Source organism: Pempheris klunzingeri, chromosome 13, assembly GCF_042242105.1.
Source record: "Pempheris klunzingeri isolate RE-2024b chromosome 13, fPemKlu1.hap1, whole genome shotgun sequence".
In the NCBI taxonomy this organism is placed as follows: domain Eukaryota; kingdom Metazoa; phylum Chordata; class Actinopteri; order Acropomatiformes; family Pempheridae; genus Pempheris; species Pempheris klunzingeri.
In genome coordinates, this window is record NC_092024.1 from 3,907,153 (window position 1) to 4,051,331 (window position 144,179).

The following is a 144,179-nucleotide window of genomic DNA, read 5'->3' on the forward strand; positions in this document are numbered from 1 at the left end:
TGATGGACATTTGAGACAGTGATATCGTCATCCCAAGTCCCACTGAATCTAAGAATATGCACATCATGACCGAGTAGTAGAGAGAGAGAGACAATATGAGAGAAAAAAACAGCAAATTCTCACCTTAGAGAAGCTGAAATTAGCAAGAGTTTACTATTTTTGCTTCAAAATGACTTTTAATGGCGATAGTTTATTAAATTTGTGTGAATCCACTAAATCTATTCGTGTGTCGTGCCTGCTCAGCAGGTTTCGGTTATGCAATGCTTGCCTTACATCCCAACAGCATCTGTCAGCAAACGACAACCTGAGTGCCACAATAACACCTGAGCCCGAGGCAGGACATCACAACCCTTCAACAAGCGGGTTTGGAAGCAGAACAATTCATTTATATATCTGAAGAAAAAGACAGATGAGGAAATATCTGGGATAAATGAAGCACTGGGAATCGCCCTGTCATTATTGTGACCATGTGAGGTTAGCCACTTCTTAAATTTATCCAGGGAAGAGTGACTCAGCATGGAAATTTCCTGCTTCACAGTCCCCCACGTTCCCATCAAGAGGCTGCCACAGTCTGAGCGATGACCGAAGGGGCGGCGGTCAGGTGCCCTGCCCACGGGGACCTAAACAGAGCGGGGTCGGTCGATCGATGGGAGGGTCACAGCGTCTTGTGTCCTGTGGGGCAGTTCACTTCCTCCTCGCTGTATCTGTTTACCTCTCTCTGCATTTTCAAACGTGCAAACCACAAAACTAGCTGAGCCACAGCTCAGTGCCCCAGTGCTCGGTTTTCAATCAGTGCCAGAGGGGGCAACCGTCACTCTGTGACATGTTTCTACACTCACTCACTCACACACTCACACACTCACACACACTCACACTCACACACACACACACACACACAGCAGTGCTTTAGTCATCTTAGGAAGTATGATGCACTGCTCTCCAAAGTGGGATCTGAAGACTGCCATAGCTTCACTATCAACTCTTTAACTTACAGAAAGGAAAATGCATGATTTGGTTCTCACTGGGTGTTTTGCCCTGGTGTCACTCAGCCTCCAGAGCAAACAGAGGACAGAATAACTCAGTGTACCATCATGTAGATCACATTAATCAGAATGATATTTTCAGATCTTACAACCATAAGTTTAACTCCATGGGTGGTGGTGTACTGTACATGTGGTGGCCTCCTCATGGTGGTAATAATAAACATGGCCTGGTTTACATGTGACAGATAATCATATACTTAAATACAGGTAACAACCAGTGGAGCTAATGAAGAGAGGTGTGTGATCTTACAGGTGGCCGTTGACGCTGTCCAGGTCATCGGTGTCAGTCTCGGGGAAGACCTCCTCTCCTCCTGCTTCTTCTTTGCGCTGGGATTTTTTCCGTCTCAGCTTGAAGGACAGCAGCCGCCTTCCCTTCTTCTCTTTCGGGGAAACGGGTACAGCATCACCGGCCACCGCGGCGCTCCCTCCCGGGCTGAGGGGACCGGGTAAAGTCGCCGAGTTGTGTGCGGAGGCGGTGGCCGCTCCATCTTTGAGGGAGTCCGACCGCTTCAGCTCCTTGTTCCCCCTGTCAGGTGACTTTAACTTGAACAGTCTCTTCACTTTGAGGGAGCTGGACTTGCTCATGGTGGCCGAGAACAGGTCCTGGTTCCAGGAGAGCCGGCAGGACGATGAGAGGAGGGAGGCGAGTCGTCCTACCTCTGGGTGCTGGAGGAGGGACCCACCGGGCCGACCTGCAGAGCGGGTTTCTGAGGGCTCGCGCGTCAGGTGAGAGTGCGGCAGAGCACAGGAAAAACTACACTTCCCACCGTCACCTTCAAAATAAAACACCTCTATTTGTTTGGCACCCTCTTATTGGAGGTCGTGACCCCGGCGGTGATTGAGAGGAAGAATGAACTCATGAAGTGTTAGAATTATGTATCAAGTTATAGGATATCAGATTTAAAAACAGCTCCACACTTCACTCTCATTGAAAAAATAAATTCTAATTCATTGAAAATGAGAGAGAGAAAAGGGAAAACATTTCAAAATACTGAAATGAGCCTGGGACGTGCCCACCGTGTTTCACTATTATAACTGCATGATGTATGGCTGCACCTTAGGAGCCATTTCATTCTCAATTAATCTGTTTTCATTTCATGCTCAATTAATTGATTGTTCTGTCTATAAGATTATAATTTCCAAGAGTCTGAGGTTGCAGAATTCAATTGCATGTTTGATTGGACCAAAAGTCTGAACCAAAAGATCCTCAGTTCACCATCACATGAAATATAGAAGCATCAAACAGCAAATGTTTGATCATTTTATTGTAAAATAACTCAATTATCAGGTGATCGTTGGACTTTTTCAGCTCTAATGATAATAATAACAGTAATGTTTCAGATGAAGAGGAGCTTCTGTGCAAGGACCTGAGTGAGCTGCAGGAATAATGAGGTGAATTAAAGCTGAAATAGTTAGAAACAGGCATGGCTGGATAGACCCACTAGTGGGCACAAATGCTCAGGGCTCACCTCTGCCATCATTAGTATCTGGTCCTCACGCTGTAAAAGTACTCACTCATGCTGTCTTGTCTCCACAGCAGAGGCAACAACCCCCCCTGCTGATGGAAGAGATGAGAACAAAGAGCTTTCAGCACCTGATACAGTTGCATTCAAAAAGATTCAACCTCCATTATAAATTATTTCAGCTGTGTTCAATGGACAAAACAAGAACTGAAATAGCTCAACACAACTAATATTACAGGCGTTTTCTCCAAAGTCAACAAAATGTGCCACTTTTAATGACTACTGCAGTCTCAGAATTCTCTTTAGTACTTTTGCTGTTCTGACCTGCTGCAAACCTGATGCACAAGCCAAGCCTTGGTGGACTTTGAGGTATGTTTTCTCCAAAGATGTCCTGATACTTGATTGAATCCATCTTGTCCTCCAAACGCTGCAGGTTTCCAGTGCCAGAGGAATCAAAGCAGCCCCAGAGCATCACAGAGCCACCTCCATGCTTCACTGTAGGCAGGGTGCTCTTTTCAGAGAATACCTCACTCTTCCTCCTCCAGACATACTGCTGATCCATAGAGCTGAAAAGTTCCAGTTTTGTTTCATCGCTCCACAGAGCAGAATCCCAAAACCTCTGTGGCTTATTTATATGGTTTTGAGAATATTGGAGCCAACTTCAGCCTTCAGCGTTTAGTATGTGTCTTACTGTAGAATCTGAAACCTCAAGGCCTGCTGCCACCAAGTCTTCCTGAAGGTCTTTTGCAGTCACTTGAGGGTTTTTGGCCTCCTCAGAAATCTGCTGGCAGCCATTGATAGCTTCCTCTTTCTGCCACGTCCATCAATCAATCAATCTTTATTTATATAGCGCCAATTCACAACAGCGTTATCTCAAGACGCTTTCCATAAAGAGCAGGTCTAGACCAAACTCTTTAATTAGAGAGAGACCCAACGATTCAGGAATTCAAAATTAAGGATTCAAGAATTCCCACATGAGCAGCATCAGATATTATATTGAGCAACAGTGGCAGGAAGAACTCCCCTTTAACAGGAAGAAACCTGGAACAGACCCAGGCTCAATGTGGGCGGCTTCTGTAGGGGTCCGCGTTGGGTGGAGGTTGGACAGAGAGAGAGAGAGAGACAACACAAACAGCAACCAACGTACTAGCCAGTGTTCCTTTAGGTTTGAACATGCCAACTATGCTTCCACCAGTATCTAGAAACATTCAGTGCCTTTGCTATCTTATTGTATCCTCTTCCTTGTTTGTGCAGGCTCTTTATCTACATCAGGAAATATTAGCAAATAGTGCTAGACAGTTGCACAGTAAATACTACTTTACAGGCATTGTATCAGAAGAGAAATATGGATGCGTGTGCACAGGTTTTAATCAATGAGAATTCATTGTGTTTACACACAGCTTTAAAACATGGTACAGAAAGTAAAAGGGTAAAGCCAACTTTTGGACATGTTGCTGCTAACAAGCTAACGTTGATAGAAGAACCTTCTGCTCTGTGCACAAATTCTTATTTACATTCTCCCAAAATGAAAATATACGTATGTTGTCCAGCATTCAAAGGAGCAATGTGTCACACCATACCACCCTTTTTCAAACAAATAAGGTGGCCATGTTTGACCTCTTCCTCCAACCCTCCTCTTCCCTGAATAAACCCTGCAATGTCCTCAAAAATGTCTAACCATTCCTTCATCTCACTGAGTCGTAGTATTTTACAGCAAAAGACTGCACAACAGAATTAAAGTTGTTGTCCCATCATGTTACACACACATAGTATCAATCAGGATCAAATCTTAAAAAATTAGAAAATAAAATTGTATCCTTGTATACTGAGAATTTGGTTTTCTACAATTTTGGAACAGTTGTTGGAAAGAATGGCGTGCAAGCCTCCTTTCTGGTGTGAACAAAGGGTTGGGGGGGTCATCTCTGAACGTTAAAGGGTTCAGAATAACAGTTTAAATTGTGTCAGAGTAATTTTCATAGACCATAATTTGAAAGGCTTTGACAGCTACGTGATTCTCAACAGTGCGTCAGAGTTGGGTTTAAAACAGTCTCTCATCATGAATGGACACAAAATCATCTGTTTCCAAAACCCTGATTACAACATCACATGCAGAGACTCCCTGTCTTTCCTTGCCATGCATCCTAGCACTAAAGCATTAGGTTTCAGTCATCAAATTAAGGGGTATTTCCCTCACAGATTCAGCTCGGAGGAGCATTTAAACTACATAGGGTCCTACCCCCCACCGTGTGATTATGGTGTAGAGAGCATGAAGGGAAGCCAATCAGGGAACATTCAACTTTGCGTAGGAAGCCCTACGTTATTGTAAAAACGATGCTGACATTCTCTTAAGTGGTCGTACCAAATTCAGATGAGTTTCTTTGAGAAACAGGTGCGGACCCTCTTAGCTGCGTCACCATTGCCTCAGTCTGCTTGAAAGTGTTTCGCACTGATTTTCCGCATCCTCAAACCCTGGCAATGCGAGAGAACTCCAGACGCCAACGCAAAACATTCTCAAATGCCATCATCCAAGTGTCTGTTTGTCAATTGTAACTTTCCTTACCCCCTTGGGCACCCCACCATCATCTACAAAAACACACCTCAAAATTGCTTTGGCCTGATTAGAGTGGTTGTGTATCTGCCACATGCGTTGTCCCCCCCCCCCCCTGCCCCCTGTTTTATCTTGCAAAATGTCTCGAGGTAAACTATTGTTCACCCTCTGCTGCACCTGTGATGAAATCAGCAATCAGGAGGGTTCTTGCACGCATGACGACAAGGCCAGAGCTTCGACAGCGATTTGGGTAACCGCCAAATTGAACAAGGCCCTGGAGCTGGGGTAGAGAGTCGCAAAGATCACACACGTTTGGCACTTGGACAGACAAAGTGATTCCATTTTCGGTGAATGCATACACACCTTTCTGAAAGGTAAGCAGGAAGGTTCAGCATATCAGCCCTAGGCGACGGATCAAGGCGTTTTGTTAGATGGTGACAAAGTTGAGGTTAATCCTGCAAAGAGACAAGTGTGTCAACAGCTTTTGAGGAAAGTTTCTAATCTGGATCAGACCAGCTTCATCGGCTACATGTTTTCTAGTTCAGTGGAACTGTGACAAATGCTCATTGCCAGGACTTGTTCTCTTGTTTCTGACTGATTACCTGTGTGTCCGGTTGGCTATCCAGTAAACACTTTTGAACTTTTCATTGTATCCAGAGCCCTTCTCTGCATTTGAGTCTCTGATCTGCTCAGAAGAGTCATAGTTAGAGCTTCATCAACATTAAGCGCCAGACTTATAGTTAATGTTGTTTATTTTCATACTGTTTTCTGTTTTGTTGTTTTTCCATACATGTTTTTTTTGACAATTAATTAGTTCATTCATTGCGACAAATGTTGGGATTTTTATACAGAAATAAAACCAATTTACCTTTTTGATTTGTGGGAAGAGGATTATTGAATCAACAGGAGAGAAGCCATCGCTGCCTGCTTTGCTAAGTTACTTTGTCTGGAGAAGAGTGTTATCAGTGAATCACTATTAATTCTTGATTTTTCCCTTCAAAGGTTTAGGTGAAATGCTAAAATGCCAGCTGCCAGTAGCTGCCACAGAGGGCCGGAGCACCACTAGATGTCACCAGAAGAACTGTTATAAATGCCTGTAAAACACTTATATAAGTTTTTTTTTTACTTCAAAATGGGTAAAGTTATAATCTGCTTGGTGAAATTAGATAAAATGAAAGGAGGAAAAACAAAAGCAGAGCGTGGTTTCTTGCTGATGACAGCCACTTGAGACGTTATGAGAGCCAATCTGCACCGCCCAATCCACAAATCTATAAATCAGCCAACCAAACCGAGTGAGTTTGAGGCGCGGTGACAAAAGGTTAGAGGGTGAACTATTGCATTTCTGTGAGTTATTAAACACAGAACCCTGCTTTTACAGTTTGATTTTCTACTGAACTTCCCCAAACCTGCCCGTCCTGCAGGTGGATCAACCTGCACGTCACTACTGACCATCCTATGGATTTAAACCTGTTGAAAAAGCTTTAAACAAAGTTACAATCCACCCCACCGTTAGCAGCATAATCATGTATACTGTGATCCCACCTAGTCTCCTGGAGACACACGTGAAAAACCTACTTAGAAACTTTAACCTTGCGTGGAATGTTAATGAGAGTGATGAGAACAGCCACAACCTTGTATGGAGGACTTCGAATGTTAGAGCAGACTGAGCAGGATGCCTGGCCCCAGAGCCAGACGCTGCACCTCCACCCTTTCCCTTGGACTTTAAGCTGGCTCGCAGTCTCACTGCTGGAGCCTGGAACAGCGTTAGCTTTGCCTACCCAGTTCATGACAACCGCCGTAGTAAACTGTACTGGGGTTATGCCCTTTCTGGAGCAATTTGGCTAGCAGAAATAATTATTACTTATCAGAGATAATTAATAATTGTATTGAAACCAATACATTAACACATTTAACCCTTTAACGTCCTCACCAACAAAAAAGCAATGAAAAAATGTATTCTTTATATATTTTATTTCCTTGGGGCACTAATTACAAAAATCTATGTTTTTTTATGAACAGACCCCACATTTTTTGAAATATTGGCCTCTACCAAACGGTTGAGATGTCATAAGTAAAACATGTTTTCAATAAGATATAGTGAGTCAAAATGTGCTCTACCATATGGTTGAGCAGAAGGTTAAAGGGTTAAGGGGGGGAGGATGTGAAACTAACAGACTCTGGGAAACTGAGTTCAGAGAGGGAGCCTTTTATTCAAAATACATGAAACCTGTAGTCCTCACATCAGTGGCTTTACAGCCTCCACATCAGCTGGCTCCCTCTCCGTTGTCATAACCTCCTTAACATTTGCGTCCTCATCCTCCATGCCATTCCCTGCGTTAAGACCTCAGACTCAGACATGTCACTGTTCTACCCCTCACTCTCATTACAGTCCGGCTCGTTCATCAAATGGTGGCACAAAGTCGGCTACATCTTTTTCTCGGTCTCAGGTCTCATCTTACATATTCAGTCGTGATGTCCCTGGGCTCCTCACTTAAGACATACAATTTCAGAACATCCTCTGGGGGCATGTCCGGACTGAATAGGTAAGCTGCATACTCTCACTGACGCGCACGCACACACACACACACACAGAATGTGTTGCTATCCTTGTGGGGACTTCCCATAGACACAATGTATACTGTAACTAAAGTATACCAACCTGACCCTGACCTTTACCTTAACCATCACCAAACACATATTTAGTCACCTTGTTTTCAGTAACAGAAAATGTTCTCCTAGTCAGGTCCAGCGAAATGGCCCCGGTAAACACTGTGGGCCCCATACTAATGAGTGTTTCTACCCCCACTAAGTTATGCAAGAATGAGCGCACACACACACACACACACACACACACACACATGCACTGTGGTCTAGTTTTAGTAATTACGTATCAATATGCGTTTTGGGCTCCCAATATGAAGTAGTAATATACAGTGACATGCTCCCACTGAAAATAACTGCCAATGGACACATGTAGAACTTGTCCACTTGCCACTGTCACCTTCAACTACCCACAAGTACACTGTGCCACATTCAAACAGGCTTTTTTAAAACAAAACGAGGCATGGTGGCACATGGATGAATGTGCTTTTTCTCTAAATTTAAGAGAACACAAATAATTAAGTTTTTGATTAGTTTCATTCTCAATTTTGACAAAGTTCTTCACCTGCATCATAAGCTTTTAAAATTCTGTGCAAAACATTTCTAAATTACACAAGTTTAAGAAAATTAGAATTTTTTAAAATGTTTTCTTTTCTCCAAAAAAGCTTAAGTCAGCAATTAGTCACCGTGATGCAGATTACATATTTATATGATACAAAGCTTATATCATTAAGCTTTATGTGAGACCTAAAATGGGAGTGATTCCATAAATAAAAGCTTAGCTAAGATGAGCTTTAACCTCTACTATTCTGCTGCACATTATAACTTGAAAATAAAGCATCCATCTAAAATAGGTCATGAAAAAGAAGTAATTGGTAGTTATAATTTTTTTTTTGTCACAAAATCCATTAATCCATTAATTCCATTAATTAAGAAAAAGCCACTACAGTTTGTGTTATTGCACACATCAAGGTCTGGTCTATATACACTAAGTCTTTTAAACCATTAGCCTGACACAGAAAAAACACATCATCAAAAAAATGAAGTTAACAGCAAAACTTCCGGTGGCATAAACAATAGCTGCTGAGAAAAAGAGACTGTGAAAATCTGGGGTAAATTAAAGTCTGACAACAAATCAAAGTATTGCTTAAAAGACGAAAGGAAGCTTCAAGTATGCATTGACAGTGCAGGGGGGAATGTCCCTACATTCAGAATGATAGTGTGTTATTTAGTTTCTTGGAACCATTAGATAAGGAGGATCACTGTACACAGGTGGGCAGCAGAGTTGAGTTTGAGATCAAAATCAGTGAAGCGCTGCGCTCACTTTGTCCCTGAGCCTGTGAGAATGTGGTTTTGGCTTCATCTACTTCTTCTTTTGAGATTTTTTTTTTCAAGCGCATAGCAATTGTGACATAAACCCTCCACACTGAACTCTTCCTGCACAAGCAGCTTTGGCACTGAAGCTCTGGCCACCTGGGAGGACTAGTCATCACTTTCCTTTGACTTGACAACATCAGACCCAGAGGATAACGACATTAACTACAAGAGAATCTGCATCAGTCTGCAAGGTATGTCATTCTGAGCAGAAAATACCAGCGCACCTTTTAAGCACTAAACTTCCCAAAATGCTGTGCATTAATGATATCACACAATTTTTAAAGCCTGAAGCTCCACGTGACAAGTTTTCTTTTAACTTTTAAAAGAATTGTTCTCTTTTACCATTTATCATTTACTTTTAAAGATTTAATAGCTTCCGTTTGACAGAAAACGCATTTAAATTACACAGATCGATCACTTCTTTCCAGAACTGTCAGTTTTGTAAAATAACATAAAAAATGGACACAAAATTTTGAGCATTTGAAGTTCTCTGTACAAAAGGCGTAGCCCTTCCCTGGTCTATTATCTTCCTAAACAGTTAGGTGTAAAACTTAATACCTTCCTCATTGACAAGTGCTACTGTACCATACTATATATAATCTTACTGTGGTGATTTGTAAGAAGTGAAAGCACTGGAAAAAAAAAAGATATCATATCACCACGTCTGTTCCTTTTCTACAAAGGTTTGAAGAAGTAAGTGAAAGATGTGATAAGTTTCTCACATGCTAGTATTTGCATAATGAGTAATTGTTTGGTTGTTACTGTTCTGTATTACGGCACAGTATGTGTCAGTTATTGTCATTTAATATGCATCACTTGAGGTGCCTATTGTTCTATAGCGTTTATTGTGTTATCTGTTGACCAGTAGCTTTGCTGGTGTTTATTGACCTTATTGCTTTCGTAATAACCTTCTGCACGCATGCTTACTCTCACATCTACGATGATCCTCGCTGATATAGATCTTCACAGCTTCACAGATAACGAGGTACAAAGTGCAACCACCTGCAGCCTGCCTTTGCGTGCATCCACTTAATGTGTAATGGGACTGAAATTGGGTCATTCACAACCAGAGGAAGAGAATAACTAGAACACTGGTTTTTTGCCTGTTATGTCAGTTTTATCCAGCCAATGCAGGATGCACACTTTGCATTAAACTTTCAAAATGTATGTGCTTGATTTTTTTTCCTCAGTTTGGTAATTTTACAATGTCACCAAGCTCTATTTGGGTTATAGTGTATTTCATTTGTATGACTGCTTTGTCAAAAATGGATGGTACCGCTGTACTGCTGATTTCTAAATGGTTAACAAATGAGGACTTCATAACATTCTTATTAGTGGTGGAGGAAGTATTCAGATCCTTTACTTAAATTCAGAAACACCTTACCAAGCGCTGTGTTCACAGTGTTACCTAAGCAGTGGTGAAAAGTACATTTAAGTACATAAAGTGAGTACTGTACAATTTTGGGGGGATTTGTATTGCAAATTACATTATAGGCAAATGTACATTTATATGATAGCTTTAGTTATTTTGCATTAAAATGATCTATTTATTGTTTGAATTATTGAAAAATATATTTTATTGTTGGCGCTTTGAGTATATTTACATTATGATATTTACATTAAAATACTACTGTGACTGCTGACCAAAAATTGATTTGAATGCAGGACCTTTAGTTGTAACACTATGTTCGCTACTTTACCATTTCACCACTGCCCTTTAAAGTGACTCATTTCTTTATTTGTCACCGATCCTTTAGGAGAAGTTTGACATTGTGTTACATTCCCCCCATTCCTCGCTCATTTGCTGTTTGGTATAAATGGCTGTTTTTTCTTTTTCTTTTCCAGATTAAAAACATGGATCCAAACCAGACAGACTATGATGAAGATGATGGGCTCTGCAACCTCAGCCCGAACCCTCTGGACATCATCACCCAAACTTACATCCACTCTATCATCTGTGCCTTTGGCCTGATTGGCAACACTCTCGTAATCGTCACCTACATATTCTACAAGAGAACCAAGACAATGACAGATGTCTATTTGTTCAGTGTGGCTGTGGCAGACCTGATCTTTGTGGTGGCTCTACCATTTATCATATACAACGAGCAGCACAGTTGGTTGATGGGTTCTTTTGCTTGCAAGCTGCTAAGGTCAGCCTACAGTATCAACCTCTACAGCGGCATGCTCCTGCTTGCATGCATTAGTGGCGATCGCTATATCGCTATAGTTCAAGCCAGAAGGTCCTTCGGTTCTCGCTCCAGCACTCTGATCTACAGTCGCCTTATCTGCTCAGTTGTTTGGGTGTCTGCAGTGGCTTTAACTCTGCCGACATTCATCTACACCGACCGCTTTGAAGAGCAGAATCTGGAGGCTAACAAAACTGAAACTGTGACATGTCAGTTGTATTTCGACGAAAATGAAATGGCAAAGCTAATGAAGCTCCTGGTTCCCAGCTTTCAAATGGCCATTGGCTTCCTGCTACCTCTGTTGGTGATGGTGTTCTGCTACTCCAGCATCGTGTGCACATTGCAGAGAGCACAGAGCAGCCAGAGGCACAAGGCCGTCCGTGTAGTTTTGGCAGTCGTTGCTGTTTTCATTGTGTGCCACCTTCCTTACAACGTGACCCTGCTGAACCTCACGCTGTCGCTTTTTAAGGAGAGGAGCTGTGAGGAAGAAAAGATTAAACTCAAAATTCTGTCCATTTCCAGGAGCATAGCCTACCTCCACTGCTGCCTCAATCCCATCCTGTACGCTTTCATCGGGGTGAAGTTCAGGAGCCACTTCCGACAAATAATGTTGGACTTGTGGTGCTTTAGCAAAAAGTACATCTATGCGGCTCGCTCATCACATGTGACTTCTGATGTCTGCCTCTCAGGCCGCGCGTCTTCAGACGCCTCCAACAACGCGTCATCATTCAGTGCTTAGCAATGCTGTGGTACAAACCCTTCTAAAAGGGATGATTAGCAGTGCCAATGATCTTTCGCAAGCTCTTACTTTGCTGTAGCTGTACATACATGGAGATGAACGCATCTGTGCAAAATGTAAAATCTATAGCGTTTCTACAATTTACTGTAGTCTAAGGAAATACCTTCAGTATAACACATAGTAGGATCTTATTTTTCCACACTGTTCATAGTTTCTAAATCTACTCTTGTTAGTTTCACTACTGCTACAGACCTTTTAAACCCTGTTTGGTTTCTAATTGACATTTAAAGCCAGATCTGGAGTTAAGTCCCTTCTTCTTTGCCTCATATACACTACTCACAAAAAGTTAGCGATATTCGGCTTTCAGGTGAGATTTCAGGATGAACCACCACCAATACATTTCCTGCTTCAGTTAGAATTGGTATTTAAACAGTCCTCCTCATCATGCTGTTCACATTCTGACATCATGAGACCAAGACGACACCTAACAGTTGATCAGCAGCACCTCAACACTGGAGGCTTCAAACAGGAAGTCCTCAGACGGAGGTGTTCACTGAGCTTAGAGGGTCACAGAGTGTCATCAGGAGGTTGGAACAGTGATACAGAGACTGGAAGAGTCACAGAAAGGAGAGGAGTGGACGTCCTTTGGCCACATCCCAATTTTACGTTTACCCTCGTTTACCCTCCACTGTTAGATTTTCTTTCAATAAATTGTTTAAGATGAAGAAACTACCATTGCATGCTTCTACTTAAATGCCCTACTTTCATGATATAATATCACTGTAGCATTCACTTTTTACATTTTCCATAAATTTCACCTGAAAGTCGAATATCCCTAACTTTTTGTGAACCCTGTATATGAATGGCTTTTAGATTCAAGCAACTGTAACTCTGAAAAGCCAATTCTCTGCTGATCACATTCTTCACTTTACATGCGGCAACTAGCAAACTTTGGAACACATGCATTTCAGTTCAATTTATAAATCTCTGATCTTTTTTTTTTTCTTTTTTTTTTATTTCACAATTTGGAATTCACTTATTGAATCTGAACAAAATCATGTGCATAAAGACCTAGATGTATTTGTTTGTGACCGTGAGGCTGTGCATGTACCTCTGTATGCAGACATCAGAATTAAGATGGAATGAGAATATCTCTGGCATAAAGCCTACAGCATCTTAGGTGCTTGTAACTACACATCACCATAAACTATAGAGGAAAATCCAAGCATTATCTTAAAAAATATAACAAGAAGGAATGATGTGTGCTTGTGATACATTTGGTTATTTTGTTCTTGTATGTCACCATAACGACAACCTCTTGTTTTCTTGTGCTCCTACGTGTATGTATTATGTGAGCGAGTTCCACATTTTAGTATTTGTGTCACTTGTCGCTAATCTGAGTTTCCTGAAACCACTGACGTACCTTGTTTTGTTATACGTTACATTTTCATCTTTTGTATATCTGATTGTATTCTTTTCTTACCCTATGTAAATAAACATTTTTCTGAGAGTCTAGATAAAATCAAAAAAGGGGAGTAAAAAAAGGAGAAGTGTTGCAGCACATTGTGAAACAGTCTGCGGGCGTTGTAAGGCTTAGTTTTCTCACGCATTGTGTTCAGATGTATATGAAATCAATAAAATCAGCCAGTGTATTTGCGGCACAGCGTTGCTTCTCTCTTGTTGTGCGTGTGGTTCGGAGAAAAGATGAAGATCAGGTGAATTCAATCGTGATCTGCCAACAGATAATCATGGTGACCAGATGATGAATTGTATTAATTTAGGTAATCCCCTCACTTTTCATCTAGCGCCATCAGCAGAGCAAAATTGTAATTTGTCAAATACTTTGATTTATCACCAAATACTATACTTGCAAACATTCCCATCAGCCAGTGTTAACTGACAATTGATGTGAACACGTTAGCATGCCTGATCTGGTTTTCATCCTCAGTGTACAATATTTATACATTTATTCACACAATATATATACATTATACATCATTATTAATGTATAATAAGTAGTATTACTATAAGTATAAGTATATTATTATATTATACACTTGTTAAGATGGATAACTGAAAGCTGAAAAGTTGATTAAAATCTACTCTTGAGCAATCTGCAAATGTACAATCTCCAGAACCCTCTTGGAAGCACTGTCGGCCTCCACGTTCAGCCAGCTGAAGAATGGAAAGATGGCTGATGCATGCAACATCCATTTTAAGAATACAACCACAGAAAAGTAACAAATCGTGATAACTTAAAGTAAAGGTGACAAACCTTTGTGCACCCTGTGCTCTTTGTGGGGACTGACACAGATTTTGAAACCCGTCTCCCTCTACCCACATGTGTTTTATGGTTGTTTCCTGTGGTTGGTCAGGATAGACGTCACTGCCGACTAATGCCACCACAGGTTACTAGAGTCAAGGGGTAAAAGCTTCGGAGATTTGCGAGCGGATGCAGTCAGTAAAGTAAATCAGGGGGATTGCCTTATTTTCTGAGACGCAAAATACAGATAGAAATGTAACAGAAGTTCTACTCAACAATAGCATGGAAGTCATAGGTGATGTTCTGTTCTGTTCTATCACCGCCCAGTTACAGGTACCAGCATTGCTCACTATTTTCTAGAGCCCTAAAATAATTTTTAAAAAGTAGCAAATTCACAAAAAAACAACAACTGTGGAATGCTAATATACTGATTGGTCTGTGTGGATGTTTAAGATTTTTCTCAGTGCATAGAATTTCTCGTTTCTGAACAGTTATCTTTGCGTCTGCCACATCCTTTATTACTAGTGTCTCTGCCCCATTGTTTTTTTTTTTTCAGTTTGACAGCATTTCTTGCAAGATCCAGTCAAACAACAAGTCAAACGATGATGATTATTACACTTAAAGTGTCAATTAAATTCTCTATATTGCAATTCTTCTATAGCAACTCTCAATATACAGTACTGTGCAAAAGTGAAGAAATGCTGTAAAGTAAGAGTGCTTTAAAAAAATGTAAGATTTAATTGTATATTTTTATTGATTTACAAAATGTTAAGAGAGCGAACAAAAGAATCGTCTAAATCAAATCAGTATTTGGTGTGACCTCTCTTTGCCTTCAAAACAGCATCAATTCTTCCAGGTACACTTGCACACAGTCAGGGATTCTGCAGGACCATGGTCAGGTGTATGATTAACCAATTACACCAAACAGGTGCTAATGATCATCAGTTCCACATGTAGGTTGAAACACAGTGATTAACTGAAACAGAAACAGCTGTAGGAGGTTTAGAACTGGGGGAGGAACAGCCAGACTCTGCTACCAAGATGAGGCTGTGGAAGACCAGCAGAAAGCAGAACGCAGGTGGCGGAAAGAGAGACTTTACAATTACATTTACAACTTTGAATTAAAAAGGGCAAGGCAATCTTTTTTCTCTGAGATTATTAACAAAAATAACAGTAATGCAGGCATCTTATTTACTGTTGTTGACACAAAAACCTTTAAGATAAGATAAGATATTCCTTTATTAGTCCCACGACGGAGAAATTTACTATGTCACAGCAGAAAATATGTACAGCTAAGACAGAGGAGGTATAAAAATAGAAACAATATGAAATTCATAGGGGGAATTTTTTAAAAAAAGAAAGAAGGGGGAGATATTAGAAAGTACTGCACATTGTGAAGTGAGGAAAAAAGATGAATAGATATGCTGCACAGAGTGAGGTTGTTCTGACTAAATGTTGCACAGTTGGTGTATATTATAGTGGCAGATTGTCAGTTTTGGTGCGGTGAGGTCTACTGGGAGCAGTGCTGCTTGTAGAGCCTGACAGCTGATGGAAGGAAGGACCTGCAATATCACTCCTTCACACACCGAGGGTGGAGGAGTCTGTTGCTGAAGGAGCTCTCCAAGTCTGCTCTGGCCTCTCTTATAAAGGGCATTTGAGTTGACAGTCCGGTCCAGTTTATTGTTTAGGTGAACAGCCAGGTACTTCTAAGATGTCACCATCTCAGTGTCCACAACCACAACCAGTTCTTTGATTTTCCCTGTGTTGATCCGGAGGTGGTTCCTCTGGCACCAGTCCACAAAGTCCTGCATTAGCTCTCTGTACTCCCCGTCATCTCCGTCAGTGATGAGACCAACTATGGCAGAACTTTTTGCAGGTGGCAGGTGTGTGAGTTGTAGGAGAAGTCCGCAGTGTAGAGGGTGAAGAGGAACGGAGCCAGGACCGTTCCCTGCGGAGCCCCCGTACTGCGTACAACCATGACGGACACACAGTCCAGTTTCCTCATATACTGTGGACGGTTGGTGAGGTAGTCCAGAATTCAGGATGTCAGGTGATGGTCCAAACCGGACTAGGAATTGGTTGAAGAGCACCTTTCCTCCTTTTTCATCCACTGGATGTCCTCAGTCAGCTTTGTTTAGTTTTTATTTTTAAGCTGATGGATGAAATACTGTCCTTTCCTCTCTCCCCCTGGTTCCATGTGATTTACTGTATGTAAAGCAGCCCAAGTCAGTTGCTAGTTGCTAATTGCAGCTGTTTTGTTCACAGCTCCAAGCTTAACAACTCTTTTAGCTTGCTGTCTTGTTCTGCTGTGTTTGCCATAGAGCCAGTTCAAACCTGTAACATCTGTGCTGGGGTGCCTCTGACCAGACGATCTGCTTTAGCTCCATACCTCTTTTATAGCCCCCCACACATGTTCACTTACCCCCTTACATCACACACTCCTACCTTTACAAATTTCTTGATCACCTTTTGGGGTGTGTTGTGTCTTTTCCACGCGCATATGGAATCTGTGTGGCCTCCTTTAGCATTGCTAACCTGGAACCAGCTGGTCACACAAGTGAACTGTATGGAATTACCACAAATGACATTACACAATCTAAATAATTCAGTCAAACTGATATTTCACTCGAGACCCATTTTAGACACATTTGAATGCCAGATGTGAACTGCAGTTAAACTCAGCTGGATCCAGGCGCAGTCTGGATACATCTGGACAAGATAACACGTCTGCACATTTTGCAATCAAAATGATTTTATGATCTTAATTTCCAAAAACGTCGGTGAGTCTCAGAAACACAACCAAAGACCGTACAAACAAGTTGTCACACCAACATCTGTGCTGTCTCCCTCCTCCCTCGTTTCCCCCCTAAGATCTCCCTGTGTGTCTTCTGCTCCTTTTTAAGGCCTGTTGCTACAACACCTGCCCACTAGGTGTCCTCTGTGAGTCTCTGCACACCACCTGACCTCTCTTGTGAGCCTTGACTTGCCTGTGCAGCTGTTCCATATTTGCTTGTTGGCAGTAATGACAGATCTAGACAAATATAACATAATCAAAACCAACCGATGATCTCTGTGTGCATGTGTGTGTATCTCTCTCAGGGCACAACTGAAAAATACAGATGTCATAACATTGTGCAATTTTGCGTTATGTATGCATGAAATGCCAGAATATGTGGTAAAACGGGCTCACGGGCCTCTTCGTAGAAGAGTGTAAGTGATAATGTGAATAATGTTCCATTTAGGTGTCCCAGTAAGTCATGCCAACGGTAAGCCGGCATGAATAATACAAGAGCCCTGGCTCACATAAATGCAATCTATGCTATTAGTGAGGTTGTTAGTTATATTTGTGTTTGGCAAAAAAGGTCTCTTACAAACTGAGAATCACTATAAAGTGTGTTTTGTTGATTATAAATGGGAAGGTGGTATTTATTTTCTGCTGTTTATAATTTTAGGTGGATTATTTAAGATCCTTGGTTTTGGCTTTGCTAGTACCTCACAGAAATAAGAAGATGCTACACTGCATCTATCTACCTTCTCCTCAGACACAGAAACCTGTTGGACAAAATGTTCTAGTTCCACTGTGTTTTGTTGAGTATTCCACATTTTGCCTGCTCGCTTGCTACTACTAAAGCGTTTCCTCCTGACCCAGTCACCTGCTCACACAGCTGCTTCTCATCAGCAGTCAGTAGCAGCGTGTGCCCAGTTGTTCCTGTCTGCCTGGTACCTGTTTACCTGCAAAACTGATTTAACTGCACCGTTACCCTACCTGTGTGTGTTCGTGTCTGCTTTCGGGGCCAGTTGCGAGTTAACCCATAGGTCACAGCATTTAAAGGCCCCCACACACACTTACTTCGGATGACTAGAACTCTTCTCAGGATGGTGTGGGAGTGTGCAGTGTGCTTGACTGACATCTTTCTCACTCTCCTGTGGTCTTTGCTGCACCGAGATAGGACACACTATACCTTTATTATCGGTACATGGTAGCTGGGGGTCCTCGTGTAATTCCCAGCATTGCTCTACCTACCTTCAACCTGAGCAGAGGGCTGAAGCATAAGTGAAGACACCAGTTTGGGTGTGCGGGGCTTTTAAATACACCAATTTCACTGCACAGGCCATATAACATTACAGCATAGCCAAAATTAAACAGAATACTGCACAGGCCTTTTTTTTTTCAGACTTTTTGACATGTCGAAGCACTGTTGTAATTATTAACTTTAATGATGGTCATTTCCAGGTCATTGATATTGTGAAAGCTGCTTCACTGGAATGTTTTAATGGACCTAAGCCATCATTAACGTCATTATTTACGCCTGTGCTTTTTCTGTTACTGTATGTCAGGTTGAGTTGTCTCCTGTGTAAACAGTATTTAGTGATCAGAATTTCTAATAGTGGTATAGTATTTAAAGTGAGTCCCTGACTGGTGACTAGATGAAGGATCTATATTGAGATGTCCATATTCATGAGCGGGTTTACAGATGTGTCCAACACATCTGTTTTGCAATGTTAATATGTTTTTTTGTCGCGAGGGTGTCCCAGTAGCTCACCTTGTAAAGCACGTACTCTGAAGGCTGAGTCCTCACAGTAGTGGTGCAGGAGTCCTGCCCAGGGGCCTCATTTGTGTCATAATTAGGGCCCAAGCACCAAGCGGTGTGGACTTGTGGACAAGTTTGTGAGCCATAACTATATCAAAAGCACCTTTCAATTGTAAAAAGATAAAAGCCAACTCAAATCTCAAATCAAATTCTAATCAATATTTCATCAGCGCTGTCCCACCATCACATTCTTAACCCCCATCGTGGTCAGTTTCGAGCACCACAGATGTTGGATTGCTTGGATGATGACTGGATGTGGCAGGAGCATTGACTGTGTAATAAAGTTGGATGAACCAATGCTCCAGTGCATTAAACCTGCATTCAGTCTAAAGGCCAGCAGGGGGAAACTCTTCTGGTTGCAAAAAGATGTCCGGTTGTACGGATGAGTATGAGAAAATGACCCTACTTTTCACTTACTTTATTACTTCAGTAAACACTTTATAAAATGAGTTCATGGTCTCAATCACTAGTTTTCAGTCTTCTTCAACACAGCATGATGTTCATTTTGTAAATTACAGTCCTATTTAAAGGATAACAGGCCGTTAAGCAGGGCATGCTGTAAGGTGAATCAGAGATGGTCTTCATGAAACGAATGTCACCCCTTGGCCCAAAAAAACCCAAATAGCAACACTCATGATGTACCCCCCCACCCCAGCATCAGCATCAGAGAGGGAAGCTTGAAATAGTCTGTGCTAGAGCCCTGGTGCTCGAATTAACATCCTTACCTCCACTTTCTTGGCCCTCGGCGGACACCGTAGATTCCTTTGCGCTCCCCTGTCCCAGCTGCAGCTCCATCCGTCGTACCTCCACACAGCTCGTCCCATTTAAGTCCCATCATGCCAACTGCACCTGGCACAGCTTCAAACACATCCTCCCCCGTCCTGGTGCTCTTTAGACTGCTAACATCAAGCAGCTCCTCCGTAATGTAAAAGTGATCTTCATTAGTTATTAGCTGTGCTCTCAGCGCACACCGCGTCTGAAACTTTCTACTCTCACTTTCTCTCTTATGTTTCCTTAATTCCACCATCTTGGGTCACCTGTAGCACATTTCTTCTTCTATTACTCATTTTATAGAGAAGCTGCCTCGTTCAGGACAGTTACTCCGCCTAGCGGTGAGACTAAGAAGTACAACACAGTCCAGTGCAGGTTCCATGTGTGGGCCGTGTTCCAATACATTTTTAGAATTTCCTGCAGGCCAATGAAAATTGGACCACGGGCCGCAGTTGGCCCGCGGGCCATAGTTTGGACACCCCTGGCATAGATCATTAAGTAAGATTTAAGTTTTCATGTAGTAAAATGGCTGCAGTGATTAGACTGTGTTGTCAGGCACACAGCACATTTACATTGACCGTTTATGGTTGAACGTGGGTGTGTAGAGGGCGGAGTATGAGGCAGATCCAAGTGATTTACAGTATAAAGGGAACATTGCCTGAACTTGAACAGGTGCATGGTTTCCAATGTTCTGGTGTCCACTGACCCCTGAGAGAAATATCAGGCTCTTTGGCTGCTCCTCTCTGCTAATCGGCTAATCAGTGACTGTGTTTTCGTGCCATTTGGCACTGGGCAGGTAGTCTACAGCGGGTTTATCAGAACCTTTTCACTGAAAACAGCTGCCGGCTGTGGCTGGAAAGAGTGTTAATGAGAGCACCAAAACATTACAAGCACGTTGTAGACCAAAGCAATGAGCTGAAAGACAACGGAAGGCCCCATAGCGCAGAGAGGAACTGCAGAGTTCTTTGTGTCATCATGTGCGACACCTTGTAAATTCCGCATATTCATTTCATCATATTGATCTTAAAATATTGATTAGTGCTGCATATGATAATACTCCAGCAGTAATGTAAACAGCTTTTTAGAAATGGGGCACTGCCAAATATCAAGTGGATTGCACAAGGCCACTTTGGGGGTAGTTTCGGGGAGACACAAGAGTATTATTTTTTCACTTTTCTCACATAGATAGATGTTGATTTGAAGCAGCCACCTGTGGTCGGGAGTTATGGCATCAAGTGATATATGAGCACCCATCTATCTTCAGAGAAACGTCACCTTGTAAAAGACCATTTTACTGTGATGATTTAGAGACCCTTTAGCCTCAGGCTCATTCCTGATACCCTCTTCCAGTTTCACGTTATGGACATGCTATAACAAGAGGGGCTCTCCTTTGAGGATAAATGTACTCAAAGCGGATCCTTGACGCCTTCCATGAGGGGTATTTTTTTAACCACACTTGCGTGTATTCATCTAAACATCTGGTTTTTAATAATGAAGTCATTCTTTTGACTCCCATAGTGCAGTAACTGTGAGATTTATCCCCCCAAGAGCCATCACTGTTGAAGGGTTTTATTGTGGCAGCGTGTCATGTTGTTTTGTTAGACCCCTCATACATATATCATCCAGCCCAAGGAAGAATTACTGCACTAAACGTGTGTTAGTTCATCTTTCTGTGTACATTCATCCTCTTGTTTGTAGACAGCAAGTCATTTGCCAGATGCTGAAGTTGAGTTAAGGTCACCCCTCCCTGTGGACTGTTAATGGGAAAGTCAATGCAATAGGAACTACATCTGTGTGGACTGAGGGGCAGTGCTACATAGGACACTTAATAAAGCACTCAACAGTTTAATTGGAAATGAGGCTAAAATAACCTGTGAAACCTGGAATAGAGTATAATTGGTCATAGTGTGCGTGTTGGCTTTTGCAGATTAAGACGTTTTCCAAGTTGGTGGCCCACATACAGTGCTTTAGTTATAGCAAACTGTGCTGAAAGCTGCTGCAAACTGCTCTTCTCAAGGCCGGGCCGGGCCAGTAGAGCCAGAGCCCCGGGGCCGAGACTGCCTGAGGGCCTCCAACCTTGATACAAGATTTATCAACAAGTCAGTTTGATCTGCATATTGGGACGGTTTGAACAGCAGTTTGAACAGCTGGGATTGGCTGGAGCTGAAATGAAGCGATAGGCTGGATACACGCTGAACCGGCCACCAGTCATTTTGCAAGGCTGATGTTCACACTCACACCTACGGGAAGTGAGAGCGACCAGTTAAGCTGACCTGCATGTCTTCGGACTGTGGGAGGAAGCTGGAGTACCTGCAGAGAACCCACGCAAGCACGGGGAGAACATGTGAATCCACACAGAAAGGCCCCAGTTACGAACTGCAAACCAGCACCAACAGTGCTAACCACTGCACAACTGTACTGCCCTTCATTTCAGATATGCGTTGTGGAATTCTCAGTCCTTTCCATTTTAGCTTTGGTAACCTTCCAGCTTTCAGAACTGTCCATTCACCCTAAGTGCAATTCTTGATACTGCTTGTATATAGATTGACCTTTTGTTTCTACAATCTTTGCCGTGATGTCTGCCTGTGTCCTGCTGTCTTACTTTTTTAGTAATATGATCTGATTTATCTTTGTCTCTGTAGTATAGCATCCTCATAAAAAGTGCACCCACCACGGCAGAGGAAGTGGCTTCAAATTCCAGTATCAGTACCTGCAAGCTTGGTCATGCATTCCAACAAATTTAGCAGCGTTTGGGGATGGGAAGCCAGTGAGGGATCTCACTCTTGTTGTGAAACACGATCAAGTCCTCCCACACTGGTAATAAGAGTTCCCAAAGGCTTCTTCCTCAAGGACTGAGATTCTAGCCAGAACCATTTCCTTCTCAAGTGCAGTTTTTGATGAAAGGGATCTTCAAAGGTTTTTTCTAAACCTGAGATCTCCATTTCATTCAAAGAATTCTTTTTGCATAGGTGTTTGATCCTCAACTTCAAGTATTCAAATGTTAAAGGTCCCATATTATGCTAAATGCACTTTTAACGTCTGTTCAACATAGAAATGTGCCCTCGGTGTGCCTACAGACTGTCAAACTATGAGGAAAAACTCTCTTCTCTCTTTTTCTCCTGCTCCATCTTTCAGTAAATGTTCGTGAAAACACACCATTTGGATTTGGCTCCCCTTGTGATGTCATAAGGGCATCTGTTGATCATGTGACCTCCTGCTGCCCCGCAACAGATCGACTGTCCATCAATTTATATTACATGGGCTCTGCCATAGTTGATATCTTTACAATCATGTCATGCCATGTAACCGTTAGTGGGTCAGTCAGTCCAAAATGAGATACATTGTGTGTGTTTTTTGATTATTTCTAATTCATGATGTGCAATACTTAAGTGAAGTGTTGTCATCTGTCCATGTATACCAACAGGTTTAGGATTGTATGTCCATGTGAGGCAGCTAGTCTTCGTCTGTCTCCAAATATTGGAACTGCTCACTCGCTTGAGAAGAAGTTCATACATAGCAACATGTGCACTCGCAAAAAACGTTTAGGTGTGGTTGACCCCACAGGATTTAATTCTATGTCCTGCAATACCTATAGATGCTGTGTATTTCATGTCAGCATTAGGCAGGCCTACAATAGCCACACACGGAACAGGAGTTCACAGCAGTCTTCAAGGATTAGGCTTTGTATCTTGAATATCAAAACAGGAAGACGTTCTCCTTTGTGTACATATTTTGTTTTAGCTGTGTATCCAAAGCATCCAATTATTGTCTCCTGCTGGTTTTGGTAATTTGATGCACCCTTCAGACACCTTCAACTCAAATTTCCCAAACTCTGGGAGGAAAACACCAGCCAAGTCAATTTATCATGTTCAGGACATCTTTCATTTTGAAAGATAGATGTTTTGTAGACAGACAGTTCTTTCTGGCACAGCAGTGTGTGTGTGTGTGTGCTTGTGTGGGTGTGAACATACATTCCTTCAGCGTGTCAGGTTGGCTTCCCCATTAGCTAGCCCATTCCAGGTCTTCAGGAGAGCTGATTAGGGGTCCTGGTAGCGAAGGGATTATCACGCTGGGTCAGACTGTACCCTGCTGGTGTCCACAGAGGAATGCAGGCAAATCACAAAGTGAGCCCATCAGTCGGTCACGCACTGAGCCATCCCATCTGCCAGTCAGTCATCTGCCAGCAAGGCGCTCAGCCAGTCCTCACATGAGATTAGCCTGGCTTTTTATCAGCAACAGTTACTTTGTAGGATCAGTATTCTGTATTTTTCTCAATCCGCTGCTCAGCTCTCACACACAGACACACATTTTCTGGACGACAAAGAAGACAACTTATCTCCTCTGACCTGTTGACCCGTTTTCTCTATATTTCAGAGACCGGATATATTCTGTTTTAGCAATTACACTAAACAGATCTGGGAAAGGAGTTTGGTATTTTCATATGGGGGAGAAAGTCCCCACCAGAGGGGTAGAGGGGTCAAATGTAGCACTTTATTTGGTGCTGAGGTACAGCCGTGAATCAAATTAGTGTAATTTAAACGTGGAGAGTGGGAAATGACTAAAGCTGAGAATAACATCAGGTACTGAAGAGGAAAGAGGGACGCAGGCGCAGCAAATGCTGAACTACAGACCGATACATTCACACACACAGTCACATACTTAGCACAGGCTATCATAAATAAACCTCTATACTATTAATGGCTAAAAAGTTTGTAGATACCATAGCTGACTGCACACGAGTACATCTATGAGCACCATTAGCAAAGTGCCAATGGTGATTAAGCATGTTCGCAACCCCTCAAGACTTTTCTAGACATCAGCGTAAAGGCCTGAGTGTAGAAGAGCTAAAGATGCTGTGTGAGGAATGGGACACCACACGCCACCTGTGGCCACCTAACCAGGTGTTAGCAAGCATCTGTTCATTTACACAGCAACTGATTTGTTTCACTTTCTTCACGAGTCGTTCCTCATCAATTATGAATCATCATACAGCTTCTCTTTCACAATAATATACGACGATCATCAGGGAGCCTGTGGTCCATCCGAGCTGTCGGCACATCTTTCTTTTAAGTTGAGTCCAAACGCAGTTTCCTCTGGTTAATCCAAATAATTTGCTCTGTCATGTAAAGGGGATTGTCGGGGAGTTGTACCTTTTTGCTGCTTACAAGCAATCGTAAGAAGAGCAAAGTAGTATTATTGTGCACATGGTATGGCTATGACTACCTAAATGCAACAATGACGGGAAGTGCAATAATGTTGATGCGTTTAATAACTCGTGTAGACGCACAAGTGTGACGCAAGTGTTTCGGTGTTTCCTGAAACACAAATTCAGTAACAAATTACGTCATTTTCCAGCATATTGGAGGTGATGCATATTGTTTGTGCAAAAGCAACCAAATTGTGAATGTACATTTATTGCGTGCAACCAAGACAGCACGGACCTTCTTAAAGTGGTGAACTGTGTGTGTAGGACAACATCACTGATAACTGTAGATACGAGACACTGACCCCTGTGCATCATAAATAAAAAAGAGCAAAGAGCCTGACTGAAAACCACTTGTGCTTGTTGTTTATGGTTCCACGTGTTCCTGAAGTCATATATTGATGTTGATTTCTTCCACTCAACAAAAAATGTTACTATTATTAATATACAGCTTATTTCCTAAAAGCTGTTTATTTCCTAAGAACTGTTTATTTGCTAAAAGCAAACTATAACACCTTTTTAACCTGTTTTCCCTTGTCTGGCAATCACCATTTAAAGTTTTCTGTATTTCGTCTTTTGATCTGGCTCTGTTCCAATTCTCTTTTTATTGTTATGGTTGTATACATCTCTGTCATCAAATACTGTAGTGGCCAGAAACATTATTTCTAGGATCACTCCAAAAGTTTGACGCAACTCATCTAGCATACAATGCATTATTATCAATGGAGATTTTCAATCAGTGCACACTATATTATTTAGGTGTAACATCAATACAAACACATGTAACATACGCTTATCTATAGGCAGCCTGCTACAACTACAACTACCATACATGTTGGTACTCCGATTCCATGTAAATGTGTCTCTTTTGGTTACAAGGAATGTTGTAACCCATGTTGTGCTGTTAACGTCTCAAAAAAAGCAGCCGGTCCCTACAGGGTTGTGATCAGATCTACTCAGGAAAACAACAGTAAGGCTGTCTGGAATAGTCTGAGGCTCACTGACTGCAGTACAACTGGAGAGGGGCCTCCTGAGGGGGTGATTACTGCAAATGAGGCCAACAAGTTCTTTGCTAGGTTTGATGAGCACAACGTTTCCTCTGATCACACATAGATTTCCTCGTCACTGTCCTACACATACAATACATACATACATACATGAAACAATACATGTCCTCCGATTAGTAACAGGGTTGATCGAGTTTGGTATCGGTTCAGGCAACTTTTATATTCTATTATATGTTGACATATATTTAACTGAACAACAATTCTGTGATATTTTTTCATTAAAAACTTGAACCAAGCCTCGTGTGATCTTCACAAACTGGGTTAAGGTGCAGCTTTTATTATAACCCTCATCTATAATGCCTCACTGTCACGAGACCAGTTACACGTCTGGGTTGAATGACGTTTGGATCTTCTCCTTAGCATGAGGACAAAAGGTGTCTTAATCATTTGGTCACTGGGGGCAGAGGAACAAAATGTGTTTAAATGTGTTCTTTGGAACGTGTTAACTCTGTAATTGTCTGTAGGTGTGAGAGTCAGCGTGAATGGTTGTCTGTCTGTCAATGTGTCAGCCCTACGATTGACTGGCACCCAGTCCAGAGTGTACCCCGCCTCTGGCTCAAGGGTGAGCTTGGCTCTTAAATCCCACCAGAAGCACAGCGGTGTGTGTCAGAAGTGTCCCTGAAGCAGCTCGGCGCTCCACTCCACTAAAGATACGCACCGGGTCTATTTTTGATGAAAGCCATGGTCACAGAGCAGATGAGATGGGCAGGAAGTCAGGCAAACATACAGCAAAGAGAATCAGGCCAGTTTTCAAAATAAAACACCCTGTGCAGACTTTAAAATGTATATTCCACCAGCACATCAATACTATTCTATAATCGTGGCAGCAGCCCGAGCGTAGCCGGTCAGAGGGTTTCTTTACCACCACAAATGACAAGAGGTTCATCTTGTATGTGGAGTAAAGTAGTAAATACATTAAACCAGACTAAATGATCAACACAAGTCAACTAATCAGCCAGGCAAAATGCTCCGCTTCTGAAATGCCCCCAGAGGATTTGAAACCACGTGGAGGCCGGAGCAAAACCGGAGCAGACGTGCCTGATTGGTTTTTGAGGTAAGTGTATTCATTACACCTGATCATTTGATCCCTTGTTAATATGAAAATATTAATTTGTTGCAAGTTAATGGTTATCTGGTCCGTTTTTGTCCTTCAAATACTTTGGCCAAAAGCAAGATATCTCAGAACAGCTGGTACCACTGGTGGACTGCAGTGTAACCTAGTATGGACATTCACCATTCCCTGACTGTCCCTCTGGCAAACTGCCACTGGCAAAATATCCACCACACAAGAAATAAGGAAATGGCATTCCCATGAAATGTACTGAGCATTTGCCTCAGAGAATTAACCCTTTCCATTTTAGACAATCATCAAACCTTCCTCTTATGCCTCCATCAGGACAAACTACATCTCTATCAGATAAACAACACGGAGTAAAGACAGTGTAAATCAAAATAAAATCAGCAAAACATTATATTTCTGAGCTTGCCGGTGGACTGCATCCCATGAGTCCATGCAGGTCAGACAGTCACCTTCCCAAGACGTGCAAACACCTCCACCATAAACTCAGTGGGTTTGTGTGTCAGAGCCAAAAACACAAGTGGGAGGCCATCTCATGACATTTCCCACCTACTGGGGGTGACAAGCCGTCGCTGCAGTCCTTTAAGTCCTGGGATGCAAAACCTATTTTCCCCCAGCAGGACACCACTCTTCTCTCTTTCATCCGCCTCGCTCTGGAAATGAGAATGACGTTCCATTAGTGAGGGGAAAGAATTCCCCACCTTGGCGAGTCAGAGGCGCAACACAGAGAGCCAATTGCCTAAATGAAATTCCAGTACGTGATGAGTGGGAAGTGAGAGGCTTGCTGGGTAGCCAGGCTTGTGCAGCTGCAGACTTGTGTCCTGTCCAAACCCTAACAGCCACACTCATCTGCCTCTTTTCTGTAGTCTGCTTCAAGATCTGAAAAGTATTGGATGGAGACTGAGATCTGAAAGACCTTGGTCTCCGTTGAATACAGCTGATTTTGTGCTCTGATATGTGTTTTTGTGTGTGTGTGTGTGTGTTTGTATTGTCTGCCTACATCCATCTCCAGACACCTACAGCACGTCTTTACTTACAAAATCAGATTTGCTCTCCTACGTAAACAGAGGAGGTTTCATTCAAACTCAAACAACAGCTTAGACCTTTGGCTGCTGCCAATAAAGGGAAGGGACACCACAGCAGATATGGGAACAACCCAGTGGAAACGCATGTGTGTGTGTGTGTATTCATGTTTGTATCTCACAGGAACAGCCCTATTACTCTAAATAAGGTAGGTCCCTGGTTGTCAGGGTGATAATGTCTTTTCCTGCCTGGCTTGAGGATGAAGGCGCTTTTATCTGTGCATCCACTGGAAACCTCATTTCCTGGTCCAGTTTTCTTTCCAGACTTCAGTCCACTCACTGCCTCGGCTGCCAGTGCCGAGTCCACAGGGAGGCATTTAGAGGACTGAGGGAGGGATGTGGATGAAGGATAGAGAGTAATAGGATGGAGAGAGATAAAGGGTTAGGGTTAATTTTTTTTGTCAGTGCCGCTCACACAAATACACTCATGCTTTAGCGTTTATCTCGAAGACACAAATTCCAGAGCAGGCATAATTTGTCACAAAGCACAGGAATACAGACAGTATGAGCCAGACAACATGTGACCAACGCTCTGAGACAGACACAACTTCACACGATTAAAGTCGTCAGGCCTTAACTGCAGCTGATATTACTCACCTTCCAAACATCTTTGCCCAAGCACTTCACAGCTGCTTTCTGTTTGGATTCACTTGCTTTAGATAGTGTTGTCTCACATCCAAACCTGGCTAACAGTTTAGTTCTCCCTTGTATGGGTCTCTCATAACCGTCCACAGCAACGATAGCAGCTGTACTTGAGCACAGCTGTGCTTCAAACTAAACGCTAATATCAGCATGCTAACATGTTTGTCAGGTATAATGTTTAGTGTTGGCATGTCAGCATTAAGTACAGCTGCCATTAGTTTTTCAGGTATTTGGTCCTCAATCAAGTATGCAACAATATGGATGTTTGACCTGATGATGATGATGCCTAAGGAAAGGTTAATGGATCATAAAGTTATTGCTATTTGTGATGAGGGTAACATGGATGTCTGGACCAAATTCCAAAAACGCCAACTTAACGGTGGCACAAAGATAAAGGTCTTCACCAAAGTCAAATAGATTAAATCACGATCGTCTGCACAACATTTTGTGGAAATCCATGTAGAGATATTTAGTTGAGATATTTCACAGGAGAAGTTAAAGTCTTGAACTGGCGGTGGCGCTATAAAAAGTCAGGGGATCACCAATGTCTGTGTTGAATATCTGTACATAATTTCCTGGCAATCCATCCAACAGTTGGTGAGATATTTCAGTCTGGACCGAAGTGGTAGAATACCCCGCACACCAACAGTGGCCTCCCTAGAGCCATGCCTTAGCAGTGCTAAAAAGAGAATCTGAAGTTAGGAAGTATGAAAGTCTACAAAAGCAAATATCAAAAGGTGCTTTAGGCTCCCGAGGGTGTGCAGGAACAAAAGTACAGGACTATTCTCATAGCAAAAAGTTTAGTTATAAGCAAAAATAAAATCCCCAAATGTCTGAGCATCAAGGAAGTGATGACAGGTCACGTGTTTAAGATTGATCTCATCTGTTGTTCAGTAGTACCGCCAAGCACGGGAGCTGAAAAAGAACAGGCACCAACATGCGTGACTGTAATTCAAATGTGTCTTATTTATTATTACTGTCGAGAGGCATACATTACAGTGCAAACCATTCTTTGGCAAACGTACAATACAAATGTCATGATAGGTACTATTATATCCACATTGACCGCTAGTTAAGGGACAGTGTAGGTAAAGCATGTTCAGTCTTGCAGAGCAGTGCATTCCATTGACACTTTTTGGGGGGGGGGAGATATAAAAAGAGGGATCTATGATGAAAAAAAGAAAAGAAAAACAAATCGAATACGACAGCTATACGAGTGTGAAGACGGGTAACGAAGAAAGCTCACAGTGCTTTGACAGCCAAACTTTGGGATACTTGCCAAAACGCCATTTAGCCTGTTAACGAGAAGGAGACACACACATGCTCATTCATACACAGGGTTTATGAAAATATGTCACAAATGCTAAATTCAGTAAAACAGACACATTGAAGCACATTAATATGATGTGTACATACAGGTGTTGTTGGAGGAGCCACAAAACTGAAATGGAGAGAAAAATACACAACTGTAAACACACAATTAGACGTACATATCTGTCCAGTATATTTAAACATATGATATGATACCAATTTACCAGTGCGACTGCCAGCCCTGTAATCCATCTGGAATCCTGAACGGAACATTCCGGAGAGTATTATTTCTGTTTAGTGACAGATGCTTATTCAGGACGTTACCACATAAAGAAAACAATGGAAAGGAACAGGGCAGCTGCAGCTGCTTCACCATAATTAGGAACAAAGCAAAACAGGAAAACAAAAACATGACTTAAGTTACTCTTAGTAAGCCAGTGCATGGGCTCCAATGAGTGGCACTTGTCTATGTACAGTAACATGTGTAAGGCCAGCTGACAGGAGTCAGAGAAATAAATCTGTCCCACAATAGCATGATGGTGGACACTTGTTTTGATTGACACTGTATCCCAATCATAAGCACCCCTCCCCCAACATCACCCTTGCTTACCCTCTCATATGGCTTCCATTACAGCGGAATGAGGGTCAGAGGGCTAGAGAAGCCTGCGCTCCACACATGCTCTGCTGAAAGACGTCACCGAAGTCTAAAAATCCTTAACATGGCCAAGAAACGAGTAGGGAGGCATTCCTAACCTATATCAACACCGAAGATGGTCCCCATAGGGGGAAATATCCTAACACTGTACACACACGAGCAAAAACTTAAAGAGGGAAAAGGTGGGGTCAGAGCGGATGCTTGACAAAGGAATGCATGCAAGCGTGTCCCTGTCTAAACTGAAGCTGGAGAGCTGTGGGCCCACAACAGCAGAGAAGAACAGTTCCGACAACAGTCCTTCAATCGTATGTAGTCTGTGGACTCGAGACTATACATCTGTGAGCAGGCCAGAAGGAGAATACTGCTGTGGTAGAGCTAGCAGTACCGAAAGGCTAAATCCTGACCTTATTTCAACATTCATACATAGTTCCATAGATACACACATGCTATTTATGTCATTTTAGATGTTACTAAATCATACATTTGGCTTTACAAGATTGAAGAAAAATACTGGGACAAAGTTCACAACATTACAGTGGTAAAAATTGATATTCTTTCACTGCTTTCTGAAAGCAAAATGAAACTTGGAAAGGAGCACAACAGTGCAAGAGCTGGTTTGAGTGTCCTGTAATGGGGAGCACGACGTGGGCTCCACCTCACTCAAGTTCAGGACAGGCCAGCAGAGACAAGACGTAAGTTAACTAACAAGTTGTCCATGGATAGAGGAGCAGTAATCAGTAGACATCTCTTTTGCATTACAAACATTTTGTAGGGCTTCACATTATCTTCATATGTAAGCATTTTTATACAAAAAAGGGAGGAAAAAAAAAAAAAAAGACATATTCATAACATGATATAAAGCACCTCGGATTAAAAGATGAAGTAAATCTATTCATAGAAAGTCTTTTAGTTTGAATAAAACCTCTCAATTGTGATTTATCATAAAAGGCATATACTGAGTGTATATAGGTTGCTTTGCATACAAAAGACAATACTTTGAAGGTTTGTATTTAGTGATTAATTCATTAATAAAAAAAAGGGGGGGGGGATAGCACCAGTTTTCGGCATCTCTAACCTGAGAAACTTTTGTGAGACAACAAAATGGCTGCCGCCTTTCAATCTACTTCCCTTTCCTGCTTGTCGACGGCAAATGGCCCTGCGTTTTGTCACCAAGTGTTAGTCGCAGGAGAGCAAACACAGTGGCTGTTTGTTACACTTCAGAAGCCTCAGTGGACTCCGAGCAAGGAGAGGAGGTCGTCCCTCTTGTTTACAATCCACCTATTCATCCATTCATCCACCCATTGGTTCAGAAATAAATCCATTTAGTGATCGCTGGCTGCTTGCCAGAGGATTTCAAACTGAGCCTCAGGCTGCTGGCCCTGGAGGGGGCAACGATCCAAAAAGAGACGAAAATCACCCCCCTCCCCTGATCAATGCAAGAGAATACAAAATGAAACAAAAAAAAGAAGAACTGAGGCTATTGGGTCTATTGAGGCTATTGGTGGCTGTGGATGAGCGCACCTTCAGAGTCTCATCGTCTCTCTCTGGATGTCTGTGTGTGAGCGTATGACTTTAAGCCATTAGACTGGGTTTTGTGTGTGTGAGGGGGGGGGGGGGTCCTGAGGGTTATTCATGGCGAGTGTCTGCTTTTTGCCGCTTCTCAACATCTGTGTGTTCGATGCACACCGGGCAGCAGGCCCCTCTTAGTTTGACGGGCCGTTTGCACTCTGCTGGCGGGCAAGACTCCACGAAGCACGTCACCTGGGCATCCTGGAGGGGGGGAGGGGGCAAAGCACAAAGCAAGGGGCAACTCAGTTACCTTATTGGATTAGACTGTACACTGCTCGATGACACAAACAAAGACACAGCTCAAACTCATGCACATGTTCAGGAAATGAAGAAATACTTCAGATATGAATATAGAATATGTAAATGATTTTGTAGGCTCTGTTTTTTTTGCAGGTACTGAACTATTTTGAAGCATTTTGCCCGTTACAAGCCTCTGGTAAGGTGCTTAATGACTGGCTGAGCTGAACAATGAAGCACTTTGTTTTGGAGCAACAACATGATGTGTTGGACCAAACTGTTCTTTCCCAGACTGTCCTTCTCACTATGCTTCTGTCTGCCAAATTTAATTACCGAACAGGGAGGTGTGGAGGGTGGAAAGAGATAGTTTTGGGCAAACCAATGGGAAAGAGAAATTCACTGACAGGTGTGTTATCAGATGTGTTAAGCAAAATAAACTCTGAGTGGGAAAGTTGACAACAAAAAAAAAAAAAAGTAGGTGGGATGGAAAGAGAGGACTAACAAAGAGGCCAGGTTTGGCACGGAGCAGCCATCACGTCCGCCAGCAGTTGGCTCCGAAAAAGTGTCAGAGATAAAGAATGAAATGCAGGAAAATGGACGGCGCTGTGGGGAGACATAGTGCCAGGAGGGGGTAATGCCAAGAGGAGCTGGAGGAGGTGAAGCACTGGCAAGAGTGGCAGACAGAGAGAAACTGGGGCATTTAAACTGGACAGGCTGCTCACAGAGAAATGGTTCTGGTGGTTCCTCGGTGAGGTACTAAACCACGATCAGCTCCTCAGAGTGTGAGAAAGGTCTGAACACCGTGTGCGTGAATTTTGTGTGGCCCATAAAGCATTTGCTCTGCATGTTGATTTATATGCTGAACGTACTCTGCATTCACATATGGTGCAGGAGTCCTTTTTCCACCGCTCTCCATCTGTTCGCTCACGTCCGGCGCTGTCGGTGCAGTCGGTCTTGCTCAGACGGGCCTCGAGTCTTTTAATCTGCAAAGAGACACGGAGATGAATAATTTACTCCGAGAAGTGGCTGCTCCAGCTTACATTGAAAACGGCCACGTTGTCCGTCTCCTTTGCAAACGAGTTCGATGAAACACGAGCAACGTGTACTTGAGGATGTGCTTGAGCACAACGCCATCAAGTGAAAGACACTGGCATGCTGAACTGTGTCATGCTCTTGAAACTGCAAAATCTTTTTAGTATCGGAATCAGTACTGGGATGGAAAAAATGGTCCTGGTCTCTACATGTCTGTGGGAAACATGTCTGTATGGCCCCATAGACAGCCCTGTAAAACTATCTAATAATGAATATGATACCTGATGCTGCTCATGTGGGGATTCTTGAATCCTTAATTGGTCTTGGATTGATTGATAATATTTAACGAACCATAAGAGATATCAATAAAGCTGAATATGAGCGACAAACTCCTAAATATGAACATGTGAGAAAATGAGGCTTATTTCTAACAGAGTATGTAGGAGTGGAAGAGTGTGAAATAATTAGACATCAACACTTTGGAAATGGCCACATAGTGGCGCTATTATTAACATGTTTCAATATATCAAGCGCCTCATGACTTCGTAGCAAGCTAAATATGCTTAGCATGTGAAGGAGAGCGTTGACAACAAAGCGGAGAGAAGACAACAATAGTGAATAGTGAGAATAATGTATTCACTCGCAGTTCGCACACAGTTCTGATGTCTCGTTCTCCCGACAATGAGCAGCTGGTTTACACCATTTATCAACCCTTACAGACACACAAAGAAAGCGTGACAGTGACAGCACGAGCCGTTTCAGGCGCCAGCTCGGCAGACATGAACCTGCGCGAAGATGACCAACAAATCAGTGGCAGAAAAACATCGACCAGAGGAGGAAGGCGAGGCCACTGCTAACTACGGAGAAGAACCCTCTCCCCCTGTGGGAGCAGACACTCGCCTGCTTTCGCAAACTTGTGATCGTCTTCTGCATGTCGGACACAAAGTCCTGGAAGTCGCTGATCGAGGGTTCAGTCTTTTTTTTGGAGGTCGCGGTGACATTCACGAGACTTTCTGCAGCTTCCTCCACTGGGCTGCAAAGACAAATGTACAAACATAAAATGATCACCAATCAGCTCTTTAAAGTCTCCCTGAGGCTACACAGAGTAAATACACCACACTGTCCACACTGTCGTGCACTATTTAGAGTTTCTAAATGCTTTCTCGAAACTTGAATTTACAGCTGTTAATGTCAGACGGAGAAAAGCGAGCAGCCAGAGGAGCTCTCGGTGACATTATAGTATACGACATTGACAGCTTTCTTTCTAAGCATCCTTAATTCAAACATTCAGTACTGATGTTTTCATGCTGCGTCACCTCTCCTGGATGCCGTTAGCAGGTCTGTCCTCCTGGTAGCTGTGTTCGGCTGACCTGCGTCCTCTAAAATGGTACGACAGAGCGTTGAACTGACCCTTGGTTCTGCAGTCTGTTGGGATCAAACACAAAACAACACACTGTGGTTCACTAGCCGAGGCTAAAACAATCACCGACGGTGCCAGGGAGAGAAATCTTTGTTGCTGTAATGCGTGGTTTTTTATGACGAAGTTATCTCGTTCATTACGATAAAATAGCGGCAATTAAGAACAAAGAATGAGGAAAGTGTGAATGTGAAAGTTGAGTCTCTTCCCTTTAAGCACACATCAGAAACCCAAGCAAACACCCACCCACGCACGTGCGTGCATGCATACATGAAACAGGAAACCATGATTGCTGATGCCACTTTCTTTTCGCTTCAAAGTGCTGCTCCAAGACTGAGGCTCATTGTGTTACCGTGCCTCACTCTCACGCTGCCATCACTGTACCCACATCAAAGAAGAAGAACAGACAGACGCGCTCACACAAACGCAGAGCCCCGCTCGTATCCCAGCGCGCACCTGGGGGCGTGCTGAGCATCGGCAAATAGCATGAAGAGACGGTCCATAATAAAACTGACACGGGACGGATGAATGGGACCAGGCCTCGCAATCACGAGTGCTTCTCTTTATCCGAGAAAGCATAAAGCCGTCTGCTCAGCCTCAGAGTGCCTTTGATTTACCCGACAGCAGTCTGCAGAAGACAGAGACTATCTAAACACAACGAGACGTCCTACCTCAAGCTGACAGGCACGGATGAGCACGTCTGAGTTCTCGGTGGTGTTCTTTCTCTTAATTGAGCCAAACACTACTGTGAATCTGGCTGCAGCTTTAATGACAGACAGAACGTCCTGCCAGAAACAAGAGGGCAAGAGGAAGGAGGAGTTAAGGCGCTTGTTTCGGTTTATTAGCTTAGTTCTTGTAGGTTTGTACATTGTACTTGTGCATTTTGTCAAGGAGAGGCGAACGGTGGGGTCAGAACGTGGGATGAAAGGAGAACAATTAATGTGTTGCTCATTGATTTTATTTTTCTACTTCCTCGTAGACTGTAGCTTGTTATCCAGACAATGAATTTAGTTAGTTATTCCACATACTGTATTTGGCATAGCTGTTTATGGGGAGACTCTGGAGCGCACACGCAGCCATGACATCTGTGTGCTCTTTTTCACTTCTTGCATCACTTCATTAGTGACTAAATGGGGAGAAAAGTGAGGCGGCTGTAGCTGTGCTGTATGTTTTACAGTGGGCAACAGCACATCACTGTCCATTAACAACCCAGAAGATACTGGAGCACTTTTTGAAACCTGAAAAACTTTCATGATAAGTTTAAGAAATCAATCTTATTCTGTGTGCAAAGGTAGAAAACAATCATTTCAAGTCATATTCTAAAAAAAAATCATTGCACAACTCCCTAAAGTTACATCAATTTAATTCCTTGTATTGTCTGTTGCACTCTGTCTCATTTCAAAAGTGATCAGACCTCATTAATAAATGATACCAGTCAAACAATCACTATAAACCCAGATGCCTGCTTATTACAGCAGCAGTGGTTTTTCCCTTCATTCATCTTTTTTTTTCTTCGTCAGCTACACCAACGGGTGGAATCTTTAAACATCCCAGGACTTAATTCCAAATGTCATCTCTCCCCCTTACAAACAGTAGGAGCACTTTGTGAAAAGTACAACCTTGGCTATGTCACTCAAGTGGTGATCACGGCATTTGACTTTCAAACTTTTTTTACACCGATACAAAATCAACACCGGACATCTCCTGAAAGCACAGAGAAAGCATCCCGCACGTTGTTTCCCTACTGTCAAACCTCGTTTCATGATGAGGTGCTGAAGCCTGAAACAATGTTTGTTCTTCCAGTCTTCCCCATTTCATCCCCTCCTCAAAGTTTCACACACACACACACACACACTCACAGAGCCGTAGAGATGCAAGTGCTGTCAAGTAAACTGCAGTGAAAGAACAACCGAAGGACGTGTTCTAAATTGCAACGTATCACAGGTGATTGTTGTGAAGCCAGGCCGCCTTGAGGAAGACGTTATCAAGGTGAAAACAAAGAAAACAAACATTGTAGGGCTTTGATTTTACAAAACAGCTCTGATGATGGAGCGCCTTCAGTGACTGAGACGTCTAGGCAACTTCCTGGGCTGCCAAACTAAGCGTTCTTTTAATAAAAAAAAAAAAGTGTATGCTTTTAAAGATGTGACTGTGAGAGACTGATGGTTCTCTGCGTAACTGTGTTTTCAGAATGCATCACATATGGAAAACAGAGCCTGCAGATCTTTTATAGCATGTGTGACCGATTTGCAGCTAATTTGTGTAAATTAGCTGCCATGAAGTTATTTTTGAAACTGAAGCTTACATAAAATCAAATAAACTAAAACTGGCTCCATCGATGAATTCCATCTTTGTCGAGCTTGTCGTGTTCATTTTTTGACACCAATTGAATCATGATCACTTTTGAGGCTTCGGATAGCGGTGTCGTATTACGCTGTTTCTTGTTTGATTCAATGAACCAAGTATTCAAAGAACATAAAGCAACACGATGAGAACAACTTAACTAAGTCAACATCTCCTAGTTCTAAACCCTAGGATTTGTGGCCCACCCATCCCCTCCATTTGCCCCTACCTTCACAGCAGTCCTGCCACATGCGCAGGTCAATCTGAGGAATGTCGTCGCAGCTGCCGTAGCCATGGGGCAGCTGGGCCACGTTGAAGACATCCTGCTGGATGCGTGTGATGTTGTCCCCGTTGTCGCACAGCACCCGGGTCAGAGAGGCCTGCTTCAACTGGGTCAGCTGGGCAGGGGTGAACACGCCTGGGTTTTCATACCAGAACCTGAACGAGACAGGCAGAAGAGAGGAACGTGACTGACAGTTTGGTTTTCTACCAGAGGTACCATGCTCAGGGGATTCTGTTGGACTTATTTAAGAGGTTCAGCTCAATAAAATGTAACATTTATTCATACTTCTGACTGATTTGCTCACAAAATTAACCTTTAGTCATCATCATGCCTTATCATCTTGCCTATAACATACAATGGGCCTGACCTCAGTACCTAGTGTCTGAAAAAGAAGCCAAGCAGTACCCATAACAGTGACTGGATGCGTGACCTGGAGGCATTCTTTGTCTTGCTTTGAGGTTTGGTTTGTGAACGGTACGGTGAGACGTGTTGTGATCTTACTGTACCTGTCTCCATCACGCAGGCGTCTGAATTGGGTTGCCAGCAAACACATGAGGGTGGGCCCCAATCTACTGCCGGGGACCAGGTCTTCAGCCATCAGTGCAGGGAACAGGTCGATATTCAGAGGAGTGCCATACAGCCTGCCACATTTAAGGACATTAAACTGTGTAAATATATTTCAATGCAGAATAACATTCTTTTTCTCAAAATGATGACAAGAACCTTGACCGCCCTTTCTTTGAACTGTCAGCCCCCAGATTACCTGGTTACATTTCTGGCATACTGCTCTCAATCCAAGTTAAAATGAATGATAAAAAATGAATAATCATGTGTATAATTACCTCTGAAGTTTCTCTCTGACATTAGGATTCTTAATTTCATTCCTCAAATCATCAAAGGTCTGAGCCGAGGTCAGGTTACAGAAGGTCCTGTAGTCATTGTACGGGGGGATGCCGTGGTCCCTTCCTCTCTGTATGTTCATGGCTGCTAAGTCCAAAGCCACAGCGTGGGCCATGGAGAACAGCCTCTCCGTCAGCTCCGTGTTCAGCAGCTGCGTGGAGACCCGCATTTTACCAGCGACGCCAAAGAGCCCGCGGAGAAGCGGGTCTATGCCCCCCTCGTTCACAATGCGGAATGGTGAGAAGAAGGCACGGTGCAGAGAGATGTGTCCCTGGGGGATAGGTTGGAAGTCCTCATCTAACCTGTACAGTATTGGGTTGATGAGTGTGTGCCCGAAGCGGAAAGCAGCGGTGGCGAAAGCACTGACGATGGCGGAGTTGACATTGGGGTTGTAACCATTGTATGGCCCCATCATCTTCATGCCTGCCTCACCCAGGATCTAGGAGATAAGAACAGGAATGTAAAAGTCTTTCCTCTTATCGTGACCTTTATAATTGTTTACATAGCATCACTATTGATGAGTACCTTCCTTTTTGTTTTCACCATGGAAATAATTAGAGAAGCAGAAAGAACTAGCATCATAAAAGGAGGAACATCAGACTCTGGCTGACAGCTGTTACCTTTGGTAACCAGTGACTGTAGGTGATGTGCTGCATCTGGGCCCCCACTATCTTCCTGGCCTCGTGGTAGATGGTGTCCCCGTCCCAGTGGGGGTTCAGTCTCAGTAGCTCTGTAGCTATGCGGTTGTGCTCCCTGAACCACACCGTGTGCATGGCGGTCAGACCAAGCTGCTCATTGGCACGGTGATCTCCGGCTAAGAAACATGGAATCGGACTTTCATTTTCATCCCTCATGCACTCAGTGGGTGGTCCGGTAGCAAACGGCAGAAGCGGCTTCCCCGTTCTCTGGATGATACCTTGCCGGAGAAGGCCTCTCTGGCTGGCCAAATCGCGGATTTCCTCAGATTCATGTCGTGAGCTGCCGTAGACGTTTGAAGCATCGATGTAAGAGGTCAACTGGTTGATTTGCTCTCTTGGATAAACACTGTTCATGAGAAGAGAAGTCATCCCACTGCCACACACGGGGCTGGATCGGACAAAGAACATGCAGCGGGCACCACTTCGCAGCTGCCGAGGGTCATTGGGTGGGAACTGGATTGGGAAGCATGGCGGGTCATTGGTGCAGACCTGAGTGCACAGTTGGCCGTCAGAAAACCGTGACTGGCTGAGGGCTGCCACGGTGGAGTCCAAGTCGTGGTCTAGGAACTGACCCCACTGCATCAGCATGTGAGTGTAGCGCTCGTCAGGAGTTATCGTCTCTGTTCCAATCATGGTGGTGGACACTAACCTCGGCAGGGGCAACCTGTATCCATTATGCTGTCGGTCGGTAGCACCTCTCGGCAGGTTAAAGCCGTTATCGTAAACTGACTTCAGGAGGCGTTCGAAGGCCGTGAGCGAGGCGCCCCACATAGGGTGCTGCAGATTGTTGCAGGTCCCATCATGGCTGCGGTACTTCTGGTGAAAGCAAATGTCAGAGCAGTTGTTGAAGCGACGGTGGGCTGTGCAGCCGGACAGGTTGGCGATCACCTCCAGAAAGTGAGGGGACACCAGGTCGTTGTAGCGAAATGCTGTGGAAAACCAAGATAAAGTCAACACACAAAGAGTTCTGATAAAAAGCTGAAGATTTTTGAAAAATTTGCTTTGAAAGTATTTGAAGTACAACATCGCCAAAGCCATCAGTTAGGCTGTACGGTAACCTACTGTCTTCTTAATATGATTCACATACATGTGTGAACTATTTTTATTGTAGACAGTTTTTCACTGTCACTGGCTCGGAGAATGGAAAGAACCTTCTGTCCCGAGGCCACAGGTAGCAGTATTCTACTAACCTGCCCTGACTCGCTTTGATATGTGAGAGCTCCTTTCTGAAGGCTCCAATGTGCAGCATATCAGCGTATATGTGTGTCTGTCGATGTGGTGTTATGGTTATGCATGAGAACAAGTGTTAAGTGTGTGCGGCCAACCTCAATGAGGCGTAGGTGAGACTTCCTGTCTAAATGGCGTCACACCTGCTACCAGTGTCCCTAATGCTCTCAGTACACACATTAGTGTGTGTGTGTGTGAGTCTGTGTGTATATATATATATATATATAAATATATATGTGTGTGAATTCAGGGGTGAATGGAGAAACTGTGGTGTTGCCCTCCCAGATGAGATAGAGATACAATAAAAACAGCACTTTTGTTTCTGCTGACGGGCAGAAATCTTTCTGTTGGCTTGGTTTGGGGCCAGTGCAACAATGAACACTTGGTTGTTGGCATAAGTAATGAAAACACTGTCTCTCTCTCTCTCTCTCTTTGTTCATATTTCACAGAGCTCTATTTCTCTTTCCCCACCTCTCCTTTTCCACCAATATTAACTTTCACCTGAATGTCTCCCTGTTGATAACCTGCAACTCTTAATCTACACGCTATTGGTCCTCTCTTTTTTCATTAACTCTGTTCTTGTTCTTTGATTCAAGCAAAATGTCACGTGAGACATCACACCCCAAAACAGACTGTTCGCAACCAGCAAATTTGACCTCTGGGCTGTTAAATCTAACCCGCCATTACAATGAGTAATTAGTATGAGTAAAAGCACCCTAAAGTCAAACACGTGGGGCTCTAGTTTTCTTCCTCTGTCCGCTGGAGATTTTTGAACGCACGTGTGAATGCAAACAACGACGGATGCTTATATATATATATAAATATATATGTATATGTATATAAACATCCAAATCAACCCATGCTCTCCCAGTCTCACCGCACACATGCATAATTAGGACAATCTGTATACCATCCATCTTACAATTTGTTCTGTGCTCAATAGTGATCGAAGGTTAAGTGTTGTGTGGTGTGACACGGGGCTAATAAAACTGTTTACGGGCTCCTCGTCAACTGCTCCATGATTACTTCTCTACGCCTCGGGTCATGCTTAAGAGAAAATGGCATACAGATGGAGGGCCTATCCACAGCCAAATGTTACTCACAATAACATGGTAATTCAAGGAGTGGTTGGGAATTGAATCATTGGCTTCATGAGACTTTGCTTAGGAAACTGGATGGGAGCTTCTTACTGAATCCACAGTGGGACTTCAGTGGAATATTATGTATATTCAACAAGAAAATGGCATTTTCATCCATCTGTTAGCTGTGCCTGCTGAGCCTTGTGGGTCATGGGTGAAACGACATTTGTCAAAACTAATAGACATCCAGTAAATATACACAGCGCGGGTATGCGTCTATATCTGCATTAGGCTGATGTTTATTGACTTGTATGAAGTTTAGTGTGACCCAGAGATGTAACTGCCTTGTGTTGACTGTAGCTTTCCTAGCCTTCAGCCTCTTTAAATCTTAACTCAAATCTTACAGGATGGGAGCAGTGTAGATGTAAACACTGGCCAGGTGATGTCGTCCGAGTACAAATTTGTCATGTCTAAATCTTTACCTCTGTATAAATATAAAAGCTAGAAAAGTTTCCTCTGACAAAGTAAAAAGAATTTCAGTTTTCATCAATGATCTCATTTAGTAATTACAGCCCCTGTGTTTCTGTGTATAGGTAACATTATAGCGTCGTCCTATGTTTTGATCATGTCACACACGTCTTGAAACTGTGAACACAACTACTTCAGTGGATGTTAAAGCATATTGTGTCAATTATACCCTGCGGATCGCTTGTATTGGCTAGTTTTGTACCGAACTGAACCTAACAGCTCGGACCAACAACAGACTAAATTTATACCCGAGCTGAAGGTAGTCTAAATCACTTACTGTTGTGCCTGCAGTCTTTGAACTGTGACGCATTCACTTACTGACGCACTGAAGCGCATTAGAACTGTAATGTATTGCTAAACTATCACTCAGGAAAAGGGTGAACACACGACGCGGTCGGTGACTACGAATCTTTGAACTCAGCCGGACTAAACAACGTGATTCAACATCAGCGAAGTGATTTGTGATTTCAGCATTTAACTTGAGTCCACAAAAAACAGGATGAAATCCATTTTGTCTTGATGACGTCAGACTCTTTCAAATGTTTGGACACCTATTCATCATTTCCTCCTCAAACATTAAGTAGTTCCAGTGGTTATTCCCCGTGCTATGAATACGACATAATAAATAGCAACCTTGTGCCAAAGGCTCCACCCTGAAACTCCTGTAAACCAGAGAGCAGACTCCCATAGGCCCTCTGAGGTTGTTCACACCCTCACAGGAAGCAACAGTACTTGGCTTTCTTTAACTACAGACGCAGGATGCCTGGAAGAACCGGATACTCTCCTTATTAGAGATGACGCAGTATCGGTATTAGTATGTAGTCAGTGATACACTAAAGGAAGCAGGTTAAAGCTGCACAACAGCTCGTTGTTATTATTATTAAAATAATTGGATTTGTGCAAAATAATAATGTGTCACTGACTATGTCTAAGTGTGTAAGTGGTGCTAATTATCACGAGCACACACAATGTAAAGAAAACTTCAATATGGAGTTCGACAATTTGGAAAAAAATCATGTGACTACAGACTTTAAAGTCACTGCTTTGAGCCGTCAAGTTGTTCGACAATATTGTCGGAAAACTGAGCGTGTGATAATGGAATTGGAATTTAGTCAAATTACTAAAAGCATGGATGAAAACAATGGCTCACTATGGCAGTGGGAGATAAGTGTGAACTGACTTTTAACTAATCGAGACAGCAACCTGGCTGGTTTACCTGTCAATCTTCACACCCAACATGAGAATTTCATTAGACATAATCTACGGCATCTTAATCAGAGGGCAGGGTTTAGTTTAGTGATTCATGTAAAAAAAGAGAACATTGCTTGATGTGCCCTGGTAGCCTGATGGCTAGGACACATCCACTCCAGCTGGGGACCTGCAAGTCACGAACCCTCTTTCCCTCCATGGTTCCCATCTCTCTCCACTGTCAGCTCCAAAACAAATAAAGATTCACCTTTCCTGCTTGTTGCGTTGTGATGTGTACGATAAGCTTCATTAGTGTGTCGGTGCACACAGCCACATTCTACACAGCAGGACTGATGCCTCCCATTAAAATCATATAACAACAAGAACAGACTTTTTTGCAGACAGACCTAGTTGGACCCTTTTTAGTAGCAGCACAGTTTATTGGTTATCAGCCTCACCGGTGCCGTTGGTGTCAACCATGAGACCCTGGTTGACGTGGCTCTGTATGAGGAGGAGAGTCTGCTCGAAGATCTCCCCGGCACGCGCCTGCTCCACTGTGTAGGGGTCACGTGGATACCGGAAAAGAGCTAGTAACTCTCCTGGGGTACGAGGCTGACTGGAGGCAGGAGGGATAGAGAGAGATAGGGTGTAAGGGACATGGGGAGGAATAAAAGAGTGATGAAAGAGAAGGGACAATGAATGTGATATTATATATGGAGAAAAACGAACGGAGAGTTCTAACAATTAAAAGCCCCAAACATCTTAGCCAGTTCACTCACGACTTGGACCTCCGTCATGAGCACGTCACTGAGTTTATGCGCCTAACTGTGCGGCGTTCCTGCTTTCACTCCCTCTTGAAGAGCACTGGACCGTTTTACTATTACCTCGAGCTATTTTAAAACATGTTCTCGGGTCCAGCCTTTAAAGCTCAGCCAGAGTTGGACTTAAGGGTGTGGCAAACCATGAAGCGGCGTGCCAGATCCACAGGTGCGAGATGAAAAACAAAAAGGAAAAACTGTCTCATTCTGCAGGCACATTTAGATTATGACATAATGCACATGCAAGCCAAGGTTTTTGTGAAACATGAACACCTTCACATCTTAATGGGTTAAGTAAGTAATTCAAATAATGAAAGTAAATAATTGACATAGCTGGATTTGTGGTACAACAACATTTACACTCCCTAGGCATATATTCTATGATATGTTCTATGAGCAGCATATGAAATGTATGATATTAATAACTATTCTATAATAATAACACTCCCATAGCGACATCATAATGCTACGTCATCATCATCATCATCCACACACAATACTTTGAAAAGCATTTTTTTTTTTTAAAGTAAATTCTCTCTGTGGTTTTCCTGCCTCCTACAGCCGACACCATTTACATTAGTGTGAAGCCAGGAGAGCTGCCTCCACTGATTAAAGTTGTATTTACACCATTATATTTGTGTGGGAAACATTGCCGCCTTAATTACATTTAGTTTTGATAATTTGAAAAAGCTGGCTCTACGGACGCCTGTTGTTTGGATCCTGAACAGCTGCTGCCATAAACAAACAAACTCAAGGTCCGACTGAATCTCAGCAGCGGCGCAGCCAATGTGCTTTGTGATCAGAGCAGCGAGCGCTACAAGCTTTTCTCCTGACACGCTCTCATTCTCCAAAGCCATTCTGTTCTTTTGTTCTTTTCCCAAACCACGTTCAGAGACCCTGGTGCGATCAGCCAAGGAAGAGGCTGCCCCTCTTAATCTGTTATCGTCATTGAAGCGAGCCGGAAATCCCCTAACCTCAATTTGCATTTTTTTGCATTTGTCCTCTTCGTGCGTGTCTATGTGTGTGTGTGTTTGTGCACTGTGCATGCCTGTGTGGGCAAAGTGTTTGTGTGTGCGTGCCAAGAAAAACACAACTGCGAACCACCTCATTCGAGATGATGGAAATACATTTGAGCCATATTGAAACCACCTACATCTCTGACATACGGTGCAATGAACAAAGACTTCGGGACACATTTAGTTCTTTTATCATCCTGAAACTGATTTACGTTGATGCCTCAATTAAAAGAGGGCTAGGCTTGTACAAACAGTGACGCATTTTGACTACTGTCAGTCAAGATAGCTCGCCCTAACGGACCGTTTCTTATTGGAGCGTTCTTGATCTGAGAATTTAAAAACTGCAAAACTTGCAGTGCGCTGAAATATGGAACTGCAGCAATATTAGCAGCCCTCCTGAATGGCCACGCTCATTCCCCTGAAGGCTCTGACTCAGGCTCAGAACATTCAAGTCATGCGCCAAGATGATGTGAGAAAAGGCTATTTGTATTAAAAGTCAGGCCCCATGAGCATGTAGCTCTGGAATGACTCTGTATAAGGCAACAAAGTCTAATTAGTATAACTGCAAAAGGACTAATGGCATAATGATGACGGATGGAGTTTTATAGAGTTATGCAAGTATATATGACGCTGTAGACTCAGTGTCTAGTAAATGTAAGCCTAAAAAGCACTAAGCACTGGCTGCACACGGCCTTCTCTGTACAGCAGACCTTGAATGGTGAGAATGAGCAACACATTGCAAATCGGAATCTCCAGTGTCTTAGGGAAGAGCTTTGTTGGGTAAACGGTGCCCTTCAACGCACGGCTGACACATAAACATGACCTGATGGTGCGAGTGCTAACCTCTGCATATTCTGTGACTACACCCCCCCCCCAAACTGTGTGCTCAACACATCACAAGCCCAAGTCATTTGGGTATTTTATGAGTGACCTCTTAAGGCAGACTAATATGGAGTCTTAATTTGCACTACAATTCTATTACAAGATTACACATGATGGTATTTGAATTCTATTTGACCTAAGTGTCACTCTGTGTGTGTGTGTATGTGTGTGTGTGTGTGTGTGTGTGTGCGTGCGTATCTTACCCATCAAAGAGACGTCTCCTTGTTGATTCAATAGCACTGTCCACGTTCCGGATGGCCTGCTCTATGGACGTGCTCACAAAGGTGTCCCCCTCTCTGCTGACTGCAGGAACTGTCACAGGGGGACAGACCGGCTGATTAGAACCAAGGTGAATCAGGTTACATGAATTCAATATATTCGGATCTGCAACTTTATTGAGGAGTATAGCGAGCTTGGTCAACATAACCAACAAAGAATATGTTTTCTACCTTCTCATTTTGTGGCTCGGTCATTTAATTAAATTAAATTTAATTTAATGAAGGATAAGCAGTACAGATGTATGTTTACATTTTTATAAATGTATTTATGCTATTTACATAACCCAGTGCCTATGCATTATATGCTTTAACATACATGAGGTTAAGAAGACAAAGCTTAGGCCCAAAAGTGCTCTTTCCTTCCAGCTGAATAGCGTAAGTGACTCTTCAGGTGCTGCACTTCAGCCTCCCTCTTGAAGCTGGAGTGAGCACAGTTCTGGCACGCTCCCGCATCGTAGTGTGCCATTGAAAACAGCGAGGTTGTGACGTGAAGGGCTGAGAGAGTCCAACAACAACTGAGCAATTGATACAGTTTATGGTTCACCAGCAGAGTGCTGTGGTCTGACCTGAGCAATCTCAGCAGGAAACACCAACACACACAGGGAAGAGCTGACAGGAATCTGATAGCATTGCAGCAGAGTGTGACTAGATTACTGATTGACTTACTTGGAGGGAACAAGATCAACAGAGGCCCTCTTACTCCCAGTGTGAACTAATGGGACAATATACACTGAACACACAAAAGATTACCTCTCTTGATGGCGACTTGGAGCCCCTTTAGCATTATGCAAATGACCTGTCTAACAGTTTGCAGATACATTTCCAGCTCCCCTGCTTCACTGTCTCTTCTTTGTGACTTGTAAATATTTAATCAGAGACATCAAGGATAATGGTTTTGACATGGATTCGCCACATTAGTGCTGCACGGAGGGAGGGAGTGTGCTGTGTTTTGTACACTGAGCGTGAAGTCCACTGCTGTATTTTTATTCTGTGAGCAAATTGGTGTCTTGTGCATGCAGCAGTTAACTGAAGTACAATGCAGGTCACAGTACGCGGAACATATTTTCATAATCACTCACCATAAGGGCTTCATCACGGTATCACATCATTTTCTGTTCATTCAAAAACAGATTTACAAATGACAGAACATCACAGTTCATCTAAAGTTTTATCACCCATGTGACCAACTGTGCTACAGCACGAGTGATAAAGAACATGTTTATCCTCACTCGCTAACATGACGCACTGGCCCTAAACCCATGAAGCGAAATGGGAGCAGAAACAGCGTCAGGTTTCGTGTCTTACCTGTGACAGTAAGCACCATGCTGGCAACCTGGTAGCCGATGGGATTGCGGGCCACACACTCGTAGCGCCCCCCATCAGCGGTGCCCACATCCTTCACCTCCAGATAACCCTCAGGGCTGATGTGAAACTTGCCGCTCTCTGTCACCTGTACACCATCCTGGGAGAAAGTGTGTGTGTGGGGGGGGGGGCGGGACACAGAGCAAAGGTCACGACCCTGGGAGCTGGCATGTGGACGAGGGTACCAAATTGCAAGACAAGGATTAAAAGAAGGGGCGTGTTACGTTTGAAACACTGAGCTGTTTGTGAAGCATATTATTAGCTGGGGAACTCTGTTGTCATCATTTGCACGAAAGGACAAATAAAGAAACCAAACACAGTTTCCTGGCTCCAGTCCCCCTCTCTTCTTCACCGCTTCTCTTTCCACTATTTCAGCACTTCTAACCTTATGACCTCTGTGGTGATGAGGCGACTGGCACCTTAATCAGCCATCAGGAGCTTTATCATCTAACCTTGTTCCAGGTGAGGACAGGCTGTGGCTGGCCTTGAGCGCTGCAGGGAATCTGGACGTCCTGGCCAGACTCCACCGTCAGGTCCCTTGGAGCATTTGTGAAAACAGGCGTTACTGAATGAGTTAAAACATACACACACACATGCGCATGTGTTAATGATTATACACCAGTGCTCAAAGTGCTGTACATGTAAAGTGCATTTTGCAATCAATCACAGCAGACGTAACACTCTGAGACTCATTTGAACATTTTACTGTCCTGCATATGCTCACAGAGAATACACACATTCACTCTTTCCTCTATTACGAGCCTGCGAAACATTAAACAGTTTAAAGTCAGGGTGGAGTCCGAGGGGAAAAGGAAATAATGCATTGCTTCATGCAAATGAGCAAATGAGCAATTGCTGAAAGTTGTGCTGAAATTCCTGCACTAGTTTTTACCCTTTTTTGTCTTTAAACAAGAAACTTTAACACGTTTGTGATCCACGCACACACAAGTGCACACACTGTCAATCACATAAAGTGAAAAGAGCTGTTTTCCACTAGACTAGGTCAACAATCACTAGCTGCACCTTGAGAGAATCACATGCCCACACACACACTGTGTGGGTAATTGTTAGAGAGTGATTCAATGTGTCATACTGTCTGAGTTTCATGATAAAACCCTTCCACAGCTGAGGTTTTTTGGTGCGAGAGGGTGGATATTTGCCCCCCACACACGCAATGGTCAAATTCCTTTATGGTTCCCATGTAGCAGCCTGTAGTGAGCCACCTGGCAACGGGAAAGTCCCACAAGTTTTAGTGGAAGAGGAGGCAGTTTCATAGTAGTCTGATACTAATTAAGTGTCAACCTTTAAATCAAAGTTGAACTTTCTAAAACACAGGTTTCACTGCTGTGTACAATACACGGCGTCAAAGCTGCAGGCAGTGAGTTGTTAGTATCACACTGCGTCGCAGAAGTGTGTGAATGTGAAGACAGCAACACACAACCTGCTAATAACAATACAGGGATACTGAGATATATCCCGAACTACCAGCATGCTGCTACACATCCAAAGTAAAAAAAAATAAAAAACGCATCATGTTAATCAGCTAGTTTCACTTTCTTCTATTACTTTGTCTGTTCCTCTGCACGGCGTTCTTAGCATGAGACAGTCATCACATACTGCCAGCTTGGTTGTGGGCTTGTACAGCACTTTAAAAGTGTGGGGCCATTATGCAACGTGTACTTTGAGCCATGTTAACAGCCATTACTACATGGAAAAACATGGTGTCATCACAGGATTACAGACTGCCATGCTTTCCTGTGCTACACCAAGCCTGTAATTTAAGTAATACACACACACACACACACACACACACACACACACACACAAAATACAACCATCTGCACACGGGAAAAAAGCAGTGAGGCGAACCGACTTATATATTTTTCTACTGAATAAAAATTCATGCAAACACGTAGATGCGTGCAGAATTGATTACAATATGGTGCAGGGTTAGGATGATACTGTGTAGTGCAGGACCTAGCCCACACAAATGAACCACACACACTCACACACACACACACACACACACACACACACACACACACACACACACACACACACACACACACACACACACACACACACACACACACACACACACACACACACACACACACACACACACACACACAGCTATATGTCTTCCAGTGTACACATGCCTTGCATGTGTAAACAACAAATCAGCTGCTAATGGAGAGTACGGCACCACTCCCATCCTCTTCATGTTTTACCACCTAGCCCTCCTCCCTCCTCCCTCCTCCCCCTCCTACACAATCACACAGTGTGTGAAGGGGGCTGTTCAGCAGCTACACAAACAGCCCGTGTGTGACAGCCATGTTTCAGCCATATTTTGCAGTCATCTGTTTTGCAGAACAAATTGGCTGCTCGTTAACCACGGCAGCCGGTTGGGTCCACCAGCAGTTTGACAGCTCGATCGTCGCTCCAACTTGTAGTTTACTGAACCTTATCAAATGTAACTGTAACCTGAGGCATGTTTCGCTTCTAGTACTCATTATTATGTCCTTCATTTATTGTGGGGCCTTACCCTACACCCTCACCTCTCTGCTGGATGCTGAGCTGTACAGCAGTGCGCACAGTTCCCACAGGGCTGACCGCCTGGCACTCATACTGGCCCTCGTCGTGGGCTGCCACTCGAGTGATGCGGAGAGTGCCAGAGGACAGGACTACGTGACGGCGGTCTATGGGTAATGGACTGCCCCCGCGTGTCCAGGCGATCACCGGCTGGGGGTAACCACTTGCCTCGCAAGGGAAGTCCACCGTGTGACCCTCCAGGACTGACTGATCCTGTGGTGTGACTGTGAGGTGGGGGACCGCTGGAGGCAGAAGGGGAAAAAAAAAAAAGGTGCTTAATTATGTATGAACATTAAATCTTGCTGCTCAGGAGCCTTTGTCAGTAAATCAATTAGAGAGACTGATCATTTCAGTAACTGTCAGATAACGACAACTGAGAAGATGAGACACACTAAGACACATTAACAGACAAAACTTTGGTGACTGAAAACCGATATCAGCAAAGGTCTGGATCAACAGTGAGACAGTGCACGCTAAATCAGAAAGTCCTTTTTGTTTGGATTGAATACGGAACGAATTGTGATTCCTACCTTGCACGATGATATATGCTGTAGCGTGTATGGTATCGACATTATTGGAGGCAAAGCAGGTATATTGTCCTCCGTCAGCCTGGACAACGTTCTGGATATAAAGCCCTCCGGAGGGGGTGATATTGATGCGAGCGTCGTTGGGCAGGGGTGTCCGATCACCCTTTGTCCAGGAGACCCGAGGCTGCGGCTGGCCTGTGGCGCTGCACTCCAGGGTCACACTCTCTCCCACGAGTACCTCAGTGTTCTGGGGCTGGATCACAAAACTTGGCCGAGCTGGAGGAGCGTGGGAACGGGCTTAAATTAATTATGTGACAGGTTATAACATATTTCATTCTTCAGTGTATTAGGAAACTAGTGCGTGAAAATAAATGGTGGCAAAATGTTCAAAGGAAGGCTAGCGAGAAACATGTGCATTTGAAAGGCCGGTTCATGCACAAAGACCAGCTTTGTATATTTCTGTCAATAACGCCACTTTGGCTACCGCTAAAACATCAACAACCTATGTGAATCACAAAATGCGGTTTAGTCGTGTCCATATTTGGCCAGTGATTACAGTGGAGTCAGAGGAAATATGTACACAGCGAGGGGCCTGGCGTTTACAATCACACAGGGACAGGAAACGCACAACATCTGCTCTCAGAAACTGTTCCTTAACAAGGGGGTAATCACTCGGGCCATGTGTCACCCGGCAACGACCCGCGGGTCATCTAGAGACAGCCGCGCTAATCTCCCACAGTAACAGCTACAGGCCTCTGACTGATTGATGTATGAGAAGTGTTTGTGTGTGTATGTGGCAGGAAGAGTAACAGAGAGGACAGAATGTACTGTGTGTGTGTGTGTGTGTGTGTGTGTGTGTGTGTGTGTGTGTGTGTGGAAGGAAACTGTCACACGAAAGCTCGCAGGCTTTGTTCACAGCTCAGTGGACCATCCCAGTTATCTGACCTGCTGACCATCCCTGAACACCGACGGTAACCACACGGTGCACATACCTTACTGTAACCTGGCGATAGAGAGCATTTCATGTTTCATGTACATGTCAGTATTACCCACAGTGAACGGGGGCCCTGAATCTGGACAGTCCATGTCATGCCCACGTCGGTTAATTAGCTCCGACGTCGACGGAGATGTCTACATGAGATGCAGCGCGATGCAGGTTCATTAGTTTAACAGGTTGTCTGTGATGAGCGAAGTCGAGATTAAAAGCAGCCACTTACAAGGGGCCCCGAAATATCGCAGTGTGACCTGCGAGGTCTTGACCTCCCCGGCCACGTTCTTGGCCATGCATTGGTAGACTCCCTGGTCCGTTTCCCTGGTGTCCTGGATCATCAGCGTCCCGTCTTCCAGCAGGTTCAGACGGCTGTCGTCACGCATGTTTAGAGCATTGCTGTCAGGAGGAGACACGCATCACAACAACATAAATCAATGAATTAAATCCTTAATTCTTAAATTCCACATAATCTTTGCACCTTTAGAGATAATTGCAGAATTATTGGCATGTATTCGATCGTTAAACCAGCTAAAAACGGTGAGGGGAAGTGTTTGATCGCTGAACATGGTCACTACAAGTGTCTTACTTGTTCCTGAGCCAGATGATCTGTGGTTTAGGGTTGCCTTCGGCCCTACAGGTGAAGTAGACAGTGTTCCCTGATGTAACATCGACATCCTGGGGCTCTGAGGTGATCCGAGGAACCTCTGAAGAAAAAGGTCACATTGGAGAATGGGAAATCAAATTAGCGTGTGGAGATGCATGTCGTTTCATTTGTATGTGCTTGAACGCTGCACAAATCAGCAAACCTAAATCTGTCTGCACCAGGCCTCTAGTAAATCTGTCTGGTCTTTCCCAGGCTGGGTGAGGAGGCTGAAGGAAATCAATTTGCCTTGAATGTTTGGGAAGGTGCTCAACGACAATAGCCCACACACCCCCGCCACACTTTCTCTGAGGAAGTACCCACCTCCACACTATACACATTGAGATAACCCCTGCCCCAGTAGAAAGTCAGGAATCCCACACTCGGCCATCAACATGCAGTATGAAGAATGTGTGGCTTCTCTCCTACAGGCAATCCACGGGATGCAGATAAATGTGTGCACACCAGATAAACCAAAGCCAAACTCTTAACAAGCTACAGAAATTCAGAATATCAGAGGACCACATGACTCCACTCTGACACTGGAGATTGTAATTGCAGTGGGTTGGAAGTCCTGCTTGTGGTAACCTGACCTCCACTGTGGTCCAATAAGGAGACAAGGCTGCTTATTGAGTACCACTTGTTCAGGGAGGTGGCACTCCAACTCAAAGAGTCGTTGTTTTGACAGCTGCTCAACCCGCCGTGTATTGTTCGGCCCAATCTGAAGGAGGGAAGAAGGAGCACAAGGAGCGGGGGTGGAATGGCTTCCACCATGTTTTTAAGCAGACATTCTTCCTCTGCCATCTTGCTATGCAGACAGATGGGGGGGGGGGGGGGGGGGGGGTTACATTGAGCAAGAATGGGCAAGTTGGGGCCATCAAATTAGCTGCTGAGATTTAAATGTGGTTGGGTTACAGTCAGCTGCCAGCTAGCTTGCCTGCTTGGCTCAGAGTAGAGCATTCAGAGGGAACTGGAGGAAACACAGAGCTAAGACAGCTGAATTTACTGCTACAGGAGCTAACTGCCTGTCATAGACACCAATTGAAAATCAGCCATAAAGACTTACAGTGCAATGTGGACTTTTTTTTTTTTTTACATCCCTTCCCTCATGTTTTAGTGTATATACACACACACACACACACAAACTGTACATATAAGTATGATGAGATAGTGATATACTAAGTGAGATTACATGACTACACACAGGTGACTATGGCGGACTAGTATGATCTGTGACTCATCAGACCAAAGAATTTCATTTTAAATCCAGCTAAAACAAGAGCTTCTCAAGTGATTAGAATTAAGAGATGGATAAACATCAAAGGTCTTTAGTCTCAGACAGCCGTACTGTCTCAGGTCTCTATAGGTTACTGAATCACTCCTCCTCTTGTTCAACATCCACACTCATTCCCAAATGGGAAGAGACTGGGAAGTCTTCAGTAAGAGTCAGGCCAGTAAGATTCACTCCCTCCAGACTCTTTTGACTTGTGTGGCCCCTGCAGTCAACTTGTTCTGGATAGAGGTGCTACATTCAATATCAGTAATTATGAATATAAACTTCTCTCCACATCCTGCTGTTTGCCTGCTGGGGTCTGTGGCTGTACAGTGACACCAATACAAATAATTAACTAAATGATGTAATTAATTATGTGGTGCTGTAGTCACACACACACACACACACACACACACACACACACACCGCCCACAAAATGGACTGAGCAGCGGTGGTCTGATGACGCAGAGACCAGAGGCCAAATTGAGGGGGTCCTCTTACCCAGAGACCAGAGACACAGCTGGTCGTGTGTGACGAGTGAAACAGCTGGGTGTCTGCAGACCTCAGACACAAAGAGAGGATACACCTGCTTATGTGTCTGAGTGTCTGCGCGTACGTGTGAGACGGTGATCAAACATGCTACGTGCTGGCAGGAAGGCTGGAGGCTTTGTATGTAGATGGAGTTGGGAAAGTCCGTATAAGAACGGGAACATGGAAAACATGCGCATGTTGCTATGCAACCATGTCTGTATGGTTTCGTGTATTCTTGCCAAGATGTTCCTCTCAGTTGTCCCAATGTGAAAGTGAATTAGGTTTCAATAAAGTGGCTTCCAACATGGCTTTACATGCCCTGCATGCTGTCTATGTTGCAGCACAGATACAAAGATAATCAGGCTAATTTCCAAACATTATTTAGGTGCATATTCTCAAATATATTTTACATTTTAAAATATATACCTAAAACTGATCAATTCACTGATATTCCTAGAATCCCCACACTAATCCACTCCTGCTTTTTCTCTGCATACCACAGTTGAGCTCCTCGGCGGTGAGCGTTGCCACCGATCTGCCCTGCAGGCGGCTGGGGTAGTCACAGGTGGCGGCAGCCTGGGCATTGCCTGACTCCGCATACTGCTTCAACAAGTCAGCCAGCCACAGCAGCTCACAGTCACAGTTTAATGCATTGGAATCCAGGCGCCTGAACACACAGACAACATGCAAAAACACATATACACATAGCAAATGAGAAATGGGCACGTAGTTCATACAGTACACGACATGTAACTGTGGAGTTGTGCATGCAGCTGTGCTGTGTAAATCATCTCTCGTAGTTTATGAACTAAAACTGGTCTGGCACAGCCAGGCCCAGCCCAGCTTGGTCCAGACAGTGGGGCTCACCAGGGCCATACTGGAAGACACTGTCCTCCTGCTGTGGGAAACTATCTCCCTGCTTGGCCTCATCCTCTGCTAACTGATCCAGCTTTCAGTTCCACCACAATGTGTCCATTATCCATGACATGGCTTTCAGAAAACTTAACTGGCATCTACATTTATGAGGCTCTTTTTTAATAAACATGTTTGAAAGCCCAAAGCCCAACTGATTTTTTACATACATACACACACATGTACATACATACTTATATACATATTCACAAACACACACACTAACACTGGATGCCATCCAGTAATCAGACAGTCTACTACAGTTTCTCTGACTATCTCTGCTCGAGCTCGCTGGCCTGGGTTCTAACAGATGCTAAAAGGTCATTCATGGCAGAGAAACGAGGGGAGAAAACAGTGGGCTGAGGCCAAACTGCTGATTGCTCTTTACTGTATGTTGGCTGGAGGAGGATGGAGTTTGAAGCTATATTAGAAATAGCTGGCCTCATGTTGTAAATTCTCAAATCGCAGGGAAAATTAAGTATCTTTTGTGCAAGATGGACAGTAGAATTTTCATTTTCTTTGGATTTGTCATCCCACTCCACCCGACACAGTCGCTTCCAATCTCCGCTGCAGCTGCCTCAAGGAGACAACAGTAAAAAATGGCGGGAATAACCGGGCTGTGACGGAATCTTGCAGCCAAAGAAGCGTGAGAACAGTGTGGCGTGGTTACATGGCACGTAACTGACAAACAGATCCCAGTTGATACTGGGTGTCATGGGAGTAAACTACAGACACTGGTAGACATGCACTCTCACACACATGTTTCAGGGACATTTCCACTTACAATCGCTTCATGGCCTGAAGATGAGAGAAGGTTCCTGGAACCAACTGGGTGATTCTGTTGTTGTGTAAAAACCTGGATGAGAGACAGAAAGACTGAAGATCAGAGTTCATAAGTGCATACCTGTGTGTAGCAGGCTGGGAAAAGTACCCAAAGACTCCATTCATTAAAGTCCATCAGTGGCTTATGGCCGTATTCGTGTCATGTGTTTTTTTGTTTGCAACAGCAGCTGACCCTGGAGACGTGTATTCCTTAGCTAAAAGCAGACATCAAAACATTTTCCTGTTTATGTAAAGCTCCACTCAAAAACTTCCACTTAATCTTAATAATCTCTGATGCAGTTCTTCATCTTCAGTCTCCACCTGTAGGCAACCGATCGACAGATATGTTCTCCGGTCACTTTGCCAGCGTGACTGCTTTGACCGTGACCATGGAGACGTTCCCCAACAAGCTGCTCAGAATGCGCATCTGGGAATTCCTTCCCTCCCCGTTCCCTCATCTCTCTCACCCTCTCCAGAGACTGGGAAGTATGGATATACTGGGCAGCCACTGGCCCATAAACAGCAACAATGAAACAGGAATTTAACAGGACTTTCTTGAAACCTCAGACATCTGGTGGAGAGTTTTATATCAGGAAAGTTCATATCCAGAGTGTTCGCAGGCAGTGCTGTGAACTCACAGGCCACATATAAAACAGCTTTAAATCCCTTACACAGATAGCTGATTGATTTATTGATTGTTTAGGATAAACACAAGTTAAGACCAAAGCAATCAGCGATGGGTGATGGACGCCATGTCCAGAATGCCATCCCTATCGGTCACTGCAATCAGCTCAGCTCGGAGTTTAGTGAAGCCATCATGTGCTCTTGACCTTTGATGCAACCCAGAACTTAAAAGTTGTGATCTTACAACAGTCCGTCTTGTTTCTTTTTCATTGTCCAAATGTGAGTGTTTCTGGAAGCAGCATAAATAGAAAAAAAAAAGGTGCGATACAATAATTCATCCCGTCATTGTTATGTCTGTGTCATTTCCTGACATGGGCCTGGAAACAGCTGATCTTGACTTGTCCTGCTCTACGGAGCGAAAGGAACGCTTGCATCATCTAACACGACAAACAAAATGAGCCTGGCAGGGACTAAATCAGTCAGGGATCAACTCCCAGAACCAGCTATCGTTACTGTATCGCTGTTGGAAGCAACAACAAACCAACTTCTAACTAAACAGGGCTTCTTAGGAAGCATTTGGGCCGTAATGATTTATAGCTGTCGTTGTGCTGCATTCTGCTGGTCATTTCAGCGTCATGCTAAGCAAAGTTTGGAGCTGCCTCACACTTAATTCCATACTGAGTACATCATGCTGATTATTGCTTTCTGGTTTCTATCAAATGTCCAGCAGATCATCCAGTCCATTCATTTATGTGAGAAAAATGTTGGAAAAATGCTTTTTCCTCCTGAAAGAGGTCTGTTTTAGGAGAACGTTGGGTAAAAGGTTAGAGTAAATTAACTTACAGTCGTTCCAGCTTTGGAAGGTGGGTGAATGATTCTGGTTCCAAAGACTCGATGTTGTTGAAGTGCAGATACCTGGAGGAGAACAGAGTGTAGACAAAGCACAGTAAAACTGATTAGGGCTCCTTGGATGACTGCTTATACTTTCATTGTCCTAGTAGTCCCTTAGAGGTGGGTAAATCGGACCAGTGTTGTGCCCCCCCCACAGTTACTGAGTGATATCTGGCTTTAGATGAATGCAGATAGACTGGATTCATGTGCTCGGTCTATACATCTATGGCTGAATTTGAAGTGGGATCGCCCACTGGTGAAAGCAAGAACAATGACTATCTCATGGAATACAGACATTATGTATGCTCCAAAACAGAAATCAAACCACATGCTAACAAAATAGGTTTATGGAAATGACATCCGACTGGTGGCTGCATGGTAACTGTGAGGGTTCGGTTAATCTGCTTGTTTGGACAGGGGAAAGCAACAATCAAAGCAGCTGCGGCAGCAAAAAAGACAGACGAGAAAAACTAAAGCAGCATAGAACGGAAAATAAAATGCAATGTTCCTCAAGATGTCTTCCACACAAGAAAATCCATTTTGGATTTGTCTTTTAGTGTACCTCTACGGGCTGTACTGGAGATCCAACATTGTGTTTTTGGCTGTTGCCTAAAATATTAAAATACCGTATGTTGTTGAGGGGCCAGAGCAGAATAACACAACACAGCCCAGATAGGTTTGATAAACCAACAGAGCCACTTAATCCCCCCTTTAGGATCAATCAGGATCCCACACACATGATTCTGTTACACTTGCAAAAGCATATGTGATCCAGAACAGATTTAGCTGGCAGTTACAGTTTTAACTGTAAAGAGGACTAGAAGACGTCCTACTTCTGATGATAATTTTGCAGTAAAGCAGTGATCCTGTGTGATCCTCCTGTTGTTCCTGACAAAGATAAATGTCGGTGGCTCATACAGGAATTCAAGCACATACGGGTGTTTTTTCTTCCCCCAAAATAAGCATGTGACATCAGGCTTTGGCATCTGTTGCCCAGTGGGGATGTAGAGGAACCATTAAAGTGTATGCAATCTGGCTCAGAACTTGTCATCCACATAAAAAAAAAAAAAGCTTTCATTATTGTAGCAAAATTCAAAACAGCTGCAAGGCATGAAGCCTGATGTTAGAATTGGTTTTACTTGGTGAATTAGCCATTTGTTCTCTGTTATAGGGAAGTACAGTAAGTCACGTCTCCTCCAACAGTACAGAAAGCCTAATTCAGACAAGGTGTCAGCCATGTTAGCTGTGATGATGACAAACTGGCTTATCGACATACGACGGGGATCATTTCTGCTGAGTTCATATTAATTCATATTTCTAACAATCAACAATTCCTAATGTGTTTTTCTTGTCGAACGTGCGAGCGTGCAAAGAGACAAGCGCTGTTTGTAAAAGCGGCACACAGCTTTTCTTACAGGAAGCAGTTGAAATGTATGCACAGGCTAAACATACGTGATACTCCTCGAACTTCTCACAAATAAACACTCAAGAGCAGATTACAGCAAAATCGCAGCAGAAGTGGGTTTCTGCAGAAGCAGGACGGCACGCAATGCGAGTCAGTGCCTTGCTCTGCAGCAGAAGCTCTGTATCTAGCGGCACGCAGCTAGATATCATGCTTTAAGCTTCACACGGGGGGGGTGGGGGGTGGGGGTGGTGGTGGTGGTGCATATCTTTCGTCCTGACTGCAAGACATGCGACTCATGCAGAAGGGTCAAAGAGGGTCAGCGCGGCACACACAAGGGTGGGTGCACACACGGCATGCATGGCGTGGGTGGAAAAGTGAAAAGAGGGGCGCAAGTAGAGGGGTGGGGGGGGGGGTGCCACTGTAATAAAAACTAATTGAACAGATCTATCATGATACCTGTATAAGGCCTACACAGTCACGTCACAAAACTGTCCTAAAAAGGATGCCAGCATCCGTGACGTGCCTCGCTGCTGCGTCACACGACGTGGCGTGTAAAGGTAGACCAGGTAGACCTTGTCAGGCTTCATGAATTGTTTAAAACAGTATGTCGGGGGAGGAGGGGGGGGGGGGAGGGGTATTTCACAGACAGAGAGACAGGAGGTGGGAGGAGGAGCAGTAGGGCGAGCAGAAGGAAAAGATGGACGAGGAAGTTGGTCACTTACAGTTGCTCAAGAGAGACAAGCCCCTTAAATGCTTGTCTGTCAATTGATTGGATTTCATTCTTGTACAAATAGCTGAAAGGAGAGATATCAGTAACATTAGTAACACACACACACTCACACGGGATCATCTCAACTCTGCCTGGGCATCATGAGAGAAAGTAGAGAGGATCTGATCGATTGTTTAGTTGCCCTTTTTAAGATGATGTGCTACAGTATGTTTTCTTCTAGATGGAAATGCAGAGACCCACATCTTGTCAGTGGAGCAGACACTGTGCTAGCCTGCTTCGTGGAGATCAGCAGCTGCAGCTACACAGTGGAGGATAATGTATGTCTGAGCTCACTGTGGTGCGATAACTGTTATTTACACATTTCATTTTCACAATCTAATCCTCACTTACAGATGTGCATCAATATGCAGAAACTAGACATTTTCTATGTTTTCCTCGGATGGCGGCGTGTGACGGCACACATCACTGGATTTGGTGAGTGTTCACGGTGACAGTAGAAAAATGATGCCAAACATCACACAGGAATCAGGTCAATATTGGCAACAATGAAACAAGTTAACACACAACTCATCAAGACTTTTACCAGAATAATTAATTACTCTATATCACTCATGGAAATATAGAGGAACACACATTTAGTTAGAGTCCTTACATCATATTGTATTGTGTATGTTGACACTGACAGACTTGGACAGCTCAGGAAAAAGGTGGGAAATGTACCTGTGATGATGGCGTATGCATCAAATGGACAAACAGTAAATATGACATCACAAATGACTTGTGTCTCCACTCTTTTCACCGACTTCCTTACACAAAGTCGAAACAGACTGAGGTCAAATGCAGCCTGTATTAGATCAACATGGTATTTTACACTGAAAAGAAAACAAAAAAACATGCTTTCCCCTCCATCATACATGTGTAAAGAAACCTGACACTAGAACAGCAGAGGCTTTCAGCTGTCCGCCCCTTCACGTCCCACCACTGCGCTCATGACGAGACACGATGAGAGATACAGATCTCCCCTCAGCACAAGTGATGCCGGGTATGGAAAAATAAACACCGCCCTTTTTATCACCGCGCACACTTCTCAGCGCTGTAATCTGCCTGTGGTGACGCTATCGTGTTTCCTAACGGATGAAAGATTCAGCAACAACTTTATCGTGTGTCACATGATAAACGACAAACTGAACTAAAAGCCATAACTAAGAAACTAGGAAACAAACCAAAACTGTTGTTGTTATATTTCAATGCAGAGCTGTTTTCTAAAAAACGATGATGTCAAAAGGCCAGCTAGGATTATTACCTTGTATAAACAGTTAAGGAAATTACATTTCTGGCTTCAGCTTTGAGAAACGCCTCTGCAGGAGGCTGACGGCTACACGAATGAACGTGAAACAGGGCTCACTGCAGCTTTTGCTCCTCATGTGGGAAACTGGATTTGGAGGTTGCGGGCTGGGATCTCAAGGGGCTTCACTTCAACGAGCAGATACGCTTTAGTGGTAACACTCATCAAAAAGCAGACAGTATGCGCTTAAACGGCCTTTTCTTTACCCAGGAAATATGTCATGTTGAAACCGCGCACTCAAGAACAACTCACTTTGTTCAGCGCTGCTTTTGTTCAGTTTTTGCTTTAAGACCCTGGAGGATTCCCCCCCCCCCCCCCCCGCCTGCTACTGATCACTCCATTAAATTGTCTGCATCGTCTTTCACAGGAACAATAGCTACATGTGCTAAAGGAAACCTACACTGATGAGCTTTGATGTAAGTACAGAACCAAACAGATAATTCTTCTTATAATAAACACGCTGGAAGACAAATACAGATGGATGTAAGGCAACTAAATAATTGGAGAAGGATAAAACAAACAGTGAAGGGTTCCCACATGAGGCACGGTGACCTCTCTTTGACTTGTTTATGGACTTGGTTGGGGGGGCTGGGGGGGGTTGTATAGACACTACCCAGCCATTAGGTTTGGACTACGTGAAAAGATGACAGGGAGTGGACTTTATTGGGGTCCAAAGGAAGTGAAGAGGTCAGATGGGAGATACAATGTGGCCCCCGGCTATAGAACAGAATCAGCAGGAGGGTGGGGGGGTCGGGGGGGGGGACTGGACACCTTACCCTAATCACAAAGGTGGGTGCAGACTTTAGACCAACTCTGCTTTAAAGTCAGGGGGGCTCTGTAATTAAAATAACACCTAAATAGCTACAGGATTTAATTACAACATAAAGAGAGGGGGTTTATGCCGGGAATGTGTGTGTTTGTGTTAGTGTCAGTGAACTCTGGAGAGAAAAAAAAAAAGAAGAGCTTGTACATTCTACCCCCTCTTCCCTGTCTCTTGTTGAGTGGAGCTGGTGTCCAGTGTGCACTGATGATAGCTAGGCAGCCGTCTAACAGTGTGTCACGCTACTTCTTTCCCAGACACTACATCTGCAGCTCCTGCTAACATATCTAGCTTTGATCAGACATCAGGCAGACCTATGCAGACTACATAAAACACGATGTCTTTAGTTAAAAACCTACAGATCATCTCACTGAACAAACGCCGGTTCTAGATCACCGTCAGTAAGCAGGCCCTCCAGAAGCCCAGGCTGGGAAATCAAACCAACTACCTGTGAGCACAGATGGCGCTCTCACCACAACTGAGGCCAGTGGGGATGATAATGGAAGTGACTATCAAAGTGAGCAAACTAGCAACAAAAAACAGAAACCTCGAGGCTACGCATGCCTAGAAAATGTGTTCTCAGCTCTGCCTCCAGGTCAGGGCTTCCAGACACATAATTAGAGAGGCTCAGACAAAGGGAGACTGTTCATCGATGCATTTTCACTGACGGAGCAGTCTAGTGCTATCAACTGTCTTTAAAGTCACTAGACTTTTTTGTAACAAAAGGTGTGAAACATGTCCTGCCATGCTTCTTCTTCTTCTTCTTCTTCTGCTGACTGAACAAACAGTAAAAACGGTGTTGTTGCCTTTTAAGTGCGACAGAACAAAGGTGCTGTCTCAACATCTATCGCCTGACCTCAAAAGGAAAAACAAAGTTGACACGAGGGCAACTTACAGATATTTGAGGTTTTCCAGGTCTTCAAATGCCCCTCTGGGAATCCTTCGTATATGATTGTTGTTGAGGAGGCTGTGAGGGATAGACAGACGGAGCAGGGTTATTTTCAGGGTTACTGTCGTTGGCTAATTCTAATTGGACTGCGCCGTGTTTATATCAAGATGCAGTATATTGTAGTTGACGGGTATTTGCATCAGTTGACCCCTGAGCTCTGGCGCAATCACAAGGTGTTCTGGTGAAGCATAATGAGCAAAATATTATTGTATGCATTTTCTACTTAACAAGCTACAAGCTTCTGGTTTCAAATCCACAGAGAGCAGACGAGGCTCTCCCCTTCAACGGACATTACAGACATACTTCTGTCTGTACAACAGTAATACTGGACATGTCACTTTGGTTCACAGACTGATAGACTTTACGATGTGTTATTGTTCAGTCTGTGGAAGTGCAGCCTGAAACCATGAAGATCTGCTCAGGATATAAAGCCCTTCACAGTCCTGGCTGGCTGGCTGGGCTTTTCTCCCGCCTAAAGGGAGGAGAGAGACTCACTTTGAAACTAAATCAGAGCCGCTACGTCCATGCCCTGCACATGTTCTCATGTTTATTAACTATCCTGGTTATATGGGTGGATAGACACATCTTCACATTTAGTGTTATTCTAGAACTGGGAGAAAGCATCTCAATAATGCAATGCAATAATGGAAATATATGAATGACTTTGAGCTGAGAACGGTCAACAGTGTGGCCTGTCGAGATGCTGACGCGAGCGCATGAGCTGAGGCACGCACGCACGCACGTCTTTAAGATTTCAAGAAGGTGCTGCGCTATTATGTTGCCCCTGAAAAATACCACAAAAAAAAAAAAAAAAAAAAACTTGGAGCACTTCTGCTTTATTAGCTTAGCAATGCACCATCTAGCAGGCTCGACATATGATAAATAGCCCTGTGGGTGGAAGTGGAAAAATAAATTCCTCACAGATTACGAGCTGACCTACATGTGTGAAACCACTGCAGAACAGAGCAAGAATTTGTCTGTGTGTGTGTGTGTGCGTGTGTGTGTGCGTGCGCGTGCGCGCGTGTGTGTGTGTGTGCGTGTGTGTGTAATACAAACAGGACTTTCTAGGGAAGTGACAATCATTGTACTGAGTGCTCTTTTAAGGAAATGGGCTTGATTCATTTTCAATAATAGTCTTCTCGAGGCATTGAATTATCTTGGCAACAGGATGTCATTGCTAATAAATATTCTTTAGTAAACACAGCAAAAAGAGGATGACTATGCGTCTGCAAAAGTTCACAGTCATGCATGCAGGGCGGGAACAAAGACTTACAGTGTGTTGAGGTTCTTTAATCGTCTGAAGGAACCCGGTTGTAAATCCTTGATTTTGTTGAACCTCAGATCTCTGTAAAACAGAAGGACATATATCTTTATCAAGGATAGTGTATCAGTGAGTGCGCTGCAGAGAAATGCTGTGCATAAATTCAATAGTTATACTTGGATAGATTTTCTAATGCGTAGAAAGCAGGCAGTGCACATCTGCATGACCTGCAGAGTCCACGGCAGAGCCTTCCCATAATAATCCTGAAGGATAATTGGACACATTACTCATCTCACAAGAATGCCTTTGTCAAGCTTTAATCATGAGGGCAGATTTATATAACATTTGCCCCAAAGATAACAATCACAAGACTCGTCGCAGCAGTCAGCAGGTTCCAGGATCTTTCTCCTGTAACTTCTTAATTTAAAGAGGCTGTGGAATGACAGCAGCGCGGCTTGACGTGACACTAATCACTCTCGGCCTTACAACAAATTACGTAGCGTGCCACGAAAGTGACAAGGTAAAGACCGTAATGCTGCATTTAGCCCTGCGTAGGTGAAATCACTCTTAACCTCATGTGGCATTACCAGCCGCAGAATGACAAGCTACGTGAAACTGGAGCATTACATCTGAACAGTGATGTTATGTTTGTGCAGCTTAGGCTCTAAGTCATCTGGCCTTCAACTAGGCTAAGCCCTTCGCTAAAGGTATTTTTACAAGATCAATTGTTTAAGCGGAGCCAGTCGTTCATACGAGGAGCATTCTCAGAAGAAGAGTGGGTGCATTTGCTCCCCCGCTATCATTCACGCTTTCTACCAGGTTATGGTTTTTACTGGTGCTTTAACCCACCTCCACCACCACCACGGCGGACAGTGGTGCATTACCCAGCGTGGCATCCTGGGAGAAAAGCGGATTGAAAACATGTCCAGCCGCAGATGTGAGCGAAGCATTTTGGGTGGAACCATAAAGCAGATGAATCACTGCGCTGAGGATAAGAAGAACTACATCAACCCTTCTCTAGAAAGTCGCACTCCCCCAGAAACATCTTGGACTGTCCAACAACATTCTTGTTAGGCAGTGACCTTACAAAGTAAACAGAGAGAGAGAGAGAGACTGGGTCACTAAGACATAACGTACTTCACTGATTACGCACAACTGTCGAGAGGGTGACGACAGTCTTGAGGTCAGTCAGTTTTCCTCTTTGGACAAAAAGAACAAGCTTGACCTTCATCTATTAGCTTAGCATGCAAACGATCTTTATTCTCTTAAAGTGAATAAAGCTATATACTCCTGAGTTTTTGCTTTCTTATATTTCTACATTTGCAAGCCAGATAGCACAATCGACTGGTTTCATAGCCAGTATAATGTTTATGGATCATTCGCTCTGTAAAAGCTCTCACATATGGATCCAATCAGAGCGAGTCCAACTCTTTCATATACTCACTTCCTTTAATATAGGCTGTGAGCGAGTGCAAGAATTCACTCCGAGAGCTCTTCTGTAACCAACATGCTTTGCGTGGAACGTCCTTCAGCTACAGTGTTGTTGTTTCTGGCAATACCTCCAGTATGTGAGACTCTTCGTTATGCTCGTAACGCCAGCACAAGAATTCAAAAATAAAACATTTCTGATCACGATTTTTAATTAATCAGCAGCTTTGGAACTGCGGCTAATGACCGGACAATCAGAGGGTTGAGTGGGATCGATGCATTGAGACACTGAGCTGTCGAAAAAGGTTTTAAATGTAGAGGGGGTGAGGGTCATCCATGGGGAGAGCAGGGATCACTGCGAGGTGAAGAGATACAGCACCCTTAGGAAAACACCTCTCTTCAGGCAATGGGCCCAGGGTGCAGAGTGCACTGCCGCGACATGCTGAGACAGAGGCCCTCCTGCCTGCCTGCCTGCCTGCCTGCCTGCCTCCAGCACCGCAGAGTGACGACGAGGAGCTGGAGGCGGAGGCGGAGGTGGAGGAGGAAGGGAGCAGGGCTGCTCGCTGGTTCGGGCTGCACACGTCTCAGGTGCAAAGCAAAAGGGTCCCGATAGGTCTGCTGAGAGAAGTCTGAAGCGAAAAGAAGGCTCGTGCTCGTTTCACGGGACTCAGTGGAAGCTTTACCTTGAACTGGCTCCGACTGCGGGTCTGAGCGATGCGGCCAAAAGTGTTATCAAAAGTGCGTATCAGTCTACGTCGATAATGATCACCATAAATGTCAAAGGATTATTTCCTTCGAGTTTAAAGGCTCAGTTTTGCTCCAGGGCGAAAGCTGAAGAAACCAGTTAAAGTGATTTAAACTAATCTTTATTGTCAGAATGTGACTAACATTTGGCAAACAGGCTGCATTTTCTTTGGGTCTTTCGCTGAACCTCCTTCAGCTACTATAAGCATAACCCTATTCCTGTGACATGAGTGTTCTACTCCGTTTGTTTAATGGCCATTAGCCTTTAAAGTGCCTTAGCCCCCCCCCGCCCCATACTGGCGTACAGATGGTTCAATTATATTGAACATTTGTCAAACATTTGTTAGATTTCTATCAAGGAAACTCATAAAGACATTTCTCGTTACCATTTGATGACCCAATCATGATCCTATCAGTTTGTATCTTCTAGACACTCGTTCTAAAGGGAGCCCAGTTAGAGATATCATCATGCCTACTCTCTCCACTGCTTTCTGAGGGTGAGTCATCTGTCTTGGTCTGTGGCAATGTTATTTTGGCTGTGTGTGTGTGTGTGTGTCTCTCACTGCTATGGCAGAGATGACTGTGTTTCTTTGTATAGAAGGCTTAATAAGGCCATGCAGAGTGTTGCCCGTGGCAGCAGGGTGTGTTTAGAGCATCGGCTGTCGATGGATGGCGAGGCTCAGCTGACCAGAGTCCCTTGGAAGTTTATGAGGCGATGACTGATGCATCCTGCAAGCGACCAAAAAGTGGCTCTCGATCACATAAAGACGGCACCGGAACCCTGAACAGTACACTTTGTTTGGCTGAGTGATTGTTTTATCTGTGGATCTGTTGATAATAATCTGAAGTGTGTGCCAAAACCTGACCCTGTCCGTCCATCATAAGCCAGAAGTATCTACACTAATCACACATCATCTCATACTCAAAACTGCACAACTCTTCCACTACAATGAAACAAGAGGTGATACTACAGCTCGTCTGTGAAGCCGCTTAGCGATGGTTTATCGTCCAGCAACAAGAGGAAAGCCACGGAGAAGAATGAGTCAGTCCACAATGGGGGAAAAATACAGGAAGTATGAAGGACATTTAGCCGAGTAAACAAGGCGTTTGCTAGACATTCTTTAGCCAACAGTTCACTGAGCAACCAGAGACCACTGGAATAAAAAAAAGAAAAGGAGCAAAGACTGCTGAAAATCTATACATTTGTTCTGGAACGTATTAAATAAGTCCGTTAACTCCCATTAATGCGTGTTGATGGTACTACTCAAGGAGGGACGATGAAATAGGGAGGCTAATAACCCCACAGAGGGGCTGACAAACACTTCTGGGTTTTGCCTAAACACACAGGCTGAAAGGGAACAGCATCCTCGGGCAGCTGACAACAGCAGCACTAATACAGTGAAAGCAGAACAAAAGATCGTTTGATTTCCTTTGGAAAACACAGAAATTTGTCATTTACCCACACAGGAAGGTAGGCCAATGACACGCCATGCTGATAGGAACAGAGCCAAGGGACAATGGGAAACTGTTTTCTAAAATAAAAACAAAACACAGGCCAGAGATTTAGCCCCAGAGCGAGCTGCGTTCTGCACGTAAAGAGAACGAATGCATGATTTTACCGTCAAGTTCCTTTGTTTGCAATGCAGCTAAACTCAAGCCCACGTTTTTAAAGATAATTAGAACGACCTATTTCGACGAGACAATGCTGACGATCTGCCTGCGGTGTGATGGGCACACTGTGTCTGAGAGGACTGAGTGCACCGAGGTGACTCAGGGACAGCCGCACACACTACTTGTTGCTGGACGCGTTAACATACCAGCAACTCACGCTGCATCTACAGTCAGCTGTCTGAATTTTAAAACGCTGCATTCACGCGAAACCATCTGCAGCCACTTTAGCGTTTCTAGGTCGTTTTTGTGGAGACCTCTGTCCACAGTGAAACCCCCCGAGCACCACGACTATTTAAACCTCCTCTTTGTCCTCTTTCCACTTGGCAGACAACCACCTGTACGACAGCCAACGCCGTCTAAGGAGTGGGACGGGGACCCCAGCTAGTCACATCATTATATACTGGTCGGGATCACATCTTACAAATCAACCAGAGTGAAAGGTGCCGACCGCTGTGCTGTGCTGTGCTGTGCTGTGCTGTATGAGTAGCAGCATCAAGTTAAGTGGACAGAAAGTTGTTTTCTTGACCAGTGACTGCACAGCTGGTTACTGTGCTGAGTGACAGCCCCTCCCTTCAGTGTCCTCCTGCTCTCTGTGGTGAGTATGACTAAGCTATGTGACACACGTTAGCCAGCAGAATTTCCCCGATAATGCTGTCTGACAATGTCACCACTAAACTGTCAAAATACTCTTTTGACCTTTGAGGTGAAGTTTTGCCCCCATGCCCCCTCTAACTGTTAAACCTAGCGAGGGTCTGCTGTCAAAAGGAGCAAATGATCATGTCCGTCTTTGCCTGGACAACAGTGACACCGACGCACCGGTCATGTGCTTCCCGCCCAGGCACCTCAAAAGGTGTGACCACGGATGTGCCTGGATGCCGGACTGAGAACGGTGCCTGCTCCATCCATTAGGAATTTCTCACTTTCTTACTCCAGAAAAGTTTCTGGCTTCCTGGTTCGGCTCCACGGTGTGTGCAGCCCCCTGAATATGCTCATAAATGCTTATCGCATCACGCCTCCGGCCCAGTAGGACCGGTAACTGGCTCACACCACAGCGGTAATGTCATTCAGACCAGAAATGACTTTCCTGGTGTTTATAGTCGGAGGTGTCCTGTGAACAGTTTCACTCTTTGGGGGAAGATGCTTTTGGGGCTGCAGGGGATTTTTTTTTTTTGTGGCAATAAAACAAGTGGGCTCTGGGAAAACTTGGAAGCAAAGCTGAGCCTGATATCGAGTTCTTATAACACCTCCATGGGTTTGACACACACTCACTGAGCTCGTGGGTCTTTGGGAGAAGATTTCTACACAACATTGCTTCAGTGTCAATCACAACGGTGGAGTTTACTTTACTGGTCTGCTTCTAACTGACAGGTTCTGCATCCAGTTTCACTAGCCCTTGAGTTTTAATGCTGAGCAGAGTTTGATCAATTCATGATCAATTGTAGAGGCCACAGTCAATGCTCTGATTTTGGTACTGAAGCTGCTAATGGTACGGATCCTAATGTGAGCCCATTTAATGATAAATTATCGTGATCTTTCATTTGGGAGGATAGTAAAACCTCTAAAATTGTTAAATGGTGCTTTAGACAAAAAGGGAAAGGCCATAGTCTACTTAATCATTCACTGCTCACCATGATTTCCAATTTGCATTTTGCTAATTAAAAGGCGAATGATGCTGCTCGAGGACATGGACACAGCACAAGTGATTCCAACTCCCTGTTCTCTACAAATCTAGTAACAAACCAGTAATGGTGATAAGGAGGAAGCTGCACCGCCAAAAGCTGGTGCTGTGGTACAGCTGGGGGGGGGGGGGGGGGGGGGCACCTACCTTCACCTACCTGTGAGAGTCTGACTGTCGCTATGATGTAGAAGTTGTGTTGCTGCTCAGAGATGACTGTGTGAAAGCACACGGTATGCAAGCTGGAGTGTGTTTTCTAAATAACGAACCAGCCTCAAAGCGGTTGCCGTTGATGTGCAGCCATGACATTTACCGTGCAGTTTGAACTGGTTCTGTGTATTCAAACAAAAAATACACAAATGGGGAATTAAAGCTGTGCAAATGGGGACTATAGCTACGAGGAAAATTTCAGAAGAGGTTTTTGTAAATTCTTGTCTGAGCCAGGGCAATGAGTGAACTTGGCTGCAACCCAATTCAACCAGCATCTGAGTGCCATGTGTGGACCTCTCCTCTCATTCTCTCACTCTCTAGTCAGGGGAGTTGTTTGGCGTTGTGACACATGCCCAAGTGGGTTTGCCAAGTACTCTCGGGCGTGCGTGAGTCATTCTTAGTTAAACACGAACATGGCTCACTCCTCGCTTGGTTGGAGGAACAGTGAACCAGGACCTCTGAACATAGCCGCGATGGTTCTCAGCAAAACACACTCTGAGTACAAATGACAAGGATTTGTTTCTTGTCTCGAGAAAGCTGCTCCACAGCAAGTATCTATCAAAATCCTACAGAGCCAGATGGTTTGGATTGCTAAATACAGCTGAGGGTCATTACAAATAAAATGAACTGAATATGAAAATAAATGAAATGAGAAGTGATTCTAAGGCACAAAAGAAAGACCCACTCTGTTTTAGCTGGGTAACACAGCAAAGTCACTAGTGAAGCAGAAAGCTGCCCAAAGACCTGACGGGGGGGGGGGCGTACAGTACCTCGGGGTCACTGGAACAGCTGACCTTTGGCTTGGTATGACCCTTCAAAATCTTTAACTGCCTTGTAGGATTTCCTGTATCTTTGTCCCACTGGGGCTGCCTCAGAAACATCTAACATTAGCTGGCAATGGTGAGCAATTGGCCACACACATTAATGGTGATGCATGAAGGACCTTCCCCCCCCCAAACAGGCCTCTACATTCTCTACCAGAGCTCCGTCTGTCAGACACAATCATCCTCCAGTTGTTGTCACCCTGGGCCTTTTTTCCTACTTCTGACAATCATGACGGTTGATCGAACTCAGAATTGTCACTTCATTACTTACTGATGAAACTCAAAACATTACATCATGGTAACACAGTAACACTGTGCACTCGACTCTGTCCACAATTACTGTGCAATACAGATACAACAGCCAGTTCATTAGCCTACTTTACTGGCCATTGCTCTTCCGTCTCATTTAGGTCATATCACAGACTAAAGCAGGCCTTTTTCAATGTAAATGCACTGGGATTAATTTTCAGGAACTAATTTAGAAGAAATGTGAACCAGTGTTCCCCCGAATTGAGCAGCTGCCCTGCAGTGGATGGGCACAGGAAGGGGCCAGTAGAGCTCCTTTCAACAACTATCTTGGACCCAATCGCCCTGTGCAAATGGGCAAAGCTTTGGGGATTTCTGGCTTTGCATTCCATAATGCTGCAGAGACTGAGTGCCTCACAAAGCCTGACTGCAGCAAATTCCACACAATGGAACTCCACTTTCCCTCCCTGACTCACCAACACTGTCACTCAGTCAGACCACACCACTGTTTTCAGGCAGTGATCGAGGTCCGGGGTGTAAGATATTAGGACATTTAGACAGAAAACAATGGCTGGCCGTTGACCACCAAGTAGCACGGCTCAAAGGAGGGGGGGTCCACGGAAATGTGTCTGCTGATCACGGCCATTACCGGGCAGAACCAATCAAGTGTGCTACCTGGTGACACTGGTGGCACCAACCCCCACTGAGCTGACTCACCAGCTGTGCCACAAACACCAGATTCCACTCATGATCTGGATACTTATTCCAGTCAACGCTGCCACTCAGCCAGCACACACAGCTAGAGAACTGAGAGAAACGGCATCTCCTAACTTTCTGTAAATGTCTGTGAAGAACCGAATTCATCAAAGACAAAAACAAGCCACTTTGTGACTGACATGTTCCAGGTTGTGTGGACAGTGTGGACAGGTACATACATACAGAACCTCTGCAGAGTGGATCAATTGTTTCTGCAGCACCATAAAAAAAAAGGACGAAAATATTCCTATAATTTGAAAATCGTAATAAGCAAACAGCCAAGACGATCAAATCGAGACCCCGGGGCTACTTGTGATGTAAAAATCCTGTTACACTGACAAGCTTTGACATTTCATGTCATACAACCACTTTTTGAGCCTTCATCCTGAGCTGCTAAGGTAACACCGGTGAGACAAACCGTTTAGATTTGATGTTGGAAGAACAGTGCTAATGTAAAAGTAATCATTTCCCTGACTCCAGTAAATCCCTGGGAAGATATGCAGCGGTGTCATTACTGAGAGAAAACGTAATTTACTGTCATGCCTCAAACAGAAAGTCCTTTGAGAAAACAGCTGAAAAACAAATGAAGGCCAGAAAGAAGAGAAAAAAAAAAAAAACCCTCCATGTTTCTTGGTCCAAGTGTCATGTAGAAAAGCTCTTGGCAAAAAGCCTATGTGCAGTAGGCCCAATACTTCTGAGCCAAGACTTTATTTTCTACTGCAACAGGCCAGAGGAAACAGAAAGAGATGTTTTGAGTTTCAAGAAGTTGAAGGCATTAACATTCATTTTTTAAACTACCAAAAAAAAAAAAAAAAAAAAAAGCACCTTCATTACGTGGACAGTGTTTCCTGAACATAATCGTGCAGGTAGATGCGTATAGTTTGAAGTCTGAAGCTAATGATGGGGGTGGGGGTGGGGGGAGGAGAATGCCTTTATCGCTGGTCAGGTCAACCTTAAAAAGCCAACAGACATAACAAAGATAAGCATTCCTCTCCCTGCGCTCTGCTTCCTCCAGAGTTAAGCCGGGCCTGAAAAAACCCTGATAATGCTTTTGTGTGTCGAATGAATCTCAGAGGGATGTGCACAGCTACAGCGAGGTTCCAGCTGATATTAAAGGACGTTCAATCAAAAATAAAACACTAACAAATATAATAATGTCTATATATATATTTTTATGTTTCACTATGTTGAGTTACCCGGAGCACAGCGGTGCTTTACCTCTCCATCAGGTTCCATTAAGTGTGTGCTAGAGGCTTACGTGACGGATCATCCTGTGTTTATCATATCATTATTCTAAACCGATGGAATGGCAAACTGCCAGGTGGAGAGAGGAATGCAGTGCCTCCGTGCAGCACATAGCTACAGTTCAAGTGTCCACAAACAAACAAAAAAAAACCCTTCAGCTCTTACTTAATCCTGCAAAGCTCTCAGGATCTAGAGAAAGAGCTCCAACCAGGGACATTTTTTTTTTTGGCCACTTTGACTACTATGTTATCAGGCTTAATTCAATCAGCCACAGCGAGCAGACCACAAACCCCAAGGACACAGCTCCTCCTCACATCAGGACATTCCTCTCGACGGCGCCTCACGAGCTCACGTTCGGCGCGGAGGAGTGTTCCGACTGCAGGCGACCGGCGATGCATTGAGCATTTGATACAGCAGAATGAGGGTAGGGACTGCGTTCGTGTCCTGACATGACAGCCAGGCATGGGGGGGGGGGGGGAGAAGCAACAAGTGGCTGCAGCTTCAAAGCTCACCAGCATGAAGGCTTCAGGGAAACCACAGTGCACTCCCTTGCTCTCACAGATCTAGACACATCCTACAGGAGAGCCAGACTGTCTTCTCATTTCTGCCGTGAAGGCTAGACTTTGATCTTCCCTCTGGGGGTGTCCGGGCAGGGGTGCACCATGGGCTCCCTTCGAGGCTGTGGGCTGACCTCATGTGGTAGAGGACGGGGCTAATGCTGCTGTTGTGGCACAGGCTGACTGACTTGCCCCTTTGTCCCCCCCCCCCCAGCTGCTAACAGGCTGAATGAAGCTATTAATAGGTCCATGCATTATGGACTGAAATGTAAAACAAGATTGCAGCTGGCCACTAAAAGACAAAGGGTGCCGCATATTTGGGAGATCGGGCAGATCTGGAGCTCTGTGCTCTCTCTCTCTCTCTCTCATTGTGGCTCTGAGAAACTGAAGCCTGCTACATCCAAGAGGAGACATTTTTTGGTGGGGCGACCGTAGCAGAGTGCTCCTGACAACCAGGACGCATTCACAAGTGCCTGTCAAGTCAGAAGTATTTCCTTCCTTTCATCTCAGGGGAAAGTCAAACACAGAGTTTAACCCGTGCAACAAAACCGGTCCGAGAACAATGACGGCTTCTCTGGCCGCGGAGAGGGAAGCAGCCTTGGAACTCTCTCACATTGCGTCCTCATCACATTGCGTCCTCATCACATTGCGTCTTCATCACATTGCGTCCTCATCACATTGCGTCCTCAGGATCCATTGTGAACGGCGAGGCTGTCTGGTCAAGCCTCTAACCAGGATCTTCCCTGGAAGCGAAGGGCACATTTCCTCATAACATGACAACACACCCAGTGGAGGGCTGCAAGGACAAGACTTGCGGCTCCCATCAGATCTAACCGGGACCCCTTGTGTTTTCACTCTGCAGTCTGACTTTGAGCTTCATTAGAAGTCATTAAAACACAAAAGGAGGACGTTCCCCAGTGCAGGGGCACCTCTCACTGAAGCCTCGCTTGCGGCTGCCTTCACCAGCTGCGTGACCCCGAAAACACCTTCTTCCATTAACCTCTACAGCCACCAGCTGAACCCGGCTCGCAGGTGTCCTCGCTTTGTGAAGGCGTCCGCAGACACTGCAGTAACCTCTGCACCGCCTCAGGTCCCATGATCCCCGCATGCCTTTGTTTTAAAGATCCACCTCAAACTGGGATTTAAGAGCCACAAAGTTTGCCTGAACCCCGGCTGACCAACACAGATGACATCAAGTGTTCTAACTGGAGTCGGAGGCCTCCAGACTGGGGGGTGGGGGGGGGGGAGAGAAGCGCACGGGCTCGGGGAGCTCTCGCTCGCATTCCGGTGTGGAGGGTTGGATCCCGTTAGATTGGAAGGGGGAAAAAAAAGCCTACTTACAGAATGGTGGTCTGAGGAGAAACTGCTGGTACGGTTTCCAAGTTTAGATGCATGCATCTCACGGTGGTTCGGAAGCACAAACAGCGACTCGGACAGCTGATCACGACGTGCGGTCCGCCGGTGAGGACGAGGAGAGCCGCCGCGAGGAGACACGGAGAGAAGAGGTGGGCAGCCCGCAGCGCCATTGCTAGCAGAGAGCCGAGCAGAGAGCGGAGCTGCCCCTCTAACAGGAGAGATCAGACACACACACACACACACACACACACACACACACACACACTGGGAGAGCAGGAGGGGGTAGTGAGTGTGAGTGTGTGTGTGTGTGTGTGTTACAGTCCCAGAAAAAGGGAAGTCCAACACCATGATTATTGAACTTAAAGCCAGTCAGTGACACACAGACAGACAGACAGACAGACAGACAGAGTCTTCACTTAGATCTTCTTTATCTCTGCTTTTTTTTTTTTTTTTTTTTTTGCAATAGTACATTTCAAAAAGTTGCCATTGCAATAGCGCCCCCCCCCTCCAAGTCCCATCATGTGCAGAATTATTGGAGCAAACAATCTGGCAACTTGTAGAACCTTTAGATGTCCTCAGATCACGTGGTGTTAGGAGTATTGGTGAGATGGATTAATGGTTAATAAGAATTCATCTATGATTAATAATAAAAAAAAAGAAATGCTTCACTATTGTTGAAAACCAAACTGCACAAAGTGAGAATGCACATCAAGTATAAAGTGGACATCATGTACAGGACATGTCAGCATGTCAGCCGTGTAAAGGGACAGTACAAACACTCTCACTTACAGACATGACTCGTGAATAGCTGCTCTTAAAGGTGGAAACTGAAAAAAGGGATTGTTCTCCCATGATGTGGAGCAGGCAGCAGCTGATCCACAGGTGTGTGTGTGTGTGTGTGATCAGTGCGTGTCCACTGAGAACCAATCAGAGGCCAGGACGGGAACAGAGCACGTGTGTCTTTTAAAAAAAATAAAAAATAAAACAAAACTTGAAACTTTATTCCAAAGTGTCAGCAGGTGCAGATGCACCACTGGAAAGCTAAAGAAAGAAAAAGTCAGCAGAGGTGAAACAAATCTAGCACGAGATAAATTCATCAAATAGAAAAGAAGAAGTTCACCTGAGATTCCCTCGCACACATTCAGAGTTGTGATTGTTTAGGTGTAGCAGTGTACCTGCACGCTCCTCTTCTCTACACTCCACACTGACACGCCAACACGGCTCTCCTGTAACACTGTGGGTTTGCTGCCCTCTGCTGGTAAACGTAGAAACAACACAACACAACCGGTGGGCTCAGACTGTGCAGACCTTCACAGGCCTGAGAGTGACGTGTCACCGATAGGACATGACTTTAACTGTGCTGTGTTAATAACCATCAGGAGATAAATGTGTCTAAATAAATAAATATAATGTGATTAAACTGGCAGCTGCTGCTCCACTGAATCAAACTCCTGCACGTGTCAATCAACGACTGACCATCTCAGCCCTGTTTCCCACCATGGAGCTCCTCTCCACAGCCTATAAGTAGACTTCCAGTTTATGTTCAGCTGAAGCGTCTACACACACACACACACACGCACACACACACACACACACACACACACACACACACAGCCTCCTGATTGGTCTATTATCTCAAATTGGAACTCAGTATCATCTAACATCTCCGTCTGTGCTCCTGATTGCTGTATTGTGTGGGTGAGAGCTCGTTGTGTCTGCTGCTGCTGGCGTGCTGCTGTGTCAGATTGTTAGCATTTCCACAGCTAACAATGCTGTCCCACTGCTATTGTTAGCACATCCACAGCCTGGCAGGCTGGAGGCGCCGATAAACAGTAGAGGCATTGTTTCAGTTCATTCTATGGACGCTGGTATTGTGTTTACGGGGGAAGAGGAAATAGAGAAATAGAGGAAGTATTTTATTCTATCAATGTGCGTTGGTACGTTTTCTTTCCTCTCATGTACTCCGGTAACTTCTCCAGTGCAGAGAGTTCTTCTAAACCACTGATAACATCCTTATTGGTCAGTTTGGACATCAACAAGATAGTTATTAATAAATGTAATCTAAAGTCAAATCATGAAACAACAGGAAAAGATTCTAAAAAGAGGACACGTATACATGTCTTAAGTTCACTGCGTGTGTTTTTCAAATAATGACATCTTGGTGCCTTTGCTAGGTGCCCTGCACTGTGTTCATACTTCAAGCCTCCTTGTCAGGCTGATAAATGATCCAGAGCCCCCAAAGGCGTTCTGCATCAAGAAGGAAATCAGATCCACAAATCACTTTAGACAAATCTTGAAGCAAATCTTGTGTACTTCAGGCTGAGCCGTGACCTCAGAGGAGGACAGGAAACGCACAGTTGACATCCCCCGAATATAAATCACATATCTTCCTCCCAACTTTGGTCATGTGTCATATGTGGATGTGAGAGCTGTGGCTGTTGGGCAGGGTAAAGCCAGAGTGCAGGTGACAGACCAGCAACACCAACGCAGCAGATATATATATATATATATATATATATATATCAGAAGAAGGGAAATAAAAACCAAGAGGCCGAGAGATGGTTCCCACCTTTCTACATCTACAGAACGTTCTACCTGTTGTACACCAGGGTTCATAGAGACAGTGGCTGTGCTACAAACCTTCACCAAAAAAAGAAAAGTGTAACAATACCAGTCCAGGTGCTTGGGGAACAGAAGGAATATGTCTAAAAGTCCATGTTTGACTCACTGCTGGGGACCTTTTGCTGCATGTGCCTCTCCTTCCCTACGCCTCTCGTCATTCTGTTCACCAAGGCTGCAAAATAAAGGCACAAAAGTCTGTGATTCACATAAATTCTTCATTTGGCTGTGTAAAAAAACACACGATTGACACTGTGGCCTACAAACAACCTGAGGGTAAAAGTGGCTACGAGCCCTACGCTGTCAACACTCGATGTGAACACCCCAAATACCTTTAACCAGCTCTTCAGAGGCGCAGCCACAGCTTCATACAAAGTCCAGTGTGCTGAAATGGGGTCAAAAATCACACACTTACAGACTACACTGTTAAAGGACCACTTCACAGATTTCACACACGGGTCAGTTCAGCAGGCTCCGGGGGCTCATTAAAAACAGGCTTGGACGCTTCTAAACAGGAAGTCTGAGTGAGAGCGAGTAAGGGTGTGCTGTTTGACGGTTCAGATCACGCAGGGAGCGTCCAGCAAACTCCACCAGCAGCTTCCAAGCCAGATGTGTGCAGGGCGTCTTTTGCTTGTAAAGAGCCATACTAACACACACACACACACACACACACACTGGAGTACTGTTTCATGAAGAGATGTGAACTGCAATGAGAGACGGGGAGAGAAGCAAAGATCAATACAGAACAGGGCCTCGTAGCCGTCTTTGATGGTGAAGAGTGTTGGCTAAATGACAAACTGAATTAGCTGCATGTGAATCTAAATTCATGAGGCGGTCACACAGAGAGACGGATCTGCAGAGGGATCCTTCGAGGACAGTTTGCAAATCACTGATTACGTTTCTCAATGCATTTCATTTAGGAAGATGAAGCGTGCCGCTGTGATGATTCACCTCTGACGGCTGCACAGCGGGAGGCGTACCTGCTGTGTATTCTACAGTTTGGATTCGCTGACATCTGCTGGTGGAGAGTTCAGGGTGACAGCTTGGGGGATTCAAACGGAGACGGATCGCGCAGGATCGATATGTAATGAACACACAAAAGAAATGGTTTTACAGGCCTCTGGCAACACATTTTTTTCTTTATTCAGAGTAAGATGTGTCAACATCCAGCATGACAAAAATTGTACAAAGTTCACAATTTATAAATGAAATATCACAGCAACTTGTGATCTCACACATTTATAGCAAAATTAAAATGTCAACAAATCCATGCTGTGTAGTACAAAAATAAATCAAACTTCAGTTCCACAGAGAGCACAATAGTTTATACAAAATCCTGTCTTTGTTAATGGTCACTGAAAACAATCTCAAAATGAATTGGCTCAAATAAAATAATAAACTCTGATGAATTCACAATAATTTATATGAAAAGTCAGCTTTCTAAATATGTGACAACCTTTTTGTGTTCCCTACAGATAGTCACAGATAACTCTATTCAGATTTGTTATTTATGTACCAACATCAGATGAGCAGCTGGTTTGTGCTTTAAAATCCTGTTTCCCTTTTTACTGATAATGAGAATTAATTCAAAAACTGGTACTAGCTATTACTCTACTGAAGCATTACTATATTGGCAAAAAGCTGCAGACACGATGCTGTGGAAAAAGGCGTATGCAGTCATGGATGATGGGTAGTAGAGTCCTGAAAGAGGACAGTAAAGTACAATAGATGAGATTCAATCAGGTGAACAACAAGCACCTTTTGCATTAGCTCTCAAAAAGGCAAATTCTGAACATGGTCGCTAACAACTAGAACAACAGAACGGAGGGGTGCATACAGTCAGGCGTACAGGCGTGACGCCGGACTGTATCACCCCTCGAAGGTCTCGTTCACCGTTTCTTCTGCTTTTTTTAAAACCTTGAATTGATTGACTATTTAATCCTTTGTACAGTGATTAGATATAAAGTGCTGCTGGGGGATAACTTCATCTTCCTAAAACATAGCAAAAATGAAAGAACATTGTTAATGTTTTTACACTTGATAATAGCCTACAGTATAACTGCTATGGTTATAATCATCCTCTTCTCTGATTTCAAGTCCCTGCTCTTCCTCTCTCAGTGGTACTAAATCCACGCCTACAGTGGCTCCAAGCAGTTGGTTGCTCCAATCGTGTGCCAAAGAGGTCACCTGGAAAATTGCACGCCGCCGTACGTAAGGATAATATCTTCAAGGACAAGTGCAAATAGTCTACTGGCACATAAGTGGGGACAGTGACCCTGTATGTCCCGCTGTCATACTCTATAAATACTCTTTACAAAACCCTCTGAAACCCTCCTTTTAGGCTCTCGGGTACTGCTTTTAGTTTCTGTAAGAACATCAAAACATGGAAACGAAGGTGTCCCTGTGCAAAATCGTACAGAAAAAAAGTGGAACTCATATACTTTCGCTTCTAAAACTCAATGTCCAGGTTCCCTCCTCTTTTTTAAAAAGACTTTTTGTATTAAAAGATTTGTATAAAAATCAATATTTTACATAGGCTATATTAAAAAGATTCATGTTACCCCGCTATGCTTATAAACAAGAAATTGCATATACCCAACCTTTTTTTTTCCTTTGCAGATTGCATCCCGTACCTACTATAAACAAATGATTCAGTTATTATATTGCTGAGACATTTCTTGATCCTAGCAACACAGGTCTCGAAATTGAGCAGATTTGATACTAGAAAGGCTAGAATGTGGTCTCTACAGGTCATTGTCCTTACACATCGTTTCTATTTGAGATTACTTGAGCATGAGCGTGTGAACACGCACGCTCCGCACAGATGTGTTCCTCCAGGAATTAATTGGTTCTCCTAGATAATGGGATTTCCACCATCGGGTTTCCGTGTAATGATGTTTACAATAGAACTGTTCATACATACATTCATACATACATCAGGTCAGTTTCCTCTCCAGATTCATTTACAGCACCAATTAAAAATGCCCCCACCTACAGCTACACGTCTTTTTTTTTTTTTCCATCGAAACAAAACACAAACGTTTCTCAAGCATTGTCAGAAAATAAAGCGATTCGCAAACCAGTTCTTGCTCTTGAACAATCTACACGCAAGAAGAAGAAGAAGAAGAAGGAAAAAAAAAAACAAACATCTAAAATCGTCAAGTCCAAAATCATCCAGTGAGGAGAAAAATAAGTAGCTTCCTCCTTGCTTGTAGTTTTTTTCCACTTTTATTCCACTGTCCACTTTTTTCATCTAAAATGCTTTGTTGTCAAGCAATAAAAAGAACTCGCGTTCCGTTATCATTAGCTTACTGTTCAGAAATATACACTAAAAATGTGCATACATGAGCAGCTAGAAATATTACATGACACTATGTCAGCTCATATGAAAACGTACAAAATGTGAATGTCCTCAAAAACTATTTTGCCGTGTACTCTTTTATGTTCTTCCTCAAAGCAAGGCCCAAAAAGGAAAAAAAAAAAGGAACGAATCATGTCGAGGTCTTTCTAAGCACAATACCTCTTTTTTTGAGAGAGCAGAATTTAGAATATATAACACTATATAAGTTACTGCACCGTCACTGCCTGTTTAGTATGTGGATTCGACGCACCACCCACACCAGCTGGGCGAACAAAAATCTCCCTTTGCTGAATGGTTACACTTGGATTCCTTGAACAGCTTGCTTGATGTTTTCCAACAGGGCTTTGTTTTCTGGACTCTGGTACTGGTCTTGGTTTGTGTACATATCCGTTAGAGTGGTCACGTAAGCGTCAAAGTTCTGCTCGCTGATTGGCTCCTGCACAACCAAAGACACAAAAACGGAAGCTATTAGAAGAAAACAGAAATGAGGGAGGATCTAACCTGATCTTCTAAAAGCCTTATCACACATCTGTGTATGCAAGTATATCTCGTTTAATGTATTTTTATGAGCGAGCTGAACATAAAGACAAAGGTAAGTAGCGCCCCACGAGGTTTCTTTCACCAGGATTAATTGATGATGCAAAAGTCGTCACACGGCAGAGTCTATTGTTTCCTGATTATGGACGGTCAGGGGCTGTGGGACGATTGCCTCTGTGACTCAGTGAGTTCAGGGGGGGCAGCGTACTTCGCCAATCTGGACGAGGCAGGAGGGACTACAGTGTAGTGTAGTCACTACACTCAGTGCTGGGAATAAGTTAGCTTGTTAGCGTGTTTTAATACATTGTAAACAGAGGCTTTGACTGCATCCCTGTTGCTATGGTTACTCATTAATTTAGAATGGTCGTTGGAACTACTTAGCAGTACAACTTTTTTCAATATGACTTTTTAATGGACACTCTGCAGCCAATGAGGCTGACCATGGTGTACTTGTATACTGTTTATGTTGTTTTGTCGACTCCCCAGTGTATTGTACCAATAAACAAAACTACTTTGACACTCGTTTTCTTAAACAGAGTGTGTTTTTGCACCCAGGGTTAGAGTCCCATGTGAGGCCAACTGTAAAAACTGATACATTTAGTTTTCAGCTGCAGGTTGGTTCGGTTTGGGCACCAAAACGACTTGCTTAGATAGAAATTGATTTTGAGCAGGTGTCCAGTTTTTACACATTACATGAGAAAAAACCCAATAATGAATATCAAGTGTTTTCAAACAGGGAAATTCAAACCACATAAATTCAGTGGTATTCAAATTTCAACCTTACATCTTGTGCATTGATTGAGTTTCATAATTAGGTATTTAGCTGCTCTTAAGATTCAAATCCTCATGGCTACTATTAAAATACGGCGAATGAACAAAGTAACTGGAATGATAGAAGTCTTTGACTTACTTGCTGGTGCAACTGTAAGCAGCTGTTCCTTAGAGGAGGCTCTTTATGTGTTAGCGGTTTCTACGGAAGGAAAGGAGGGACACATTTGTTTTAGCTCAACTAAGTTGTTATTCTTACATTTAAAGACTAGATGATAGTATTTGGTATGTGGTCACATCCATAAGACCTCAAATTAAGTGGAAAAACAGAAGATGGACATTGATGGAAGCATGCAAGACGTGACGACAAACACAGAGCCAGGCCAGCACATGGTGTCAGAAGGGCCCACTGGTGATATAAGAAGGGATCATTTGTAAAATTCCAACTGCTTATATTAATTTCACTCTGGTGTCATGGACTCCTTTTCTCTGAACGACTGTTGAAATATAAAAGGAGGATATGATTATAAAAATTGCTTGCCACTGAGACGATGATGCTTAACTGAGGAATAATTCATTCCTTTGTCAATGAATGTGAAATAATCCATTATGCAAGAGGATATCATGAAAGAATGGCATTGTGAAGTATGAAAAAGTGGGCAAAATGGTGTGTGATTACTATGAAACTCATGGCAACAGAATGTAATCATTTTTGCTTTAACTTCAAGAGCCAAAAAAACAGAATGATAGCTAATAGAATAAAGGTGTTTGAAGCACATGGACACAAAAAAAAAACAGGTTTTCATTCTTCCAAAATTCAACAGCTTTGCAATAAAACATTACGTGAAAGCCTTTAATCATCATACCTCTCTAAATGCACAGACAAGTGTCAATATATGCTGGATACACTTCTTTACCTAAACAGTTGTATGTAGCAAAAATGTCTGTTGCTACCGCTGTAAAAAATGCCCAAGCAGACCTCATTTCACAACTCCCCCTCAGTTGGAAAGACAAGCATGTTCCACAGTTTAGACTAAGCATGCACAATAGGCTGTGGTTAAATACACAAATAAATGAATAAGCTGCTATAATGCCACTGTTAGCTATATTCTGCAACTTGCCCGCTTGCCGTTCCTGGTGGCCCTTACCATATGAGGGAGCTGGACATTAGCTAAACTGTTAATCAGTGACTGGCTGAGGTTGGCCAGCTCATGCAGGAGAGATTCATTTTGCTGTTCAATCACCTTGTTTTCCTCCTCTATGGACTTCAGGTTGGACTCCATTGTTGTAATCTGCGGAAAGGAGGTGTGGATGAGAGGATGTTATGGCACAGCTCTGTGTTCGCGCAGGCAGCTCCACGCCGCTGCCCACTCGCATGTAAAGAAACACAGGACGAATGAACGCAGCTCGCCAGGAAGCGACTTACCTGTGTTCTAAGTTTGATCATGTCTGCTTCCACTTGTGAATTTGATTCACTCAAATCTTTGATTTCTTCATCCAGCTGTTTGATCTCCTCTTCGTGCTCCAGTCCTGCAGAGGAGGAGGAGCACCAGCATTTGCACTGACACACTACTGCAAAGTCTCACTCATAAATGAGGTTAACAGCCTTTATGTTGAATTAAAGTAAATAAAGTTACACGACATGACAAACTAAGTGGGAGTTCTGCTGGGCACTGTGTGGGGCTGTCTTCACCTCTATGATAGAACTAAAGCAAGTCATTGTAGCTGATTGAGACAAATGACATTATGATCCTGTCACATCCCTTTACGAAGGGCCGACATTCTCTGCAGTCCGTCTCTGAAAACAGATGGAGCACAGCACCACAAGCTAGCTCAGATATTCCACGGGTGAATACTGTCTAGGAAGCCCAGCCCATATTATCTACAACCTACCCCTGAAGGGCATTTTATTCCCAATTCAAGTCTTCAATCAGACAATGGTCACCACACATACCTTCCTGATTGGTTCATTATGTGAAATTGGAATTCTGTTCAGCAAATCATTCCACACGTGCGCTCCTGATTGGTTGTATTGTGTGGGTGAGTGGTAGTTGTAGTTACCATTGCTGGCACGTTGCTGCTTTATTGTTAGCATCTCCACTCCAGAGAGCCTGGCTTTCCGCATGGCGGAGGTGGCACGTGGACAACCCGACAGACTAGAGGCAGCATAGGAGAGGAAGCATTGTTTCAGTATATTCCGCACATACACAGTGAGTCAACATGGTTCATAGACTGCTGGGTTTTCCATATAGGGAGGCTGAGAAGAAACCCTCGTTAATGCCAGTCTTAAAGGAAAAGTTAGATGAGAATATTGATACCGCTCTCGTGTCTGTGTGTTAAATATGTAACTACAGCCAGGAAGCAGTTAGCGTAGCAGAAAGAAACAGTAACAAAATCTGCCAACCAGCACCTCTAAAGCTCACTAATCATCATGTTATATCTTAGTCTAATCCACACAAAACCCAAAGTCTAAAAACAACACAAGATTGTGTGTCTGACTTTTTCTTGGACAGGACCAGTAACTTCCTGTCTTTGCACTAGGCTGCACCGCTGGTTCCAGCTATGGGGGCTTGAGAGCGTATCACTATTTTTACCGAACTCTGAACAAGAAAAGCGAAGGTGTTTCTTTAAAGACTGCTGCGTCAAGTGTTCTCATGGAACATTACATTAAATCTGCACTCTTGATTGAATTTATCTTTGCTCTAGAATGAAGTTTAAGTTAGTTTTGGCCTCTGGCAGCATTATAGAGCTTTTTTTTCTATGCATGGGTCCCTGTTTTGTTCATCTCATGCATGTGCACAAGGATGTGTTACATGTTCCTGGCAAGGGTTTCCTAGTACTCCACCGCTCAGACATGTTAATGCTGCAGGATGCATATTAGTTCTGCTTTGCATTTTTTTTCAGTAAGAACACACATTGTGTCAAATCTTGAAATCTAGCTCTCCAGCCAAATTTCCTGGACCCACCTGCGATGTGTCAGGAAGCTCCCGCTGACGTGGCCCGAGCCGTCACAGCCCGGTGTGGGACAGGACATGCCCTCTGTTTTGCCGGACTTCCATGTGAACTGGATGCCGTTTAGGTAGCCGTCCTTTTGTCTCTTGGCTGCTATGGGGCATCCTGATGCACTTCTGTGGGATGCGTACTTCCCTGTCACGTGTCCCTGACCGTCACACCCCGGGACTGGACACCTGAGGGGACAGAGTGAAATGTTTGAGTCATTTTCACTCTTTAACACACACATCAACCCCCAACCTTCGTTTACTTAAAATTTTCAAAACTGATGCAGCCAACTTTTCGTCACATTGGTGACATCATCCTTTCTTCCACCAAAGAATGACCTGCTGAGTCTCAGCTCGGCTCCCGGGTACACAGTACAGTCTGTTTGCCTCCCGAGTGCTAAAACACCATATACCGGTTGAGCAAATATCATTTTTCTGCTTCCTTCTATCTCTTTCGCTTTGATATAAACAAAGATACCATCATCTTATTTAAAGCTGTCCCAGTGGCAGCCTTATCACTGTTTTGGAACACTGACAGAGCATCAACACCGGTGCTAATCAGATGCAATGAGGCAGTAAATTATTCCAAATGTCATAGCTCACAAAATGGATTATGGTTAAAGCTAGCTCCAGTTTTAAAGTGTCACTCCTGTCTGCAAATAGCAGCTACCTGGTTTTAGTTCAACTTCGCAGCTTTTTGACTGCAGCAAAGATAACAAACAGGGGTTATCGTGTGTACCGCTGTCGGCCACAGTGTCTTCTTCTGTGGCATAAGAGATCTTTCCCCTAGTAAGTATAGATCAGAAGTACGCTTTGTCACCTTTTGACTAGGTGTGCTGGTTTCAGCTGCTCAAATGTGAGGATTTGATGGTTTTCTTTGTAACGTTTCACAGTAAACTGAGTAACTTTGGACATTTTTCACTATTTTCTGACATGTTAGAGACAAACAATTAATGCAAACAATAACCTCTAAAGACCTGGCGTACACATGTGTGGACATCACAGTTTGGGTTATATTACCATAGTAGTTAATTCTGCTTAGCTGGGGCCGTATGGACATGTATGTGGGCAAAATTGTTGATATTTCATATTGTGTTTTGCACCTTGATTTTCAAAACATGTTCAAAATATGTTTTGTATGTGTTATAAATACATGCGAAAGCAGTCAGGAAAAAAAACTGTTATGTTCAGGGTGGAAATAAAGAGTTTTGCACAAAGGTGACTTTATTGTGTTTTCTGGAAATTAAGACCGATAATTTTTCTCTAAAACTACACCATGTAAAAAGATGATGCTTAGGTTTTATACTTATCAGGGTCCAATAAGCCCAAATAGCAAGGGGAAATACAAAATGCATATCAAACAAGAGCTCGGGTCTTAAGAGGTTAAGGGAAATAACCAAACTGCAAACAAGTCACTTTAGTTTGTGTCTTCGGTCTATTGTGGAAGAACGGACCGTAAAGAGTGTTCAAGTCACCCACAGACTGAAAACGTCCCCGCAGGACTGATTTAGTTTTTCATTTTCATTTTAGTACCATTCCAAACTGTAAACAGCTCTGTCAAGAAATCTCTAAGGGAGGGTTGAATTAAAGTATGAATATGGGGTAAAAGACTCTCCTGCACTCTCCCCAAAAACCCAGGGTTCCCTCTCTTTGGCAAGAATAATAATTAGAATAGCTACAGCGCTTTTGCTTTCACTCTGATCAGTGTGGACATTTCTCACTTTAACTTTCTAGCATGAGAGCCAGAGAAAGTTTTAGGATCTTCCCAATGGCAGAAACAAGAAGAGCCTCTGAGCATGATAGGCTCAAGGGAACAGGGTGCAAAGGATGATGTCAGCATCCCTAATCCAAGGAGGGAAAACCTAAAGATCAAGATGTGGAATTCATTTACTCCATTTACTTTCAACACTGCAAAATAGCCAGACCTTTAATTTAGAGTTTGTTTGTTTTAATGAGCTTCATTCTGCGGACTGGTCATTAGTTACAACCATATCTTTTTTTAACGCCAACAGACTTTACTCACCGCCTCAAGTTCCTCATTATTTTTTGCAAAGCTCAAAGCTCAACTAAGAAATCGAAATATCTTACAAAGATATTTGACATCAACGGAGCATACTGATAGGGATACCTGTGCAAAGTGTCCTGAGAATCCAACAGAATGACAAGATCCAGAATGGCCAAAGCGTGTTATTTGTGCTCTGCACCACCGGAGAAATCAATGCAGCTGCAGGGCTGAGGCCAGACAAGCCCATTGTGGGATTTAGGTAGAGTCCAATCAATCTCTCTCTGCCTTGTTCTCTCCCTCTCTGCTTGCCTCTCTGTCTTTCCTTACCTGTGTGACTGGGAGTTCACCAGAGACTGCAGACTCTCCCCTCTCTAAACTGGTACAACCTTGCTCTTCTGAAGTTTCTCCTGCACCTTTGCATTTGGGTTGAAACTTCACACTTCACACACCACATTTGTCTGCTGTGAGCTAATGCTGATTTATTCCTGCTTGCATCACTGTGCGTCGAAGAGCGATGCGCTGATTAGAAAAAAGTGTATTACTCTTTTGCTCCCATTCATGCAGCCTACTTGCATCATTTTAAAACAGGAAAAGTAAAGTCACGTGTAATGTTTAGCATTTCACAAGGGAAATGTAAAGTAAGTGGTGAACAATGAGCGGTGTTGGTAGCAGAGTTTCAGTCTCAGGGTTTTAAAAGAAGACAGAAGACTAATGATCAGTGTCTGTACTGTACCTGATAGGCTCCTGGTCCTCCTTGTTCTCTTTACTGTGGATGATCTTTATCCCACTTTTCCTGGCCCGCGGACACCCTGAGAGACTGCAGATAAATGACAGTGTTACAATGTTGAAGCATACAGAACGTGTGTGTGTGTGTGTGTGTGTGTGTGTGCTGGAGTGAGAGAGAGGGGGAGAAAAGAAGAAGCAAGTAGTAAGGAAAGAACTTTTGGATGAACGTGAGACAGAAAAGTGAGAGGTGTTGAAATGGTTCATGGATGTTTGCTGCAGAATGTGTGTTGTACCTTCTGTGTGAGGCGTAGTTGCCAGTGATATGTCCCGAACCATCGCACCCTGGTGTCGGGCACCTGGGGCAGAAAACACAAAAAGGGCTCAGGGCCTACAGCAAAAGCACAGTATTTATATATTCATACAGTTAACATAGTATATATTTAATGTATAGCTCTTACAGTCGTTTTGAAGTCCACTGTCTATTAAATGTGAAAACAAAACTGCGTACGATTGCTTTCCTACAGATAGAATTAGAAAGCAAAATACACTAATACTAAACGATAATTGGTAGGAGGGCCTGGTCATGTTGGAGGGCTAGGACAGACCGGCGTTACTGTGCTGCATGTCAGCCACTAACTCCATGCTAAATGCTAAAACAAATTCAAAAATGTGTCTCTAAAATTATATGGAGAAAAAAAGGGAGCACACGAGGTCCATATAAGAGGGCCAAGTGCAATTCTTTTCATTTCTAAAGGTTTTTCTTCAGATGAATATGGACATTTGTGTTTGGAGTGTTTGTATGTTGTTGGACAGCGTAAAATGATTTCGATGTTTTCTGGGGGTCCTAGGTATTAAGCTCTGGGCTGAGAGCCCCTGAGACTCAGTGCATTTCACACACTGGTTATAAATAATAGATTAGATAAGACTACGGCTGGCAAAATCATTTTGTTTCTTACAGTCAGCAAATTATGTTAAAATACCAAACCTGTTAGTCCATCTCTAAATACCCTCTGACTTCAGTCAAACAGTTTGGCTGTGTATTTAATTTGTTTTTTGGATGGACGTCTATGGCACAGAGGAATAACATCTATCAGGCTTTAGATACACACACAATACTTGTCAGTAGGATCAATGCATTGTTGGTTTGGTTCGGATTACATTATATTTATTATTTGATGATATCATAACGAATACATATACCGCCAAGCTTAAAATAGCTGTCCATAAATAGCAGGGGAAACAAACAAAGCTCCGTGACCACATATTTGAGCAGCATTTCTATCCATACTGTGCTTTAATTAACATCTTTGGGCACCGGCATCAATGAGATTGGCCTTACATAGGCAGAATGAGCAAGACATACAAATCATACATGTATCAGTGAGTCATCTCACGCCTTACTTGAGCTCTTGCGCGTTGTTGGCCAGCATACTTCGAATGCTTTTATCAGCTAAAGGACAACCTGAGAGACTGAAAAATACATCAATGAAACATTAGTTACACCAAAATGACAAGTCACCCCAACCACTGCAACACAAACTCCTCTCTAAGAGCACACTCATATGTCCGTACAGACATACACAAACACAAATAAAACATTAACCAGGAAATGCAAAAAAAGCCATGATGCAAGTGCAGGGAGTTGATTTAAATCAGTTAACCCTCTGAGTATTTGTATTCATACGTAACGACAAGGATGTTTTGTCTTTATGCGATTAGGAATGTGCTAATGAAAATAATAAATTATCATGTGGGGTTGTTTCAAAAGACTAGAACTTAATTGTTCTGGGGAAATCATCATCATGTATGTGCAGCCCTGCCAGCCTCCAGACTGATATCATTCAGCCCTTGCCGACTCACCTCACACTGCAACACTCAGCAATTCTGCTTATGTCTTCTTGCTCTGAATGCTAAATGCTTAGTCTGCACTGCACTGTGGGACAGGCCTGGAGGACTGAATTACATCAGCTTAGAAGGCTTTACACATGGCCCATTGAGAAATAATTTTATCCCAGGGTTTAGCCTAAAAAAAATGCATGTATCCCATCTTTAATTAATTCACTCTTTCCTTATTTCATCATATCCTTGTCTCAGGATGTCAGGTTGCCAATAGTCAAAGGGCTAACAAAAGAGAGAGACATTCTGCCTACAGGTGTTTGACAGCATAGTTGAGGTAAGCTGAAAACAATAAAGAGAAATAGACTTAGAATCCACCAGGAGAAAAGGAAGTCACACCTTCGATGTGAGGCGAAATTGCTCGTCAAGTGACCACTTCCATCACACCCCGGTGTGGGACATCTGCCACCAGAAAAATAGACAGATTTATAAGCCCAAAGGGAAGGAGAAGAAAATGTGAAAATTACAGAAAAAAGGGGTTGTTTCAGATTTTTTTCCACTGTTGGTTTTCATTGTTTCCAGTTTAGCTTCACTGTCTGTGATTAATATTGGGGCTCCTGAGATCAGCTACACTCCATATGGCACAATACTGACTACTAGTGTCGTGTCGTATAAGGAGAAAGCACCAAAAAGAGGGAAACTACAATGATGACATTAGGAGAAGCTTCCGGCTCTGAGATCAGTTTTGACAAATGGGTAAAGCTGTTAAATATAAGTCATATAGCAAGGCGGCAGCACAGGATGGAGGGGGGAGAGAGAAAGAACAGTGGTTCTCTGAGCAACTGAGTTAACTGGGCAAGAGGAAGGATGGGAACAAAAAATAATAATACGATGAGAGGGAAAAGCGGAGCATGAGTGGGGAGAAGCAAATGTGGTCAGGTGGATGGGAGGAACACTGGGCATGTTGAGAAGAGTAGGAGGGCTCTTACGTTATCAGGTCCTTCTTACTCTCTTTGCACTGGACATACTTGGGCTTTGGGCTGGGCATGTTAACATCTGTGGTGTAGGAACGGTCCTCCAGCAGGTCATGGAAGGGATCCAGGTCATCCGGCTGAGATCGGGTGGCAACAAAGGGAAGAGAGGAAGACGAGATGAAGGGGAGGAAGAGGACAGGGAGTGGCAGAGAGAGATGAAAATGATCCTTTTTGTTTGTTTCATTATACATTTTGAAAAAAAACGTGCTTGTATGCACATATTATACAACACGTGCACTCAACAAGCTGAAAGTCAGAGTGCATTTCATGAACTAGCACAAGATTAACTCTTTAAAGAGAAATTCTTTGTCCTTCACCTTCTTTACCGCTTTGTCTGTTTTTTCTACACGTACACACACACACACACACACACACACACACACACACACACACACACACACCACATGTCAGACCATAGAGTTTTGTCAATTTTAATGCTAATGGTTGAGCTTGTGTGCCTACTGAGGCTCACCTGTCAGTCTAACAGAGCTAGAAATTAGAATCCCTGAGAGGAAATAATGGCCCGGTGCCAAACGATTACTGTGTGTGTCTATGTGTCGGTGGGCGCGTTTGTCAGTATGCATGTGTTCATAGAGCATTCTTGTGTGTGTGTGTGAGTTCAGAACATTCAGGAAGGCGGCCGGTCCTATTGCACCAGTCGGTCACTAGATGGCACTGCGGTGTAGCGTCAGCCCGCTGCTGGCTGTGCTATGTGGGTCTGTGCTTTGTCTGCAGTGCATGCAGCCAGGGCACGATGGCTGTTGATGCAAATCCTCTTTCCTTTTTTCCTTGCTCACAGTGTATGTACAGTAATGCCGATGAAGAGACAGGTCCAGATACAGCCCAAATTATCCAGTGCTCAAGCTGTCTCGGAGTGTGTGATGCTGGGTCAGCCAGCGAGCTTCTCCAATTAAAGGGAGCGCAGGCTGAGAGGCAGACAGGAAGGAGAACGACACATGCATACATACAGAGACGCAGAGCAGAAAGTAGGCTAGGGATGGAGCTCGCATATACACGCAGACACACTCCCAAAGAGACAGTGGTACAGACACACACACACTCATCTGAATATTCACATCTCGCACACACCAACAGAGGCACATGTACTGTACATGCATGCGCCTGTACACACCGACAGGCGCACCCAGCAGTGGTGCATTGATTTCCAGCAGTTCTTTGATGAGATGAGCTATTCCGATTCCCTCCCAAGGTGCTACTTTGCATAATTCATTTTGGAGAAGAGCGAAATGTAAAAACAGAAAGCCAGCATGTGGGGAACGTGATACAAACAGAGCAGATACCTCTGTGCATGGCAATGCTGACATCAATTAACATGCAGATTCATTAGGTTTCCCTCAAAAATCCCTAATATGACTTTCTAATGATTCGAAATATAGCAGTGAGTCAGACAGGGAGGTAAGAAACCTAGAGCACAATCAGACGGCAATGCAAATGTTTGACTTGGAGACACTGTTGAATCGGTGCCTTGGGGGGGGGATAATCTGGGCTGACATACATAGAACAGACAATATAAATGACACATGCCAACTGCACTGTCTCACCACAGACCATCAAACACTACTGCTTCAATGACTATCATCAACGTCATCCAGAGGACAGCAGCCCTATGGTTTAAGCTGATCAGAACGAAAATACTTTAATGAATAAGAATGACGCTATTATAGCTTAATGTAGCACAATGTTATTGATCTCTCTGAGGCGATTCACCGCCCTTCCTGAAAAAAAGTGATACATCATTTCTGCTTTATCTGGCCACAATCCGACATTAGCGGTCAGGTGGATTTCCAACATGGTTTTTGTTATTTTCCCCTTTACCTCTTTCTCGTCCTCGTCTATGTGTTTGATCTTGGTGTAGTCTACAGGCAGGTCCCAGCAGTCTGCGGCGTCCCCCATGCCGTAGCAGCGGGAGCCCAGCAGGGCGGCTTGCCTCTGGGGGGACATGGGCTCTAGAGGGGTGAGCACAGAGTCTCCTCCACCACCGCTGCCACTGCACAGGCGCTTGCTCATACTCAGGTCCAACGTACCGTTCTCATCAACATCGAGACCGGGACTCTGGAAAGCGTATGCGGATGTGGGTTGTGTGCGTGCGAATGTATATGGATGTGGGGAAGTTAGGTCAGTATATGAGGCAGTGATGGGTGTGTGCATGTTGCATTGTGTGTTTTCAGTAAGGTGATCATGAGGAAGGGTAAAAGGATGCACAGAGCATAAGGAGGCAGGGATGGAGAGAAAAGGATAAAAGAGAGAGAGAGGTTTTGATTAAATAGCAGTCAAACATATTCAAATTCTTGGATCAGAGCTGGGCAAAACAGTAGCTGCATACATGCTGAATACTAAAGAAGTACATGAAAAGTGCTTGAATTTTCCGTTCCTACAGTGATGTGTTCACTTTTGAACTTTTTATTTGTCTAGAAAGATGGATCAAGAGCACCTGCAGTTCAAATACCTGAAACAATATTCCAATTTAGTTTTTTTTGTCAAGTCTGTCTCGGATGAAACATTAGACACTTACAGTTTACAGTAACAATGTAGTGTTACACACACTCCAAAGAGGAAGAGGTCATCAGCGCTCAAGGACGAGTGCATCCCTGTGTGAACCCCCTCTTTTCTCTTTCTCTCTCTTTCCTTCCATGCCTCTGTGGTCTCCACTGTGTCCTGTGTAGTCAGAAGGGTGTGTGTGCATGACTTTGCGTTGTGTGTATGTGAGACTAATGTGAGTGGACATCGCAGGGGGGCAGGGGCTGAGGGTTAGGGGTGGGGTTGAGAGCAGTGATGAGCAGCAGTGGCTGGAACTAGACTACTGCAAACCCAAAAATAGAGGCAGAACTATACCGTGTTCTGGGACAAAGTGGGCCACATCCAACAAGAGTGACTGCTCACTAAAGCATTAGCTTTGCCTCCTGAATGTGGGTGTGTGTCAGTATATGTACATATGTTTGCCTTTTCTTTAATCTACATCCGACACATACTGTATACATAAAAAGAGTCCCACTCCTCTAAGGATTATGTTTTAGTAGGCGTGTGCATGTGTTTGTGTCCTTGCTCTCATTAATATCTCTCTCTCTGACTCCCTCTTCTCATCTCCCCTCTCCTCCTCGCCCTCCTTGCTCCCTTTGCTTCCTTTCATGAGTAGGAAAGCCTGCTCTTATGCTGATTCCAGCCGACAGTGTCCCTAGGGGTGGATTCTCCCGGTGTCTGAAGCCAAAACCTCTGTGACGCACATTGACTCAAACGCACGGGGTGCTAGATTTGGGACTGGGCATGAATACTGCAGGAACTGTGGCTGAACCGAGGATTGGAAAAAAAGGCTTGAAAAACACTATTACTGCTGGGTCATTAGTCTGTGGAGGAAAATATCTCACTGTGAATAATAAAAGGTACTATAAAAACTGGAAATCATGCAGGACAAACACAGATGATGGGGTGCTAAATACAAACACTGTTCTTTATAAGGCTGAGTGGGCCCAACAGAAACTGAGCCTCTACAATAGCACCTGCAAAACTGCTCATCTGACATTATTCCATGTTGTAAGTGTCTGCTTCAGTCAAACACATACTCACTAAAAGTTCAATTGTGGGTTTAGCTAGGAGCTTTGAAAAGAGAGAGGGGGAGGCAGAAGATGAGTATGAAATGAGTAAAGGACTACAAGAGTCTGTAAAATAAAGGTCATGTTGCTGAGGAATGGATCCGATGGCACATGCCTTAGCGCGTGTTGCCACGACTCGCCTTGTCCATGTGAATATGCTCAGCGGACCACCCTCTCCTTGTCAACCACTGTATTGTATGTCATTGTCCAATTAACGTGACCCACCCCTTCATATCGAATTAACGAGGATGACATGTGAGGATGCACCCCACCTCCTTCATTAGAGGCCGCCCCCTTCTCACTCTGGCCCCCTGGTAACCCCCGACCTCTGTTGCCATGGAGATGCTGGGAGGAAGAGGGCCAGGGCGTAAGAGGTCACTTGCTAATTCCCACTGCATTACTTCTGCCCACCTATTCCAGGTCTCAAAATGAGACCAGCATCACGATCGGTCTTCCTCTCTGGCCTTTATTTCCCTTCATGTATTCTTCAGAAGGATCAATTTTGCAAAAATGTACCAATATGTACAAATATTCATGGATGCCTGTTTATGTCTTTGAGTAAAAATTTGAAATTTTGAAATCTTCTGATTTTTACCAAAAAAACCCTTTTTGAGTTCTAACAAGATATTTTCATGTTTTTTTTCACATTACTACATAGCAATCTATTCAGTTTCAACATATCACTTTATCTTGTTCTATAAAACTTTTGTTTTTTGACCCCTCCCCCCAGACACTGAATTTCTCTTTCACTGCTTAAATCAGTTTCCCTCCTTACTCTAACTACCAAAGCAGCCTAACCTGACAAATGACTTTAAGACATTAAATACAGTCAGTTCATTCCAGTACTGTCAGTCAACTCAAATGAATTCAATAAGCAAACTGAGAGAATGAGGAACAGGCGGGTAGACAGGCAACAAAAACAAGGAGAAAAATGTGTGTGTGTGTGTGTGAGAGAGAAGTTTCATTCAGACACAGAAAGGAACAGTGTGCGCCATGAGGTGAGGTGTTGAGATGAAAGGGGAAGAAGAAGAATAAAAAACCCTCTGAAGTCTCCCGTCTTCCCATCCTGCCCTGAGAGCATCCTGCTCGTCTGGCCCCGCAGCAGGAGAAGGACACACAATGAAATGAGGTAGGACCAGAGGAAGTCCTGACTGCTCCGGGCGTTTGTTCCCGCCAACTTTATTCCGTTCCACTTTTCTTTGGAAGTGTGTTGCTTTTAGCTTTTATCCTTTCCTCCTCCTTTCTTCCGCTCTCCCATCTCTTTCCTCAGTACCTTCCTCCTCTCCTCCTGCCCTGTGACATTTAGAAACCTCCCACAAAAAAAAGCCCTCCTTTGCTCTCTTTCTTTAATTTAAATTCTATCACCCTCAGTCTCATTCTCTGGCCGTCTCCGCTGTCAACATTAGCATTAAGCCAGCATTAGCCCTCTGCTGTGCGCTCTCTTTCTGGCCCCCATTTTCCAGCTCAGCATCTGGGCGCAGATAATACAGGAACACCGTCACCATATCTGCTCAGAAATGACACACTGGGCTCACGCCGTGTCAAACGGTGCTTCGTCCTGCTCCTATCTGATCCCCAGACGGAAAATAAAAAACTGCCCTGCTGAGCACTGAGTGTACGACACAGCTCTGGATCTTTAATGGAATGTGTGTGTGTGTGTGAGTGTGTGTATGTGTACATGCCGTGTGTGCAGCTGAAATCTCCCTATCTTTGACAGTTTTCACTGCTGGCATTAGTATAATGAAGGAAGCACAGAGATAATCTGTCAGTGGATTTTTTGTGTGACTGCGGCAGGAGGCCACGGTCTTACAGAAGTCATGTGAGGCTGCAGTGTCAAGTCAGGTGATGTCTGGAACTTCCTTTCATCAAAGAAATAAGAGTGTCCTGCCTGAACAAACCAGCAGCTCACCAGAATTTGAACAATGTGCTCACACCTGTTAATCTCACTTGTTTTGACATTAAGGTGAAAGACTGTACAATATGGAATGATCCCTCCTCACCCCTCCTACCTGCGAGCACAGGTCCTGAGGCTTCCCCCCCATGCCGTGGGGCATCTCCCGGCAGCGCGTGGACAGGTTGAGGATGGCCGTGGCCGCCATGTGGGCGGCCTCCATGTCGTGACTGTAGTCAAAGCTGCTCTTGCTGCAGGTGCTGCTGGCGCTGCTGCCCCCACCCCCCCTGCCTCCTCCTGCTCCCCCTCCTCCACCTCCACAGCTCAGGCTGCTGCTGCTACTGCTGGGAGCGTAGGTGCTGGTGGTGCTGCTGGCCGAGCTGGAGTTCTTGCAGTAACGTTTAGCTGCGAGATGTATTGGAGACAAGATTAAGAGGCCTTAATGCATTTTGAGAAATACTTCAAGTGTGATGTGATGTATGATATCGGTTTACACGACTTCAACGTAGTAATTTGCTTTTCTATTCATTAAGGCGACGTTGGGTGTTTTTAATGCATGTTTAAGTTAGATCCTGCAAACCTGTCAAATACTGTGCAGACTGTGGATTTCTCAGTGTCATCTTGAACTAACTTGACTCTCAAGATTGAACATAATATGCCACTTCAGAGGATTCTGTAACGTATTCTTGTGACCCTGAAATGTTGCTTGTTGCTTGACACAGTGGAAAGGAATCTTTCCATGATCATGCGTGTGCATGTGAGTTTATCAAATCTTGTAACTTTAACAGTAAATTCATTATATGAGACGTGGAAAAGATGTCTATGAATCTAGTGGTGAAACAGTACCATCGTATCCTTTGGGGGAAGTGTCTCTTTGTCCGTGAACTTTCGGTGCGATGGCCCGTTTCCCGTACACTTGGTGGTTGTTACTGCCATCGAAGGCGCTGTAGTCGAAGCTGGTCTTGGAGTACTTCTCCAGCTCCTTGGCCAGGTTGGAGCGGGGCGTGCTGGTGGAAACATTGTTCTTGTAACCATACTGTGGATAGTCCAGTTGTTTGACAAAGCACATAGGCCTGGAAAATAAATGACGAGGGGGTGGAAGTTGGACCGAGGCACTCAACATTGCCCAGGGGTAGGAGAGGGAACTTTGGTTAAAAAATGGGCAGATGCAAGGGAGGGGGCAGTCTGTTATGGTAATACTCCAGGATTAGTATATGGAAGATGATGCTGGTGGGTGGTGGGGTGATTTAGGGTGCGGGACTTCCCCTTTATACACCATAGCATGGAAGTTTTCCTCCTTTTCATGTCTAGCCAATAAAAAACTGTCAAAATTGAATTTCTGCATTTTCATTACATACTTCTGATGTGCTTTTATCATTTATGATGCATTTCTATCCCCAATCTAAGACCGGGAAGAAATGAAATGCAAGATCTTGTGCTGTTGATGTTCAATTAGATATAAATATAAAATGTACAATTACTTACAAGTTTTTATCATAGCATTTTCATGACTATGAAAGAAACTCTCATTCAAAACGCTCCGCCTTTGCTATGATAAACGAGGCCAATTTTGTTGAAATCTAATAAAGTGATTTGCCTTCACTCGTGAGCACAGATATGAACATGCCGTCTCTTGCAAGTATTCTCCGGGGACAGGAGAACATAAACATAAAACAAAAAGGGAAGACTTAAAATCTCAATAGCTTTACAAAATGCAGAGGAAACAAAACATTCCAACATGACGGAATAATAGTTCTCTGCAGAATAAGTGTTTATTATCCTTTTTGGGAATGACCACCTATTTACTACCCAACACTGTGACAATTTACCACACATGGACCGACTATGCACTGACAGCTCGCAGCGGGAGAACAGCATATTATCTATGCCATATTGCTTTCCATTCCGTAATCTGGCTACTTTCAATTTAGAATCCATCACACATGATGCAGATGAAGTAAGGAGTGAATACTACCTTAAGACACGGTCGGAGGCCTGGTTGGATTTGGAGCCGTCGCAGCTCTGGTGCTTCTCCTGAACTTTGGCCAGTTTTTCAGCTGCAGCTATGGGACATCCTGACAGACTGAAATGAGAAAGCGACGTAAGTAGCGTAGTGGAACGTGCGTCTGAAACATACTTTTGTAGGTGAAAATGGTACACTGAATGCACACGCTGAAAATCTTTGAGTAGTTGTCAACCAGCCTGAGAACATCTAATGCACATCTGTCTGTCAGCCAGTCAGTCCCATTGTCTACCAGTTTGAAAATACCTGACTAGAGTTCACCAAGTCTCTCATTAAAATGCAGAATCATTCATTTTCACCACTTTTAACACTTTTGATAACGACAAAACTGGCAGCAGCTTGTGTGTTTTTGGTCTGGCAGCTCGAAATAATTCTCAGAATAGATATCCCTCTATGGACAAATGTGCATTTTTATGTGCTTTCTGCAGCATTTTGTTTCCCTTAAACACATGCTGACAGGACACACACACACTAACGTAAACTTGGGATCTACACCTACAATATGTTCCGATAGAATTTACAGCTGTAAAACTTCCTCCTGACAACTAACTGACCGAATGTGACAAAAGTTCATGTTGTTATCCTTAACCCCTATTATTCTCCATCCAGTCTGTCAACTGTAGTGTGCTGGGCCGTGGTGAAAAAATTATCTTTGACAATGGCCTGAAGCCAGTATTGAGTTGTGTTCATGAGCACCTGTCATCAGACGTGCATGAACGTGTGCAGGAGTAGGAGTGTGTATCGGGTTGGGAAGTGTGTGGCAGTATGGAGGTTTATATCAGCTCTTTCTAGTAAAAGTGAAAGTTTACTGTTCGTGTCCACGAGCGTGCCTATTTTGCGCTGCAGCCGTGTCAGTGAGCACAGCATGGAGGCATTCTGGTCCTCCCAGGTCTGCACCTCTCCTGTCACCCTGGCTGAGTGGCAGAAAGGTGCTAATGGCTGCTGCTATGCCCGACTCCCTGAGCATCTGCTGTGGGTGACACTCCTCTTTCACTGTCACCTCGCCCCGTCTGACAGCACTGGCAAGAGCGCCCTGCTATTTCAGTTTCTCCCTCCAAACCTGCACCTGATAGATGCCATTTTTTTGCCATGAGCTGATAAATGATTTATGCTGTGGAAGGTGTGCGTTGCTGCATTCTAATCAGTCTCAGTTAAACTATGACATTGTTAAGCAGCTGAGCTACTTTAAATATTTCCACCTACCCGACATCGTAAGAAAGACTGAATTTATCCACACACAGACACCAATGGTGTTGGAAAGACGAAAACAACTGGATTAACAATAACTAAACGAAAAGATGACGTGAAAAAAACATTGAGGATGACAAAATTATACCTCGTTGAAAAAAAAAAAAGCCCCACAGTGAAAAAATGAGGATGCAACACGGACAGTGCCAGTTTCATATGGGCAGGCTGTCACTTACCTTCTGTGGGAGTTTCTGTTGCTATTGACATGGCCGCGTCCCGTGCAGCCAGGCGTAGGACACTTAAGAACATTCTCATACATTGCCACAACTTCACACAGACAGGAGATAGGAGTGAAAGACAGGGAAGGTTAGGAGCCCCTTACGATCACGCATGAGCTCTATTAGTGTGTGAGGAGCTTGGCATTATAAACATCATTAAGAAATGAGCCTGTGTGAACCCAAATGACCTCTTCTTCATTTTAATGAACACTAGTTTGAGAGGGCAGGCAAGGTTTCCCACCATATTGCTTCCACTTATCCAGCCCTTTCAAATTAGTATTCATGGAATAGGGACAGTCATGAATAAAAAGATGTCATTTAAGTTTAACAGGACAAAGCCAGCAAGAGACAGAAAAGGAAGGAAATTTTGGGCATGCAGAGAGCAGAGCAACCAACAGCTAGCAATCATGCAAAACACATGCCTCGAAATCAATGGAGGAAGCACACAGATGGAATACAGCTCGTTGATAGACTGTGCTTTGTTATCATCTGCACGTTGTTAGGGTAGAGAGCGCAGTCTTCAATACCATTTACCATTAAAACAGTCCATAACTGTCTCAGATCCCCTCGGCAACCAGCCAATTAGATTAATGATCTATGGATGTCCGAGAAGAGCCGTCAGAGCACCGCAGGCGGGGGCGAGGGGAAGGGTCGTTTCTCGCACAGGGCCAAACCCCATCGGCACCAGCTTCATCATTATCACCCCCTTAAACTTTAACCCCTCATCATCCTCCTTCCCTTACATACTAATTGGTGTTCGGTGCAGGTAATTGGACAAAGCCTGCCACCTCAACATGCCACAAGCCAATACATTATGCATATCCAAGTTCTGCCCTCTGCAAAGACACAGACAGAATAGCAAGAAATGAAAGCAGTGGGTCTGATTCCGAACTGTAAGGATACCAGGGAAACTAATAAAACAAGGAAGCAAACAGGAGGCAGTGTGGCTCCAAATGGCTCATGTGTTACAAAGGTAATTCACTTTAAAGACAAAAACAAAGACTCTCGTGCGAGCTGATTAAATATTTCAGCATTCGGCAGAAAAGAGCTACATTGAGAAATGGGAAATAATGAATTTGAGATATGATTTAATCGTCATTTCTCACATTTCCCAAGGAAGGGTCTGGTTGTACTGTGTGATTTCCCAATTAAATGAAGCCAACGCATTAATAATACATTGTCCATTCAGTATAGCAAATTCGCTAATAGGGGAGAGAGACTTGCCCACAGCTGAATCCTCCCCACAGGCAACTACATGTGTGACATGTTCTCATATTTACCTTTAAAGCGCTGAACAAGGAGTATGTCTACATGACATTATTGACCACATATTGAAAGAAGCCTGGTGACTGGGACCCTGGGAAAAATCATCCCACCTAAGGCAGGTCACCTTTTAACTGCCACAAGACTCTGTCTGTGTGTGTGTGTGTGTGTGTGTGTGTGTGTGTGTGTGAGTGTGTGAGTGTGTGTTTCGCTCTCAAGTGTCATTTTGAAGTGAGAGAAGAAGAAGTGAAGAATATGCCACAAAGATCAAGAAGAGATCTTTTTGTGATCCAGTGCATCCTGTGCAGTATTAGCGGTATCATCTCCCAAAAAGTCAGCCCCATCAACGCAAATGAGGAACAGGAGGAGGAACACAGACATCATATTCCAAAATCTCTAGTGACAATCAATTCAAGCCCATTCCAAATTCCATTTTGAGGCTCTGATCCCAGTCAAGGTCAACTGCTCTGAGTCATTTCACATTTCTGGGAGGCGAGTACATCTCAGGTTAGGGACCTTTGTGTGAGTGGCGCTCCGCAGAACAAGAGTAATCTGTGACACTGCTGGTCTTTACAAGCCTGGCTTTAATGGTAACTAATTTCTTTGTCATTATTAAGACCCTCTTTTATTTTGATTGCAGTCTGGGTCATGGCAGATCATAACTTGATTTTCATGCTGCGGTTAATGAAACGTGTAAAGGGACTTTTATTGAGAAGTTTGCACAAGGTGAATGAGACTAAATAGCCGAGGTGAAATCTCTAAAGGGAAAATTCACTATTCATTCAAGGCTAATGTTTATTGCCACTTCACTTGATCCGTGGCTTAGAGATATGATACTGCCTTTCTATTCAACAAAACTTAATTGAGCAAGGAATACAAATAAATGAATGGGGTTTATGGCATGGGTGGCTGAAGCAGGCTCAGTATTATCAAGGTCTGTGAGTATTTTGTGAAACATGAAATGTTAAGACTCAATTAACATTAAAAACAATCCAAATTAAAGAAATACAACAGTATGACATTTAACTTATTTATCACACACACATGCATCAATAAACCATGCTGTGAAGGAGCATGCTACCCATACATCCCTAGAATGATGAAACCAATAACAGTGAATGGGATTATCATGTGCTCTCAATCACTCACAGTCAGTCTAGTGGAGGGGAAAGTCTAATGCAGCAGATCACTGATCCCGCCAATCGCTGCATTGCCATTATCTGAATCACCAAGGCTTTATTTTCCACCTTAACACCACGGAACACTAGGCAAAGCAATCGGCAAGCAAAACCATGGCCCCATGCAAAAGGTCACAAGAGAAGTGCAGCTTCAATCCATCTGACCCCTCAGTGTGCCCCCCCCCGCTGAAATATCAAACACAGTCCAACCACAACAGCAAGTACACAACACAGACGAGCCAGACGTAGCAGTCATCACGGGAAACATGCCGATTCCTGAGCATTAAAGAGCATGACGGCCACAGGTTGTGTAAAATAGCCAAACCAATGTTTGGCTGCAGTGTGACTGAGGTGCTTACTTTCTGGTGGCACCCTGTCTTTGTGCGGACAGCCGGACAGGCTCCGATGGTGGGGGTACAAGCCCGTCACATGACCTGTGCCGTCACAGCCCGGTGTCGGACACCGACTTTCCTTCTTGTCTGCACGCGAAGCATCTGTTAGCAGAGAGTCACACTGAGGTTATTACACATGACAAAATAATTGACTGATGTACTGAGTACAACACGTTAGCACATGTGGGGCTGGCACATAACTTCAGAGCAAAGAAACATGTCTCCCAGATGTCACTTAAGTTACAAGGGTGTTAAAATGCCATGGGCTAATAACAGAAAGTATATGACATAAGAAAAAGCAGCCATAAATTATGGTGAGAGCTCAGCACTGCTGCATCAGTAAGGATGTTGAAAAACACAAGCTGTGTGCTTTGCTATTTAGGGTTTATATATGTCCTTTATCACCTCAATTTCCCGGACCTTTAAATAACTATTGCAACAGACACAATTTCTATGGGACACGTCTCTCACTTTTCAAGTTCTTATTTTGAACATCATATTAAATATTGGATAAGGCAGTGTTCCTTTTAGTGATGATGCAGGACAACGCACATGCAATATTTATAATTACATACATGGTCTCCATCAATGAAAACTCAAAGGTCACAGTGTGAATATTGTGAATATTATTGTGTCGGTTTTATTTGACTACCATTCATTTATTAATCATGATGTCGTGATAATGTGTTATTTTCTAGATTGATATAAATACAAAATGCGAGGAAATTGTATTTTCAGTTTTAAGTTGAAGAACCACCTCATTTCTGAAACCAAATATGCGCCTCTGACTATCACTACCAAAACATTTGAAATGTAAGTGGAATTTATTTCATTTATAGGCAATCATTTATTGCTCTGTTTATTTGAACAAAAGGGGGGTAAAGACTGACAAGAATGACGACCCAATAATTGGCTTGATGACAGATCTTTAGCTCATGAAGTTTGTTTTTCTGTCTGAAATTCTGAAGATTTGAGGAACGTTAGAACTCTCATGTTAGTGACCTTCCATCAAACATGTTTCATCTCTCAATTCAAACTTTATCACACTTGTCTCCGTTGAAACCACTCGTGCCTTCACGCGACAGCTTGTTGAGCAGAGTATGACAATGACGGTCCCAAAAAGCACACACACATGCTCAAATACATACACACACACACCGGACGAGATTGTCTTTCGCTTCCCAAAACCTGGTTCTCCTATTTCTTTGAAACCCAGTTCAGATATAGTTACCACCAAAAAGCAGCGATGCCAAGCTGTGCCAACTGGCATCATTTCTGCAGATGTAACCATCCACCTTTAAAGCCATTTGACTTCCAAACAAGGTCAAGGATTCTTCTTACAGTCAACATACACTCTTGTAGGATGCAGTTTACATTACCACTTTAAAGGAAAATTAGAAAGATTTACGAAACAATAATAGCCTTTAATATCTTTTCATAGCAGACGTCCAGGAGTGTAGTGTTGTATCAGATTGTAGAATCAATTTGCAGCCATCTGAATGACAGAAACCTTTATTTGTAGCTAGTATTAGCAGAGTAGACAGGGGAGTGGCTATTATCTCATGCCACAGAAAGACAGGCCACTGATTAAAGTTTTAGAGGCCTGTGCAACTTAGTAGCACCACAGAAAGCACTTACCGACAAACCAAAATAAACCAGAGGTTGTGGAGTAAGAGCAACGAGAAGAACAATCAAATGAAAGGGGGTAAGAGAGGGGTTGAGAAAGGAGAGGATTCAGAGGTGACAGGGAGCACCACCTACTCACACATTCACAAGTGAGTCACCAAATGAAATCCCATTGTTATCCTCCGTGGTTGTAACCTATCCATGTCATGTTAAGGCATATGAGTTTGGGACAATATTGCCAGGTCACGTTTGACTCTTCTGTCTGGCACCGGTGCAGCAAAGGCAGAGAAATTTCATGTTGATGAAGAAACTGGTCTGCATGTAAAATGTGGCTTTTTAATAATGGCTTCTCTTGGAGCACATTATTGCATTGACTGTTAGTGTTTGAATAGTATGTTGGAAATAATTCTCAATTTCCACACACACACACACACACACACGCATGCCCGCCTGCGTAAGCACACATACGTGACGCCCGTGCGTTCTGCCTGCCGCGCTCCTCCACTGCAGAGAGTGGAGGCAGCCAAGTGGAAGGCATATTAGAAAGCAGGGGATATTGATTGTGGCTGGGGACGGTCTGCGCTTTGCATAGCAAATGGCCCCCATTACCATACCATCTCTGGATAATTAATGTGCAGTCAGTGGGCCTGTCGTTCGTTATCGGTCATTCTGATACTGTTCAATTTTCATCTCGGCCTCATGCTTCTCTGCAGGAGCCTCCATACCCAGTTCCCCCTCCCTCAAAATGCTCTGTTTTATGAATCACACAGGAACCCTGGTCAACGAGTGTCTGCTACTATCTCGCCCGGGGAAAGATGTTATCGTGACGCAACTGTCTCGCGTCCTCTCATTATTCCGACATTAGCCAGACATAAGGGCCATGAAACGCTCTTGAAATTAACGTTTGTGTAGCAGTATATACCTGCTGTGAGTTTTGTGGCATTTAAGGTTTAATATGACCCCGCTGTGAATTGGCATGCCCTTATTTGTTGGTTTCATCTGATACCTTCCTTATGGGAGGAAATGATTTAACCTACGTCTGACTATTGTTTCACTAAAGGGTATGATGGGAGGAATAATGAGGAATTAAACAATGGAGCTTGAAATCAGACCACTGGAAATGCCACTGCAACTCTACTCTGTACGTACACAAGCAGACACACTACATAACAACTACCACTGATGGAATACTGCAGTCTTTGTACTATGACTGAGCATATATGTGTATTTTTCTTTCTGTGGCATCGGTAGGTATCAGTCTGAATGGTAGGTCATAAGCATCATAAACAGACATAAATCACTTCATTGTTCCCTACAGAATGATCCTTCTAAAGGCAGAAGGTCTCTGTTTTGTAGCTTCCTCTCCCAAGCGCTTGCACAGGTTTAAAAATAGGCAGCTTTACCCCAAGCTGCATCGCAGGGATGAGATTTGCGGTCCTAACAGGCCATGCAGATTGCCATTACTTATGCCTGACAAGCCTACCCTCTGATGTTTCCATGCTGGCCTATTTTAACAACATAAGCTGCTGCTGCCGCTCCCGCTGCTACTGAGATGCGAATTTCCAAATTGGCTGAAAAAGCTTGTCCTGGGGTTATAGTGAGGTTCCCAGAATGCATGTGGGCTGTCTCGTCTCCAGTACAGGATAGATAGAATACAGAGCCAAACAGTGACAGACAAACACTTTACCTGAGCTTGTTAAATGAGGTAAACACGTCTACACTTGAGTAGATATGGTTTCCAGTGGAAGCTTGGTGTGCATCTGAGCGTGTCCGTGTTTGAAAGAATCACTCACCTTTATGGTAGAAAGGCTTCTTCATACCATCAGGAAGGCGGGCTTTACGCTCAACACCGTAGCCGTGCCGCGGGCCATGGTCTTCATGGTTGTACCTCACCCCTTCTCTCCTGGCAGCTTCTGCCGCCATTTTATCCCGCATTGCCTTGGCACGTTCTGACTCTAGTGCAATGGCCTTCTCCAACAGAGACAGGTTACCCTTTGTCATGTCAAACACTTCTTCTGATCGGTCCGACGTCACAGACGCTGTGTCCTCATCAAAGTCCTGGTGGTTGGTGTGATATTGGTCATCCTGCGCACAACTGGAGAAGGCCTTGGAGCGCGGGCTCAGCTGCTCCTCAAGCTTCATGAGATTGTCCATGTCAGAATAGTTCCTATCGAGGGCCCGCCTGTCGTCTTGGCTGTGGTGGAAATCCCCATAGCCGTGGTGCTGGAGTTGTTGAGAGGAATCCCCACACGAAAAATGATTTTGCTGGGATGGTCCGTTGCGGTCAGTTGACTTTGTTTCACTTAATTTCCGAGCCAGATCGAAGCATTGGTTCCTTAGGCACTCCAGACTGCTTAAACACACTTCCTCATCACTGTTTTCTATTTGTCCATTACTGGTGGTCTTAACATTACCACCATTGTGTGCATTCCCCCCATTGTGAGTACAGTCATTCTCATTCCTGTTCTCGGCTGTGCCATCGTCAAACTCCTGTCCATCTAAATTGTCAGACAGCACTGCACCATGACCTTGTGCCAGGAGTTTAAGGGAATCCACTGTCTCCCGAACCACATCGCTGTTAACATCCAAACTCAGGTCGCCCCTCTGTGTTTCGCCCCCCTCCAGCACTTCTTCTTCCTCCTCATCCTCCTCTTCCTCTTCTTCCTCCTCCTCCTCTTCATCCTCCTCCTCCTCTTCCTCCTCCTCCTCTTCCTCCTCCTCCTCATCTTCCTCTGCGCTGTTGGAGGAGTTGCTATTCATCTCAGACTCGGTCATGGCTCGGTTGGCGGCGTCTTCTGCGATCTTGCCCAGGTTGAGGAGGGACTTGGCCACGAGTTCATCGTAGTTCTCGTACTCATCGTTGTTGTTGTCGTCCTTCTCCGTTGCTGGGCCGGATTTGGAATTGTCGCTGCCACCTCCACCATCGCCCTCGGCCCCCTCGCTGCTGCTCATCTGATCGTCCTCTGTTGGAAAGAAAGAACAAATGTCTTGTAATTTCATTTCCCTCATTCTATTTTACTGGTAAATCAGATTTCTGGGGTTGGTCCATCTAAATTGGATAAGGAACTCTTTGCTTCCCCTAATAATTTACTTTGAGAGTCTTAACAGCAGCTTGTGTTCTGAATTGTGAATCAGCACAGGAAGTCAAAATATAGCAGTTGGGGAAAGTTCCAGAGAAAGATGCTCTGATAAATGAGAATCTATGAAACCAGGGATTCTATCTTTGGCAAGTTATGTTTTTGCCCTGGTGTCCTGGATGTCTTTAGAGAATTATATTCACAGGTCTTATGATTAATAACATTACTAAAGAATTCTGTAAATAGATGCAAATGAGATAACATTTTATTCATAATTCAGCAGTGTAAATCAAAACACTGTAAGAAATCTTTGAATTAGAGGGAGCAATTTTTTACAGGAGAGCCTAAAATCTGAGAGATAATATGGTGTTCCATCTGCAACGTGATGAACCCCAGTCAGTAGCTATTCATCGTTTGCTGGTAAAGTTCTTTTTTCATTCAATCATCAGTATCTTTAGAATTCCTTTCACTGCCTAATTGATTCTGACAGGCTGCAAAAGGTTACTGAACCTCTTCTGTCAGTAATTTCAAGCACTCACTCCTGGAGCACTTCCAATCTCTCCTTTCACATTTCCGCCCTGAGCCGCCAAGAGCACATCGCTCCCATTGGCGTCACATTTGCCACTTACATTCCTGCAGAGAGAATGAACCCCCCCACCCCCCACCCCCCAGCACACACACACTCTCACAGACACACACACAAATACTAACTGAGAGCTTTAATTCTGATGGGAAAGAGGAAATCATGAGATAACAGGTATCTGAATCCATACATGCATACTGGAATATACATTTAAAATAAATGAATCAATGTACATGAACCACACACACAACACTTACAGCGACTTTCTGGCACTCGCGTACTGTACACACACCCGAATCTAATGAGAGCAACACAATATTGGTGCTTGGGGGTTGAGGGCTTCAGAGCGGATGAGGGAACAGTCACGAATGACCAGGCACATATTTTGATACTGGAAGGTTTCTTACAGCAACCTCCTGCACCAGGGGTTTAATTTTTGATGGTATGAAACATGGCACAGGAAAGCAATTTGAAGAGCAATCAAGGTACACAAAAGGGATATGGAAGCGAAACAGATTAAGGAGAGAACAGAGAGACTGCCCTGCCCTGAATTGGCTTTGGATTAGCTACAGAGATGTGCATGCCACTGACAAGCACAGAGAACCTTCAGAATGTCACCTCTATTACATGCAGGAGATTGGAATCTGCCCAGCGACCATCCAGTATCACTGTCTTGGGGCGAATTGGGAACGTGGTAATTATGCATGTAGAAGATTTTTGTGCTTTTTTTTAAACTGAAAATGCTGCAGATTAAAATGCTGCTCTTCTATTCTAAGTCCCTCTGTTCCAATAAGGCAATCATAATGATTATAGACCTCAACGATGACAAGCATTTGGAGAATTCATCAGGAAAGTGAACACCTTCCAGTGATAACAACACTGACTATGGCATGTCCGTAGCACTTATCAAAAAAACATGGTAATCAGCTATTCACATGGAAAGAGAGGCTGGGGCTTGACAGGCTGAAGAGACAGTGGCAACACTCCACTGTCTCAGTGTTAAGGGTAGGGCCGTGGCTGTGGGCTCTAATGAACACCAGTCTGTAGAGATGTTTTCGCATTCTGCAAGAAAATAAGAGCATGGCGGCTGAGATGCCACATCAACACTTTGGGTGGGTAGAGCTAGGCGCCAAACAGGGTTAACACACTCCCCTCTCAGAGCTTCACTCTTAATTGGACTTGAAGGCACTGTCAGGTCCAATCCCGATGCGGGGGTGCAAAGCAGAATCTGCTGGAGAGAAACCTGCCAAATCTGGTCCTGGCCATATCGGGAAGGGGGGGGGGCATGGGGGGGATAACATATGGGGCAGGAGTTTCTCAATTCCCGGTCCCAGAACTACATGGTATTTACCACCATGGTATGCTGTCAGAAAAGGCATAATTAAGGTAATGCATTCATTGTCAATAGCTCTAGTATTCTTAAGATTTAACATCTACCAGTGGACAGTTTACTTTATTATCAAAATGTTAGCAGTTTTTCTGTAACTAATTAGCACCATTCCTGAAGTGTCCATAAATCTAAATTCTCTGTTTGTTGTATGTCTATCCTTTGATTTTCTTGACAACTGCTCATCTGATCGACTTCACACTTAGCGGGTGCATTGCCGAGGACCCAATGGAGTGCAGTGTCGAGTACAAGCTCTTGAGGACATACTTATTAGTAGTGCGTTACAATGAGAGAGGGGGCCCTCATCAACTGTTACACCACTGAGCAGAATGCCGAGGACAGCTTGCTGTCCGTAGCCTTCTACAGTACATCCAAGATCAGATGAAATATGAGAGATTGGAAATGTTACATTGTAGTCAAACATTTCGAGCATTCGCAAAGCAACATTTTGAGAGAATGCTTTTGTTCCTGGAAATAGCCTAGTCCCAAATAGCTTGCGCTTGGCAATGACTAGGTATAAAAAAAGGCTAGGTATAAAGGGTTAAGAAACCTGTCAAGCATCAGTGACATACTCCAGATGCAGCGTGCCTGCTTGCTCTGAGGAACATCACTGCAAGTCACACGATTAAGATATGTAAAATGATGCTTATCGGTAGATATCGACTGAGGCTTTGACTTCATTAAGGCCATAAAATGTGTGCGTAAACTTTTGCAACCAACATTTACACTCTAGCATTGGTAGGGCACACAACTATGTCAGTGTCGAGTGAGATGTTGTTTTGATGAGCAGTATGCCGTGTGCAATACCAAGTAATCGGCCCATTCCAGACAATTATGTTTTTAAGAAACGCTGCACTAGTTCCTTTAGAATTCTGAAAAATTGTTCTAGTGAATTTGGTGCGTTTAAAAGATCAATCCAAAGTGTTTCAGTACAATACGACGAGGACGTGATCTCACCTTGGCCTTGACTCTGCTCTCCTTCCTCCTCCTCTCCTTCTTCATAGTCCACCTCCTCTACTGCATCCTCCTCTTCCTCTGCCTCCTCCACCCTCCCCTCATCACCCTCTTCCTCCTCTTCTTGTTCCACTTCTACCTCCTCATCGTCTTCCTCCTCTTCTTCCTCGCCCTCTCCGTCTCCTCGCTCCACCTCCCCTTCTTCATGCTCCATTTGCTCTACGTTGTAGTCCATGTAGCCTTCCACCTCTTCTTCCTCCTCCACTTCTCCCTCTTCCTCCTCCTCCTCCTCTACCGCTCCTTCCTCCCCCTCCTCCCTGTCGTCCATCTCCTCGGTTCCGTCCGTCTCGTAGCACTCCTCCATGGTGGAGTTGTCCATGTCATCTAGGTAGGTGCTCCTCTTGGGGGAGGTTTCCAGGGTTTGTCTGTCTAGACTCTTTCTCTTCTTGGCCAGAGGGCAGCCGTACACACTGCAGGGGAGAGATAAGAGGGCGGCCATTAGCTGTTAGCCACAACTGGCCATAAATGCTAATGCTCATTTGCAATCAGGCCTCTGTGTTATAGTGCTGTTGTTTACAAACCACATTTGGAAGAAATACAATGCAAAAAGCAACAATGGAACAAGGGCCTCTCAATGCAAGGAAAGCAATGCCTCTTAGGTTCTTCTGCTGTGCAAAATATGAAACTTAACCAACATAATTAGCCATGAACTCATTAACCATTGAGCAATTGCAATGAAATGCTCCAATTTGACAAGAAAACCATTACAAAAGGGACAAAATGTCTAACTTTGAAGCAAACAATGCAGGAGATTTAGTTTATTTTCTATCCATTTATATTCAGGTAACATCAATTTGTTCTTCGGGCTAAAGAAAATCACTGTGCATGCTCTGCAAACACTTTGTTCCAGACTGATATGCCCTTGTTCTGACGTGAACCGAGTGCAGCAAAACACAACTGCTTGTCTGGAATTGACTGTAAGGGGGAAAAGACAACCTGTAGCCTGATTAATTGAATCTTACCAAGGCACCTCAGATTTTAATGTATTCTCTGGCTCCCCTCGGCAGCAGGGGGACAGATCCTAATCTGATAATCTGATAATCTGTGTATTCGCTCAGGCTACTGATCACAGGGGTTTAATCCATTTCACTCATCAAACCTCTGAGCGCTCCAAGCCACTATCTGGCCAACCAATGTAAGCTGCATGTGTGTGACTTTAGAACGTGTGCTGCTGTTTGTACATTTATGTATGATTGTGTGTATGAGTGGGGCTGTGTCTACACATTTGGCACATTTGAACAAAAGCACCCACACAGTCAGAATTATGATGAGTTCTGCTGAGTGCTTTGGCCATCAAATAAACCCCCTGTCCAGGCTGGAGTGTAAGAGAGCTAAACACGCTTTGGGCATGTTCACTCGGCTGTGAAATATCCCTGGCTCCTATTTTTACAACCTCTGGATGTTTCCCCGGCTCTGCACTACTTAGAGTACGACCTGATGTGAATGAATGGCACAGGGCTGTGTGTGAGACTAAGAAAATGGTAGTTGTTAGGCAATGTGGTAAAGGCTCATTGCAGTGGTGAAGCAGTGTTGTAGGATGGTGAATCTCAGCCCTCTTCTCGGTTTTTCATGTCAATGTGTCTCACAGTCCAAAGTCCTAACACCCCCCCTCCTCTCTCTCTCTCTCTCTCTCTCCCTGTCTCGTCCCGGACATCCATCAGTCAGCCAGGGTCCAGTCAGCTGGCAGGCTCAATCTCACCCAGCCCAGGGATTCCTTAATGGTCTGACCCCCTGCACCCCCCGCAAACAGAGGCCTCATTTCATTAATCTAAGCCCACATGGAAACTCATTCCCTGCCTGACAGCCAGACCTCTCCCCCAGGGCAGCATGAGGGTCTGTGGGACAGTGAGGGAGCGGGGGTGTGCGCTGCAGCACTGTGATCAATAGTGCTTGTGACCAAACATCTCAAAAGCACATTAAAATGCCACTCATCCTGGCCCCTCCGTTCCAGAGCCCTCTCCAAATAAATCAAGGGCCGGTCCCAGCAGGTTAGTGGCTGCCAAGCAGGCGGGCTGGCAGGAGAGGAGGATAGGTGAGAGGGAGGGAGGCGGAGGAGGAGGAGCAAGGATGGTACAATGGAGAGGGAGAAGTGGTGTGGGAATGGCAGACAGACCCCCCATTCCCATCTGCTGGTCCTGCATCTCTTCCTTAACAACAGAGCGGTCTTAAGGCAGCATTTGAGCCACCGCATCCGACAGGTAATCTGTGATTACACCTGAATCACTCTAAAAAAAACATGTTGAATTGCTATAATTGCTTTGCAACATCAGCTAATGGATAGCAAATAATAACTGCTGCCGTGGGGATGTTTTATTGTACCTTTAAAAGGAGTCAAGTGCACTTTGTTATTTTGGGTCAGGATTGTACAAACAAAGAGGCCTTTCGATTACAGCGAGCGAACCCGACCACGCTAAAGGCTCTACCTACAGCAGAACACATATTTGGCTCCTGTCGCAAAAAAAACTCCCATTCATTGAAAAAAAAGCAACTGCAGAGCATCTTATGTAAATGACTTTTAATCAAACTCGTGAGGCGTTGTCAGGATCTTGTGACTCTGTGAGAGGTGTGTTTGCCCCGACGCTCCTAAGCTCCCATGATGACTAAGCCACAGGAAGCCTCCACAGCTCCTCCAGCCCACGTTCCCTGGCTCTGTCTCTGTTTGACCTTGGCTACAGCATTCGTCATTACAGGCAATGCATCCCACTCACTGCGTTTGGCAATTAAATTCCAGAAATAATTTGGTGGCATTTAAATTAAATAGAAAATAAATTCTGCAGGCATTGTGGAGAGACAGGAAGACGATGAGAAATTTCTGTACCAAGTTTCTCTTGCTTTTGTCCCCTGGCAGAATCACAAAATCCTCCAAGAGGAGTGTGCTGCATGAGAGGTAGCAATCAAAGAAGAAAAGAGCTTCAGATCACAAAAAGACCACTTCATATTTTATGGAGTGGGCATCCTCAGCATTATAAGATGGAACAAATTCTATTACAGTGTGAACAAGTGGCCCTTTAATGCAGGAGAAAAAAAAAAAAAACTTCTAGAAACGTTATAGAGAGGGCCCCATTCCTGGAGATTTAATGTGAGGCAGGAGAGCAGGAGAAGAAGAGCTCCCGTTTGGCTAATTTTAGGCGACAGTTGAGCGACTGCTGGAATGCGACAGCGTTCCACGGTGCCTTTATTAGCAGTCATATTAGCGGCTGTTCTCAGCAGGGGCAAAAGCTTTAGCCAGTCATTAGCATCACACGCTATTTGTCTCCCTGACACAGGGATGAGGCTGCCGTTGCCTCTCCCTCCTCTCACTGCCGCTTTTTCCTTGACTCCTCTCTCTCTCGTCATCTTCTCCTGTCACCAAACATTCTCACCTCGTATTTTCCCCCCCTTCTGTCCTCCGTTCCCACCCATCATAACCTTGCTTGCTCCTTTTCCTTCCATACATCCATTTTCTCCATCTCCTCCATATATATCTTGGAATATATATTACCTCACTCCTTCTCCCTTTATTTCCAACACTTACTCTTCCCACCTTTTTTCCCCATTTTCTCCTATCTCTCCATCAACCTCAGCTCATTGTCGTCTCTCCCTCTCTCAGCAGACTAAGGATGGAGGGAATGCACCACCTCTGGCTGTGCCCCCTATCCAGCAGGAGGATCTATAGACACATGTGGCAGAGCCCTGTCTCCATGGTGATACCCTCCAGAAATCCATGAGGGATTCGCCATCCTCACAGCCAGCCAGTGAGGAAAAATGAGAGAGAGAGAGAGAGAGAGAGAGAGAGAGACAGACAAGGACAGAAAATGAGAGGTGGGTAAGGAAAATAGAGTCTATGGGAGTGAGACAGGCAGGAGAATGTATGTATTTGTGCATGTGTGTATACACTTCTATTGTGCGCACGCAAAACTGGGAAATATAGAGTAGAGTAGTTGAAAAGAAAAGGAGAGATGTGTGTGCGTAGAAGAGGAGAGAGGATCATTTCAGAGCTGTCAGGCTTTCTCCCGCTAGCAGGGGAGAACAAAAGACAGTGTCTTGGTGCAGGAGGCTCAGTGCATGGCAGACACTGCAATTTGGGGCGTTTTCTGGCGTCTCAGGCTCCAGCTCGCATATCAGCTGCTATGTCTCAGTCACACGCACACAAGCACACCCAGTAAAATGACAATTTGTCCTAAAACTCATAAAATACTACTTCATGGTAGCAGCGTTTGAATAATCCTCAGCGTCGGTGAAACATATATGAGCGTCGGTGGTCTGAAATGACACGTCCACTTGGATTTACCCTAAAGTCTTTAAAATACGAGCAACATTTCAGTGTGATTATTCCGTGTTTGGTTACACGTTTCAACAAGCAGTAACAAGCCAAGTTCATCATTTCGTGACAATGTAATTGTTTGTATGTTTTAGTCCACGAGTGCAGTGGTGAAGTAGCTAAGAGGCATCAGTATCTGAAAGACATGCTGTTCAGCTCGCTGGTTCAATAAGCCTGTTGTTGCCCATCCACCGCTCCAGCTCTAACATTTGTCGCCCGCAGCTAATAAACCCTGCCTCAACTTTAGTCAGACACTCTCACGCAGCCCATCGGCCTCAATATGACTGAGATACAGTGCAGTGGCAAGCAGTGACTCTCACCTGTGCCCCGCAACATTTTCCTATGTTGTTTGTGTGCTTTTACTGATAGTGTCCCCATCAAGGAGCTGTGATGCAGTTGGTGGGGGATGCGGGAATGGAGCTGGGAGTATTAAAGATGGGGTGAGACGGGGACAGCCGGGGCTCTTCAGGTAGTGGATTTTCATTTTGCTGCCACACCAGACGAGATGCCAAAACTCTTGAGTAGATGTAGAGGAAATAAGAACTTGATAGTCACAATAATGTGAAATCTGGGGTAGAGTTAAAACAATTAGTGGATTAGACATCTGACAAGTGCGGCAATTAATAGGCAATTAATTTGATAAATGATCTATTATTATTTTAGACATTTTCTGGCAAAAGCATTAGATGACTCCACCTTCTTAAATGCTAAGATTTGCTTGTCTTTCTTGTCTTATATTAGAGGAAACTACATATGACAGCATAGACTTCAGATGAATGGATACTGAAAATAATTGGTTATTATCTGTTGTGGTGTATTCTCATTTAATTTCAACAAAACGTATGACACAGGTATAAGCTACACTTGAGATTAAAAAAAAAGTTATTACACAAAATTAGGATGTAATATGTACAATTATTTAGCATTTATGTTTTCAGACCCCTCCAATAGAGTGCAACATTTATAGAAGGTTGGGGATTTGAAGATGGATCTGGCAGAATATTGATATCTGTATCATACAAGCCATTTTGCATAATTTGGTAGTAGAGGTCCCGAGCAGGAGAGCTCATCCGGCAGCAGATTCTGGGGACGTAATGCGGCTATCTGTCATCCTGCAGCTGAATTCACTCCTGGATTAGCCAGGTAAGGAGTCTCTTCACCGGCGTAATGACTTCAATCAATCACCCCAACTGAGAGACACACACCAAGAGGCCAGCTAGTTAGCTGCTAGCCCAGCAGCCATTTTGGAAAAAGAATTCCTCCCTCCAGCTTGTCCATTAGTCTGCGTGAGCCACAGTGGAAGCTGTCATAACAGTTGTTTATTTGGATGAGCTGACTTGAGACCAGCTGATGTAAAAGAATGAATAGAAAGATCAAGGTAAACTACTTTGTGAGCAGAATGCACACGATGCGTTCTTCCTCCATTTAGTCTTTGTGTCTCATTCTAAACATTTGCCAGTAAACTGAGCCACTGAGCGACCTGTGCTGAGAATCCCTATCATGGCTGAAATGCATTATTAAACTAGCGCTGCGACAAACAATTCTTTTCATTATCGATTATTCTCTCATGATTAAATGTGAGTGATTAATCGTATGTTGGATAAAATGCCAATATCAAAGACATCTTCTGTCACATAAGACAAAGAAAAGACGCAAATTCTCAGAATTCAGAAGAATTAATGAGGAAGATTCGCCATTTTTGCTTGAAAAACAACTGAAACCATCAAAACACTTTTCCTGTTGATTAACCGACTGGTTAAGTGACTTGAAACTTTCAGCCCTGTACTGAGAACACAGCACAACAACACTGTTATTGCCTCTGTAGCCAGAGATTGGCATATCTTATTCTTCTGTACCACAGAGCTCCAGCTCCATTGTTTTCCAAAAATTATTGAAAAAAAAAAAAGCACATCATTGAGCTGCACTGTCGCACTGGGAGACCTGTTCCTTCATTTCCATGAACACAGACACTTAACTTATTTGACTTGATCCCTCCACATATTATCCTTGTCCCTGAAAAACGTTTGGCACTAAACCTGCTGCATGAAATGGTCCCAAACTAATATACAAACTCCTTTTTGGTAATGCTAGTAATACTAAAAGCACAGTATCGAGCTGTTAGTTAGTAGAACGCATTCATGACCCGTTTTAACAGGAAGCAATGGGCTCGAGGTTGCATGTATTGAGACACAGCACACTGTTGGCTTCATTGGATTTGTTGACAATATCAAAAATGTACAATATCACCAAGTGGCTTTACTGTAATCACGGCTGTGTAAGTGTCTGCCCTTCCTGCGTTACACTGTGAGTCCCACTTTGCATCATGTTTACCAGGCTCCATCTCCCCAGCAGTAGAGGAGGACTTCTTGACATTGATGTAATTTAGTTGGCAGCTGCTCTGAGGGGAGGGCTGGCCGGGGGTGGGAGGGGGAGGTTGGGATCGTGCAGGGCTTGTGGGGGTTCAGGGGTTAGAGGTCAGGATGTGCCCGGCCTGGAGCTGGCCCTAAGCAGCTGCCCGCCCCCCCCCCCCCCCCCCCCACCCCCTTCATATCCACGTCCCCCTGGCACGCTCCGCACTCACCGCACATGATCTGTTATTCCCTTTGATGTCTTTCCTCGGGGAGGCGGTTAGAAAAAAAAGGAGAAGAAAAAAAGAGGAGGATGAAAAAAAAACAAAACATAAACACCACCTGTTTATCTGACGCCGGGTAATGTCTGAAAGATAGTCTGCAGCCTTGTCATAATATGCACAGGAGGCAAATAAGGGGTAAAAATTACAAAGGGAAAAAATAAACAAATGGCATCAGGGAGGAAGGCATGACGAGGGAAGTCTCATGTGCATGCCACTGTAAATTTGGCGGCCCCGGTTTTGAAATGTTTTCAAAGTGTGTTTTAAATTACATTAGAGGTTTATGTCAGGGCAGAATATGCTGCAGGAAAACAGTACTATTACTCTTCAAGGTGCTAATAAGGAGTCCGTGATGCAGAACAGACAGCGGAGTATTGTTAGAATATATTAGCATTACGCACGTGATTTTAGTTTTACAAGACAAGGACCAATCTCAGTCCAGTTTCATCGTACTATTGAAATGATAACAATGTTGTCAGAGCCAAACTGAAATGAACCCCAAGGCTCCACATGCAGTCTAAAGTGTAGAAGCTAATGACAGAGCTGACAGATCCAACCAACTCTGTTCTTTTCACCCTCAGCCCACACTGCCTTTTTGGTGATATAAAGCTTTCCCATTAAATATGGAAATTTCTGTTTCGGTGACAGATACTTCACAGAGGGGGGTTGATGGCATAGACGGTGTTTTTTTGGAAGGGGAAGTGGCAGATTTTGATTAATGCGACCTTATCTGGTTCTGCACATGGAGGCAGGGGGGTTGCTGAGCTTGGCGGGGGTGGATGGCTGCCTGTTCTCTTCTTTTTCCAGGCCTTTCTCTCCTCTATTTGAAATGGTTTCACTCACTCACTCTTCGTTTCTACTACTGCCTTCTCTCCATTTTTATCCTTTTGTGGTTAATGCATTCATCCTCTATCGCTGTTATAATGTAAGCTGCGCTTTAACGTCTTGTACTCACACTGTTCTATAACTTCATGTGGCCTTGTGATAATTCTGTCTGATTTCCCTTTTCACCCTCTGTGCCCTGCTCACCTCTTCAGTCTGTTCATCTCTATATCCCTACTTCCTTTTCCTATCCCACTCAGACATTTCCATGCTTCTATTAAAACTGCTCATCTCCCTACTGCTCCATCTTCAATTTCCTATCCTTTACTTATGTCCTGTATCCTCTCCTCTTCTCCTGCCAGGCAGAGAGTGAGGTGCAGCGGTGCAGCTTCCCCCTGTCGCTCCATCACCACCTGGCCCAGTTCCAATGCTTTTAGTGAGAGCTATCTGTCAAGCTATGAATAATACAGGCCCAAGGCTGGCGTTAGCTTGCTAGCTAGCTATGTGGAATCCAAATGAGGTCTACAGCAGGAAGAGAGCACTTGACTTTTAGCTCGCTACCACGATCTCTCTACCAAGACAGGCAATTACTCAGCCCACAGCCCCAGCTGCAGCCGTAGCAATCATAAACGCAACCCCTCACATCCCCGGCTGCACACACACTACACACACACACTTTGCATGTATACGCACACACGCACACTCCATCTCCTGATCCAAATAACACCAAAATTTGTCTATGCAGAGACACAGTCTGAACAACTTTCTTGCCCTACATGACAGAAAATCCATAGTACTATCATTTCTGACGGTGAAAGGTAAAATAGTGTACATTCAGAAAACTTACTATGCACAGAGTGATAGAGAGGTACAGTATAAAGCTTTTTCAAAGCAAAGAAAATATACGAAAAGGAGATGATTTTTTATCGTCGCGTTAAATGTTCGGCAAGGTTAACTTAAACCCAAACGCCACTAGAGGAACTCTTCATGTCATTCTGGTAATCTATATTTAAGACACCACTGAGCATAGATCTATTAATCAACAGTGGAGTTACTTCATCATCCCTTATCTGTTGATTAACAGGAGACACGTCGTCCACCTTTATCACACTTGTTCCACAGTTATGGCAGGAGGCTGAGAGGGCTATCACATGTATCAGCCATATGACACATGTATAGTCGCGTAATTAGTTTTGCACTGAGGCATCCTTAGGTGACAGTGTTAACTCATCCATCATTGCTTCTAATCATTCGTTGGTGGAGTGTGGGATGTAATTACAGAGTGCTAGGCAACGACAGGTTTCACAGGTAAAAATAGTCATGCAGGAAGGGACTTCTGCATGTGTTTGGCATGTAGGGTGTGTGTACGGGGTGTGTGCGCATGTAGGCGGGAGGACGCGTGTGTGGCTGTGGGTGTCTGTGTATGCATGCCTGCGTGTATTGTGGTAATGAGATCTAGTTAGTGATGCTCCAGAGTGTCTTATTAACAAATAATAACAGCACTCCTTTGTTTTTTACCTCTCCTCCCATCCATTATTCACACCTCACAGATTTACTCATGATTCATTTATAGGAGCATCTTGTGCAACCTAGAAACTAAATGTCACCCAAAACATCACTGTCAGATGGTACTGTGTGTGTGAGCATGTACGTGCTGTTTGTTGTGTACGAATCGTATCTGTTCATGCGATGTGTGTGTGTATTTCGTCGCTCATTGGAATTAGTATTGAGGTACATAAATATGTTCTGCATCAGAAAAACAGTATTTACAGCGACAATCCAACACTGCTGCAGCAAGACCATAAAAAACATGGACTTTAGCAATGTAGCGCCATCTGCACATGCACACACCAGCGCAAATGATAGAGTGCTATTGAAATAGATGAGTTGGATCTTGCCGGATCAGTAACGAGGGCTGTAGTGAGGCCATTCTGCCATTCAACCCCCCTGTTGTGAAATCAGCATGACGCCCTGTGTACTTTAGCTGGATTCTCTTTCCGCTGAAATTGCCAGGTTGGAGAGAGGCACTCAGCTGGGAATGCTGCTCTACATGTGAAGTAGGTTGTGTGTGTGTGAGGGCTTAGGAGGTGTGTGTGTGTGTGTGTGTGTGTGTGGCTTGTGATTCTACATATGTGTCAGTGCACAGAGAGCCTATGTAGGTGTGAATGTACGTGTGAATGTGTGTGTCTGTGTGCTGCCCTTTGCCTCTCTCCGCTCGCTCTCCACAAGTGAAGAGCCCGCTCTGAAGGCTCTGCTCGAGTTGAGGCCCCTTGAAGCCAGGCTGGCAGCACTTTACCCAGATAGAGGTAAACCTACAGTCCACCATCTGTCTTAGCAGCAAACACTTAAGTCCCTTTCACGTATCTAGAGCAACCCTGCACCTATCTAGATATTACCCAGGAGGAGCTGGAGAATACAAATGTCTGGATCATTTGGTCCGGACATGAAACGGGCTTAACCCTGCCAGCACCCTCAACAAAGAGTGTAACGTTCAATTGAGACTTTTGCGTCATGTCCTGCCTCCTACATTCTCTACCTAGGCAACACCACCCCTCACCAAAACCAAACAGAGTATTTCCACTAGGTGAGGACGTGTCTGACGTGTTGTGTGCAAAAGGGCAAACGGTTTTAGTGGGCCATCAAACCGCAGCCAAAAGTGGTGTGTTACCAGCATGCAGCAGCACTGAAGAGAATATCCACACTAATTTACTCTATTCTTCAACTCTGAAAATATTAGGTTCCTCGAAATAAGTCTGCCATTATCTGCCAGTCATTAAAGAAAATGCCAGATGTATATAAACATTAGTTTTAGTCCAGCTTTAGTTCGCAGTTTAGGCTGTTCCTGACTACACGTGCACTTTTCCTGGAACTGCATAAAAGACAACCAATTCATCTCACAGGCAGAGTAACCAACTACACTTAAAGGATACTGTTTTTTCTTATTGTCAAGAAAACCTATAACAACAACCACTGTGTTGTCAATTAATACTTTCCCATCCTCCCTGTGGCCCTCAGCCCCAAGACCATTGGTTGCTACTGAGGAAATAAAAGTATATATTGTCTATACTGCTCATCCTTAAGAGTCTCGGGGGGCTGGAGCCAATCCCAATCCCAGCTGACATTGGGCGAGAGACAGGGTACACCCTGGTTGACAGTCAATCACAGGGCCGACACGTAGACCTACGGGCAGTTTAAAGTCACCAATTAATCTAACCTCTTTGGACTGTGGGAGGAAGCTGGAGTACCCAGAGGGAACCGACGCAGGCACAGGGAGAACATGCAAACTCCGGCCAGCAGATTCGAACCTGAAACCTTCTTGCTGTGAGGCAACAGTGCTAACACCTGCACCACCGTGCTGTTGGTCACAAACATATAGACTCATTTTAAAACAAAGACAGCACTGGAGATGGACACTAGGGTTTTTAGAAATTGTTACTCAAACCAGAGTATATAGTGCATTTGTCTGGCTCTACTTTCAGCAGCAGATAAATCCACATTTAGGGCTCTAGTCTAGTCTAGTGAGTATATCCTGGCGGGATGGTGGATGTGGGACTGACTGAAAACAAACTGCAGTGGGCGTGTGTGTTTATGGAAAATAGGCAACACGTCCATCAGTGCAATGGAGTGGCTCATTGGTGTCTTCTTAAGAGTTTTTCTGAACAGCAGTGGTCTATGGCACTGAGGAATACGTGTAAGTGGGACCACTTCTTTGTTGGTTTTGGTCTTTCATTGTCATTTGTCGACAATAAGAGACATATAGCAAGACACAAGACCAACACCAGATATAAGAGAGCAGTTCCTATAGAGCAACCGCCGTACATGTTGTCCGCCAGTTCTTTTTTTCCTGACAATGTGTACACACCAATGATCTGTCACTCTTGCTGCTGTTGTTGAGCTCTCCCAATGTAGATACCCTGAGACTCATTGTGCCACTCTGCTGGTTGCTTGCTGCTCTCATATCAGTCTGAGTGCTTTGAGAGCATGACATAGTAGAGAGTGCGGAGATGACTGTGTGTGTGTGTGTGTGTGTGTGTGTGTGTGTGTGTGTGTGTGTGTGTGTGCGTGTGAGGGAGTAAATAGCATCCCAACTGTAGAGATGGCATTTAAGTGTCTCTCCCTTTGCACTCCAGTAGCATTGCAGACCCATTACCTCAGTACGTTTGTTTGTGTGTCTACCAGCAATTGTGTGTGTGTGTGTGTGTGTCTAAGCTTGTGTGTGGCTACAAATGTATTTCCAAGTCAGTCCTCCAATCATCTCCATGCTCCCACGCGACTCACCCTTTACCTTTCTGTTCTGATCCTTCCCTCATTCATCATGCTTCCCTTCCTGTCCTTTCGCCAGAGGTCTTTGCTAAGGTGTAATTTAGCTCCTGCTGTTCTTTAATTTCTGCCTTAGTCAGGAGGGGTGTGGCTGGCCCCCTGACACCATGGATACAATCTGTCAATCATTTCCCCCAGCCAGGAAATTGCATTCAAAGTGAGAGTAATTATTAAGTCTGCCCTGTGTGGTTTGAATTAAACGCCCTCTTGGTTTGGCACAGAGAGAAACATGTATTCAGAGGCAAGGCAGGTGGATTTGTGAGGCTTTTATTGTTGCTAAGTACAAGGTGAGAGCTCTCCTCATCTCACCTTTTGTCTTGTCTAATCTCTGTGCCTTTCCTTTACTTCTCTCCTCTACGCAGTTACTAATGACATATATTTCATTCAACTGTACAAACACCACTCACAAAACGGAGGGTGCACAAAAGCAGTGGAGGTCTGCGTTGTCTCTTGCTGTAAAATGACACGGTTTATCAGGGATACTCTGATAACATACTGTGGTTCCTTCCACATTCATTCCATCCACCACACATAATACTAACCCAGAAAGCCACCTCTTGGCGTGCCGGCAGAGGCACAGTGACATACAGAAGAGAGACGCCACTAGAGGTGAAAGGAAGTCACTGAAAGAAAGTCTCCTTAACATCATCACGTTCTGTGAGGTCACTGTCAGAATTCCTGTTTGTTAAAGTCCTTGAAAAGCTAAAATCAAAACTGTTGAGCAGGATTGTAACAGTTCCTCTGCCTTCACTCTCCTGGTTAAATTATTGAAACCTACTTTAGAAAACACTTGAGTCCCTAGTTACCTCTCTGTTCCACAGAGAGGTAACTATTATTTTCACATTTTCCTTTCATTCCAGGAACCACTTACCTCTGTTAGCCGGCACACTACTGAATAAATGTCTGAATACTGTGGATTTTAGCACTCCCATACAGTAGATTCAAACCACAAAGTTTAAACAGCAAATCATAAAAGTAGCATGACCAAGGACATCAAGCCCCAAAATGCTTTGCACCTTGCTTGTAACTTCCCGTGCCATTCGTAATTAATGTCAGCCACAGTCTCAATCACCTGTATCAACACTGACCAATCTGCGTTGCACTGCCAGCCACCGCATAAATGGCCTGTTAGCCAGATTCTGACTTTTGTGTTCATGAGCAGATAAGTCAGAATTTACGAGATGTGAGAGACAAAACTACTGACCCTGCAACCTTTACGTAGACACCTACTATAATCACGTTATTTTAACAGTATCCTGCACAGTATGCAGATTAGGTCTACTGTAGCCTCTGTCTATGAATGGAGAGATTCCTCTGTAGCTGCACGTTGTTGAATGCCAACATGTAGTGCAGTGTGGAGATTTGTGGAACCGTCTTGTGGAAATATGGCGAAAGACAAGCTTCAAACTCAGATGCAGGTTAGAGTCAGCAATTGACCAGCCCCTGTTAGATATAGATTATAGAGACTATACAGTAGCTTCTGAGCTAATTAAGATAACATTAGCTCCATGTCTTGGTTGACAACACTGTCTCCAGCTGACTTTTTAAAGTTTCCGGCTCACTCATGGGTTATCACCCACACAACCCTGTCACCAGGGTCTTCAATAAGCATTTGAAGGCTAGATAAATGCTATTGAGATAACAGACTAAGACATGTCCCAAGTAAATTTCAACATCCCAACCAGCTGTTGATCCATGTAGAAGACATGGAAATACACAAACACCATTATTCTTTACTGTGGTGTAGAGCTTGTTAGTCTGTGCTGAAAAATGTGACGTCAAACTATTATTTCCTTCCAATATAACCACACTCACTGCCTATCTTACACACTTGATTGTACTGTCAAACAGTAAGCGATGTGTTTAGCAAGCGTAACACTTTCAACATTTCAAGTAACTCTGACTGGAGCTGCTGGACTGTAAACCTTCCAAAATACAAATAAAAACAAGGACATCTTTGCTAATGTTTTAAACTCTGATAGCAACCAGGATCGGCTTCCAGACAGTGGGGAAATACTAGTAGCATTAACACTTGGTTACCACTGTCAATACTGTAGGTGGCATGCTAGTTAGCCAGGAATGCTCACAATTAAAACTTAAATAAATAGACAGAACAGATAAACATGCTGTCGGGATTTAGGTTTACTGGGCTTCAACCAGATCATATTAAGGCTGTAAAATGTCCAACGAACATATGCATAAATGCCACTAATCCATGACTGCAGACATGTAATTGATGGTAGCTTACAGAGTGCGTACACACATGCAAATGCACAGCCTCTATAGATAACTGAACCTACCCTAACCCCATGTATGGATGTCTACAGAGTCTTTTGGCAATTGCATGGTCTCTGAGGCTATTGAAACATTCAAAGGCTGCGTGTGAGAAAGCGGAGAGAGAGGTTGAGGATACGGATGGTGCGCCACCATCTAAAGGCGACGGGGAGAAAAAAGGAAGGGGGGGCTAATTAACATATTAATGACCCCACCTTCCTACAGCTTCTGTCGGATAGTCCAAACACTTTGATAAGTATGCAAATGAGAGCCGCACCATCTGAAGAGGGAATTAGCTCTGCCAGAGACAGCCGAGAGAGATGGAAGGGGTAGAGAGGCAGAGGAAGGAAGGAAGGAAGGAAGGAAGGAGGGAAGGAAAAGAGCATGGAAGGGACAGGGTGTTAGGACAGAAAGGGAAACTAAAGAGGTGCAGGAGTGAGAAGAGAAGAATGTCAAGATGAAGAAACAGAAGGAAAGAAGAAAGAAGCGACCAAAGACAGTGAGGGAAGGAGTCTCAGGCGTACTGATGAACCGATATCCTCATGTTTGTTTTAGCTGTCTTTAATTATCTGGCGTGCACAGTCGGTAAATGTGGGTGTGTGGGCATGTGTGTAGTATTAGACAGAGAGGCAGTGATAGGGAATGAGAGAAAAGACTCTTTCTTTTCATTCTTGTGTTCCCCAGCTTTCAGATCGATATGCCAGTGCCCGTCAGCCCTGCAGTGATGTGCAGAATGGCTGCAGGGGCTCAGGCCAGTGGGTATACAGGCTCGGCAGAGGGGGCTGAGGCGGGTGGCGCAGACTAACGACCCCGAGCAGACAAGGGCAAGTAATTATAACACAGACTGATCGCGCTTGTTCTATCATTGAAGAGAATGGTGAGTAATAAGGATGAGGGAGAGCACCATGGGAAAGCAAGTGTTCAATGTGGGTGAGACAAAGGGAATGAAAGAGAAAGAGTGGGGAGGGGGGAGCAATATATGAATGTGTGTGTGGGTGTGTGTACATGTGTGTGTGTGTGTGTGTGTTGGAGAGACACCTTGTGTGAACAGGGATTCACCAACACGCTTGTCACGTTCCACAATTATGTTGAATAATTAAAACGTTTCATTAACTTGATCATTTCCTGTTCGGCCATGTTTCAGCTATGACACCGGCAATTAAAGCCGGAGCCAGGACTGTACGCTGTTCTCATTCAGCCAGTCTGCAACAGAGGACGACCTTATGTCTTTAGTATGGGCAGAAATGTGACAGGGGAAAAAGAGGGGCTTTAGGAGTTATCCTCCTTACTTAACTGTTCTCAACACATCAGTGCAAAAGCACACCAAGACTGACAATGAAATCTACGTGCTCAAGGTGAAATTGTGCAAATCTGGATTTGGTTTCCCTGGATTTTTTTTTGATTAATGCAAAAAAAAAGAGAGTGGATAGTTTACCTCTGCCAGCCAGCCTTAGGCACTGAGACATCCACCTTGAACATCTTTACATATTGATGGCTTTTACATAAAATACATTTTTTATTTCTGCTTACATGCAGTCAAATGAACAAAATACCTTCTTCCTGTAAGTCAGACATCCATCACATTGCACGGTGATGGAGTCAGTGCTGCCCGTTCAACTACACAACACCCAAAGACACAAACATTTCCTTCATAAATCGTCGCCTTTGTTTAAAATCAGGGGAATTCTTCGCTGTGCATTAACACAGTAATTAGCAAAAGTCCACGCTGTCCTAGTTACATAAGACGGCTCTTTTTGTCTTTTGGAATTGGATTACTGCAGGAGAAGCCATTTGCTTCCAGAAATGGGGGGTTGGGGGCAATTTTTATCCCAGTGTCTCTGCCTCAGTCTCTGGTGCAAAGCTATCCTTCCCCATTGAGCTCATGCGCAGTACTTATACACCCCAATAAACATGATTAGCATGGCAGACTGTAAATATGCAAATGACAGAAGAGATATGGGGGGGAATGTTTATGCTGTGAGCTCTGTGTCTAGAACAGCTCCTCCCCCACCCCAGCACACATTTTAAAAAAAACATGATGAGGTTTATTAAGATGGGGCCTCTGTTAAAGCTATCTTTATTTTTCTCTTTCATAAAAGAAATTCAACCATGTAATTGGAGCCTTGAATGGAAAGGAATGCCTTCACCTTCCACGTCTTTCATATTTGGTGCTGCTGTCGCTGCTTTCACTGACACCGGCAGCCGCAATAACGGACGGACACAGACTGAAAGCTTCCTCTCTCTTCCCACATGCCATCAAACCCAGACCTCACCTGAATTTCATTCTAATGTGTGGAATCCGGGTCATGTATCCACAGTGTGTGCCACTGTGCTATACTATAATACCACTTCACCACTTCAGGGAAACTCACAAAAGCTCACTGCAGTACAGTACGTTTCTGCTATACAGCATGCAGACTTCAGTAAGGTAACCTCAGGGTCTTTGATTACTATGACAATGCTGTTTCTGAATAGCTGAAGATGATGTTGGGGCCAGGAGTGTCAGGCATGTTGAGAGCCTGACCAGCTAGACTGATTCACATATGATTCCTATAAATTAATGAAAGAGTGAAGACATTTGAGACATATAAGCTAGAGCTAGACCAATACTGGATTTTGAGGCAGATACCAATATTGATATTCAAGAGGTTTAAAAAGGCAAATTAGAAATTAAATTTACTTACAAATAACAAAGGAATATTTTTGAATTGTTGACAACAATTCCATAAGAATTTCCTCATTAAAGAACCATATTGAATAGTACATTTTTTCTGTATTTCTTGTATGTAACAGACTGTTTCAGAAACACGTACTCATCACCTGTTATAAGCACAGATACTGATGCATCAGTGCCAATATATCAGCGTCTAGCGCTTATAGGTATCTACGTATTTCTGATTTTACTGCTCAAATAACAGTTAGCAAATTTCAGCTTTATGAATTTCTTTTGCTACAAGGGCAAAATCATTAGTAATTTTAGCAAGCGCAAGTTCTCATCTCTGTAGCGTGATATCCAAGTTGAGATAATGACTTGTTTATGATGTATTTTTCATCAAAACCATATCAACACTATTCTGTTGGTGCCGCTATGGGAAGACAAAGTCATGATGGATTAACCTTAACAATCCAGCGTGTAGCCAACTGAGAAAAATCCTTCACTTTCATAGGTTCAAGCTTCTATCGGAAAGCAGCAGCTTCAGACACATTTTCAGCCAAGTTAGAAGAACTGAAAAATACAGACAATGACAGCAAGCTAATTCAGTTATCATGTATGAAGAAGAATGGGGCTCAAAACCTTTTGTTAAGCCTTCTGACGATGTTGTGGGACCACTTCAGTGTCTGTGATGGGAAGCGGCGACACGGCACACTCAATCCTGATCCCTTCAGAGCAACCTAAAGAGATTCTCTCGGCTAATGGGACATTAAGAGTACATCCTACAACAATTTGCGTTCCCTCAGGCCAGTCACTGCCAAATGCATCCATTCACCTGACCCTGGTCATCAGACACGTGTGTGTTTGCTGTGTGTGAGCAAAGGCTCACATGGATGCTTACAAGTAGGGTATGCACATTAAAAACACACACATAATCACACACACAAGCATAACAACAACAGCCTATCTGTCACAGCCCAGGCTGCTCCACGCAAAGTCAAGGCTGTGCGACCTGAAGACTATCAGCTCTCCGGGGAGAGAGGCCATCGAGCAGCATTATCGACATTATAGACGCCTCAGCCTGGAGATAGGCTTCACATCGATCCCCTGATTAATTACTACCTGCAGGCAGCAGCAGAGTGAGGGAGAGAAGGAGAGAGAGAGAGAGAGAGGAAAAGTGACAGAGGGAGGTGAGAATGACAGAAAATGGGGAATGGGGGGAAAAACTGAAAGTGGAGGTGGATGAAGGACTGGGGGGGGCGGGGGAGAAGAGAGAGTACACCTTGTACTATCTACGAATATCAGCTAAAGGCAACACAGTAATCTTCCAGGTGGAATATTATTTATTGATATATAGGTAGGCAGGAACCCTTATCTTAGCTGCAACCACCCCCTAACACACAGCCAAGGACAAAATTAAATTCACACATTACTGGGGTGAAAACAACTTGCAAAGACAAGTAGAGGACACTGAAATACCCACCCTTGAATTCCCAAACAGCTTCTACTTTACACTCAGCAAATAATAGTGAAAATAAGAAGAAAGCGTGTGTATCCTGTATGTATATGTGGCTAACATTAATGAACTCAGTTTAATCCTTTGGGCTCTGCTCCTCATCCTCCCAGGAGTCTGTGTTGCACTGTAACACCAGTACAAGGGCTCCGTTAGGGCCAACGCTTAGAGGTGGTTGTTGGGAGTCATTGTGCACAGAGCAAAGAAGGATGACTATGATGTTTTGCAAACCAAGACTTCTCAAAAATGCCTGAATCCAAACCCACTGGACAAATAGAGAAAATAAAGAGATGGAAATAGAGGGGGAAAAGCCATGCAGAGCAACACGACGCCCTTGTTTCTGTTCGCTCCTCCAGTGTCCAGTGTGTTCAGCTGCACCGCTAAATGCTGGTGAAGAACGGCAGAGCTTCTTTTGAACTACAGCAGCTACCGTTGGTGCTTCCTCCAATGCTGTCAGAGGCCATACAGGAGAGACACTCCTCATGACCAGAATATTTCTTTGACTGCATGGAAACCTGACGATGAACAAAGCCACTAAAATGTGCTGTGTGGTAATATCTGAGACTAGTGCTGGCAAAAGACGAAAAACACGTTCAGCGTGTATCTATACTTCTTCAAAGAAATGGCCACGGTGTTACACCTTGACTGCAGTGCCGACACAGGCGTCACTGTCCTTCAGATTAGGCTAAAGAAAAGATTTTTACAGTACTTTACACAAATACATTTACTTCTATTAAGTGTTAATGTATGGACATGTAAACCAACATGACTGCTATCTTTTATCAGGCATTACAATCAACTTTAAGCTTAGTCTCGCACTTTTCCATTCCTACAAATGACAATAACTCTTAGAAAATATGCTGGGAAGAAACTTTTCCTGTGACAAAGAAAACCTTCAGATTTGAAATAAAGTTGTGTTCTACCTTCCACCCACTCAAATCACCCGACAAGAACTTTAAGGCTGTAGGCGTAGAAAGAGAGAGAGAGCGTTGTGCTGCATGGGTAATGAATTGATAATTGGCTATCATGCTAAATATCATCAAGTACATGAGACAAAAACAGAATTATTTAGGTTGTCTAGTTGGAACATTAAAAGAGTATAAAACCCTCTTATTTAATTTTTAATATGGGGGAATTGTAGTCACTACAGGGAAGATTTGGTGCTTGTTGTTTCAGCTCTGCTGTTATCATCTTTTTTGTGACATTGAGGATGTCCAAAGAGAGGTAGGCAGACAGGAGGTAGAGAGAGAGAGAGAGAGAAATAACCATAAGAACCTCTTTAGGGCTGAAGAAACAAAAAAATAAAGAGGAAAAGGACGGGAAACTGAATGAAGAGGAGTACAGAGAAAGAACCGGCATCAAAGCACACTTTAGTGACTGGTAGCTGATGTGAGGGCAGATATCAAACAGCAGAGGGAAGGCTGGGATGTCTCTGGTTAGTAATAAGGTGACAGTTGATCCAGGCACTGTTTGACCATCTCTACCTCAGCACTGAGACAACGGCAGGCCAATTGTGCGTGTTTGTTTGTGTGTGTGTGTGTGTGTGTAGGGGTGTGCACGAGTATGTGTTTGCAACTCTCTGGCTATTTTCTGCATGTCTGTGCATTTGTGTTTGTGTTGCTTTTGTGTGTCTGCGTGTGAGTGTGTGTGTGTGTGTGTGTGTGTGTGTGTGTTTGTGTACCAGTGCAGTGCGCTTTTTCAATCCCACTGACCTGAAAAGCTCTGTTAATGCTGGATCCACAGGCACTGAGAGAGAGAGAGGGAGAGGGGTTGGAGAGAGAGAGACAGAGAGAGAGTGGGTGATTATGAAACAGGACTGACTTGTGCATGCTAAATCCACAGGCTTTTTGTACAACATAAAAAGGAACCTGCTGTATACTTGATTATTGTGACTTATGTGCTGCGTAGGTTTAGCATGAAATGAATTAGCAGTGAAATACCTTAAACTCTGTCAAATGTCAAAATGTGCTTGTACTTGTGTGAACATCAGCTGCGTATTGATGAACAAATATCCGTGCCTTGTGTTATCATTTACGACTCCTACCCTGTGATATACATTTCTTTCTTCTGAAATACTTCAGAGAATATATGTGTATATGGAGGGCTAGCACATATTTGCATGTGTTAATCTATTGGCAGTATAATTTTAGAACAGAAGTCTACTGCGTTTTGTATTTTAGTGTTTTTATAGATAAAAAAAAAAATATATATATATATAGAGTTACATTTTTTGCCAGTCGACATTTATTTATGTAAGTATACATTACATATGGATCAGTTTAAGGTGAACTAGATATCAGTAGTCTTAATATGTAATATGTATGTTATGTATGTAAATGACAGTATATTGATGTTGTAAACTTTGAGTTTGACCAACTAACTAACTGACATAGGCGCTTTTGTTTCAACCTTCTACTTGCCACTTCTTATTTCCTGTTATATGCACTGTATGGTGCATTTATTGTCCGCCATTTTATTTGAGTGACATGTATCCACTTTATAGTGTCCTAAAAAAGTGACCCTTCCCACAGCAGACAAAAGCACAGGTGAGGGTCCGTGCCTTCTCACTCAATGGCATGGCCTATTGGGCCTATTGGGCCTATTGGGCCTATTGGACTTATTGGACTTACTGGAATGGAACCATTGTTATTGGAATTATTTACAGGTTTGCTTTTCCTGATTTTACAAGTAAATCAAATATCTGCCTTGAAAAAGTTCTATTCCCTCAATGGAGCAAAATAAAGCAGTGTCCTGCTGTGTACACTACTTTCTACTAACAATCACACCGTGCCGTGTCTCATATTGTATAGATATCATTCAACAGGTGTGCCACTTGAAAGCTGTCAGTGATTAAATAAAATGATGATGATTCACAAGCGTCCGAAATCAAAATTGGCTGCTCTCTATGGAGCAACTACTGAATTATCTAATATAAAAGGAGTAGTGAATGAATGTGAGTGCCAGTCCTCCATTCACACATTTGTTCTCGACGCGCCGACAAGGAGAGGACACATGTAACTCAATCAAACAAGGGCCTTGCGGTCATAGCCTTTACTAGACAGCTTATAAAGTGCATGATCCACTTGATGCAGGAACAATGGCCACCACATTGTTCTTCGTTCGGTCGTTTCTCAAGTTAGAGGAATAAAATATGCATCAAAAGGGTCCTCTGATTAAAATATTGTCACTTTTTTTAGATGCTTAAACCTGTCAGAGTGGAGGGGGTTGGGGGCGGCAAGGAGTAAGGTGAGGGCTAGTAAGCATTTTCAATGCAAGGTAGGGGGGGGTCACAGTCCCCCAAATATATGAAATTTGCTCCCCTTGATATTAGTCATCAAGTGCTTCTAATGAATTCCTGCTTCATGTTAGTTTAAAGCAACACTGAACACATCAGCTGTGTGCACAGCTCACAAACGTGCTAAAGGCGTTGGTGTTGGTCCCACTACACATGTAGGACACGGTGTGTTAGAATCCCAGCATCACTGATGCACGCGTTAAATATAAATCAGTGTGTTGCTGCTGGTGATGAACACATCTGGTCAGGCGTTGGTCACAGGCTTGAATGATGTGAAGTTCACTCAGTCACTTTCCCTTTGAAAAATGAGGTCTGTAGTTATTTTTGTTGCTGTAAATTAACCAGGTCATCATTGCGTTGTTGGTCAAACCTCACACAAGCTTGCAGGTGGAAATTCTGTGCATAAGAGCATTTCTGTGGCAAGCGGTGTTTGCCGCTCCTGTGTGGTCTCTCTTTTACTAAACATCCAAATTGGAGCTTGTATCAGTAAAGAGATGGTCGTTTTTTTTACAAAATCTGCCCATATGCAGTGTGTGTGTCAGGTATGTCCGCAGTTTGATACAAATAGGAGCAAGAACAGGCACAGCCTCATTTTCCAGATCACTAACATTGACCATTAGTGCTTTATTTCAATGTATTTGTGTGTTTCTTCTACCTACCAGACCCCCATTCTGGTTGCACCCCTCCACAAATGTCTGACTGAAGATTTTACTCTTAGTTGGGTGGGTATATTTATTGCAATATCCTAACCCAATTAACACTTTTCGTCATTGAAAATCTTCAAAACTAATAAAACATGACCGTGTCATTGGTTTGTCAGTTAAAAAATGAGTGACCTGTTCTTATTCTTAAGAGTTCCATAAGTTGTTTTCACTTTGCAGTATGTATAGTTCTGTAGGATTACATGTCACTGTGGTGGATATTTCATTTTGAACTAAGCTCTTAAAATGTGGACCCTGTGATTTTCTTTCCGCAAGATATATAAAAAGAGAGACAGACGAAGGGAGAGCATTGAGAAAAGGCAACTCAACTGTGACAGTCTGGGATTTGTGCAGTGGTGTGTGTACAGTACATGTGCGTGACTGTGTCTGTGCATGTGTGTGTTTGTGCTGGGGGAGTGAAGGTCACCCTGAATGGCAGCGCCGCTGTGTGTATGTATGTGTGTGTATCCGCGCAGATACCTTTGGAGCGTGTGCGATGGCGCTTATCATCTGCATCCACCTCCATCTGCAGAGAAAGGCACAAACAAGCTGTTAAACATACAGCAGCATCGCAACATACAACAGCATCGCAAAAATGATCACTCATTTAGATACACGCTCATGTGCACGGTACTTTTTCCTCCCTTGTCAAACATGAAATTCACGCCTGATGTTTGCAACACTGAGATGTAACATTTCACGTATTATACTATAGGTGACTGATAACCAGTCTGGACACAATGTGTGATTGATTAAAACAATTCAAATAATCATGAGACCTCTAAAGTCTCCTTGTTAATACATTTATTAGAATACATATGGATCACTTTGATTAAAGGTTAATATTCACTGGATCACTGCTTACAATGCTGATCATTTCTTAAGTGCACTGTTGTCTACCATGTATACTATTTCAGCAAATGACTCAAAACCAATACAAATGATGCAACAACTCATATTTGACCAAAACAGATGAATTAGTTTGTGAGTTGACAAAGAGATGGCCTTTGTTAATTCGGAAAAATGCGTGAGGAAAATCTTTTCTAAATAATCGTGTATGCGCTGAGATGATGATGAGAACTGTTCTTCACGGAATCTGTTTCAGAGTGTTTTGATTTTCTTTTTGCTGCAGAGTATTTGTGACAATTTTGTTTCTATTGTGGATTCTTTCATAAGGCATTTCACTTTTTCCTCATATTTATATTTGGCTTGTTTCGCCTTTTCTTGTTTAATTGATACTGTGCAATTTTCAATTGTAGTTTACTGTTATTGTTTTTTGTGCACCGCAGGGAGACTAACAACCACTGTGTGGAAGATAAAGAATGTATTCTATTTTCTGACAAATACAAATTCTAATTTTGAAATGATGCAGTACATCATTTCTGAAGTATTCATTCATTAGTCCCACTATCATCCACCTATCCATCTGTCCAAACAATCAAATCAAGAATGTGTGACCATCACTTCAGTAATTTTACAGATGAAATGGAGACATAACGCCATCCAACATTAGCTGCGTGGTTTCTGTTTTCCTTGTCTCCTCCTCTGTATTCAGGCCTTTCACATTCTTGATATGGCAGAGTAAGCACTCAACTCCACCTCTGTTTTTGTGTGTGTCACACCAACACATCTCTCTAAAGGTAGATCTTTCCTCCTACCAACACATCATAAATTGTGGAGGAGCTTCAACGCCTCTTAACGTCGCTCTGTTATTTCAAGATGTCCCTAAATATTCATGCTTGCTGGGAGTGGACTATGACGGGGGCCATGGCCCTGTTTGGATGTCTCTTTTTATTAAACATGATTTATTAACACCACACTTACTGTACTATAGAGCTCCTTAGCCTTAATGGTGTATTTCTTTATGAAGGCCCATAAATGTTTCAACAGGAGGAAAATAAAATGATGAAAGGCAAAGATACCTTATAAATCATATTAGCGTAGCGGGGAAGAAGCAGCCTGAAGTATTTTGGGGAGAGTGACGTTAACTATCTATATATACGATACATATTTTACATGAAGCGTAACTGGTTTCCATGGCAATGTCAAAGAAATCCTTCCTTGGGAAAAAAAAAAGAAAGGAAAATAAGGAAAAAATAAAAACTTCTTCTCTCCTCTTTCAGGCACTCATTTAGACAGACTGAGCAAAGAGTATATGTACATGAGTGTGTAACCTTGAATGTTTCTGAAGTAGTCATGTGAGGAAAGCGGAGTTAGTCCCCTTTCACTAAGCATCCTTCATCGGCCTCATCATTGTTGTGGTTTATCAAAGATTCTGTGGAACACTGCAGTACAAGTGGGAATATAGCATCCCTTCAACATGTGCAATCCACTTCAAAACGTTAGAGAAATCATGCTGCACACAGGTATTCTAACAGCATGTGGAGTCTTTCATGTCGAAACAATAGGGTGCAGATGTTACTGTATAGCACCCTGCCTTAAATGTCAGAGCTCCTTGATACAGTAGCTGACTATTAACACTTGTAGCTCACTTGTGTCATGCAATCAAAAACCCAAAGAATATCTATGGACCTATTAATTCAATGTCCAACTCATTCTAAAGGCTTTGAGATGTTTCGGTTTATCATTTTCATCTCTATTTCGGTTACTGTGCACTCCTTCTGCACTGAAATACCCAGAAATCACTCGTAAACCAAAGTGGTTGGTGCTATGCTTTTTTTTTTTCTCACAAATTTCAAGTTTGGCTTTCTGTAGGTGGGTGCTCTTCTCTTTGTCTGCTCATCCACTTCTTCTCTGAACATGTTTTTTTTTTTCTTCCAACTGTCCATCAGCAACAAGGATTCATATCACAGTGTCTAGAAATGCAACAGCAAAAGCTTTAATGTATACTGGGAAAGAGCTAATTGTTTATACTGAAACATCACTGATAATCAAATTTAAATATATATTTATACGAAAAGAATCTCCTCAACTTTTTTGAGCCTTCTAGAGTGAGCTGCCTGGTTTGAAAATGAAATGAATGAAATCATCTCAACTTACTTTCAGAATTTGAGAGAAACATAAACTGTTGACTAGAATGACTTGTTTAAATGCATGTTTAGTTGAAGTGCACACACACACGAGCATACTGAGAGTGCCTATCTGAGGCCGTCAGACTCTCTCTGAGGGTCCCAGTTTAAAATGAAGCCCGCATCAGTGCTGAACACAGCGCAACCCAACAACAAGTGAATCCAGCAGCAGAATAAAACAACAGCAGCAGCAAGTCTTGTTGCCTCGGCTTCCTTCCCTCAACGCTCCTCGTGAGAGTTGGACACAGGAAGCATGCGTGCCTCTGCGGTCTCGCCATATGTTGGAGAGCACCTCATATTCTGCCTGGCTTTTTCCCTCCCTTAGTAACCCATGGGAAAATGTCACGGCAGTAATGAAGGTTAGCCTGCTTATTGCGGATTAGGAGGAGGCCCACTCCCTCTCTGTCTGTGTCTCAATTAGACCTGGGATCAATGGCTTTATAGGCCCAAATGAATAACCACACAGTCACGTTGATCCCAGCTCCAAAAGTTTAGGCTGGCTAATTAAGCAAACATATAATGATGTAAACTCCAGCACATTCTCCTGTTACTACACAACCAGCACAAGAATGCAAATGTGTTGCCGTCCGGTGAAAACCATATACTCCAAATGTAGTGATTTTTAGATAGAGGTGAAGTTTATAAGTGAAGGATTAAGTGGTTCTTTCTGGGTTGAGAGAGGTCTCTTTTCTCAGGCGGAAAACCCATTGGATAATCTGGAAAATGCTTAGTCAAAAGGCTGAAAACATAGCTGTTTTTCTTTTTAAAATTAAAATAAAAAATGTCAGGGATCATTGTTTTTACAGACCAAGGACAACAGAGTGTTTTAATGCTAATAAAATGTTTGTTTGTGTGATTTTTCTATTTTATTTTTCAACATTTCGCATTAACACTATTCATTTCTACTCACATTTGCACACTACAGCAGCAGTTTTTAGTGTAATAAAATTTCAATGACATTAATAATTCTGGCCAAATGAAGTGACACCACTTGGGCTGATACATGACACATTACATTTATACAATTTCCAAGGATCATAAAAAGACAAGACAATTTTACATTGATGGTTTTGTTGCACGAACTTAATGTGGGGAGTGCTCGAGCAAGGTGCAGGTACTTAACTAGTGTTGTGTCGGAGTAATTCACCATTTCATTTCACACATGAGATCCACTGGGATTCAGCTGATGTATTCAAAACCGAGCCAGTAATGCCAGCTAGGTAATTAGGTAAAAATCCTGTTGTACTTCATTTTCCTATTTACCAGGCGTTTGCCGCTAAATGTGTCTGACAGAAGTTCTTTCCATGTTTTGTAATTTGCATTCATGAAGTTTAATCCACGTGACATATTATCATATAATGTGTAAGGATTTTATTCATACACAAGGTCTGGGCTGATATGGCTGCATGAAGTGATAACTGCATCCCATTTCAAAAGGCACACCGTCTCAGCCAATAAACACAAGTGTTTCATTCACGTTTCATTCACAAAGATAATTTCTCGTGGAGGACTGGCATTCTTTGAAAATACATCCATTTGTGTGGAATGTGGAACGCAGCTAAACTTTTTTTTTTTTTTTTTTATATATTGGAAAACGCAGCTGACCAAATGCCAGCTGCGTTTGTGTTGGTGCTGATCGCTGACAGGTAAACTCTCTCTCTTCAAAATTAAAGTGGCTGCGCCTATTATTAGAGTGTCTTCAGCATCACACAGGACACAGGAATGCCATCAGGCAAACTGTATACGGAAACAAGAAGAGGGTTTTGCTGTTTGATAAAGAAGAATTAGGGATCACTGGGAATGAAACATGATAAGAAATGCAGCGATTATTGTAATATGCACTGAGACATAGAAAAAGCATTGTGTGTGTGTGTGTGTGTTTATCATTTGGTGCTGGTGGTGGTGGGGGGAAGGGGGTGTTCAGACATCTGTCACAACAATTCACATCGTTATCAGTTTCCCTTTGTTTTCACCTTGAAGTTTTGGGAGAATGCATTTCAGGCATATGGCACCCAACCCCACCCTCTGCCACACATACATACACACACACACACACTCACACACACGCACTCTAGCGTTCTCACATTGGTATTCTGTACAGTGCAGCAGTAGGGAGCCACCAAAACTGTGCTGGCTCTATCGAATTTCACTGCAAATAGGTATTTACACCATGCATCATCTAGTGACAGTAAACATGTGTGCCAAACCGATGCTAAGTGCATCTGAATTAGTGTGAAGGGCTGTGGAGATAGCATCTGAGTGGGTGCTGACAGTCAGAGTGAGAAAGAGAGCACGGGTGATGGAGACGGAGAAGGAGAGTAAAATCTGGGGAGTGATTCTTAACTAGTATGGAAAATGGCTTTGGTGGGTGATGGCAGCAGTGCAGGGCTCTAAAATGGTTAGAGTGAGAGAAGCTGTGAACTGAATACAATACGCCTATTTATCAGCTGTTACAGCACAGGACGTGAGGGATTTGTGTTTGTTACTTAAATAATTGCCGTATAGTCGGAGCAGGTCTGAGGGTGGATACCTTTTCTCTGGCACAGTCTTGATTCTATTCAGCATCACTGCCTTGTATCAATATTGTATCTACATATTTCATTCAATAGGAGGCAGAATAAATCAAACTGCTATTGGAATTAAGTCGTTCATTGGCTCAACTTCAAACATCGCTATGATTCAATTATCAATTAAAGGGCCGGTAGAAAAAACATGACCATATTTAACACATTCAAGAAATCGATTTCATGTTACCAAACGCGCAGGTTGTAGAACTTTCCATCTGGGCTTCTACCAAAAACTATTAACAACACTTTCCCCTCTGGCGAGGGAGGAGCAGAGGGAAGGGAAGAAGCCTTTAAGACAACTTCAACAACTTCACACTAGTGCCCCTGAAATTTCCAACTCAGATTGCCATCTAACAAACCTGTTAACCCTTTAACGGCAAGTGTATCACGTCCTATCACGACCTCTACATAATCAGTGATATTTTTTGTATTTTATCTGTTTAAACATCTGATAAAACAAATTGTGAGCAATAAATTGCACAAAAAAGCTGGATGTAACAAAAATTATTAAAAAAATGTTTGTTGTAATTTGTCAGAAGGTTCAATAAACACTCTACTTTCAAAAAATTAGATTTTTCGGGCAATTATTTCATGGTTAAAGCATTAAAGGGTTAAGACTGTGACTTCCTCCTTCCCCTTGTGCTGATTGACGAGTCAACGCTGTACCACTGTTTTTGTTCTTTTCCTTTGAAATATATATATTTTACTTAGTTGTGCTGTGAGCACTGCAATTATGGTATTGATGCTGTCATGTGCTATGCTATGTTTCTGTTTGTAGTTTACAATTCACACAAATCTGCATCAGGACAAACTTGTGAGCATGCCCAACAAAACACATTTCAGCAGGCATATGTTAAAAAAAACAAAAAAAAACGGGGTGTACCACGCTACCTGAAATGGTTTGGGGTTGAGACAGCTCTTTGGTCCAGACCTCTGCTGCTGACGTTCAGAGAGAGGAAAGGCTCACAACGTCTCCTCCAAACTCATTTTCTGCACAGAGAGAAGAAGAAGAAGAGGGAGAAAATGCATCATTGAAATCATTTCCAGAACAATTACATTCACATACAGCCATGACAGGATCTGAAAATTCCTCTTCTCCTTTGACTCTGGGCTCATGAATAGTCATATAGCATCAGCTATGCAGCACACGCCAAGCAAACGTTGATTTCCGCCATAACGACGGCCGCTTGTTGTGTGCGATAGGCTTGGCAACATGGGGTAATTAGCTAGATCTATCATCTTCTGCAGGAAGTGGGGACAAATATAGCTAATGATCCGTGCCTGCCTCCATGATTTCTCCCCTCAGCTCTCCATCCTTTGCTAAGTTAGAGGAGGAGAGGAAAGGGGAGGGAGAGCAGTAGAAGATGGCACAGGAGTGAGTAAAGGGCTTGACACCCTACTCTGTCAGAAGAAAAGGTAAAATACCCTTCGACATAGGAAGTGTTGGAGACAGAGAGGAACGGAGTTGGAGGCGTGAATGAATGAACATATGCACTCAAACGCCGCCTGTGTCTTTGTTTCTTTCCATCCTCTGCTGCTAAATGAGACAATGTATGGGAGAGAACAGATGAGGTGTTGATGGTGTATAGGGACCACCGCAACAAATGAAGGCCCCCATAGGGAGCCTTCCAGACGGCCCATAACAAGTATTCTCACACACACACACACACACACACACACACACACACACACACACACACACACACACACACACACACACACACACACACACACACACACACACACACACACACACACACACACACACACACACACACACACACACACACACGCGGTGATTCCCAACCTATCTCAAAGCAGCTTAAATCAAAACAATAGCCGGTCCCTCAGGACAAACACAACTATAGGCATACAGTGAGTGTTCAGGGTGCCTGTTGTGTGTTATGTAAAAGGCACAGTGGCGGTTACGTGCATAAGCGGACTTTACTTTGAACCAGTAGGGGGTCTTTTTTTTACCCTTCATCACACACAAGCACACACCTCCGTTTCCCACCTTTTTTTTTGTCCACTCTCTTTGTAGTATGAATAAAAAGCACGGCCAAGCTGAAAACAGTGTGAGTGAGTTGAAAACAGCACAAACAATGGGGCCACTCAAAGTATATTTTCATTTTATGACTATGGTCCTGCTGTCTTTTATGTTTTTGAAATTGCCGTCAAAGGCTGGTTTGTATTTGATTACAGCACCCCTAAAGCATTTTCATTCAAGAAAAAAAAATGGTGGTTAAACAAAGTCAAACTGCGTATGGGCATGGGTAGTTAGCACATTGTGCATGTGAAAACAGGGGACGCTGTATTTCACAAAATCCAATGCAGGTTGAATGATTTTAGGCAAATTTGTGGCATAATTCCACCCACTTTTACCCTACAAACTACAAGCAACCCCCAAACACACACACACACACACACACACACACACACACACACAATCATCCCTGGCCCCTTGGTCATTATAATCAGAGTGTAAAAGATGGGTCTGTCCTCTGATGAAGGTCTTCATGTGGAGGCTGATGACAAATCACAGCTCTCTGACTCTTCATTCCTCCGGTATATCAGTGTGTGTATCAGAAAAAAAGGAGGGAGGGGAGAAAAACAAGAAAGAGATAAAGACAAATGGAAAGTGACAAATAGCAAGAGACTAGCTAGAAAACAGCGGAAGATACAATACAACAGTACAGTACACTGTGGCCAGTTGCCACCGGACTGCCAGTTTCAGCACCATAGACAGTGACAGGCGGAGTACTGCAAGGGAAACACACACGACACACACAGGTATCTAAACACACACACACACACACACACACACACAATCTCAAGTCTTATACAATCACATACACATTTCTAGATACAAGTGTGCACAAGCTATTCTTATTCCTTTGCCTTTGTTACATAGATAGAATATATGACCAAGGACTGGTAGTCTTCTTCTCAGCCCAGAATCCTACAAGTGTGTGTGTGTGTGTGAATGTGTGTGCATATGTGTACATGTGTATGGTTATGTGTGTGTGTGTGTGTGTGAGTCTATTCCTTGGAGAATGAAAGAGGACCATGCCTGCCCTTTACTGGGCTCCTATATCTATCAAAGCCAGGGTACACACCATAAATAGCCTGGGAAGGCCGGTTGCTCTGGCACACACTCGCACAACTGTAATGAAAACCCTATTGCACTGAAGGGTTAGGTACACTGCCTATGGAAAGTGGGCTGTGATGTCCGCTTTGACATTTTGTATGACACCTGCTGTACATGACAGACATTTTGGACACACAGAGAGAGAGAGAAAAAAAAAATCACACCCATCATATAAAGAAAAACACAAATGGCACATAAGGACAAGAGAGCACACACAAATAAGCACACATTACAAGAGAGACGCATGCTTTATTCATGTGGTGTGTGTGTGTGTGCGCACACAGACACACACACACACACACACACACACACACAGACACAAACACACAGCCTCTGAGAGTGACTGGGGCTGCCTGACCTACATTCTAGCTGATATGTATACAGGCAGAGAGGAGATGAAATCTCTCTCTCTCTCCATTGCTCTCCCTTTCTCTGTTCCATATCCTGTGTTCTTTTTTGTGCCCGTTCACCGCCTCTTGGACACACACACACACTCACACACACACACATATACACAACAGTGCAGGTGAATAAGCAACTGTGATATCTTGGCCCGAATGGCCTCATGCTACAGATGAAACTGGTATTTTCAGAGTATGGCTACGTGTGTTTGATGGATTTCAGACTAGGGCGAGAGCAGTATCGCTGTATATTCTGACTTTTCTCCGTTGCATACGGGAGATCCTCAAACCACACTGTGTTCTTTATGTATGTAAATAAAATATTTACATCCCCCGAAAGCACTGCGAGTCCAAAAGCCAGCTTCTCAACAACGGTGAAAGGAGAAAAGCGGAGTGATGTAGTGCCGCTTGAGAAGAAGATAACTGAAATGATTGAGTGCCTGTGAACACATGTGTTTATTATGTGATTGTGTGTGTGTTTGTTGGCTGGTCTGATGGACCAGAGAGCAGGTGATGGGACTGGTCTGATGGCTTCTATCTGTACCTTTTCCTCCTCACTGTGGAAACCTATGCTTCCACTGGACTGGCCTGCAAACACAGAGTGAGATAGTGGAAACAGTGCTCATAGCATTCCTAACTTAAAGGGATCATTTGACCCAAACACATTTTTTTTTTACACTGTACAGATGTATTGCTATGCTTCATGCCCATATTTGGACTATTTTCTTGTTATTTTAGGCGGCAGTCTGCTTTGAGTGTCTATCAAGGAGTCCTCTCCATACCCAGACAGCTCAGAGGTTAGTGATTCAAAAGGGTTTCAGTTTATAAAAAAAGACCTGATCCACTACATCCCTAAACTAAACCACCCTAACCCCCTAAATCCCACAGAGGCATTACACTGACCACACTGTCAAAACAGTGATACAGCGGAAACCAACAGAAGAAATCCCATGACCCTGCATCTAGACAACTTTAATATTGCAGGTTTCTTCCAACAAATCCCCTTGTGAGGAGAGAAACCAAACAACAGAAAGCATGTGAAATACAGGTTTCTAACACTGTTCTTAACTGTTGGCTGACAATTTTAAGTCAATACATTTGTCATTTTTATTTCATAACTTAATTATTTCCAAATCATACTATTTATGTGTTTGTTTATTATTAACACACTTTATTTATTACGTGTGTTGTTCCCAGTCTCTGCCCCCCCCCTTCAGCTTTTGGCCCCAGCCTTTCTTAGTGGCTCAACCACTTCCAACCACATCTGTGCTGCCAGCTATTAACTACTACTACAGCTTGTTTGCTGTCTAGGCAGGCAGCATAATAGCCTTGCTAAACTAAATAAAAGCTGAGGTTAGTAACTGTGTCTTCGCACTGGGTTTATTTAAGGTAGCTGCTAGCTGGTTTATTTGGTTTACTTTAGCATTGTTGGCAAAAGGTGGTGGCAGTTGTTGGGCCCCACTAGGGGAGGCTAGGGGTATTTGATTGCCTGAAAATGGAATTGGCGAGTAGTGGTGACAAGTCAACTGTCATGAAAAGTGGAGTTATGAAAAACTAGAGACATGCCATCATGAAAAGGGACATTTCAAAATGAAAAATTCTACAATGAGATAAAAATCTATGAAAATACAAAAGTTTAGTTTGAATAATGTGTTAAATGCCTTCACAATTTATTGATTCATTATATATCTTATTGTGTGTTTCATAACATCTTCATTTATTTAACAAGCTCAACCACAGTTAGTCACCTGTACTAAACAAACGTGTCACATTATCATTTTGGGTGATTCTTGTTACAGCAGCTAAAAAACTGAATCCTCCTGTCCGTCAAAATCTGTCCCACAAAATATCTTTGGGCACGGTGTTGTCTAAGATTCTGCAGTTCAAGGGTGAAAGAAGCTGTCAGGTAGTGAAGTGGACTGGCTCTTTATAGCTTTCCTGCTCCTATCAAAGAGGAAGAGTGCACCAAGGTAAAAGCAGTTTTCTGACTTGCTTTTCTCTTCAAGGACGTGAGAGATGGAACTGACCGTGTGCGTGACCTGCTGGGCTTCACTGTACTCACAAACACACACACACACACACACACACACACACACACACACACACACACACACACACGGATGACGCCTACTCAAGAAAGTAAAAATAAAGAAAAATACATACATACAATGCACACAGCAACAAAGGCAGTTTATTCATTATTAGCTTCCCCCCTCCCAATGAGATATATACACACAAACAGCTAAAAGTGCATCCCCCCCTACCCCTCCTCTTCCTCGAGGGAGGTGCCTCCTCCTCTGTAAGGGCAGAGTGGGGGAAATAACATCGAGCGAACCGCCGCTGCAATTACCCACAGTGGGGTAATCACCAGCACAATGCACTATGGGTTGGCTGCCTGGGAGAGAGAGTGAAATACTCAGGTGAGGAGAGAAGCCAGACGGCAATCAGCCCAGCAGGAAGAGGAAGAGGAGAGAAAGAGAGAGAGAGAGAGAGAAAGAGAGAAGAGCAAAGGGCCATTCCTTTAATTTCCAAGGGAGAGCCAGGGCCTTAATTACTTGATGAGTCTCTCTTTCTCTCTCTCTGCTCTGTGGCTGTAAAAAGAGATGCGTGTGTGTGTGTGTGTCTGTGTGT

General features: G+C 43.7%; 3 protein-coding genes across 3 annotated transcripts; 1 reads left to right on the plus strand and 2 right to left on the minus strand.

Moving 5' to 3' along the window:
- Positions 1-10,886: 10,886 nt before the first annotated feature.
- ccr6b (chemokine (C-C motif) receptor 6b) lies at positions 10,887-11,957 on the plus strand. The gene has a single exon (XM_070842323.1). The coding sequence runs from the start codon at positions 10,887-10,889 to the stop codon at positions 11,955-11,957; it is 1,071 nt and encodes a 356-aa protein (XP_070698424.1).
- A 17,664-nt stretch (positions 11,958-29,621) lies between these two features.
- LOC139212137 (peroxidasin) lies at positions 29,622-74,673 on the minus strand. The gene is made up of 23 exons (XM_070842609.1): positions 74,489-74,673; positions 63,804-63,875; positions 62,477-62,548; positions 59,409-59,480; positions 57,234-57,305; positions 55,729-55,800; positions 54,530-54,699; positions 52,175-52,292; positions 51,815-51,984; positions 50,601-50,873; positions 50,037-50,312; positions 47,931-48,043; positions 47,422-47,578; positions 46,042-46,150; positions 43,581-43,738; positions 39,023-40,029; positions 38,345-38,841; positions 38,009-38,143; positions 37,449-37,657; positions 34,776-34,884; positions 34,360-34,492; positions 33,297-33,410; positions 29,622-32,391 (listed from the first exon to the last, which is right to left on the minus strand). Exons 1-23 carry the CDS (start codon positions 74,671-74,673, stop codon positions 32,248-32,250), a joined length of 4,437 nt encoding a protein of 1,478 aa, XP_070698710.1. The 3' UTR covers positions 29,622-32,247.
- A 6,105-nt stretch (positions 74,674-80,778) lies between these two features.
- myt1lb (myelin transcription factor 1-like, b) lies at positions 80,779-110,335 on the minus strand. The gene is made up of 19 exons (XM_070842324.1): positions 109,840-110,335; positions 105,629-106,798; positions 102,177-102,311; positions 99,335-99,425; positions 97,863-97,970; positions 96,734-96,960; positions 96,006-96,292; positions 92,225-92,461; positions 90,344-90,465; positions 89,754-89,816; positions 88,920-88,988; positions 87,812-87,874; positions 87,526-87,609; positions 84,755-84,976; positions 83,850-83,944; positions 83,215-83,318; positions 82,937-83,080; positions 81,931-81,990; positions 80,779-80,919 (listed from the first exon to the last, which is right to left on the minus strand). The coding sequence occupies exons 1-19, from the start codon at positions 110,333-110,335 to the stop codon at positions 80,779-80,781; spliced, it is 3,918 nt and encodes a 1,305-aa protein (XP_070698425.1).
- Positions 110,336-144,179: the final 33,844 nt, after the last annotated feature.

What these genes read in the sequence shown, in the direction of transcription:
- myt1lb (XM_070842324.1), bottom strand. Translation starts at nt 110,335, where the DNA reads ATGGCCGCCCTCTTATCTCTCCCCTGCAGTGTGTACGGCTGCCCTCTG. An exon ending in GAAGCCTTTCTACCATAAAG is followed by an intron (nt 102,312 to 105,628) that starts GTGAGTGATTCT and finishes CTCTGCTAACAG; the next exon opens with ATGCTTCGCGTGCAGACAAG. An exon ending in GCCTCCGACCGTGTCTTAAG is followed by an intron (nt 96,961 to 97,862) that starts GTAGTATTCACT and finishes TTTATTTTCCAG; the next exon opens with GCCTATGTGCTTTGTCAAAC.
- LOC139212137 (XM_070842609.1), bottom strand. Translation starts at nt 74,673, where the DNA reads ATGGCGCTGCGGGCTGCCCACCTCTTCTCTCCGTGTCTCCTCGCGGCG. An exon ending in TTAAAGAACCTCAACACACT is followed by an intron (nt 62,549 to 63,803) that starts GTAAGTCTTTGT and finishes TATCCCTCACAG; the next exon opens with CCTCCTCAACAACAATCATA. An exon ending in CTGTCCTCACCTGGAACAAG is followed by an intron (nt 47,579 to 47,930) that starts GTTAGATGATAA and finishes ACTTTCTCCCAG; the next exon opens with GATGGTGTACAGGTGACAGA.
- ccr6b (XM_070842323.1), top strand. Translation starts at nt 10,887, where the DNA reads ATGGATCCAAACCAGACAGACTATGATGAAGATGATGGGCTCTGCAAC.